The sequence below is a fragment of the Triturus cristatus genome, chromosome 11 (assembly GCF_964204655.1).
Source record: "Triturus cristatus chromosome 11, aTriCri1.1, whole genome shotgun sequence".
NCBI lineage: Eukaryota > Metazoa > Chordata > Amphibia > Caudata > Salamandridae > Triturus > Triturus cristatus.
In genome coordinates, this window is record NC_140594.1 from 77,699,303 (window position 1) to 77,843,481 (window position 144,179).

The window sequence follows — 144,179 nt, forward strand, 5'->3', positions numbered from 1 at the left end:
TCATTGAGGTTTTCCCAGACGCTGCAGGTGTTCACAATCAGGTGGGAAGGAAAGAAAGCCGGATGGCAGAATTAAGCAGAGGTTAGATGAAAGGAACCGATATAGACGTGCAAATACCGGACAAAGAATATTTTGGCAGCCGCGAGATGAGACTTGCGGGAGTTCTTTAGGAGTCAAAAATAAGTTAGGTATCCACAAAAAGGAGGGTGTACAAATGAAAATACATTCCTGCAAATTTACTGGCATGCCTACTCTACCCATGTTCTTGTCTCCAAACACCACACATGTTAATCCGGAGTTCTCCCTCTGCTCGTAAGTCACAAAAAATCTAGTTTCAGACTCCTACCCTTTTGAACACCTTCCAGTCTTCAACAAGAACCGTGAAAAGCTCTCTCCATGGAGGTATTCACTCCAATTATTTTCAGAAGACTGCTCGGGGTTCTACACACAGTTGGGAATAGCAAAATTATCAGTTGCATGTGATCGGATCCACAATAGGTTGTAAGAAAACCAAACTCACTGGTGCAACAACTGGCAAAGTCTGTTCTGCACAATGGCATAGAAAGCACTGACACTCAATAAAACATACTAAAATTGTCTTTGCCACACTGAATGCCCCCTTGATCCACACTTTATCAGGGACTGTAGTATTAGAATGAACTGCTTTAAAACATGACGTCTTGGTTTACCTTCAAATAAGCTACAAGTAAATGAGGTTCTAGCATACCGGAAGCACTGGCAAGAAAAAGTTGCCTTGTATCCTTCGTGGCTGCAAGTAAATGGCAGGGATAACTAAACATTCTCTTTGAGGTGCTTGACATCAGTCTTCTACAATGAGCATCTCCCTCAAAGTTGCTACCACACTCAGTATAAATAGCCGACAGTGGGCAACACAGTTTGAAATCCAATACCAACAGACATGGCTTTCTTGTTTAACATTACCTAGGATAAACAGAAAAACTGGCTTATTTATTACTTTTTTTATGTTTTTTATTATGTTACAAACTGAAGTTAAGGAGAACTTGCAACCAAGTCCCACGAAGCACAGTGCAACATTGAAAGAGAGATGAAAGGAAACCGGGTCCGTGAACACAACCATTTTTTCCCCTTTACGACTGATCTCTCTCTAAGACGGATTCAGGGACGGGCAAGAGGATAAAAATCAAATTATAGTAAGTGTGGGAACTGTGAGGAGGTGAGAGGCAAATGAAATAACAGCCACAACTTTTTTTTTTTACCTTATGGGCAGAATGAGTAAGATTTCTGATAAATTTCGACAAGAAAAGAAGCAACATCCTTTTAAAGTAAATTCAAGCAGTGATTTTTAAACAAAGAGCATAACTAGAACATCTCAATTTTAATCCTTTCTCTACAAGTTATCTATACCACATTTTGGGTTAAGAAAACTGTAGAATGTTAGTAAAAGCCACAAGATAACATGAAATGGTGGCACTCGTCCATGCTCCAGGATCCTGCTTGGCAAAGGGTGGACATCCATAGTACACTGCTCCCGGTCTTCAGTCACATTTTTTCTTCTTTTTTTTTCCCTTTTTTTCAATTTTTATTAACGCCACTGCGTCAGAACTTAGTTCACTGGTCGCTTTTCGCCATATTTCTTTGTAAACTCTTCAGCGTTCTTACAGAATTTTTTACGGTCTTTTGAGTATTCTTCAGCTAGGTCAGCCCGCAGAGGGTGCTCAGGTTGGGGGTCGTTTACCAGCGCTATAAGGGACTGGATAACTGTAGAAAGATAAGAGGCGGGAAAAAGTGTCAGTCTGGCCTTAATCTAAGACATACTTCAAGTACTTTTAATATAAGGAACTTTAACGAATATGTACAGGCATGAGCAACTGCATTAATCCCAAGTATTCCTGGAAAAATGGCTCAAAAGCTGTCAACAAGGAGAGATTGTGAATCTAAGTCCGCCACAAACAGATGTACTTATTTTGGACTCCGCACTCCCAGCTCAACCACAGATTTAACAACCATGTGCCAAACAATGCATCATAATTATCCAGCCAAGTAATTGGTCACTATCAGCTGGGTTCATTGTGTTATCCTTTGTTCCCACAGACCAGAATAAACTCCACTTGCCTGTTATTTTGGTACTTTACTATCATGTCTTTAAATGCTTCAATGGTTCCTTCTGCTGACCAAAACTGATTTGAGTTGAGAATATATCATTTTAAACGAACACGACCACCAACTTTTTGGGCTTCAAATACTAAATGCAGAACATATCTCAATATGAATAATGGATCAGTTGTTGCAGTTCAATGCCCACAACTGCTATACTATTGTCCGGTAGATTCTGGTCTCTGCTTCTTCATGTCTGGCCTCAGCAGATCAATGCTATTAATGAATACAGGATCTCTGTATCCTTTAACAGTAGATAGTAATCTCTAAGGAACACGGTCATCCCTAGTTGGGAGATCTTAACAGATATCCAAAACATTCCCACCCTTTGCAAAAATGGATCAAACTTTCTACAACGCCCTAGTATGTAACATCACAGTGTACATTATGTGGTTAATACTATCCCACCAGCCCATGCTGGGTATGATTCCATGTTTTGAAGCTTGGTTGATGTGTTGGATAAAAAGACTACCCACACTCCACATAAGGTGATGCACAACTACTTTACAAAATAAATGTCACTATATTTTCTAACAAGACAACCAAGACGAGTTTCTTGCTCTACCCAGCAAAAGACTAATGGATTCAGGAGGAAATATAGGCATTTATCAGGGTCCAGCCTTTGTCTCAAAGAGTGATGGGACCTGCACTCCAAACGTTAGAAAATTCCATTGAGGCCTGAAAATTAACTGTTTTGCCTAGCATTTGGTATACATTATATAACTCCCATTATTTGGCAGAAGTTTGCTTACAGTCCGCCAATGCCATTCTAGTTCCCTTCAAAGCAAAATGCTCTACAAGACAACCCATTTAATTTATGTTGCAGGCAGTGAAGACGTAACTGGAAAGGGATATGGGTTAATCCTTAAAATGATTCTCCAACTTGCTCGCACACTGCAGAGACCGATTTGTCCATTACCTCTAAATGCACAAATAAAGGTACAGGTCTAGTTTCAAATCAACAACGTAAAATACCACAGTAAAATATTTACTCTCCCCTACGGAGACATCAATGGGTTAAAATGCTGGTTTTGCTGAAGGCGGAGAATATAAGCAACAGAACAAATCACCGCAATCTTTAGTACAAACCTAGAACGATAGGTTCCAAAGTAGACTGATATTCTATGGCTTACCTTGATCGGTTTTGGTAGCTGGCTTCCAGTTTTCTGCACTAATTACTGGTAGGCAAACCTGGCCTTTTTCATCGATATTTGGGTGGTAGATTTTTGTCTTAAAATTGATCTTAGGTGGTTTGAATGGGTACTCTGCTGGAAAGTTGATTTCAATCCTGAAGGCTCCTTTGTCATATGGAGGGTTGTCCTGCATGGGAGAAAAAGAAGGTAGCATAAATTACACACCAGGAGGACCTCACCAAGTGCAATATAGTTATTACTAATGCAGTAATGGTAGAGGAAAGTGTTCCTTTTTGCACGGTTACCCTTTAACGTTTTGCTGGATAGCAACTGGACTGTGTGCTGGGACCCTGCTAACAAGGCCCTAGCACCTGTGTTCTTTCCCAAAACTGTTCCTTTCTTTCCACATTGGCATACCTCTGGGCCAAATGTGCGTCCTTTATGAAAGGTATCCATGGTACCAAGGGCCTTGTGACCAGAGAGGGCCTCTGAGGGCTGCAGCATGTATTATGCCACCTTCAGCGACCCCTCACCTTAACACCCACACACTGCCATTGCAGGCTGCGTACTTTGGTGCAGACCAAACTAAAGAGTCGACATGGCACACAACATTGCCTGTGGAATGGGTCAGTCACCTCTTTAGCAGGCCTTACAGCCGTAAGGCAGAGTGCACCATATCACAGGTAGGGCATAGCCACATAAGCAAAATGCCACTACAGTGTCTGTGCCATTCATAGACATGGCAAGTGCAGTGAAGCCATTTTGAGTACTTGGGCTGGGTGTTTGTCATTACAAACTCTACAGCTACATGATGGCTTTACTGAAAACTGGGAAGTTTGGTAGCAAACTTCTCAGCATAATAAACCCACAGCTGCCAGTATTTTGTATACGAAATTCACAGGACTTCCCTTTCCATACTTACACACGTAAGTTAATTTAGTGTGAACTACAACTTTCTTTCTACCACATTTATGCTTTCCATCCAGGAAGAACTTACTGTTTTTGCACTTACCACTGCAGACATTTCCCGTTTGTATCTAGCACTAAAATGTACTTTAAAGATGAGCAGAGTGACAGCATTTTAAGATTCTTATTTTTATGAAGGCATCCATATATAGATTTACACTCTGACAGTTAAGAACAATACGCAACACAAAGTTCTGAAATATATTTGGGGATTAGCAGCAGAGAATTAAGGAAGCAGACATATGGGGGCGAGATCAAAATATACATTTAAACTGCACTTGAGGGGCATGATCCAAGGGCTGGTAGGCTGACAGATTAAGGTTCAGGCTCGTTCAGGTGGCCTTTAAAGGAAGTTTGCAACAGACTAGTTTTAATTCTTTCCTCTATTTCAGAATGGATATGAGCCACTGTGACAGCTAGGCAAAGGTCATTCCAGAGCATGAGGGCACTCTCAGAAGGCTTCCTAACATATCAAACTGAATTTCGAGCTAGACTAAGGATTGGCAGTAGCCCAAGAGAGAAGTTTGTTGTCCAACTAGTCTGGTTGTCATGGCCTAATAAACACTGTAGCTAATGAAAAAGAGAAACAGAAAAAAAGGCACAGATTAGTTCAAATGGGGATCCGATGAGTAAAGTTTGTTTGACCTATGATGAGGTAGGTTGTTGCTTGGGAGACAGCTTACCTTTTCGTGGAGGCTAGACTGACTAGTAGGGGTATTTCACCCCATGGGAGAAAAGAAGAGGGTCTGTACAATGACTCGGAACATAAAGCAAATTAGTATGGTGTGATCTGGTGAAGAAAAGAAAACCGAGAGCTTGAGATAATATTATTTGCTTCTGAAATGTGTTATTTTGAGGTCAGCTTGGAATGTATGTATAATTTAAGGGATTGGTGCATTTGATGGGCGAGGACATCAGCGGTCGATTGCTGAAAGCCATTCCAGGATTTATGGCTTCATGAAGCATTACTAGGACATACTCCACTTTAATAAGAGGGATTCTTAATTACACAGCAGACATCCAGGACTGACTGAATGCAAGGCAGAGTTTAAGAAGCTGCTTATCATTGGGAGTCTACACTCTGAGACCATGTACTCTTATTTTCTTTTCTTAGCAAACAAGCATCCTCTACTCACAAACAAAAATAAAACTACAGATGCAGAGGCTCCATACAGAGGTTGAAGACTACTGCAAAGTTGGAGTGCTGAAAACTTGGTTAGGGCAGAGACTAAAACCCATGGTTAAAGAGTACATAGAGGAAGCCACAGCTTCAGTAGGACTAGCAAAATGCCACAATCTCTATCCCCATTTCTTCTCCCCCGACCAGATCAACCAATCCACCTGCTATATCATATTTTGTCACGTCTCATGGTACGCTAGTCTCATGGTCTGCAGCTCTGGTCCCTTTATATTTCTCACGACTGTAGTCCACATAACTAGTTACTACTGTACTGGATTGTCCAGTCCGATATCTTTTTTAATGTTGATAGTCGACGTGAGCTACCAAAGGGATTAGCAATCTGTTTAAGGGCCATGCTTATTCCAGTAATGGGATAGAATGGAGTGCATCAATGTCAACTGGTGACAAATCAAAACAGCCAACGAACTGTCCCGAGGAGTATACATTTTATCATCAACTGCAAAATCCAGTTCTTCATGAAGACCCCAGCCTACATGTTCATCAAATGTTATGGGAAGGTAGCGGATGCCCCAATGATTCTGTGACAGGAGGCTGGTTCACGCAGAGGCACCGGGTCCGGAAAGGTGTGGTATAAAAAATTCAGTGGCAACTGCACAGTGGTTACCAGAACTTTACAGAAAAAAAATAAGTTACTTAAAAAAAGACCTATCTCGCTCGGACTCAGGATAGCACTACAAAACCATGCCCCCAATTTCTAGATTATGCGGTGATTCCCCACACCAATCCATTCGAATGACTGCTCCCTTAACTTCGGGAGGCTGGACATTTGTCTATTCAAGGCGAATACTATTGAGATTTGTGTTGGCATGATGACAGTACTGTAAGGACATACTAATGGTCGTACAAATCTCAGCAGCATAAGAGAGGGTGTGAGTGTTGGAAACAGCCCCACTCCCACTCCGCAGGGTGGTGGTGGACCTTCCCAACACAATGGGGTAGCTTGGCTCGAGTGGTCAGGAAACAGGCGCAGTGCTAAGCATACAATATACCCATACAATAACCATGCGTGCATCCGTTCCAAAAACGACTCTACACCGTAAAAATTATGAAAATATTCTTCTTTATCTTTTTCTCTTAGTTGCGGATTGGAAAAATAAATAAGACAATCACAATATACAATTTTAAATAGTGCAGGTCAAATAAATATTGGCTGTTTGATGGAATAAATAGGGGTGATCATAAATAACAGGGCATAAATACAAGTGCAATATATACAGACAATTAAATACTTTGAGGCAATAAATACTGTACCAATAAATATCGTACACCATCCAGTCCTGTGGACCTATAAATATAGTGCAGCAATAAATAGGTAAAAACTCAATAAATACAGTACCCCCAATAAATAATTAAAAGTATACAGCAACCCTCATATAATCAGATGACACTTCAATTCTTATGGGCTGATTTGGCCCAGGCACAGCTTGTAGGGTTGTGGAAGGCTTGAGGGGGGGGCAACTCCCTGGCTGGGACAAGGCTGAGGCCTAAACTGAGGTAGATCAAAGGGGGGAATACCAATGCCCTGGCTTCCCTTCTCCACACAACCTCTCTAGGTCAGTCCCAGTTCACCCCAGGCACAGTCAGGTGGGTTTCAGCACCTCCCTAGCCCCTTAGAGCAGTCTCTCAGGTCTCCACAGGGCCTTAGGCGCCCTCTACTCCACTTACTGCCCTTTTTCTGATGTTCCGACGCCGCTGGAGTCGTGTCGACGCCGTGAGGCGGTTCCGGTTCGGTCTCGGCGGCCTCGGCACAGTGTCAGTTCTTTGTCGACGCCGGTAGGCGGTTCCGGTCCGATGTCGGTGGCCTCGGTTCGATCTCGACCTCCGATTCGACGGCGTCGGGCAGTCTCTTCACGATGCCGACTTCGGGCGGCTCCGGTCCGATGGCGCTCTCGGCTCCGATGACGTCGGCCGGCCTGGCCTCGATGTCGACTTCCGGCGACTCCGGGGTGCGATCCTCACCCCCGACCTCCGGTGCTCCTCCTCACAGGTTCCGGGCGACTCCGGAGTGCGATCCTCACTCCCGACCTCCGGTGCTCCTCTACCTCGGTCTCCGACGACTCCGGAGGGCGGACTTCACTCCTCCGATGACGCCGCTCGCTCGACCTCGGTTCACTTCCTCCTCGACCTCTGGTATTCCTCTCGACCCCCGTCGGCGCCCTCTCACGACCTCAGGCGGCTCCGGGTACGACGTCTGCTACTTCAGTCAGCGCCGCTTCTCCACCTCGGGCTCCAGGTCTTCAGGCTACTCGACGCCGGACTCCAGGGAAACCAGTTCTCAGGTCAGAATCTTGCTGCTTTCTGCTTCTAAGGCCTGTTCCTGCTGTTCAGGTCCTTAGGATGAGTTTTTCTGTCTTCTTCCCACACAGGGCTATAGGCTGGGATCCATCAGTAGGGACAAGTATCAAGGGTGGGTTTATGGACCCCACTCCAGGCACAAGTTTCCACCCCTGCTGCTTCACTCCTTCCTCCTTCACTGTTGTGCTCCTCTCTCTTCACCAGTCAGGTGCCAACTGCCAGCTCCAACTGCCAACTGCCTCTCTTGTCCTCCCAACATTCTAAACCGCCTCCAACGGTCACAGGGTTCTGGAAGCTCCTGGAATGTTCTGGAAGGTGCTGGTAGGTTCCAGTGGATGCTGGTGATGTCACAGGTGGCCACCATTTTGTGCTCCAGGCCCTCAGACAGAAGTTTCAGGGGTAGCTAAGATGGCTCCCTGAATCTGTAGCAACACGAAAAAGTCTGGTGGTTCCCAAAAAGGAAAACTTCAAACAGGGTTTGAGGCAAAAGTGGGACAAAATAAATAATGATGAGGAGGGACCACCCAAAGGGCTGACAGGTCTAACACGCGTCCCCCCCAGCTGAAAGTGGGGAGAGCTACCCAACCCCTTGGGAGTTCTCATCACTAAGGCGGAAATACCTTGAGAGACCGTCTGCATTGGCGTGGTCCACTCCAGGCCGATGTTCCACCTGAAAGTCCATCCCTTGTAGGGAAATAGACCACCTCAACAACTTGGGATTCTCCCCCTTCATTTGCATCAGCCAACGAAGGGGTCTGTGGTCGGTCTGAACCAGGAAGTGCGTTCCAAACAGGTATGGCCGCAACTTCTTCAGAGCCCATACCACTGCAAAGGCTTCGCGCTCTATTGCACTCCACTTCTGTTCCCTGGGAAGTAGTCTCCGGGATAGGAAGACCACGGGTTGATCCAGGCCCTCTTCGTTGAGTTGCGATAACACTGCCCCAATGCCATGTTCTGATGCATCTGTCTGGACAATGAACTTCTTGGAAAAGTCTGGGGCCCTTAAGACCGGGGCCTCGCACATGGCTTTCTTCAATCTCTCAAAGGCTTGCTGACAAGCCTCCGTCCAGACTACCCGTCGAGGTTGTTTCTTGGACGTGAGCTCCGTGAGAGGGGCTACGATGGTACCGTACCCCTTCACGAAGCGGCGATAGTATCCCGTGAGGCCCAAAAATGCTCGGACCTCAGTCTGTGTCTTGGGGGGTTCCCAGGCCATGATGGCCTCGATCTTCGCCTGGAGGGGTTGCACCGTTCCCCTACCCACCAAGTGTCCAAGGTACACTACCGACCCCTGCCCGATCTGGCACTTGCTGGCCTTGATCGTCAATCCAGCTTGTCTCAGGGCCTGGAGAACAGCTTGCAGGTGACGCAAGTGATCCTCCCAGTTGTTACTGAAGACGGCTATGTCATCCAGATAAGCAGCAGAGAAACTCTCCATTCCGGTGAGGATCTGGTTTACCAGGCGCTGAAACGTGGCAGGTGCGTTCTTGAGCCCAAAGGGCATCACACAGAACTGGTAGTGGCCATCGGGCGTGGAGAAGGCTGACCTTTCCCTCGCTCCATCAGTCAAAGAGATCTGCCAGTACCCTGAAGTAAGGTCAAAGGTACTTAGATATTGGGCAGCTCCCAGCCGGTCAATCAATTCATCCGCCCTAGGGATCGGATGAGCATCAGTTTTTGTCACTGAATTCAGTCCCCGGTAGTCCACACAGAACCTCAGTTCTGGTTGGGCACCCGGTGGTGCAGCTTTCGGTACTAACACCACCGGACTGGACCAGGGGCTGCTAGAAGGTTCAATCACTCCTAGCTCCAGCATCTTAGTGACTTCACTATGAATGCTGGCCTTCACCTTGTCTGACATCCGGTAGATCTTGGACTTCACAGGTGGGCTGTCTCCTGTGTCCACGTCATGGACGCACAGGTGAGTCCTACCCGGGACAAGGGAGAACAACGAAGAGTACTGCCCCAGGACCTGGCGACAGTCCTCCTGCTGTTCAGGAGTTAGAGATGGGGAGAGAATCACTCCCTCCACCGACCCATCCTTCTCTTGAGACGCAAACAGATCAGGGAGAGGCTCGCTTTCCACGTCCTCTCCTCCGTCAGTCACCATCATCAAGATGACTTCGGGCCTCTCGTGGTGGGGTTTGAGGCGGTTGGCATGCAGCACCCGCAGGGGCTGACGAGGGGTCTTCAGGTCCACCAAGTAGGTAGCCTTACCCTTCTTCTCCAACACCTCAAAGGGTCCTGACCAGCGATCCTGGAGGGCACTAAGCTCTCCGGGTTCGATCACCCACACCTTCTGGCCAGGCTCCAACTCCACCGGGTGAGCGTTGTGGTCATACCACGCCTTCATCACTGCTTGGCTGGCTTCCAGGTTGTCAGAAGCTTGCTTCCACAACTTAGCCATTTGGCTCCGGAAGGCCAGCATGTAGCTCACCACATCCTGGGGGAGCTTTCTGGGAGTTCTTTCCCATCCGTCTCTCACCAGGTTAAGAGGTCCACGTACAGGGTGCCCATACAGAAGCTCGAAGGGGCTGAAGCCCACTCTCTTCTGTGGCACTTCCCTGTAAGAAAAAAGTAAACAGGGTAGGAGGACGTCCCATTTCCTCCGCAGGCTTTCAGGCAGACTTCTGATCATGCCCTTCAAGGTTTTGTTAAACCTCTCCACCAGACCATTGGTCTGGGGGTGGTAAGGAGTGGTGAACCGGTAGGTCACTCCACACTCCTTCCACATTGCCCGCATATATGCTGACATGAAGTTGGTCCCCCTGTCGGACACAACTTCCTTGGGAAAACCCACTCGGGTAAAGATTCCCATCAGGGCCCTAGCCACAACAGGTGCTGTTATGGTCCTCAGAGGTATTGCCTCTGGGTACCGTGTGGCATGATCCACCAGGACTAGGATAAACCTGTGACCAGCTGATGTTGGTGGATCTAACGGACCCACAATGTCGATGCCCACCCTTTCAAAGGGGGTGCTAACGACAGGAAGTGGTTCCAGGGGAGCTTTCAGCTTCACCCCTGTTTTCCCACTGGCTTGGCAAGACACACATGTCCGGCAGTAGGTATCGGACGACACTTTCATCTGAGGCCAATAAAAGTGTGGGACAAGACGGGCGAAGGTCTTGTCTTGCCCCAGGTGTCCTGCCAAGGGGATCTCGTGAGCCAACTCTAAAAGGAAGGCTCGATAACGTTGAGGAACTACCAAGGCTCGTGACGATCCATGTAGGGGTGCCTTGGGTTCACTGTAGAGGAGGCCATCCTCCCAGTAAACACTGTAGTTCCCTTCAACGTTCCCTGCTGCCTGGGCTTCGGCCTGTCGCCTCAGCCCCTCAAGGGTAGGGCACTCCCTCTGGCCCTGGCAGAATTCCTCCCTGGACGGGCCTCCCTCCACGTGCCACTCGGCCGGGATGGGTAGGTCCTCCAGGTTGGTAACGTCCCCCTCCGCAGACTCCTGGTCCACCACCTCCGGTGGCCTATCCGTCCGACGGGGTGGAGACGCCGAGGCAGGCTCCTCCTGTCCTCGGTTCTTCCCTTGACTGGCAGCTGGCTGGGCCTTTGTTCCAGGCTCCAGCCGGAATGAACTCCCTCTTCGGGTAGTCACGGACCTTGTGCTAACACAGGCCCAGTCAGGTGTACCCAGCATCTCGGTGTGAGTCCGGTATTCCACCTCCTTCCAAGCGTTGTGCTCCATGTCATTGCCCAGCAGACAATCGACTGGCACGGCAGGGCTTACGGCAACTCGAAGTGAACCTGCAACCCCCCCCCATTCAAAGGGAACCTCGGCCACTGGATAGTGACCTGTTCTGCCGTCAGCCATCGCGGCTGGGTGGAGTACATCGGGAATTACCTGCTCTGGAGACACCAGCTGGCTACGCACCATAGTCATACTGGCTCCTGTGTCTCTCAGAGCCTCCCCTCTTTGGCCGTTGATGGTGATCCACTGCCCATACTTTGCGGTATTTGCGGGCACCTGGATCTTAGGAACCATCTCCCGTTCTCCCAGGGACACTAAAGTGACACCCGCCCACTCCCTTCCCTTAGTTAAGGGCATCTCCTCCCCGAGCACTACACTAGCTACTCCGGGGGGCTTTCCTCCAGTGGGAGGGGGTGATCGTTTCTGACACTTCGGATCTCCTTTATAGTGTCCAACGCCACCGCACTCATAGCAATGGACAACCCTTGGCTGCTGACTCTGGCCAGGATTAGGGTTTCTGGGTGGGTTAGCCTTAGAGGTGAATCCTGTTCCCTTCCCTTGGAAGTTATTTTGGGGGCCTTTGGAGAACTCCTTTTTCTTTTCCCCTCCTTCCTTCTTCTGGGGGGCGCCCTGTCCGGCCTTTTGGGTATCCCCTCCAGTCCCCCTTGTGGACACCCGGGTACTAGCCCAAATGTCCGCCTCCTCAGCAAGCTTCCGGGGGCTGGTCAGCTTGCTATCCACCAGGTGTTGCCGCAGTTCAGGGAAACATTTCTCGAGTAGGTGTTCCTTCAGTACTAGGTCAAACAGCTCCTCGTAGTTCCTTACTTCACTGCCCTGAATCCAACCTTCCAGTGCCTTCTTTGCATAGTCCAGGAAGTCCACCCAATTCTGTGTGCCCAGCTTGTGACTACCCCTGAACTTCTGTCTGTACTTTTCAGGTGTTAGTCCAAACTTTCTGATGAGCGCCAGTTTCATGGTGGGGTAGTGGGTCTGCTCATCCTCTTCGAGGGCCAATAAAGCATCCCTACCAGCTGGAGGCATGTACTTATACAATCCCCCTCCCCAGTACTTCACTGGAACCCCATGGGCCCTCAACGAGACCTCATAGGCTGCTAGCCACTTGGCGATGTCGTCACCCGCCCCATAGCTAGCTACTATGTCCTTTGGCAGGTAAGGTTTGGATTCCCTGGTGACCTCTTGGTTTTGGCTGCCACCATAAGGAACAGGTTGTGCCCCTATTCTTAGGATCTGAAGCTCTATCTCTTTCAGTCTTATCTCATGAGCCATCCTCTCTTTCTCCGTCTCATGAGCCAACCTCTGTTCCTCCTTCTCCAGCTTTGCTAAATCCCATGTGAGCTGTCTTTTCTCTCTCCGATCTGCTAACTCCACGCTGGATAAGCCCCCGCTAGAGACAGTGCTGCCCTTCCTAGAAAGTGTCCTGGGCCCTGCTGACAGGTTCCCCACCTCAGGTTGGTACATACCAGCCCCCTCGGGGTTAGGCTCTCCATCCCTGTCTTCCTCCTCAGCCTTGCTTTCTCGGCGTGCCTCCCCCCAAGCCCTTAAGCTGGTTTGGAGTGCACCCTTCTTTGCTCCTGGGGGACAGTACACCCCCTCCCGCTGGCAAAACTCCCTGAGTTGGGCCACAGTGTACGTTTCTAAATCTTCCAGTACAAACTCCATCTTGCCCACTCAGGTTAGAGGACAGGTTTTGTGCAGTAACAATGCAGGGGGTACCTTTAGTAATACCTCCTCCCACCACCAGAGTAAATTTGGAAAAAACAAAAACCCACAATTTGGAAGGCCGCTGTGAGAAAACTCCCGGTGTAGGCCTATGGACTACCCACAGTTATTGTTGAGTATATGTAGGCACAGCTCTATCCCACCACTGAATACCAATTTATGTTGGAAACAGCCCCACTCCCACTCCGCAGGGTGGTGATGGACCTTCCCAACACAATGGGGTAGCTTGGCTCGAGTGGTCAGGAAACAGGCGCAGTGCTAAGCATACAATATACCCATACAATAACCATGCGTGCATCCGTTCCAAAAACGACTCTACACCGTAAAAATTATGAAAATATTCTTCTTTATCTTTTTCTCTTAGTTGCGGATTGGAAAAATAAATAAGACAATCACAATATACAATTTTAAATAGTGCAGGTCAAATAAATATTGGCTGTTTGATGGAATAAATAGGGGTGATCATAAATAACAGGGCATAAATACAAGTGCAATATATACAGACAATTAAATACTTTGAGGCAATAAATACTGTACCAATAAATATCGTACACCATCCAGTCCTGTGGACCTATAAATATAGTGCAGCAATAAATAGGTAAAAACTCAATAAATACAGTACCCCCAATAAATAATTAAAAGTATACAGCAACCCTCATATAATCAGATGACACTTCAATTCTTATGGGCTGATTTGGCCCAGGCACAGCTTGTAGGGTTGTGGAAGGCTTGAGGGGGGGGCAACTCCCTGGCTGGGACAAGGCTGAGGCCTAAACTGAGGTAGATCAAAGGGGGGAATACCAATGCCCTGGCTTCCCTTCTCCACACAACCTCTCTAGGTCAGTCCCAGTTCACCCCAGGCACAGTCAGGTGGGTTTCAGCACCTCCCTAGCCCCTTAGAGCAGTCTCTCAGGTCTCCACAGGGCCTTAGGCGCCCTCTACTCCACTTACTGCCCTTTTTCTGATGTTCCGACGCCGCTGGAGTCGTGTCGACGCCGTGAGGCGGTTCCGGTTCGGTCTCGGCGGCCTCGGCACAGTGTCAGTTCTTTGTCGACGCCGGTAGGCGGTTCCGGTCCGATGTCGGTGGCCTCGGTTCGATCTCGACCTCCGATTCGACGGCGTTGGGCAGTCTCTTCACGATGCCGACTTCGGGCGGCTCCGGTCCGATGGCGCTCTCGGCTCCGATGACGTCGGCCGGCCTGGCCTCGATGTCGACTTCCGGCGACTCCGGGGTGCGATCCTCACCCCCGACCTCCGGTGCTCCTCCTCACAGGTTCCGGGCGACTCCGGAGTGCGATCCTCACTCCCGACCTCCGGTGCTCCTCTACCTCGGTCTCCGACGACTCCGGAGGGCGGACTTCACTCCTCCGATGACGCCGCTCGCTCGACCTCGGTTCACTTCCTCCTCGACCTCTGGTATTCCTCTCGACCCCCGTCGGCGCCCTCTCACGACCTCAGGCGGCTCCGGGTACGACGTCTGCTACTTCAGTCAGCGCCGCTTCTCCACCTCGGGCTCCAGGTCTTCAGGCTACTCGACGCCGGACTCCAGGGAAACCAGTTCTCAGGTCAGAATCTTGCTGCTTTCTGCTTCTAAGGCCTGTTCCTGCTGTTCAGGTCCTTAGGATGAGTTTTTCTGTCTTCTTCCCACACAGGGCTATAGGCTGGGATCCATCAGTAGGGACAAGTATCAAGGGTGGGTTTATGGACCCCACTCCAGGCACAAGTTTCCACCCCTGCTGCTTCACTCCTTCCTCCTTCACTGTTGTGCTCCTCTCTCTTCACCAGTCAGGTGCCAACTGCCAGCTCCAACTGCCAACTGCCTCTCTTATCCTCCCAACATTCTAAACCGCCTCCAACGGTCACAGGGTTCTGGAAGCTCCTGGAATGTTCTGGAAGGTGCTGGTAGGTTCCAGTGGATGCTGGTGATGTCACAGGTGGCCACCATTTTGTGCTCCAGGCCCTCAGACAGAAGTTTCAGGGGTAGCTAAGATGGCTCCCTGAATCTGTAGCAACACGAAAAAGTCTGGTGGTTCCCAAAAAGGAAAACTTCAAACAGGGTTTGAGGCAAAAGTGGGACAAAATAAATAATGATGAGGAGGGACCACCCAAAGGGCTGACAGGTCTAACAGTGAGAGTGAGTGAGAGTTTTCCTGCAAGGTGAACTACAGCCATATATGTGCTGTGAGGCCGATTCTGCTTCACAACTAATGGCATAAACAGGTCACCTCTGGTTGATTTGCTGGAGAGGGGGAGCGAGATATCAAACCGTGTCTCCCCACTGCTTTGACTTTGAGGCTTAGGACTGAAAGCGGCAATAATGGCTTTGCACCAAAAGATTTAATTACCCCCATGGCTACAGACATTGAAAGATACTGTACTGTGAAGGAGGGTTCCATGAAAAGATTTGCTTTCTGGGCTCAAAACAACAGAGTTGAATAAAATTTGGAAAATGACTTCTGGAGAGGTGCAATGACAAAGTCCTTCGTATGGAAACTTTATTTAAAGTTTTATATAGCGCGAACATGACTCACGAGGGTATCAGAGTGCTTTATGCAGGAGCAGGATGAGAAAAAACACGCAAAGCATACAATAAGCAATAACAAACATAACAGTACATGAAGTAGTGATACGAGGGCGGGGAGAAGAACTACCTCTAGTCCCACATAAAGAAACATACCAAGCTATAGTGCTGATCAACAGATCGCAAGTACAGCCAGTGTGAATTGTCAGTGCCGAGTAGTAGAGGTCCTTTGAGCTAGAGCAGCTACTTGTTCATCAGTAACAATTTCACTTGTTTTTTTAAAGAAGCCAGTGAAGGATTAACTGATTTCAGAATATAGGGAATTCCAGATTCTTGGGCAGTGCCAGAGAAGGCCCGATTTTAAGTCGTCTTCTTCTTAAATGTATGTGGTTTCATTAGTAAGGAGGAAGTGCTACTTTAGGATCTAGCTACCCAAGATAGCTTCAATTTTTGTGCAATGTACCTCAATGTACCTCAGGTGTTGGAGTATACGGCTGTGTGCGTCACGCAGGCAATTTTAAGTTAAATACTTGCCTCAAGGGGTAGTCAGTTTAGTGATTTAAGATCCGGTATGATGTGGGTGTAGCATTTGGATCCGGTAATGAGCCTAGCAGCTGAGTTAAGGGAGGCCCTAAGGGGGTCAACTTTGATCTTGGTAGGCCCGAAAGTGTTATATTTCCATAGTCGAGCCTGGAGATTACGAGGGCTTGAACAACTGATTTAAAGTCATCGAAGGGGAGGAAGGGTTTAATTTTCCCTAAGATGCTCTTGAGGAAGTTAGCTTCTCTGGTGGCTGAGCTGATGTGTTCCTGCATGTTCAGGTTCTTGTCAAGCATTATTTCAAATGATTTTGTTGAGTCAATTACATGTGGAATGCAATTGAGGCCTGTTGGATGTTTCAACCATTCCACAATGTTGAATAAATGTTTGGGGGTGGGTGCTAAAATTAAAAGGATTTTGTTTTGGGAGTATTTAGTTTGAGGTGGATGCAGGTCAACCAATTTTGAGTCTTTCGTAGAGTTGTGTTAAGAGACCTTATATCTTCAGGGGAGGAGATTTTCAGGTAAAGTTGGGTGTCACCCACGTACATGCGATAGTTGAGGTTTAATTCCTGAATTTCGCATAACGGTTCCATGAATAGGTTAAAGAGAGTGGAACACCTAATGAGACATGGGGTTACATAGGGAATGATTAATCTTTATTTTTTGGGCTCTATTGTGGAGGAAAGAGGCAAACCAGTATAGGACATGTCCAAAAAGTCCCTTTCTGTGTTCCAATAAATCAAATAGGCTGTCATGTTTGACCATTCTGAATGCTGATGAATGCTGATGAGAGATCAAGGAGGTTTAGAAGAAAAGATTCATTATGATCAAGCATTTGCAGCACGTCATCAACTATGTGAGTTATGGCTGATTCAGTGCTGTGGCCCCGACGGAAGCCAGATTGGTATTGACCTAAGAGATGGAAATGATGGATGTGATTGCATAGCTGGGTAAAGACACATTTCTCAAGGAGCTTTGAAAGTGTCTGGATGTTGGAGATGTGGCAGAAATTATTTAGGTTAGTGTGATCCGCAGTGGGATTTTTAAGAATGGGGTGTTATCTGTCCGGATTTAAGGCAGTCTGGTATAGTGCTTTGAAGTAATGAAGCATTTACTATTTTGGTCCAGAGTGGGAGAAGAGACGTTTTAATCTCCCTAAAGAGATCCGAAGGAAGCGGGTCGCTGAAGTGGTTGGAAGGTTTCAGTGTTGATAGGATTTTTAGAATGGTAGTTTAATCAATGGATCTGAATGAACTCCACAAGGCATTTTGGGGGTGAAGCCTGGATGCTCCAGCCCCAAGTGGCGGGCCTGATATGTGAAAGCACCGGGAGGAGATTCACTGCAGATTGTATGTCACTTTAAATCTTTTCAGTTTTTCCAAGGAAGAATGTGGAAAGTTCTCCACAGTTCGGTTGCAGGTCAGACCCTGATAGAGGGATGGGTGGCCTGTTAGATTGCAATTTAACACGTTCAAACAATGTTTTAGGTTGATTTCGGATATCGTCCAGCTGCTTCCTATACAAGTTAGCTTTTGCGCTACGTATGCGAAAAAATGAATATGCTACTTACCAGTATGCATCTGTTCTTGGCATGTAGGGCTGCTGACATTCATATCTGTACATAGATCTGCGCCTAGTGTTGGGTCCGGATGATTGCACATTGTTGTCCTGGAAGAGTCTTCGAAGTATCACGAGATAGGCGACTCCTCCCCTGGACCACAGTGCGCATGGGCATCCTCTCCATCCTTAGATTGTTTTTCGCCATTGTGGCAGTGATGGAGTAGATACAGTAAGTGATGACCATGCTATACAGTAATTCTGAGTGCTGCAGCCGCTACAGGCGCCGGGGAGGAGGGTGGGCGATATGAATGTCAGCAGCCCTACATGCCAAGAACAGATGCATACTGGTAAGTAGCATATTCAGTTCGAGGCATGTGGGCTGCTGAATTCATATCTGTGCATAGAATATATAGCAGTACCTCCATTAGCGGCGGCTACCCGTGCCAGCTGCAGCAGTCTGAAAAAGAGTTTTGAGAACAGCCTGTCCTACAGCTGCCTGCTGTTTTGAGTGTACATCTACACAGTAGTGTTTGGTAAATGTATGTATAGTGGACCATGTGGCTGCTCTACATATTTCCTGTAAAGGAATGTTTCCTAGGAAAGCCATGGACGCCCCTAACTTTCGTGTTGAGTGGGCTCGTGGGGGAATCGTTAATGTGCGTTTAGCTTTTTGATAGCAAATTTGAATACATTTAACGATCCATCTGGCTATACCTGCTTTGGAAATGGCGTTGCCCTTGTGTTGTGGAGAAAAGGCAACGAAAAGTTGTTTTGTTTTCCTAAAGTCCTTAGTTCTGTCTATATAGTACATGAGGGCCCTCTTTACATCTAGTGTATGGAGCATTCTCTCAGCGACATTCTGTGGATTTTGAAAGAAAACAGGCAGTTCAATAGTTTGATTCATGTGGAACTGCGAAATCACTTTGGGCATGAATTTGGGGTTGGTACGTAGTACAACCCAGTTTGCGTGAACCTGAATGAATGGCTCTTGAATGGTTAGTGCCTGGAGTTCACTAACTCTTCTTAACAAAGTGATTGCTACTAGGAAAGCTACTTTCCAGGTGAGGAATTGAATCTCACATGAATGGAGAGGTTCAAAGGGTGGACCCATTAATCTGGTGAGGACCAAATTGAGGTTCCACACCGGTGCCGGTGGGTGTCTTGGGGGAATTACTCGTTTAAGTCCCTCCAAGAAGGCTTTGATGGCAGGCACTCTGAATAAAGAGAGGTGCTGCCTGTTTGAGATAGGCTGCTATCGCGGTTAAATGGATACATATTGAGTTGTATGCCAGATTGCATCGGTAGAGGTGTAAGAGGTAACAGATGATGTTTTGAATGGATGCATCCAGCGGGTTAATGTCATTGTTGTTGCAGTAAATGACAAACCTCTTCCATTTAGTCACATAGCAAGCTCTGGTTGTGGGTCTCCTGGCCTCCTTGATGATATTCATACATTCTGGAGGCAGGTTCAGGTAGCCAAACTCTAAGACCTCAGGAGCCAGATTGCCAGGTTCAGCTGTTGCGGATCTGGGTGCTGAATTTCGCCATAGTTCTGCGTTAAAAGTGCGGGTTTGATCCGCAGCCTTTGATGCGGCACCACGGAAAGTTCTAGAAAGGTGGTGTACCATGGTTGGCGCGCCCATGTGGGAGCAACTAGGATGAGTGTTAGTGAGTGCTGTCGCAGTTTGCGTGCCACTAGCGGTATCAATGGCGCTGGGGGAAAAGCGTACGCAAATCTGCCGGACCAGTTCATCCATATCGCATTGCCCTGAGACTGCGGGTGTGGGAACCTGGCGGCAAAGCTTTGGTATTTTGCGTTTTCGTTTGTGGCGAATAGGTCTATCTCTGGTTGACCCCACTGTTGGAAGTACGGTTGGAGAACTGACGGATGTAGCTGCCACTTGTGCATATGGTGGCTGTGTCTGCTCAGCAGATCCGCCATCTGGTTGTCCTTGCCCAGGAGGTGTTCCGCCATGAGGAATATGTTCCTTTGAATGGCCCACTTCCACATGCTCTGAGCCAGATGAGACAACTGTGGAGAGTGTGTTCCTCCCTGTTTCTGTATGTAGTACATGGCAGTCATGTTGTCCGTCCGGATCAACACGACTTTGTTGCACAAGTGTACTTTGAATGCCTTCATGGCTAGGAAGATTGCCACCAGTTCCAGAACGTTGATGTGCATCTTCTTTTGTTGCGTAGTCCATAGTCCCTGCACTGTGTAAGTGAGTATATGAGCTCCCAAACCCTAGAGAGAGGCGTCCGCCGTCAGTATTATTTGTGGAACAGGCTCTTGGAACGGTCGGCCCTTGCAAAGGTTTTGTGGATTCCACCAATGCAGAGAGTTGTATGCCCGACCGCTCACCAACACTAGGTCTTTTAATTGTCCGTGAGCCCGATTTCATTGACGTGCTAAGCACTCCTGAAGCGGGCGCATATGTAGTCTCGCGTGCGGGACTATGAAAATGCAGGAGGCCATCATGCCTATCAACTGTATGAACACTCGCGCAGGAAGGGAGTGTTGAGGTTTGAACTTGGAGATCAGCAGTTGCATGCTGTTGATCCTCACTAAATTTGGCTGAGCTGTGGCTGCCAGAGTGTTTATGGTGGCGCCCAGGTACTGTCGTACGTGTGCGGGTTGGAGATGTGATTTTGGGTAATTTAGTGAGAATCCCAGACTGTGAAGAAGGTGAATGGTGAGGGACATGTGGCTGGCACATTGCTGGGCTGACTTTGCCTGAACAAGCTAGTCGTCCAGGTAAGGGAAGACGTGAATGTGTTGTCTCCGTAGATGTGCAGCCCCTGTTGCTAGGCACTTGGTAAAGACCATGGGTGCTGTTGTTACTCCGAAGGGGGGAACTTTGAACTGATAGTGATGCCCCTGAATAGTGAACCTGAGATATTTCCTGTGTGATGGGTGTATGGGTATGTGGAAATACGCATCTTTTAGGGCCAGTGTGGCTAGGAAGTCTCCCTGACTGAGTAGCGGGAGAACCTGCTGTAGGGTGAGCATATGGAAATGCTCTGAGAGAATGTAGTGGTTGAGGGGTCTGAGGTCTAGTATAGGTCTGAGCGACCCGTCCTTTTTTGGGATTAAGAAGTACAGAGAGTACACCCCTGTCCCCTGTTGGTTGACTGGCACGACCTCTATTGCACCTTTTTGCAGCATACTTAGCACTTCCTGCTGCAATAATGCCAAGTGCTCTACGGACATAGGACGGTGCTTTGGCGGTATGTTGGGAGGAGTGGACGTTAATTCGAGACAGTAACCGTGCTGGATAATGTCTCTGACCCACCTGTCTGTGGTGATGGTTTTCCATGCTGACAGGAACTGTTGGAGTCTCCCCCCGACAGGTGTTATGTGGTCGGGGGGCAGGGGGCAGGGAGAGGGCGTCACTGTTTGTTTTTGGGGGAGGACCTGGTGTTGCCGTAACCACGTCCCCTGCCCTTCGTGCTGGAGCCACGATATCTACCTCTGTTGGTTTTATCATAGGTACTTTGTGTGCCCCCTTTAGTGTACTGCTGCTGTGACCCCGGACCTCTAGCTGCTCCTCTATTCCCGGGGTGACGAAAGGAGCCACTACGAAACTGCTGCGTCTGCAGAGCCCCCATTGATTTCGCAGTGTCAGTGTCTTTTTTAATTTTCTCGAGGGTAGTGTCAACTTCAGGGCCAAATAAATAGTCTGGGTTGACCGGTTGATTTAAGATATTGTTCTGAATCTCCGGCTTGAAGCCTGAGATTCTCAACCATGCGTGACTCCTCAACATGACGCTTGTGTTGATTGCCCTCGCCGCTGTGTCGGCTGCATCCAGTGCGCACTTGATGGATGCATTGGTAAGGAGTTGTCCCCCTCTGATGAGGAGCTCCGCTGCCTCTTTATATTCATCTTGCAAATGTTGGAGTAGTGATTCTAATGTGTCGTAGTGGGACCTATCATAACGGGCCAGGAGTGCCTGTGTGTTGGCAATGCGCCCGATGTTTGCTGCTTGCGCTGCAATCAGTTTGCCTGATGTCTCCAGCACTTTGGACTCCTTGTCTGGGGGAGGAGCATCACCCGTTGTTTGTGAGTGGGCTCTTTTGCGAGCATTAGCAACAACCATGGAGTCCAAAGGTAACTGACCCCTAATGTACATAGGGTCTCCGGGTGCAGGCTTGTATTTTTTTTCAATCCTGGGGTTTAGCACCCGCGCCCTGGTTGTTTCTTTAAAAATGTCTTTTGCAGGTTTTAGAACTCCTTTTAACATGGGCAGAGTCTTGACAGTTTTTTCGGAAGAGGCGAAAGTGTCCACCAAGAAGTCTTCCTCGACAGTGTCAGAATGGAGTTCAACTCCATGATTGGCAGCAGCCCGTTCTATGAGGGCATTAAAGGCAGCAGTGGCCTCTGTGGGAGATGTCTTTATGTTATAAAGCTGCGTGTCATGGGTATCTGGTGCGGTACCCTGGTCTGTGGGGTCATCCCATGCCTGATCTGGGTCTTGCAAGTGATCATCAGGATCGATATCCCCAGGGTAGGTGGTATCATCCCCTACATAGTCCTCTCCTGCGTCTGCCTCAGAAGGCGTAGGAGAAAAGGACGGTGGATCCTGATGGAAGGGTTGAAAGTGTTCATGAAGCACTGGCTCTGACCCTGCCGGCAATTTGTGTTTGAGAGGAATTTTGTAGGAGTCCAATCCCCTCTCTGGCGTGATTTTCCTTTTGCGGAGCATCAACCTACCAGTGTTGGTGTCGATAAATTGTGGCTGGGAAGGCTCGAAATCTGTGTGTCCAGTGGATGGGGACTGTGTCTGGCGGACATGTGTCCGAATCTCGAACAGTTTCGGAGCCGTGGGCGGCGGCAACCCAAACGTGATGTTGGTCGGCGCCGAGGGTGCTTTCGAAGCCTTGTGCGAGTCGGGAGCCGACATAGAGCGGAGGGCTGCCCGTTCTCTGATGCGTTGCAACGATGCCGAGACCTGTTGCACGGTGAACGCAGATGGTTCCTTGGAAGCGATCGGCACCTTGGAGGTAGGCGTCGAAGCGGCATCCGACCTCTTTGCAGTCATGGGGTCATCGATCCGAAGGGAGGTATCGACGCTCGTTGGAGTCGATGACTTGGCAGGCGCCGCCGTCTTAGACGTCGACGCAGACGGGGTGGCCACCTTGACTTTGGTGGTTTGGGCCGATGTCTTCGGTGCCAGAGGCCGAGGCGCTTTGTGGGGGCCGAGGGCCTTCTTCTTTGGCTCGGCACCCATATCCGCTGCAGTGAGCTCCCTTTTTGCGCGGTTGGAGCCGATGACCTTTGCCGGCGTCGAAGGAGTGGAGGGCTTCGAGGCCTTCGAGCCGATCACAACCAGTTTCACTTTCGGTTTCGACGGAACTGGTGCGACGAATGGTTTCGCTGAAGGGAACCCAGTCGTCTTCGATAATAATGGCTCTTGCGAAATGTTCGAGGCCGGGCCTGGAGGCGGGGCCGAAGAACCGTAAGATTGATCTTGGGTAAGGCCCGAAGGCGATCCCTCGACCTGAGCCTTATGACGACGTATTTTTTCGGCCTCCGTATCGACGGGTTGGCCTAGCTCCTCGCTGGAGCTATCTTCCACGGCCCCAAGGGCCTCATCGTAGTCTCCTACCTCTTCGACGACTTCTTCTCCCTGAAAGATCACCTTATCGTCGTCTTCCGATCGGGAGTCGTGTTCGGAAGCGGGGCTGGAGTCTACGTCTTCCACGCTCTCGGCGTCCTCGGTGCTAAAGATGTTGGCCGGGGCAGGCGCCGATTGCTGCGCCTCCAAACTCGCTGCCCGTCGATTCCGGAGAGTCTTCTTCGAGCGGAATCGGGCACAGGCCATACATTTCGACTCATTGTGATCCGGTGAGAGACATTTGTTGCATACTGGGTGGACGTCGATGTGTGGGTATTTCGCGTGGCATAAAGGACACCTTTTGAAGGGAGTCATCGATTCCATCGTCGATCGAAGTTCGATGTTCGGACCAAGCGGATCCGAAAAGCTTGAAGAAGGTGCTAAAGCACTAAAGAAACTAGTCGATACCGAACGGGAACAGTACCGACGATAACTAAAGGCCTTTTGGCCTTAAACTGAATTTTCCTAACTTGAGCTAAGATAAGCACATCCGAACCCAATGGCGGAAAAAAACAATCTAAGGATGGAGAGGATGCCCATGTGCACTGTGGTCCAGGGGAGGAGTCACCTATCTCGTGATACTTCGAAGACTCTTCCAGGACAACAATGTGCAATCATCCGGACCCAACACTAGGCGGCGATCTATGCACAGATATGAATTCAGCAGCCCACATGCCTCGAACATGCTTCTTCGAGATCTTAGGTGCTTCAGGTGATCGAGAGTGGGGGGGGGAGGGGGGGGGGGCAGCTGTCCAAGAGCATTCCGCTAGTCTAAGATTGTGTCTCCCTGCGTTTAGGCTGCCATTGAACCAAGGCTTAGAGTTTTTGGTGGACACTCTTATTTTGTCAGTCAGTCAAAGAACTTTATTCGGTTACTAAAAACCATAAAAGCAATACAAAATACATAAGATAACATTAAAAATTCAGTAAAACGGATTTAAGAAATGATTGCAAATCCTAAAATAAAAGGAACATATCAATAAAAATAAGGAGTGCCAAATTTACAAATGTCAGGTTTGGTGATTGATCTTTGTGGCCAGACTGATTTTCTTTTGTCTAGCGGCTGCTACCAAAAAACACGCTACACCATATGTAACCTGTACCGAGTTCAACATCTGTAAATATAATAGAGCCGGCCGTACCTGCGCAAAATTTAAGTCTTTCAGAATAGGAAAAAGAAATTTTTTGCGGGCCACCAAATAATGATCACAAAGCATCACTAGGTGCAGGGTATCCTGTGTAGAGAAAAAATCGCAGGAGCAGGGTGGGGATTCTTCTGGGATACCCCACTTTGTATACGAGCCAAGCACAAGATGTATCAGATTGAACCTGAACCTTATAAGTAGAAAACGATGATATGGTTTAGTAACATATTTTAAATAAGGTTCCATGGCCAAAGACGACGAAAGTTGGTAAAGTGATCTTACCATTGGTTTACAAAGCTCAACCGTTTCCCTCTCAGCTTCCAACATATTTCGAAAGTGCTGCTTGACCCACTTTACATCTTCTTTTTTAAGGTTCTGTGGAGAAGAGTACATATCCGGGCGACCTAGCCTAGCGCATGCCGCTCTAACATACGCTAGCCAAGGTATACTATCTGCTTTGTCCAAAGACATGCAATCTTTAAGAATGCAGTGGTTCAATGTGATCTCCTCGTTTGTCCAGGTTTTAATCCAACATAACAGTGGGGACATTTTTAGGAGATCGGTGACATAACCCAAACCTATTTCGTTATGTATTGAATATGTGGGGGATGATTTCGGGAGTGATAACAAGGCTCGTATAAAATTGTTTTCTACGATTTGAATGCCTGGGGCTGAAACGTAGCCCCATATGTCTGCCCCATAGGATGCAATTGCCACACATTTGGCTCTATAAATACAAGTCATGGCTTCCATGGGTCTCGAGCCCAATCTTTTAGCAAAATGCATAAGAGCTGTGGTAGATCTACTTACACCATTCTCCTTTAACTTTAGTTGGGCACCCCAAGTTCCTTTCTCATCAAAAGTGACTCCTAAGTAACAAAAAAAGGGTACCCTCGAAATTGGGGAATTGTTACAGCTAAAGGCCCTAATCTTCATGTTTTTCCTCCGTGAGCCTGTAACCATAACATGGGATTTAGTGGTGTTGATCTTTAGGTCCAAGGCTTCCATGAAACCACCAAAATGATCTAATAATCTTTGCAGGCCCGTACCAGTCCGAGCTACAAGGACGGCATCGTCCGCATACAGCAGTACCGGAATGGGTAGCCCCCCCATATGCGGTATGTCCAAGGTAGCTGAATCCAGGGATTTCCCCAAGGAATTAATATATAGTGTAAAAAGGAGAGGGGCCAGAATGCAGCCTTGTCTGACCCCTCTTCCTGACCTAAACTTCGCAGTGCATCTCCCTTCCCTTGTGACCCTAACCGAGGCCGACAGATTTTGGTGAAGGTCGTGCAAAAAATTAACCAAGGTGCTATCCAAGCCCATGTCTCGCAAAATAATCCAAAGTTTTGAGCGATTTACCAAATCGAAAGCAGAAGATAAGTCCATAAATCCCAAATAAAGAAGCCCACCCTTCGCCACAGTGTATTTACTAATGATAAGGTGAAGGTTTAAACATTGGTCCATGGTCCCTCTATGTGCTCTGAAACCGTACTGTAAGTCCGATAGGGTCCCGCTCTCCCCTAGCCAGTCCCCCATTCTTTGCAAAATAACTCTGCCCAGAATCTTAACGGCAGAGTCCAACAGGGAGATTGGTCTATAGCAGGCAGGGTCCCCCCTATTCCCTTTCTTAAAAATAGGCACGATAATGGAGGTAGACCAGGAGGAAGGAAAACCAGCTGCAGGTATCGCATTAAACACATTGGTTAGTATTTTTGACCAAAATTGCGGATACTGGATGTAAAGATCTGCAGGGACCCCATCCGGGCCCGGGGCCTTATGTTTACTTGTATCTTTAATCGCCCTCTCAACCTCAGTGATGTTAAACTTCAGGTGAGGTGTAGCATGGGTACTGACTGGTGGCGTTAATGCTGTGGATTCATAAATCTGTTTAAAGTGGCCAAGCCATCTTCCATCTTCGATCACACAGTCCATATCAGTTTTCCCATCCTCGGAAAAGAAAGGCTGGTTCACCAAGGCCCAAAACTTTTTGCTATCTCTCAATACATCAGTGGATAGTAAACTATCCCAAGCTTCCTCCTTAATTTGGTTTTTGCGATTAGTGACTGCAATTTTGTATTCTTTCCTTAGTTTGGTCACTAAGGGCCTATCTCTGGGTTTATGTTTTAATGCTTTCAACAGGGCACTGTGTTTTAGCGAGCAATCCTTGTTAAACCATTTAAAGATCTTCTTGTTCCTTAGAGCGCCTGGCCTTAACTCCAAGTTTTTAGAAATCCTTGTACATATTTCCTCATACGCTACCATAACATCAGAACCAGGGGCAGTTGGATCTAGGCACACTGCCAAATTAGCCTCCGCCTCTTGGGCTAATATTTGAAAGAATTGCTCAGGGACAATCATCCCCCACTTAAGGCGCCTTCCCTGATCCTTAGTTGTCAGAACATTTGGAGCTGCCACACTTGTTGAACTGCTAATCCGGAAACAATCTAGGTCCAGCACTAAGAGGACAGGGTGATGATCACTGAAACTAGCAGTAACAACCCTATACTCACGTGCCTTAGACATGACCCCGGATGATACAAAAATATAGTCTATGACAGTATTGGCGTCTCTCCCAATAAATGTTGGAGGTCTGGGTTCACTTTTGCCCTGCTCAATTTCAAATAAATTGAAGTTTGCAAGAAAAGTCTCCAGGCACTCACCCTCGTTTGTGTGTTCAAAATGGGGAATGCCCTCGGTCGGTAAGCCCCCATATCTATCATTAAAACAATCTCCCTCACAGGGATGAATGTTAAAATCACCCAGGATTACCATCTCTGGGACGGAATTGCAATCTTGTCTATAGACTGACAGGAATTCTAACAAGGAGGTCAAATGCTCATTCGCATGAGAAACCTCCTTGGAGTTATAAAAATTAATGATCAAAAAAACTTTAGTATCAGATAAAATCCACTCCACAACTAACGTATTCATGGGTGCGGAATCTAATTTTTTAAAGACCCCCGTTAAGTTCAGAGAACATAGTGTAAGTAAGCCACCCTTTGCTCTGCCTCTTACTCCTGGCACTGCTGGGGTTGAAAAACTACAAAAACCATCCAATGAGAAGCTTCTAGTGGTATCCCATGTTTCTTGGATTGCCAAGATGTCATATTGTTTTACAAACCCTTGCCATATGGGGTCTTGAGCCTTTACATTTAAACCTGCCACGTTCCAGGTTAGAAATTTGCAGTATGATGACTCTGCGTAAGGGGGGTTAAGCGCACCTCGACAACCACCCTCCGCTGGGTCTTTATCAGGGGTATAAGAAGTGTTTAGTTTAATCAAATCCTCCATAGCAACAGCCTTAATTGGTTGAGTAGGAATAATCTGGGAACTCCGATCAGGTTCCAAGCTCTGTGTTTGTCAGTCAACCCAATCTGTGGTTGACAGACATTCAAAGCGATTAGCTATTGGGAAGTGCGAGGGATTTTCCAGACCATTTGTAAACTGTTGGTAATGATAGGGTTGGCTGTAATGTGAACCAACAAGAGGGCCGCCTTGACGTAGTCTACCTCTTCTACTCCTTACCTGATTCCATCCCGCATTCCACCCCTCCTCCCACCCATGGGGTTGTATCTCCCAGGGGGGATTAGAACGTTGTCTAAATTTACTGTCATGGGGTCCTTTTAACCAACTCCATCGGTTATCAACTTGATTTTGTGGGAGGTAAAAATAAGACAAAGGTCTAGCAACCACCGTGCTCGTCTGGAATCTAGGGGATCCACTACTACAAATAAACTCTACCACCTCAGTATTCTCAAAGGTGACCACTACACAGTCCCCTTGTAGGTTTTTTCTATTGCCTCCTACCCACGGAGCTCTCTCAATCATTAAAATATTGCACGGTATGTTTGGCGGGAGAGGATAATTTTTAGATAGCCAATAACATACTTTATTTTTTAGGGCCTGATACGATTCAACTTCTGGCGAAGAGATTTCAGTAACGCCAGTGAGAATAATTACGTAAGGGCAGGCATCAGGGGGAAGATGGATGTTTCTGCGGGCCATGCCCTTGGCTCTATCGGGTGCATCAAAATTTAGAGGCTGTGATAAGTGATCACTTGATGTAGCCTGAGCGGAATTGCTCTTGGTTGTTATCAGGGATTGATCTATTTTCTGAGTTTGATCGGTTCTGGGGGCTTTTATAATAATGCCATCCTGATTTATAGCGTTACTGGAATTCTTGGGGGTCATTTTTGCGGTCTCCAGCGGTTTGTTAACAGCCACCGAAGGCTTATTGCCCTTTTTAGCTGGAATAATAACCTGGGCAGTTCTATTATTCAAGGTGAAGCTAGGGGCACTTATGTCCTTATGTATGTTTTTTAGGACAGTTTCCAAACAGCGTAGTCTAGCCTCTAAGGGTTCCAGCAGTATTTTTAGCATATTAAAAATAGTGGTATTACTCATGCTTGAACCATGGCCCTCCTGTAGTGGAGATTTTGCTGAGTTGCCCGCTTCCCCGGTCAACTCCAGGATTTCCTCCAGGCTATGATCGATAATAGTATCATCAGGAAGGCTCAGGGGTAAGCCACTCTTAATCACATGCGATCCCTCTGTGGAATTGGGTAAAGCTGCTGGCAATTTATCCATGTTAGGGGGGTTAGGGGGAATTCGAACCTTCTTTCCTTTATGAATAGATGATTTGTTAGTTTTTCGAATTTGCTTAGGGATAGCCCCTTCTGTCCGACCCCTTTCTTTTGTGACGGATATATTGTTAGAGGTATTTGACTCGCTTTGTTGCACTCCGCATTCTGATGGGAAATGAAGGTTAGGAGAAGCCTCCAGATCCTGCGAGGTGTTTAAAGCGTCAAGATCCCCAGTCTCTCCAGTACTATGTACTAGGACCTGTATATCTGTCCGAGAATCAGTGTTGGGTGTCTGTGCCTGTGCTATAAGGCCCAAGGAGGATCGTTTGGCCATGGCCAGGTCTTGGGACACTCTCCTATCCATTAAAGTTATACCCTCATCAATTAGTGCATGAGTGCGAGTAATAAAATCATCCAAGGTTCCTGTAAGTTTTTTAGCTCCTACAGCGGCCATGCTTCTGGTTTCACGACAGTTCATGGCCTATAATCCTACCAGTAAGGGGACAAGGGAACGAAGTACAACCGACTAAGGGTTATGGCCCAGCCCAGCCTCCTCCGGCCTCTGAGGGCCACAGAGGGCCCGCCCTTTGCCCGGGCTTCGTTCCGGGCCTCGTACCGCGCGCGTACCGCTAGCGCGCTTGGGCGTAGGCAGAGATAAGCCCGGGGGAGGAGTAGGGGGCGTGACCGGGAAGAGGAACCAGGTGAGCAGAGTTAGTGGAGCGCAATGCTCCGTGGTCCTCGCAGTCCCGTGGGTTAGTCAATCAGCATCCAGCCCCCAACAAACAGCATAGCGTCCGATACGTTGAAGAACAGCAGAGAGTCCCACCGTTGAGAAGCCCCAGCCAAGGTTTTATACGCTTTGAGGCCAACGAGCGGCACCCGCGCAGCGGGGGCCGCGAGGCGTGGCAGTGGAGGGAGGAACCAGGCGGGAAGAGGAACCAGGTGAGCAGAGTTAGTGGAGCGCAATGCTCCGTGGTCCTCGCAGTCCCGTGGGTTAGTCAATCAGCATCCAGCCCCCAACAAACAGCATAGCGTCCGATACGTTGAAGAACAGCAGAGAGTCCCACCGTTGAGAAGCCCCAGCCAAGGTTTTATACGCTTTGAGGCCAACGAGCGGCACCCGCGCAGCGGGGGCCGCGAGGCGTGGCAGTGGAGGGAGGAACCAGGCGGGAAGAGGAACCAGGTGAGCAGAGTTAGTGGAGCGCAATGCTCCGTGGTCCTCGCAGTCCCGTGGGTTAGTCAATCAGCATCCAGCCCCCAACAAACAGCATAGCGTCCGATACGTTGAAGAACAGCAGAGAGTCCCACCGTTGAGAAGCCCCAGCCAAGGTTTTATACGCTTTGAGGCCAACGAGCGGCTCCCGCGCAGCGGGGGCCGCGAGGCGTGGCAGTGGAGGGAGGAACCAGGCGGGAAGAGGAACCAGGTGAGCAGAGTTAGTGGAGCGCAATGCTCCGTGGTCCTCGCAGTCCCGTGGGTTAGTCAATCAGCATCCAGCCCCCAACAAACAGCATAGCGTCCGATACGTTGAAGAACAGCAGAGAGTCCCACCGTTGAGAAGCCCCAGCTAAGGTTTTATACGCTTTGAGGCCAACGAGCGGCTCCCGCGCAGCGGGGGCCGCGAGGCGTGGCAGTGGAGGGAGGAACCAGGCGGGAAGAGGAACCAGGTGAGCAGAGTTAGTGGAGCGCAATGCTCCGTGGTCCTCGCAGTCCCGTGGGTTAGTCAATCAGCATCCAGCCCCCAACAAACAGCATAGCGTCCGATACGTTGAAGAACAGCAGAGTCCCACCGTTGAGAAGCCCCAGCCAAGGTTTTATACGCTTTGAGGCCAACGAGCGGCACCCGCGCAGCGGGGGCTGCGAGGCGTGGCAGTGGAGGGAGGAACCAGGCGGGAAGAGGAACCAGGTGAGCAGAGTTAGTGGAGCGCAATGCTCCGTGGTCGTCGCAGTCCCGTGGGTTAGTCAATCAGCATCCAGCCCCCAACAAACAGCATAGCATCCGATACGTTGAAGAACAGCAGAGAGTCCCACCGTTGAGAAGCCCCAGCCAAGGTTTTATACGCTTTGAGGCCAACGAGCGGCTCCCGCGCAGCGGGGGCCGCGAGGCGTGGCAGTGGAGGGAGGAACCAGGCGGGAAGAGGAACCAGGTGAGCAGAGTTAGTGGAGCGCAATGCTCCGTGGTCCTCGCAGTCCCGTGGGTTAGTCAATCAGCATCCAGCCCCCAACAAACAGCATAGCGTCCGATACGTTGAAGAACAGCAGAGAGTCCCACCGTTGAGAAGCCCCAGCCAAGGTTTTATACGCTTTGAGGCCAACGAGCGGCACCCGCGCAGCGGGGGCCGCGAGGCGTGGCAGTGGAGGGAGGAACCAGGCGGGAAGAGGAACCAGGTGAGCAGAGTTAGTGGAGCGCAATGCTCCGTGGTCCTCGCAGTCCCGTGGGTTAGTCAATCAGCATCCAGCCCCCAACAAACAGCATAGCGTCCGATACGTTGAAGAACAGCAGAGAGTCCCCACTCTTATTAGTTGTAATGATCAGTAAGGACCGGGACATCTGACATGTCTTCCGGTGGGGTTAGCATGTGGTTGCCAATATATGTAAATTTGTGCAGGTTTAGGTCTGAAATGTTAATTATCAAGTGACTTGAATTTTTAATTTGTGCCTTATTAAAGGACATTGGATTCATGCCATGGAAAGTGATGTGGTGGTCTGTCCAGGCACAAGGGACAATAGATTCAAGTTGAATGGAGTTGGCCTTGGAGATAATTAGATCTAAGATCTTCCCCAAGTTGTGGGTAGGACTATAGCAGATTTGGACCAGGTTAAGGTCAGTTAGGAAAGTTTTAGGCTAAACACTGCTTGGTCGCAAGGGGCGTTCCAGTGGAGGTTGAAATCACCAAGGAAGATCTGGGCACAGTGAGGACTGGTTTTGGTCGTGATGTTTTCCATGATTTGTTCAATGAAAGGTAGGTTATCTCCTGGAGGATTGTAGAATGCATGCAGTTTGCACCGAAAGACTGTTGCGGTGTATATAGGCAATACCTCCACCTGGTCTATCTAATCTGATGAGGTCATAAGGAGGAGGCACGAGAATATTTTGAGTTGGTGTGGAGGAGACATTTAACCATGTTTCACTCAGAACTATGAGGTCGAGATCATGTGTAAGGATAAGGACAGCAATATCAGCTGTGTGTTTAGATGCCGAACGCCAACTGAGTAGCATACATCTCAACTGGGGTATGGAGACATCGGAGGAATCACGAGTGATGGGTATCTGCTTAAGGCTGGAATTGTTTATTACTCTAGTATTGGGCCTAGGTTCTCTGTGTGGATTAGTCAGAATAGTATGAATTTGACCAAAGTTGTTTGGGGTGTAATAGTGTATAGCTTTGTATGAGAGGAGGGAGTAGATATTGTTGTCGGACAGAGCAGCTCTCACATTGCAGGGCCGGGTGGAGGCGTTGGGATAAGACATTTTTTGCCATGACAGATGGGGAAACGTGAAGTTGAGATCCCATTGGGTGAAGGAGGAGATCTCCATCTTATAAGATTGTTGTTGAAGTGGGAAAGGGAGTGCCTATTCTTAGCAAGAAGCCTGGTGAGGCAACAATAATTAGCAAGCTCAGAGGTGATAGATATAAGCACTGTATGTCAGTCTTAAGTTGATGAAGATCCAGGGAGATCTCGTCAAGTTTGGAGCTAGGAGTGGTGTGTGAACAGAAGGGTGAGATGAGGGTCAAAGGGCCAGCAGAAGAGGGAGTGCTTTGGTAGCTGAAGTTAGGGGGTGGCTGGGTAGGGAGAACCCAGGGAGGGAAAGAGGGGATAGTTATGGAGTCATGACTCATAAACGGGTCCCATGAACTGGTTATGGAGTGCTGAGGAGAGGTGAGCCAGGTTGCTGGTCAAAATTTGGAGGGGGGGGGAAGGGTTGTCCAACATTTGTTTAAGTGTCATAGTTTGAGACAAAGGGAGAGTAGAAAGAGCATCAGTGGAGACCTCGGGGGTATGTTCATATATAGTTTAAATAAAGACCATCTATTGATTGACAGGAATGCTATTTGCAAAGATCCAGAAATATTCTGCCACATAGCGCACTTCTTCCACTATAAAGTAGAAAAGCATGGGAGGGGTGCTTACCTTAATACAGGAAAGGTGGTTGGAGGATTAAAGGGAGTGGGTGGAGGGGACAGCAAGAACAAACCATTCTGGGTCAAGAGGTAGAAATTATTCTTGGGTTTAGCACCACCATTTCCAGTCATGCAGAGGGTCAGTGATTCATTTAGGGGAGTAGAAAGGAAGTTATGCCCTTCAAAGGTGACATCCAGAACTAACTTGTGTGGTGTGGATAAAGAACAAGACCACAGGCCATTACTATGATCTCCTCCTTCGCTCCAGATACCATACCTTTTAGCGGCAGTGTCCGCCAGATCAATTGAAAGCTACATTATAAAACTGCCTTCTTGCTCTCAGTGAAAGATGACATCAGATCGTCGGGTCCACATCCTTTAATTTAACCGCTTTTTCACGCAAATTAATGCCATACCTGTAGAATATGCCTGACAGAGAACCACTATCTGTTGCAGAAAATCTGTGCATACTGTTGCCACCATACAAAGTAAAGACCTAGGCTAATGATACCTTCTACCCTCACAGTTGCAAAGTCAACAAAATGGTCGTCAAGGAGACAAAATAAACCCAGCATCAAGGTTCTGATAGAGAACTATGTATGCCAAACTTTGAGCAAGTTTCGGCATATCAAGGTTGGTCACGTGTTATGCCTTTTAGCCACCAAAGAACAGAATGCTGCCTTTGCAGAGTTCTGTTTAAAGACAGCCTTCATTATCTCAGAAAACACAATAATTTAAGGCCGGCAGTATGAGTATATTAACTGTAGTGCTGAAACATGCGTGCAACTGGCAAGTTTTTAGTTTGACTCCCATCATAGTTGATTCGATCTTCCTACTTTGGAGATTTAAAAAAATGAGAAATAGTGATTGACAGCCAGAAATCATACCAGCAACTGACTACACAAGAAGCACCTAGCCTCCTGCCTTCCCCTCTCTAAGAACACAGAGATATGTGGCATTCAGGACTGAGGTACCACTGAATAAAGTATGGCTAGAAATTAGATGAGAAATCACAGCCAACAGACAAAGCCTTATGTATAAGAGTAAAGTGTTAATGCTGATAAATACTTTATTCTGCCATAGAGAAGTGTTAACAGAACAAGTTCCCTTGTTACAGCAAGCACTGAAAAACTATTAATGAGATGATATTGAGAGAACGGAATATTAAGGCCCCATTATTTAGTCTTTCTCAGAGGTCAAATACCTCAACCCCCACTGGATACTGGTGATACCAGTGAAATGCCAGAATGACTGGAGGGCTTGTAACAAGGCCATTAAAGATAATAAGGAGACTGTAGAGAATAGTTTTCCAGGGTGAGGACAGAAAACTAAGAACCAGAAACCGAAGGGGGGAATTCAACCATGCAGTTAGGAAATACTAACCAAAACCATCAGAGTAGAATATTTTTCCTCGAAGGGATGATATAGGCATTCAATGGTTTCCTGAAAGTATTTAAAAATGGAAGGCCAGGGGTGGCAGATAGTCCCTCACTTCGGCTGTGGACCAGGGAACTGGATAAGTGTATGATTGCGGAAAAAGAGGTGTTTGAAGTCAGAGGGTGCTCCAAAAAATGGGATAAAAAAATGGGGCAAATAGAATGCCTATCAAGGTGATTTGTGTGTATCCCCAATAATAGAATTGGAACTGCACCGGACAAAACGGAGATGGCAAGTTGTACCCTAATTGCGCTCAATGTATTGCATAGTTGTACGGTGATGCATGATGAAACATGACGAAACATGCCACGTATGTCTTGAGTATATACGTGATTTGTTATTGTTCAAACTCAATACAAATATATATATATATATTTTTTTTTTAAAAGGGAAGGCCAAAGAAGTCATTCTAGAGAAACATTTGAAAGTGTGAGAACCATCAACCTAAAGATCAAAAACCCCTCTTCCTTTATCATCAAATTAAGGTTTCAAGCAAAGAAAAAGGTTTCTTAAAAGAAAAGTGCTCACTTAGGTGGAAATTTTTCGCTTTCCTGGTTTCAAACCTGAGGACATTATGACAAGTTTTTTTTTCTCTAGATATCTATACATGACCTTTAGGGTCAATCAAGAGATTTACAAGTGTATAATGTAAGATCTGCTAAATGTAAACATAAGCTCCTGTACTCACGTTGCTGTCAACAAAGCCACACAAAAAATATCAACTGAATAGGGCATATGAAAATCGAAATGTGATTACAGTAATCATTTTTATGGCAGGACAAATAAAATAATTATTATATAACGCGCTCCGAGATGACAAATACCTTCAAGGAATGTCACAAGCTGAAATTGAATTTGATTTGTGTTACTAGTACAAAAGTCAATAATCTATTGGATATACTGTACTGTACTTTCTGCCAATCCACTGTCACAATTTGTTTTGTGTGTGTGTAAAATCCCAAATATATCAAAGTTACAATGCCTTCCTGTAAGAATCTCTACTTAAAATGAACTCACAAAACTATTTGTCAACTTTCTTTAAGGGTAGTTAACGACAACAAACACTCTCTCTACTCCTCACCCCCATTTACTGAATATCAAACGTGGTAAGTGTGTAGAGAAGGTTCCGCCAAAGCTTAAAGAACTTGGTTAGACAGATCTACACTGTTCTCTCCTCACGTTCTATGTGCACGTATTTTTGGATTTCCCTTTTTCTAGTGAAAATTCCTGTTGACCGGCTTCAAATGGACTCTCGTTTATCAACTCGCCATCTTATTTGAGTTTGTATATCTAATGAACATCTTTGGAGTTAAATGAACATGCATCCTGCAAATGGTAACTGGTTTCTAAAGGTTTCAGTCAATCCCCGCCTTTTTATGCAACAATTATTTATAATAGACATCCACGTCCTCCGCCACCACCACCACGTCCTCCGCCACCACCACCACCACCACGTCCTCCGCCACCACGTCCACCATCACCACATCCACCACCACCACCACGACCGCGTCCACCGCGTCGACCACCACGACCGCGTCCACGTCCACCTCCACGACCGCATCCACCGCGACCACCGCGTCCACCTCCACGACCGCATCCACCTCCACGACCGCATCCACCTCCACGACCGCATCCACCTCCACGACCGCATCCACCTCCACGACCGCATCCACCTCCACGACCGCATCCACCTCCACGACCGCATCCACCTCCACGACCGCATCCACCTCCACGACCGCATCCACCTCCACGACCGCATCCACCTCCACGACCGCATCCACCTCCACGACCGCATCCACCTCCACGACCGCATCCACCTCCACGACCGCATCCACCTCCACGACCGCATCCACCTCCACGACCGCATCCACCTCCACGACCGCATCCACCTCCACGACCGCATCCACCTCCACGACCGCATCCACCTCCACGACCGCATCCACCTCCACGACCGCATCCACCTCCACGACCGCATCCACCTCCACGACCGCATCCACCTCCACGACCGCATCCACCTCCACGACCGCATCCACCTCCACGACCGCATCCACCTCCACGACCGCATCCACCTCCACGACCGCATCCACCTCCACGACCGCATCCACCTCCACGACCGCATCCACCGCATCCACCTCCACGACCGCATCCACCGCATCCACCTCCACGACCGCATCCACCTCCACGACCGCATCCACCTCCACGACCGCATCCACCTCCACCTCCACCACCGCATCCACCTCCACGACCGCATCCACCTCCACCTCCACCACCGCATCCACCTCCACGACCGCATCCACCTCCACCTCCACCTCCACGACCGCATCCACCTCCACCACCGCATCCACCTCCACCACCGCATCCACCTCCACGACCGCATCCACCTCCACCACCGCATCCACCTCCACCACCGCATCCACCTCCACCACCGCATCCACCTCCACCACCGCATCCACCTCCACCACCGCATCCACCTCCACCACCGCATCCACCTCCACCACCGCATCCACCTCCACCACCGCATCCACCTCCACCACCGCATCCACCTCCACCACCGCATCCACCTCCACCACCGCATCCACCTCCACCACCGCATCCACCTCCACCACCGCATCCACCTCCACCACCGCATCCACATCCACCTCCACCACCACATCCACCACCACGACCGCATCCACCTCCACCTCCGCATCCACCTCCACCTCCACCTCCGCATCCACCTCCACCTCCACCTCCACCACCACGACCGCATCCACCTCCACCACCACGACCGCATCCACCTCCACCACCGCATCCACCTCCACCACCGCATCCACCTCCACCACCGCATCCACCTCCACCACCGCATCCACCTCCACCACCGCATCCACCTCCACCACCGCATCCACCTCCACCACCGCATCCACCTCCACCACCGCATCCACCTCCACCACCGCATCCACCTCCACCACCGCATCCACCTCCACCACCGCATCCACCTCCACCACCGCATCCACCTCCACCACCGCATCCACCTCCACCACCGCATCCACCTCCACCACCGCATCCACCTCCACCACCGCATCCACCTCCACCACCGCATCCACCTCCACCTCCACCACCGCATCCACCTCCACCTCCACGACCGCATCCACCTCCACGACCGCATCCACCTCCACCACCGCATCCACCTCCACCACCACCGCATCCACCTCCACCACCACCGCATCCACCTCCACCACCACCGCATCCACCTCCACCACCACCGCATCCACCTCCACCACCACCGCATCCACCTCCACCACCGCATCCACCTCCACCTCCACGACCGCATCCACCTCCACCACCGCATCCACCTCCACGACCGCATCCACCTCCACGACCGCATCCACCTCCACCTCCACCACCGCATCCACCTCCACGACCGCATCCACCTCCACGACCGCATCCACCTCCACCTCCACGACCGCATCCACCTCCACGACCGCATCCACCTCCACCTCCACCACCGCATCCACCTCCACGACCGCATCCACCTCCACCTCCACCACCGCATCCACCTCCACCACCGCATCCACCTCCACCACCGCATCCACCTCCACGACCGCATCCACCTCCACGACCGCATCCACCTCAACGACCGCATCCACCTCAACGACCGCATCCACCTCCACGACCGCATCCACCTCCACGACCGCATCCACCACCGCATCCACCTCCACCTCCACGACCGCATCCACCACCGCATCCACCACCGCATCCACCTCCACCACCGCATCCACCACCGCATCCACCACCGCATCCACCACCGCATCCACGACCGCATCCACGACCGCATCCACGACCGCATCCACGACCGCATCCACCTCCACCTCCACGACCGCATCCACCTCCACCTCCACGACCGCATCCACCTCCACCTCCATCCACCTCCACCTCCACGACCGCATCCACCTCCACCTCCACGACCGCATCCACCTCCACCTCCGCATCCACCTCCACCTCCACGACCGCATCCACCTCCACCTCCACCACCGCATCCACCTCCACCTCCACCACCGCATCCACCTCCACCTCCACCACCGCATCCACCTCCACCACCGCATCCGCATCCACCACCGCATCCGCATCCACCACCGCATCCACCTCCACCTCCACCTCCACCTCCACCTCCACCACCGCATCCACCTCCACCTCCACCACCGCATCCACCTCCACCACCGCATCCACCTCCACCTCCACCACCGCATCCACCTCCACCACCGCATCCACCACCGCATCCACCTCCACCACCGCATCCACCACCGCATCCACCTCCACCACCGCATCCACCACCGCATCCACCTCCACCTCCACCACCGCATCCACCTCCACCTCCACCACCGCATCCACCTCCACCACCGCATCCACCACTGCATCCACCACCGCATCCGCATCCACCACCGCATCCACCTCCACCACCGCATCCACCTCCGCATCCGCATCCACCACCGCATCCACCTCCGCATCCGCATCCACCACCGCATCCACCTCCACCTCCACCACCGCATCCGCCTCCACCTCCACCACCGCATCCGCCTCCACCTCCACCACCGCATCCGCCTCCACCTCCACCACCGCATCCGCCTCCACCTCCACCACCGCATCCGCCTCCACCTCCACCACCGCATCCGCCTCCACCTCCACCACCGCATCCGCCTCCACCTCCACCACCGCATCCGCCTCCACCACCGCATCCGCCTCCACCTCCACCTCCACCACCGCATCCGCCTCCACCACCGCATCCGCCTCCGCCTCCACCACCGCATCCGCCTCCACCACCGCATCCGCCTCCGCCTCCACCACCGCATCCGCCTCCACCACCGCATCCGCCTCCACCACCGCATCCGCCTCCACCACCGCATCCGCCTCCGCCTCCACCACCGCATCCGCCTCCACCACCGCATCCGCCTCCACCTCCACCACCGCATCCACCTCCACCACCGCATCCACCTCCACCTCCACCACCGCATCCACCTCCACCTCCACCACCGCATCCACCTCCACCTCCACCACCGCATCCACCTCCACCTCCACCACCGCATCCACCTCCACCTCCACCACCGCATCCACCTCCACCTCCACCACCGCATCCACCTCCACCTCCACCACCGCATCCACCTCCACCTCCACCACCGCATCCACCTCCACCACCGCATCCACCTCCACCTCCACCACCGCATCCACCACCGCATCCACCTCCACCTCCACCACCGCATCCACCTCCACCACCGCATCCACCTCCACCACCGCATCCACCTCCACCACCGCATCCACCTCCACCACCGCATCCACCTCCACCACCGCATCCACCTCCACCACCGCATCCACCTCCACCACCGCATCCACCTCCACCACATCCGCATCCACCACCGCATCCACCTCCACCACATCCGCATCCACCACCGCATCCACCTCCACCACATCCGCATCCACCACCGCATCCACCTCCACCACCGCATCCACCACCGCATCCACCTCCACCACCGCATCCACCTCCACCTCCGCATCCGCATCCACCACCGCATCCACCTCCACCTCCACCACCGCATCCGCCTCCACCTCCACCACCGCATCCGCCTCCACCTCCACCACCGCATCCGCCTCCACCTCCACCTCCACCACCGCATCCGCCTCCACCTCCACCACCGCATCCGCCTCCACCTCCGCCTCCACCACCGCATCCGCCTCCGCCTCCGCCTCCACCACCGCATCCGCCTCCGCCTCCGCCTCCACGACCGCATCCACCTCCACGACCGCATCCACCTCCACGACCGCATCCACCTCCACGACCGCATCCACCTCCACGACCGCATCCACCTCCACGACCGCATCCACCTCCACGACCGCATCCACCTCCACGACCGCATCCACCTCCACGACCGCATCCACCTCCACGACCGCATCCACCTCCACGACCGCATCCACCTCCACGACCGCATCCACCTCCACGACCGCATCCACCTCCACGACCGCATCCACCTCCACGACCGCATCCACCTCCACGACCGCATCCACCTCCACGACCGCATCCACCTCCACGACCGCATCCACCTCCACGACCGCATCCACCTCCACGACCGCATCCACCTCCACGACCGCATCCACCTCCACGACCGCATCCACCTCCACGACCGCATCCACCTCCACGACCGCATCCACCTCCACGACCGCATCCACCTCCACGACCGCATCCACCTCCACGACCGCATCCACCTCCACGACCGCATCCACCTCCACGACCGCATCCACCTCCACGACCGCATCCACCTCCACGACCGCATCCACCTCCACGACCGCATCCACCTCCACGACCGCATCCACCTCCACGACCGCATCCACCTCCACGACCGCATCCACCTCCACGACCGCATCCACCTCCACGACCGCATCCACCTCCACGACCGCATCCACCTCCACGACCGCATCCACCTCCACGACCGCATCCACCTCCACGACCGCATCCACCTCCACGACCGCATCCACCTCCACGACCGCATCCACCTCCACGACCGCATCCACCTCCACGACCGCATCCACCTCCACGACCGCATCCACCTCCACGACCGCATCCACCTCCACGACCGCATCCACCTCCACGACCGCATCCACCTCCACGACCGCATCCACCTCCACGACCGCATCCACCTCCACGACCGCATCCACCTCCACGACCGCATCCACCTCCACGACCGCATCCACCTCCACGACCGCATCCACCTCCACGACCGCATCCACCTCCACGACCGCATCCACCTCCACGACCGCATCCACCTCCACGACCGCATCCACCTCCACGACCGCATCCACCTCCACGACCGCATCCACCTCCACCATTACCACCACCACGTCCACCACCACCACGTCCACCACCACCACCCCCACATCCACCACCCCCACATCCACCACCCCCACGTCCACCACCCCCACCCCCACATCGACCACCATGTCCACCACCACCACGTCCACCACCACCACGTCCACCACCATCACGTCCACCACCATCACGTCCACCACCATCACGTCCACCACCACCACCATCACGTCCACCACCATCACGTCCACCACCACCACGTCCACCACCACCACATTCACCACCACCACATTCACCACCACCACATTCACCACCACCACATTCACCACCACCACATTCACCACCACCACATTCACCACCACCACATTCACCACCACCACATCCACCACATCCACCACATCCACCACCACCACCACCACATTCACCACCACCACATCCACCACCACCACATCCACCACCACCACCACATCCACCACCACCACGACCACCTGTGACAGGTAAAGTGTCACTGGAGGGCAGGGGTAGTAGGAGTGTCAACCCCAGTTGTACTTGGGACATTTAAGGATGCCTTGGGTGCGAGAAGATGGGAATAGGAGCTAGAAGTATTACACCAGACCCAAGATACATTTTGAAGAGGCGTAGTGTCACAGGGGCTCCTGTAAAAGCACTCGCAGCATCTATGCCTCACAGTGGCATACCTGCACGAGCCACTCACTCAAAACAAGCATTGGCATAGCCAACAGGTCTTGCCTTTGGGACCTTATAAGTGTTTAGCCACAAGGATATTGTGCTGGATAACTAAACACTTATAAGCTCCCAAAGGCGAGACCTATTGGCTATGCCAATGCTTGTTTTTTCTAATTTACATTTTCAAATTGAATGGCATACGACCATGCTTGCATCTTTGGGACGTGGTCAGCGTGTAGAGAGCATGTTATGGCTACACAAGATCAGTAAAACCAGGACTAACCTGCGGCTCCATACCTTGACCCTTCACCCCCACTGCATGTACAGCTAGAATTATCCCACCCCTGGGTCTACTGAAACTACCTCCAACCACATATGAACATCATGACAGATTAAATTACTGAATACATTCATGAGCTTGTTTAACCTGGTGTATGCATGGCACATTAAACTCCCATCAGAATAAGACAATATCCTTTCATAGGCCACATTCATGAGCAGGCTATTATCGGATAGCTTTTTAGATGCTGAGCTAGATCAGAGAAGTAAGTAAATTATGGTCCCTTGCAATGCAAATGTTGGTATAACCCTTGCTCTCCATGAACTAAATGCTCCCGGAAACCCTGGAGCTTTTATTTGTCACTTCCACTCAATATACTTCTCAAGAGTTACACTATTTCATGCAGAAGGACCAGTCAACTGAGGGTTCCATTTAAGGGAATCTTTGAAGGCAGGGGGTGTCCAAGGGTTTGTTTTATTAGCTACCCTGCACATAAAACAAACTGTCAAAAAGGAGACAAGAAATATTGGAAGCAGAGGTTCTCTAAGAAAGAAAAAAGCAGAGTGCTCACCATAATGCGAAAGGAGAGAAGGAGGTATTTACAAACCGGAGATTACGGGAACAAGGGGATCAAAGAAGGCTACTTCTGGCAAACATGCTAAACGTAACTTGACTGCTCACAGAAGTTTCATTCTATGATTAGAAAGGATGGGCCTGTTTTAACTACAACCGAGAACACAATAGAACAAATATACCAAACCTTATGAAGGAGAGTATAGAATAGAAAAGTGGTTTCAAATCAAGTGCTATTTGTACTTTTTCAGTAATGCAGTCTTGACCACTTCGAACGATCTATGGTTCAGTCAGTATAAAAATATGTGCAAAATCCAATTCTGGTCATGAAAATAGCGAAAGGACTTGGACTGGATGGTTTTACTGTGAAATTTTGTTAGGCGGTTGCAGCTCTGGTTTGTCACCTCTAAAGTCAGCTATTTAATGACACTGTGAAGCAAGGGGTCGGATCTGCAAGTACGAAAGGACAGGTTTGGGAAACAATGACCAAAGCCAGTTAGGGTCATGATTAACTGCGCCAATTACAAGCCTATATCCCTTTTGAAATTAACATTGAGATCCCATCAAGGTGTTTACAACCAGGCTAGCACCAGTAAGGCTGAAAATAATACATCAGTCACAAACAAAAATAACGTATCATTTTTATTCAGGTGAAAGTCCACGGCTGCAGCAATCGAGAATTAAACTGATTAGGTTATGCATATTCTTTGTAAATTAAGACTTAACTAGTTTCAGTCTCTCTGGAATCATGCTCAGAGCAAATGCAACTACTGTGAGAGGAAGAGTCGGGGAGGACAAAGGAGAGTGTCAAATATTCAGGGCTTTTATGTGCTATGAATTAGGAGACTGCATTTGTTGTTAAAGGAACCATGTATTGTCTAAGTCTCCGTTTTGGCCCATAAAAAGCAACTCTGCTCCAACACTCCTTTATCCAACACCAAAAGGTCAGAAGCCTGTATAGACATTGTCCGCTCTTAACCTCCCTAACATCTGGATTCTTTCTTCACACATATTTTGTTTACTGCCTCTGGTTCAACATCAAGTTAGTTATTAGTTGATCCCATATGTGCAATCTGACTGGGAACTACAGGCAGCCCACCACCCCCAAGGTCATCAAATCCTCTGAGGACTTGTGATGTTTGTCCCCTTACTGCATATCCTTTGCTTCAATTTAGAAACGCACTGACAAACTCACCCAAATGGAGTTTCTTTGCTCCCGTTCTAGTGGCCAGGTACCATGGTCCGCTCGCCCCCATCTTCAGAACCTACGGACTCAACATTGTGTCATACGCAGACGACACCAAACTCATCCTCTCCCTATCCAACAAACCCAACACCGTCAGACAAATTTCGAGAAGGCATGGAAGCCGTCGCCAAATGGATGAAAAACAGCTGCCTACAACTAAAGACCAACAAAATGAAAGTACTCATCATGGGCCCAAACCCAGACCCCTGGAATGACACCTGGTGCCCCCCCCGCACTCGAAGCCCGCCCACCCCCACAGACCACGCACGCAACCTGGGAAACTTCCTAGACTCAGAGCTCAAAATGGACCGCAAGATCAACTCCGTCTCATCCTCCTGCTTCCACACCCTCCACCTCCTACATAAGACCTTCAAATGGATCCCCCTCGAACACAGAAAGACCGTCACTCATGCCCTGGTCACCAGCAGGCTCGACTACGGCAATGCACTCCATGCCGGAACAAAAACCTCACCCCCAAGCTACAAAACATCCAAAACGCCGCTGCAAGACTGGTCCTCCACCTGCCAAGACACTGCCACCTCTCCCAGCACCTGCGCATACTCCACTGGCTCCCCATCCAAGCTAGTGTCACCTTCAAGATGCTAACTCGCGCTCACAAGGCCCTCCACGACACCGGACCAGCATACCTGAATACCGGACTCAAATTCCACGCACCCCAAAGGACACTACGATCAGCCCAGCTTTCCTACGCTGTGGTCTCCCACACCAGAAAGACCAGATCGAGAGGCCGCTCCTTCTCCTTCCACACGGTCAGAGCCTGGAACGACCTTCCGCTCCACCTCAGACAGATAACATCGCTCCCCATCTTCGCAAGAAACCTCAAAACCTGGCTCTTCGACAGCCACCCCCCCCGCCTTGAGACTCTTACGGGTGAGTAGTCGCGCCTAACACCTGATTTATGGTCTGCAATCCCCCGACCCAACACACTGTACCCATGCCCACTCACTTGCATATAGGATTTTTGGATGATTTCTTGGAAGATGGCAGACGGAAAGCTCCAGGCCAGGAATCAACATTGCTTGAAAATCCCTGAACAGGCCTAATCATCCACCACTTTTTCATCATTGCTGTTAATAGGGAATCAGAACACAACCATTGATGCAGGGAATATTGTTGAGACGGATTGCACGCTGCATCCACCTTGTTTGCTGTACTCGGCAGCTCCTGGTGGCTGTGGCTCCATTGCCCCACAGTTCAAGCGAACTGTGACGGACGAGTGAGCAGGTGAGCATTTCCTTTCCCTGGGCCTGGGCCTGTGCAGGCGGACAGTGCCATCTACCGTGTACCGACCAGCAGTGAACTGCTGCAACAGTAGTCAAGTCATCCACTACTGCTGTGCACATCAAGGCCTCCAGTTACCTCAAATTCGACCAAAGCGGTGCTGAAGGACAGCTTGATTTGTAGGCATGCTGCGCTGATTGACTGCCTCCGTGCAGCGGACGATCGTGCGCCTCGGATACCGAAGGGTAGTGTGACATCTCACAGTGTCAGCACAGCGCTCCCAAGGATTGGGAGACCAGGCGCATCCTGGGCTGATGGTCTGGCCCCCGGTTGGAGGTCGGGGACAGCGGCTACTGCGCCGTGATCGATGCCTTCATCCTCGATTAAGGCTCTGTTGGTGGAGCTTGGACCCGGTACTGCTGCTCCTCTAGGATATATACTGGTATGCCTAGCTGTGCCATATTGGTGGTAGGCTTACTCATGGGGGTATAAAGTGTGCGGAGGGCTTGTTCACACTTGCCCAGTTGCTACGGGACCTATGTGAAGTTGCCTCCCATGGTAGGTGAGCTAGGGGAATGGAAGGCATCTCGGTGACCTGGGGGATTGGACCGGCTGTCGGCCCACTCACGTGATCAGTGTTTTTGATCACAGGGTCAGGAACTGTTTCGGACTACTGCTCAGCACGGGTGCGCTTTTAACTGGTGTGGTTGACCCCTTGTGTCTAGGGGCAATACAGTCTCCTGCAAATGAGTTCGGTGACTAGCTCCGATTTCCCCTGCTCATTGTATGTGATCGAGGGCTACCATTTTGAACTTTGCCTTGTCTCCCTCATCTAAACTACCAAAACGAACAAAGGACCAGTACCCCTGGAGTTCTCCATCAAACCTTACAACGGAAACTAACAGAGAACAATAGAAACTAACAGAGGACTCTTCTACATCCACTGCGGCATCTTGTAATGGTTTAACCCACAAAAGTCCTTATAAGCCTGAGTTTGAACCAATACAACCTTATGATGGGGATGCCTTTGTCCTCAGACTAGGTGCGGAAACAACCCACACACATACTGCCACAATGATGCCTCTTTGAGCCACTGACAAAGTAGCAGACCCAATTGACAGCAGATACACTTGGTAAAGACTAACCCCCCCCCCCCCCCCCCCGCCCTGACTGCCTTGGTAAACCACAGGCAAAGCGACAGGCCCTTGTGAGGCCATGGCTTCACCTGGCTTAGATACAACATTAACAGAGGAATTTCCTACACACAATGTTCGTTACTCATCAATCAATCACTTGTTTGTTAAGCGCGACTACTCACCCGTAAGGGTCTCAAGGCGCTGGGGAGGAGGGAAGATGCAGGTTCCAGTCCATCAAGGAGGGGCTCTGTCGAAGAGCCAAGTTTTGGGGGGTGATGTTGTCTGTCTGAGGTGGAGCGGTAGGGTGTTCCAGGCTCTGCCCGCGAGGGAGGAGAAGGAGCAGCCTCCCTATCTGGTCTTTCTGGCACAGGGTACAGCGACGTAGGAGAGCTGGGCTGATCGTAGGGTCCTTTGGGGTACGTGGAATTTGAGTTGACTGTTCAGGTATGCTGGTCTGGTGTTGGCAGGTTGAGGACCAGTCTTGCGGCGGCGTTCTGGATGTTTTGTAGCTTGCGGGTGAGGTTTTTGTTTATTCCGGCGTAGAGTGCGTTGCCGTAGTCGAGTCTGCTGGTGATCAGGGCGTGAGTGACTGTCTCTGTGCTCGAGGGGGATCCATTTGAAGGTCTTACGTAGGAGGCGGACGGTGGGGCAGCAGGAGGATGCGACAGTTGATCTGGCGGTCCATTTTGAGCTCGGAGTCCAGGATGATTTCCAGGTTGCATGCGTGGTCTGTGGGTGGGCTTCCGAGATCGGGGAGCCACCAGGTGTCATTCCAGGCATCGGGGTGTGGGCCCATGATGAGTACTTCCGTTTGGCGGTGTTGAGTTGTAGGCAGCTGCTTTTCATCCATTTGGCAACAGCTTCCATGCCTTCTTGAAAGTTGTGTCTGGCTGTGTGGGGTTCGTTGGATAGGGAGAGGATGAGTTGGGTGTCATCTGCGTATGAAACAATGTTGAGTCCGTGAGTTCTGACGATGGGGGCGAGCGGAGCCATGTAGACGTTGAAGAGCATGAGGCTAAGGGAGGACCCCTGGGGGACTCCGCAGGAGGTTGGCATGGGGTCCGAGAGGAAAGGAGGGAGTCTGACCCGCTGTGCTTCTGTGGATTTGGAGTTCCTCCAGGCTTTTTCGAGGTGGCGGCATGTGCGCCTGGACTCTCGAAGTTCGGTGGTAAACCATCTGACTTTCTTGGCGTGTGTATTGTTCTTCTTGAGGGGGGGCTGCGGTGTTGGCGCTGCCGGAGATCCATCTGTGCAGAGTTCAGGCTGCGGTGTTGGGACCGGTGTCTTCCACGGTGGTTGGGGTAGAGTTGCCGAGTGAGGAGGTGATCTTATAGTCAGTGATTTTGGTCCAGTTTTTTCGTGGGAGCAGGTGCTGGTGTCTGTGGATGGTGGGTGTTTTGAAGGTGAAGTGGATGCATTGATGTCTGTCCACTGGAGTTCGGAGGTGTGGCTGAAAGTGATGGAGTTTCCTGTTGTGAAGAGGGGGTCAAGGGTGTGTCCTGCAGAGTGCGTGGGTTCGGTCACGATCTGACGGAGTCCAATGTTGTGGAGGTTGTCCAGGAGGGATGTGGTGTTGGGGTCTAGTTAGTTGTCGAGGTGGAAGTTGAGTTCTCCCAGCAGGGTGTAGTTGGCGGATTCGATGGCTTGCGGGTAGATGATGTCCGTGATGGAGTTGGTGAAAGGTCCGTGGGGTCGGTAGATGAGAGTTCCTCGGAGGGTGGTGTTCGGGCTGACCTGTATCTTGAAATGTAGGTGTTCCATTAGGTCTGTGGGCTTGTCGGGGAGTGAGCTCAAGCGGAGGGTGGATTTGTGGACGATGGCGAATCCTCCTCCCGGGCGGGTGGGGCGGTCCTTCCGGGCGATCTTGCCTCCTTGGGGAATGGCGATGTCTGGTCCCGAGGTGGTGTTGGTCCAGGTTTCGGTGAAGGCTACGTCCAGTATGGTGCTGTTGAGGAGGTCCCAGATTTCGGTGACGTGTTTGTGGAGTGATCAGACGTTGAGGAGGAGGCATTGCACGGTCTTTGGTTCGGTTGTGTTCCTGCGGGCGGGTTGTGCTGGGGGCCGTATTCCTGGCGGTGCTGCAGGTGTGCCCGCAGCTGTGACAGCTGAAGGGCCCGTGGGTGTTGGCTGGTGATGCTAGCTTGCAGTTGTTGTTGCGGCCTGGGTTGAGTGCGTGGAGTGCCGCTGGGTTGTAGCGTTAGCGGTGCGGAGGTTCAGGGTCCCTGGTGCTGGTCGTGCTTGCCTTTGGCGCGCCCCCTGCGCACGGCAGCGCAGCGGCCGCCATTAAGCAGGCGTCGGGAAGGACTGGACAGCTGGGAGCGGGGAGGGGAACTGGCTCGGGCTGGTCGCGCTGGGAAGGGGCCGCAGGGGCAGCAGAGGCAGCAAAACAGGGGAAAGCAAGCAATAAGGAAGAGGAAAAATGTAGAGTAAAAGGCTGAAAAAAAATAAAAAGATGTGAAGAGTAAAAGGGTGAGAAGAATAAGGGGTGAAACGGAGCAGAAAGCAGAAGAGGAGTGCTAAAAAGAGTGAGAGGGTGAAAAAGCTTAAGGGTTAAAAAGGAGCAGAAGGGGCAGAAAGAGGAGCGAGAGGTCCACTGGACCACCAAGGATAAGGTGCAGGTACAACCTGCGAGTGGAGGAAGGCCTCAAACAGCTGCAAGGGTGGGTCTTGCTCATCCACAGCAAACTTGTCCAGCCCTCTATCCAACTTATCCATTTCAAATCATAGCACACACTATGCTAGCTGGCCTAACAGCTAGGACAGTCGACCTCGAATCTGGGGTCGTGTCTCGGCAGAACATCGTGTGATTCTGGGCAAATCACTTAATCTCCCCGTGCCTAACAAAAATTAATGTGTCCTCATGTAATGATGCTATGTAAAGCTCTTTGATACCTATTTCGGGTCAAGTTTGCGATATATATATATATATATATCTCCCCCACAACGCCCTGTCAAGCAGCCTACTACTTTAAATCTAGCAGTCAGACTCCAATTCGTGGTAATACCATAGCGCCCTTTATTGTTCGATTCAACTATAACCAGACTTTATAGCCTTGAACTATGTTACCACAAAAACCCCTTGACAAGGCACTTGTGCGATCTGGAGCCAACCCGTGGAGCATCAATTATCCTTGAAATATCTCTAATAATGAAAAAAAGAATTTCAAACAGACTCCAGAAACAGCACCCGGAAACCCTAATAGCGGACACCTACCACATGTCCAACGGCAATAAGAAAACCGACTTAGTCTTCTATACCCAATGCCTTACAAAGTGGAAAAACGTCTTCCTTCTCCAACTCAGGTTACCAAGTCTATCAAATTACCTGATGGAGTAAAACTTTCCCCTTCTCCTACCTTTGGAGGGGAAATCGCTATTTCTATCTTCAGGACAGGGAACATTCTCGTACAAGCTTCAGACCCTCACCTCACCATCTTTCAGTCACTCTTCACCTCATTAACACAGTAGGGCCTTGTGATCCAATCGCCTCCATCACCCTCACCCCAGACCAAACCCAGAACCGGCCCAAACCCACTTTTACCATTCAAACATTACATTTTAGCAACGATAATCCCTGCCCTTTATCATGGATGCTCATCAACTGCAGATCAACAGGCTACAGATATCATGGAAGCTATACTCAATGAAGAAATAGATATCGCTTCCTCACTGAAGCCTGGCTTAATGACCAATCTACCCCCATTCTACACCTGCTTATACCAACGAGATTATAGCATCATTAGGCACGACAGACTTATAAGAACAGGGGGTGGACTAGCTATCATTCACAAAGAAGAAATACAGCTTTCTATATTAAAACCCGCAACTTTCGAGTACCTCAGAGTCGAACTTAAAGTCAAGGGCTCCTCTCATAATAAACTACACACTATCTACCACCCTCCTGGTGATCGCGCCCTCTTCAGAAAACAGTTAACCTACCTAGTTACACAAATCTCCTTAATGGACGCGAAGGACATGTTCTTGGGCGACTTCAACCACAGTCCAGAACCTCACAGACCTTCTTGAAATAATCGATCTTAAATAACTCTGCAATAAACCAACACACAGAGGATTCCCGCGATGCGATTATCACCGAAAATTAGCAGGTCTCACTTAGATCAATCTCACCCATTGACTGGTCCGATCAACACCTCATATCGTTTAATATCAACACACGCATCAGATCCCAACCAGCCCTAACTGATAAACCCAAGCACTGGACATTAACTGAACTGGAAACCAGGATTAGTGCACAACTACAACGTCACCTTCCCTATCACACCGTCGATTACCTCACTGAACACTTTAACATATAGATGACGGAGGTTCTTGATTAAGTGGCTCCACTCAAACTAAAACGATCGAGGTCTATCAAATCAATCTTGGTTCAACGCTGATCTCAACAACGAGATACGACAACTCAGACTTGCGGAAAGGGCTTGGAGACAGAACCCCTCGACAATGCACCTAGCTCTGCTTAGAACTGCACAGCTGTCATATAAGAAGCCCATTTTTAAAGAAAAGCCCTCTTTTTCGCAACCAACTTAACCACGCTCAGAATAGACCCAGGAAACTCTTCAACATTGTCAAAAGAAAAACCTCCCTCACATCCCCACCATAACCGCCACAAACGAAAGCTGCAAAGAACTTTCCAGCTTCTTCACCGATAAAGTTACAAAAATCTATCAATACTTCATCCAAGTCACATATCCGCCAACCCTCCTAACATGCCCCAATTTGCTTACTAATGACCAAATGGACCTAAATTATACTAAGGACAACCATGATCTCAACCAACTGAAAAATTCTGTCAATTGGTCCGACTTCAAATTCATGACAGAAAAAGAAGTCTTTTAATATAATTGCGAACTTAAAGCCTACATCCCACATTACGGATCTTCTCCCGACCCCATTAGTACAAAACCTCAACCACATCACTGCCCCGTTCTGGACAAAAATCATCAACTCATACTCGCCTAAGGGTCCATACCAGACTCCCTCCAACTAGGAGAAATCACACCCACACTCAAAAAACCAGGGGGTGGTCCTAATGATCTCAACAACCTCAGCCCCATCTCCAACCTACTGTTCCTATCCAAAACCATGGAGAATTGCGTTCTTCAACTTAACCAACATACAGACGATTACAGTCTTGAGGATACCTTCCAATCAGGATTCAGACAAGGCTGTAGCACAGAAACTGCCTTTCTCAACATCTCGGATGACCTCTACAGAACAGAAGATGAAGGTGAAGCATGTTTACTCATCCCGCTTGACTTATCAGTGGCTTTCAACATTACTCAGCTCTACTTGACACTTAAGATCAGCTCTGGTATTAATGTCACTGTACTTACCCACACAAGTTACTAAAGGTTCTATACTCTCCCCTTCCCTCTTCAGTCTCTTCATGGAACCCCTTACATTCCTCCTGAAGCAAGGAGGGGTCAAGTATCACCTATATGCAACTACTACAAAATCAAATCACCTAGTGACATCCTACACCTCAATGACACTAACCAAAAATACAAACTTGGTTTGATTTGAACCACTTAAAGTGGAATCCAAACAAAATGGAATTAATACCGTTTGTCCTGAAAAGTAACCACCTACCAATCCAAGAGTGGCTCAACAACCTGAGTGGCCTTAACTGCTCCCTCACCCTGTCCAACTCAGTAAAGTCCTTCAGCATCACCCTGGATAAGAACTTGACAATCATCCCATCAAAAACTCAGCCAAAGGAGAACTTCTCACTAAAACACCTCAAGAAAATGAAACCTTTTATCCCCCCCCCCGACGATTTCACGTTAGTAGTACAATCTCTAGTCCTCTCTAAAATTGACACTGGGAACACCATCTTCACAGAAACCCAGAAAATTCACCTAAGCTCCCCACCCACACAAGATCAGTTCTGAACACTGCGGCCCGACTCATAACTGGTGTTGAATGATTTGAACACATCATTCCAGCCCTCAAGTCCTTCAACTGGCTTTCTTCTGAAGGAAGATGTATTTAAAGGGCCACCTGCATCACCCCCTCCCCCAAAACTATCTAGACAAACGTACGACAGCTGGAAGAACCAGAACTCTGAGAAGCTCCAACTCACTTTTTGTTCCTCCAAAACTGAAAAGGAAAACCACCCAGATTCGCTCTATTTCTGGAAATGCACCCAGGATATGAACGCTCTCCCTACAGACCTCGGTTGCAACCCCTCCTTCTCCTGCTTTAAAAGGGACCTGAAACACCTCGTCAACAAATACCTTTCCACGCACACCATCTGAACTAGGCTCTAATAGCTCACTCTCTCCAAGACTTGACCGTTTGTGACAGTTGGTTATTTGACTGTTTCAGCTGTATAATATGTTAGTCACTCCTTAAATGTATGCTGTCCTAAACTAATCCACATTCTGTAATCACACCTTTCTTGCTGACCAACTCTTCAGCTTCATTTTAGGCCTGCTCTTGAATCTGTGTTGAATATCATAAGCAGAGCTAAGTTAGTTGATTGCTCATTTTAGGCATCCTATTTAAAGCTATGTTAGGTTATTTATTTTTATGTAAAGCGCTCCGACACCTTCTGCTCTAATCAGCGCTATACAAATAAATTGGTTAGTGTGCATCTATAGGAATAGAAACACTAGTATGCATTGCCAGTCACGCCCAACCTGCCAGGCCAGGTCCTCCCTGGACCAGAAACAAGCATCCTGGGACCAGTTTCGGGGTTTCACCCTTCATCAGCCAGGCTAGCTTGAATCTCGTGGCGTAGCGAGCACGGCAAACACGTCTGGGCATACCCTTCCCACTTAGGGGCGACAAATGCAAAAAGGACAGACGATGGAAGCAATTCTGAGCCAATCAAACTTTCACAGAATGCTTGTTTCCAGTCTAGGGAGAACCCTGTCAGTTCCAGCTGGACTGTTCCTATGGGGAGCAGGGTCGAGACTGATTTGCATATGGCTGAATTTGAACGGGATTGGCTTGGGGAGCAAAACAATGATTGATTTAGGCACAGATCTCTGTACTGGGGAGAATGTTTAACAATGATCAGCATTTGGTCCATCAATTGTTCTTTTCGCAATTATTTGGAACTTTATTTTAGATACAGACATGGACAAGATTAGGTCCGATAAATGTAGTCAGTGGGGACCTATTAAACGTCATCTATTAAGCCGACCAACCTGCAAGATAGAAAGGAAAAAAAGCAAAATACTTATTTCACTGCATACAGCCTGACGGAATAACATGGGTAATGGTTTTGCGTTGTTGATATTGAACTTTTACATGTGAAGGGACTAACAGGAAGCAGTATTCAGGCTCTATTAGTCTATTTTGCCACCGATTCTCATCGCTGCCACTGAACCACAAGCCCAGGAAATGCACCTAGCTTTCTACTGTTACCCCAAGAGACGGTAGAAATCTACACCCATCTCTGCTGCTCCCAATTAATTAATACCAGATGAACCTCAAAAGCACAAATGGAAAAACGGTGAGAGTCTACAGGACCTCTATGGTGTGTCACTAATAAAGCAAGAACATTGCCTACACAGGCAAAGTTATTATATTCAAATTGAACAAAACATGAACGGCAATAATTATCAAGCACTGAAATCAAGGTTTTCACACTTGACGAGACATCGTGAAAGGAGCACTGGCAAAGCCAAAAGGTCTCGTTTATGCATGAGCGATTGGCTTTGACAATGTGTTTTGGCCATGTTGCACACCAGTGTGGCTCTTGTTCGGCATGCTAAAAGTAAGTGGCGGGGGGGGGGAGTGGGGGGAGTCGATTAGGGTAGTGTGGAATGGAGTAGATTAGGGTGGAATGAGAGACTGGAGTGGTGATGACTGCAGTGCAGTAGGGTAGAGTGGAGCAGGGTGGAGTGGGGTTGAGTGGAGTGGGGATGACTGAATAGATTGGAACAGGGTACAATGGAGTGGGGGTGTGTGGTAGATTGGACTGGGGTGGATTGGAGTGGAGTAGATTTGAGTGGAGGATGGTTGATTGCATTGGAGTGGAGGGAGGGAGACTGGAGTGGAGGGTGGTAGATTGCAGTGGAGTGGATTGGAGGGTGGCAGACGAGTGGAGGGTGGCAGAGTGGAGGGGGTTAGAGTAGATTTGGCCAGAGAGGAATGGGGTAGACTGGTGAAAAGTGTAGTGGAGTAGGGTAGACTGGAGAAGGGTTTAGTGGGTAGAATGGAGTTTGGTAGATTGTGGTAGAGTGGATGAATCTTGGTAGAGTGGATGAATGGGGTAGAGTGGGGAAAGAGGGGTAGCGTGGGGAAAGAGGGGTAGAGTGGGGAAAGAGGGGTAGCGTGGGGAAAGAGGGGTAGCGTGGGGAAAGAGGGGTAGCGTGGGGAAAGAGGGGTAGCGTGGGGAAAGAGGGGTAGCGTGGGGAAAGAGGGGTAGCGTGGGGAAAGAGGGGTAGCGTGGGGAAAGAGGGGTAGCGTGGGGAAAGAGGGGTAGCGTGGGGAAAGAGGGGTAGCGTGGGGAAAGAGGGGTAGCGTGGGGAAAGAGGGGTAGATTGGAATGAAGTTGAGTAGGGTAGATTGGAATGGAGCTGAGGGGTAGATTGGAATGGAGCTGAGGGATGGAATGGAGTGGAGTAGGGAGGAGTGAAGTGGGGTAGACTGTAGTGGGATAGAGTGTGGCAGAATGGAGTGGGGTAGAGTGGAGTGAGGAAGATTGAAATGAAGTGGGATAGACTTGGTGGATTATATATGGGTAGACTGGAATGGAGTGGGATACATTGGAGTGGGGTGGATTGTGTTAGACTGGAGTCTGGTAGATTGGGGTAGAGTGGAGTTGGGTAGAGTAGGGATTGGAGTGGGGTAGATTGAGGAGGAGTGGATGGACTGGGGTAGATTAGAGTGAGTTGGGTGTGATAGATTGGATTGGGATTGGGGTAGATAGTGGTAGTTTGGAGTCGGTGAAATTTGGGTAGAGTGGAGGTGAATAAAGTGGAGTGGGGTAGACTGGAATGGAGTATTGCAGATTGGAATGGGTAGGGCAGACTGGCATGGAGTAGGGTCAATTGGGTGGAGTAGGGTAGATTGGAATGGAGTGGGGTAGATTAGAGTGGGGAAGACTGGAGTTGGGTGGATCGGGGTAGATTGGAGTAGGGGGCAGACTGGAATGAGCAGGGGGCAGACTGGAATGAGCAGGGGGCAGACTGGAATGAGCAGGGGGCAGACTGGAATGAGCAGGGGGCAGACTGGAATGAGCAGGGCAGATTCAAATTGAGTAGGGCAGATTCAAATTGAGTAGGGCAGATTCAAATTGAGTCGAGTAGATTGGAGTGGGATTTACTGGGGTAGACTGAATGGATTGAAGCGGGGTAGAGTGGATTGAGAGGGGTGAAGTAGAATGGGAGGATCAGAGTAGGGTAGATTCGAATAGAGTGGGGTTGATTGGCGTGGGATAGCTTGCGTGGGGTAGTTTGGGGAGTGGTCTAGATTGGAGTTGCATGGACTGGAGTAAAGTGGTGTGGGGTAGACTGGAGTTGAGTGGGGTGGGGTGGAGTGGCATGTGTAGAGTGGAGTAGTGTAAGGTGGAGTACTATGGAGTATGTATGGTGTGGTAGCACAGTACCTTTACAGATAACCCATTTAAATGAACATTACATTTGCACAGACATACAGTTTTACTGTCAGCAAATGATGTGTGAAAACGTCATCACCTAATGTACTGATATGTTTGTTTCCACCACACTTCGGAATTACCCCAAAAAGTGCTTCAACTTTACTATCCTAGATCTGATGTATTCTGAAATATCAGCACAGTTCATTTTTGTTGTACGCTAGAAAAAAAAATCCTACAGCCTGCCCTCTCATTTGGGTACTTAGCAGGATGAACTGTCACATAAATTCTCTCATTTTGATGTCAGCAAAAGTAAAGTAAACACCAAGCTCCCTCAGAATAGAGAGCCTAAAGTTTGACCTCAGTCTTCGAATGCACAGAGAATGTGACAAGAACAAGATTTAAAGGCCGGTAACAAAAGGCGAAAACTCAGAAGGATACAATAAACAAGGGATGCTCACTGGAGGGAAGATTCAAGCTGGACAGCCTAAAACAAAGCCAGCAAATAGAAAGCAAGCACATGTGGAGTTACAAATCACAAAGCCAATAGCAAGCAATGGGTGAAATGCTTCCCCAGGAAAGCTTTCAGAATGCCCTCAAGAAGTCGTTAGCAAACCAGACAGCTGTCTGGTAGGCTTCGACCTAAAAAGGGTGACCAGACAGCTTTTAGTGCCAACAGCATGGAAACCTGTGTGCTAATTCCTTTTTATTCCACAAAACACTAGGTTGTAAAGAACAAATCTGCCATTAGGGCAAAGACCCCCTTTATACATTTCCTCCTTTAGAAAGTGGACAAATATAGTCAGAAATAAATCCTATATCAAACTATTACTTTCTGCAAATAGAACAAATGTTCCACGGACTAACAAGATTTACAACAGAGGGGGCATGGCATCAGGGTGGATCTCAGACCAAAAACTATTTACCCAACTCTTAAGCTTGAAGCAACCTCATAAATGCCAAATATTGCATGGTCTTTTAATTTTTATTAACAGAAGCCAAATATATTGCAACCCCTGATGGTCTGTCAACCTATTCGTAGCCCAGTGAAGCGGACACATCGTACAAGCCAAAGAGCTGTTCAATGTGCTGTATACTCACAGGAACAATGAGTCCTTGCCAAGTCAACAAATTTGCTTCATCAACCTGGATGTTACAGAAGTTTTTCATTCCAGATTTGCGGATTTCTTCGAGCTCCTGAAAGATTAAGAAAATGGTTAATCAATGTTATACTATTAAAATGACAAAACAAATATTTTTGATTCCAGAGAGAACAATGCTGGTAAGTTTGGGGAGGGTCTGTGCTCTAAATCAACCCCATACCTTGCAATTCTGCAAACTATCTAGACAGACTTCAGATTAAAATGGCATACTTGCATTTGTGCAGTTTTAAAAACTGGTAAAATACAAAACAAACACTCTCGTTTAAGGGTAAGACTATGAAACTGCAAGCAGGCACCACAAACGATAGGCTTTGATTTTTAGGTCTTGCCTACACATTGCATGCATGGTGCTGCGAGACATTGTTTACAATTCAGTGGGCTTACAGCCCACCCACAGGAGTCCATTTGTTGTTTTCATTGTCACTCATTCCAATCTTTCAATTTCTTAGCTCCCACAGGCTTCCCTTCCTTTCTTGTGCTAGCTTCTCCCTGGAGCATGGACCAAGTCTGAATTTTCCTGTCTTTTTGCAATGCACTATTTATGTTGCTTTCACCCTATCTGCCTTCTCTATGGATGCTTTAGTTGACACCCGCAACTGTACTTCTCTACGCCACCCCACCCTACTCCATGTCACTAACTTTTAGCTATGCTGAACAGCAGCAGCCGCGCTGCTGTACAACATGGCTAAAAGACATAGGCCAATAGGTCTTAATCTATGTGAAAGCTGGTTTCCTGAGCAACAGGTAAGCGGGTTCAAATGAACTCTCTTCCAAGGGAACACATGTAACCAAGATCTTCTGATTAAAGAGTGGTCTCACTGAAGATGAAAGAAGCCACATCACTTAAAATGTCAACCACAGAGCCTGCACAAATCACTGCCTAGCAGAGTCAACAATCAAATGCCAGGACCAACATTAGAAAATGGCAGAATTAAAGTGGACAATGTTCACCATTTCTAAACATCCACATTTCTACAGGCATAAAATGCCAGACTGATGTTGAGCAACACCTTCATAAAATAATACTGATCATGAAAAAGGCTATCTCAATCCAAGGAAAAGTGAACAATGACTCAAACATGACACGAATATCCGCATCAAATGGCTACTTTTTAACTCAAAGATAACAATCATAATGGTTTTAAAATCAGATAACGACAAGAGGAAGGAAACCAGTGCTAACACTGCAATTTACAACAAAGAAGGCACAGAAATGAAGAAACACTGAAATGAAGAAACACTGCAATGACAACAGTAAATTTCTTATGGTCGTAAGCTTAATCGCTGTAGCAGGAAGTGTGTGAAACTATTCTACATCCTGTTATGAAATCGTATGGGAAGCAATTTGGATTCAAGTTACCATTGAACACACTGCAATACGTTCAACCTAAACACTATCATGAAGCAAAACACAAACCTCCCAACACACCTGTTCAACCAAGTGAGGGGTGAAACCGATAATATCCTCATGTAAACCTGAGCCTGAAAAATAACAGTTCTAATTTATTACGTACAATTCTGGGCATTGCTAACCAATTCAAAATGCTGTTGGGTTGGAAAGTTAATAGTCTGACGATATTAGACCACTGAAACTGCCATTTTAGGCTGGAACAGACAAGTGTCACAGACAGGCCATGAGCAGGTTTACCATGGCACAATGTCCCAAACTGAACAACTGCCCCAATAAACTTTCCAACAACAGCAGGTGTAGATTCGGTCTTTGATGCCACTGAGAACAAACAGATTTTGAAGGAACAGATGCATGACCAGGCTCATCCATTTTGCCCACTTCCTGCTTCCCAACAAAGCTACAGCATTGGTACAAAGCCATGGAGCCCCACAGGGCCCAAATGCAGTAACTATTTCTACAATGGGTATTTACAAATAGACTCTCACACAACAGATACATTGGGATTTATTTTTCATTAAGGATTGTTAAATTATCAACTTAACTTGGGCCAGCCCTCGAGGAAAATACATTGAAGCTAGTTCCTGACAATCCCTTTCACCCAGTGCCCCTGCTCTAAAGCTTTCCCCTATTCTCAGAAGTACCTCTGCTCTGAAACTTAAGTCTGCCACTGTAGAGTACCCTCTATTCTGAAGCCCACCCTTAATTTAAGGGACTACCTCAGCTCTAAAGCATACCCTGCCCTTGCTGGGAAACCCCCCTGTTCTTCACTGGTACCAAATCTTCATCAGGTATCAATGACTACCCCCATTCTCTGTGAGTAACCCTGCTGTAAAGAGTACCCAGATGCCGCCGACCATTCTGCCTCTAGCACCCGGCTCCGAAAACGTACCACTGGTTTTGGAGTACCGCAATCTCTGAAGGTCACTCCTGTTTTTGGTGGCTTATCCTTCCAACACTGATGCTTACCCTTGTTCTCAGAGAGAACTGCTACCCTAAAGCTTACCCCTGCACTAGGCGAGAACCCCTGCCCTAAAGCTTAACACTGTGCACTGATAAGCAGTCTGTTCTTTACCCCTGAATTTATGTAAATATTTTGTTCTTTCTTAGTGCCACGATGAGGCAGCTACATTGCCAAGGCACCACAGGCACTTTGAGGCACTGAAAGAATACAGGAGTGCAGCCAAATTAGGAAACTCATGAAATACAGTCACCAGAAACAGTTAATACGCAACTCATAAGTGCTGAGGAGTTATGTTGCTATCACACTTTAAAATGCATTTCACACAATCTCAGGATTTGACTTACTTGCACAATCGGCATGGAGCAATCTCGAAAAATACGTGTTGTTTCAAATAACATCTCAATCCACAGTTTTATATTGACCCCTACTTTATCAACAGTGATATATCCAAGTCAGCCTCTCGAAAGACTGTGCAGCACAGAGGGGTTATGTACATAATCCCTATACCAGGGATTTGAGAACTGCGTCAGGTAACATGCCATATCTGATCAGTATGCAACAACACAAGGCACATATAGAACATATACTCCTCCGTTCAACACGGACTTGCAGATGTCACAGATCAATGTAGTTCTCTGCTCATTAGCTTTTGTTGGGCAAAGGGGTACCTTTCTCATGTTTGGCTGCTTTATCGGTCTTTAGCTCTCCTCAATGTTTTCATTCCCGGAAACACTGGCAATATTTAGAAAGGAAGACAGCAATGTTGTGCTATACAAGCACCTAATTTGATATTTCATGAACATGACCAACATGTGTCTCTGCATCTCAGTATGGAAGCATTGTTGACTTTGCGGTCCATATTTGGAGAATGGAGCGATCCTGTCAATGCAATGTCATTCAGGCTTGTGGTTTAATATTTAATGGACACCACCACTCTGTCGTTTAGCATCTCAGTACAGAAGCGTTGTTGACTTGGTGGTCCATGTTTAGAGAATGGAGTGATCCTGCCAATGCTGCTTGATACCGAGCCGACAAAACTTCGTGCCAGACAGACTACCCCAGTGCACAGACAGACCTCCTCTGCTGGAGACAGCAAGGCAGGTATTTGATCACCAACAACTAGCGACCAAACTAGATCTTGCAGGGCCCACTAAGGATAAAATGTACCCCAAGCCCGCACTTAGAGAACACAAACACTTATGCACTTTTGGCAGCCCTTTTTTTTTAAACTAGGAACTATTTTCCTGATTAAAACTGCATTTCACATGATCGAGTCAATTCACCCCTCCACCTTCGCATGTGTCATCTGTTTATTTTAATGTCATGCCATTTTAAGATGCAGTAAACAGAAGTGGAACTCTCAGCGAAGGAGCGTATCATCCTTGTGCTAAGATCTCACTCTAATATACCCTCCTTTAGAAAACTGCTGGAGACATGCGCTTTTCCATTCATCTTCAGTAGATTGGTTTTTCAGCTCTTTCCATCTGGCGGGAATGCTAGCGCTAAGACGCCTCGGCAAATGCATGCTTTATAAAAATCTTACGTACTTATATATCAATGGGTGTGCACCGGGGGGAGGTGGTTGGGGGTACGCTGGACACTGGCTTCCAAGAGTGCTCTGTTTTTACTTTCATCAGCGCCCAAGGGCAGCACCTGCTGGCAACACGAAGTTACACTTTGTAAACCCATATCCCTCTTAATTAAAAAAAAAAAATTGTAATGATTTCAATTTCTCAAAAATATTTCAGGACTGGATTTAGAACAGTAATTTTTAACATTCTCAGCGGCCACAAAAGCACCTGCTGCTCTGAGGGTGCAGCTGAATAAAATAACTCAAATTGTTTCCCAGGCAATCAATGTACCCAACCAGGGCAGGAAGTTCTTGCATACTTTAAAAGATGTTTCAAGATTGCATTATCAATAAACATGTAGAAATGTACAAAGAAGTCCACCCATGACATCAGTCTGCTAGTCTAGATACAGTGAAGGCGCCAAAGAAGTGTTGGTTCAACAAACGACAATAATAATTTATTGGCTGATTGGGTGACTGAGCAAGACCTCTGACCTCCTGGTCAGAGACCTGCTCTCTCCCACAGTAGCGCCGCTGTTGTGCGCTGCCCTGTGCAGGTAGGTGTTCGAGGCCCTCATTCCTGGTGGTCCAGTGGGAGAGCCTTGCTCTTCTGCTAGTCTACTGTTGTCTGTCTTGCGTCTTTGCCCGTTTTCTGTCTTTTCCCTGTAATTTTGTGCCTCTGTTTATTTTGCCAATTGTGTGTGCCCTTGTCGGTCTCCTCCGTGCCGATTTTCGCCGTCCTCTTCCCTGACACTGCTGCCCCCACGGCCCCTCCACCTGCCAGTTCCCGCCTCCCAACTGCACATCCCTCCCCTATTTAATGACGGCTGCTGCACCACTGGCTTGGCAAAGGTAAACCCGCATGGGCCCGTCCGCGACCAGAGCCTGGGACCCTGGTTCTACGCCCACCCACCGCTACGACTTCACTGCCCTCCTCGCACTCAACCCCGGAAGGAACAACAACTGCCAGCTGTCTATGCAGGCCACCACCCATGGCCAGTTCTCCTGCCGACAAACCTCCACCACCCTTCGCACCGCCACGGCAGACGTCCCCTCGCCAGCAGCTCCGAGATGCATCCTCCTCAACATGCGCTCCCTGCACAGACACGCAGTGGAGATCTGGGATCTCAACACCCTCTCACCAGACCACCCCAACCGCACGAGGACGACTCGCCATCGCACACAAGAGATCCCTCCGACTCACCACCTCCAGCATGAGTGACTCCCTGTCCACCACCGAACACTCCCATTTACAGATCCAGACCATCCCCAGACTGACCTGACGGAGGCACCCTCGTCTCCAGACCTTGAACCGCGTTCATCACTATCATCGCCGACCTCAATCACAACCCACGCTATTGCCTCCATGGACTACATACTCATATCGGAGACCTCAACTTCCATCTCAACAACCTCAGTGACCCCCAACTCCGCTTCCCTTCTGGACAAACTCGCCAACCTCCGACTAACAACTCGTCACCACCCTTACCCACAAAGCAGGACACACCCTCGACCCCATCTTCGCAGGAGGTAACAACATCCACTTCGGCCACACCACGCAACCCATCTGGACAGACCACTACTGCATTCACTTCCATGTCAAAAAATGCACCGCACCCAAACCAGCACTCCGCCCACCGCAAAGGGCCTAGAGCAAGATCACCGAGGAGCAACTCAACGCCACCCTCAATCACAAAGCCCCCCCCACCACGACTGACGCCAACACCGCAGCCAAAGAACTTCACAGATGTATCACCAACTGCGCAGATGAGCTTACCCCCTTCGCAACCCTGACAGACAGCGACCCAGGAAGGCCTCCTGGTTCACCATCGACCTCCAAGAAGCCAGACGCGCCTGCAGACGTCTCGAGAAGAACTGCAGAAACAGCAAAACTTTGGAAGACCACTTCACTTACAACAATGCCATGACAGAATACCACCAACTCGTCAGATTCACATAGAGAACCTTCATCCGTAAAAAAATCCACGCCAACACAAGCAACTCCAAGGAACTCTTCAACATCATCCAGGAAGTAACTAAGGCACCCAGCGAAGCCAGACGTCACACCCTCCTAGAACCTCTGCAATGAACTTGGCTCTTACTTCCACCTGAAAATAAGATCCTGCTACGACAACTTCGACAAACAGACACAGGACTCCAAACCCACTCCGCCCCCTGCAACGAAAGTGAGCCTACCATCTCCTCCTGGACCCCACTCACCAACAAAGACACCGCATCGACCATGAAATGCATTCACTCCGGAGCCCCCACGGACCCCTGCCCTCCGCACATCTTCTACAGAGCTGCCGCCCCCATCTCACTGGTGCTACGACGCATTATCAACGCCTCCCTCGAAGTCGGCACATTCCCAGACAACCGGAAATGTGCAGAAGTCAAGCCCCTCCTCAAGAATCCCTCAGCAGATCCAACGGACCTCAAGAACTACTGACCCATCTCTCTCCCCTTTGTGGCCAAAGTCACAAGAAAAATAGTCAACGTCCAACTAACGAAATTCATAGAAGAGAACTCCATCCTCGACCCCTCCTAATCCAGATTCCGCAGCAACCACAGCACAGAGACCACCCTGCTCGCTGCCACAGACATCTGCACGCTCCTCGACCAAGGACACTTTGCAGCCCTAAAGCCTTCGATACCGTCTCCCACCGCACTCTCACCGCAAGACTCCACGATGTCCTTGGAATCATAGTTACCCTTGGAATTGTGTAGTGACACACTAGAGCTAGGAAAAAAAGTCCATAGGCCTTAGGTGTTTCACCCGGACTACCTCTGAGTGTTCCGCCCAGAATTCATGGGTGGACACTAGTGAGAATAATATTCTAGGGTTTCTTTGTAATGTATAATTGTGTTTATGTTGATGTACATAATGTTGTGGTGTATGTTATTTTCTGTTTTCTTCATTGATTAGACGCCATTGTTTCTGTGTGTTGTAAATACACTGCGATACATACAGTAAGAATAACAAAATTTAGGAGAGAGTAAGTAAATGTGCTCTACTCAAACTTTCTTGCATACTTTCCTTCATATCATTTCTTCTTGTATAAAAGTACGTCCCATACCCAGGTATAGGAGGGTAATTTGGGTATACCCCTTTTGTTTACGTTTAGACTCCACGATGCCAGCATACAGGGTTCCGCCCTCCGCTGGCTCCGCTCCTTCCTCACCTGCAGAACCCAAAGAATCAGACTCCCCCCCCCCCCTTCTCTCTGATCCCACAGAGATCAGCAGCAGAGTATCCAAAGGATCATCGCTCAGCCCTACGCTCCGTCTACATGGCCCCCCCTCGCCGCCATCGTCAGCATGGACTCAGTATACTATCCTACGCCGACAACACCCAGCTCATCTTCACCCTCACCAAGGACCCCATAACCTCCAGACTCAGCTTCCAAGTAGGAATAAAGAATGTCACAACCTGGAAGAGCAGCAGCTGCCTGAAGATCAACTCGAAGACAGAAATCCTCGTCCTCAAACCCTCCCCTTCTGCATGGGACAACACCTGGTGGCCCACCGCCCTCGGCAGCCCTCCCACACCCACGGACCACGCCTGGAACCTCGGCATCATACTCGACTCTTCCCTCTCCATGACCAAACATGCCCCCCCCTGCGCCTTCAGACCCTCTCGGGTAAGTAGCGGGCTTCACAATTCCCTGATTGATTAATGTGATGGAAGAGGACATGGAGGAGGGACTTCTTGCCAGGTTATAGAGATTTGCCAAAACGGTGTCCGTCAGAAATTTACCCAGTCAAAAGAAAGCACGGTGGCCTCCATCTCCAGTGACCCTAAAAATGCTGCCAGATTGCAGCAAAAACTGCGATGGATAGCAGACTTTAGGTCAACGTGCGCAGGTGATTTCATGATTCTATTACAATATGACTCAAAAGGGTGCATCTTATCCGAGAGCACATGTCCGGGGGCACTGACACATCAGGTTTATTCTGCCATCCAAGTGCAAGGACGGTGGAAAGGTATCGACTGGTGTAGCGTGCACATGAAAAGGACCCCAAAGCTAAAAGGAAAGAATGAGAACCAAGACACTGCGTAAAACAAGTGTTTGAGCAGTCAACATTCATACAACCCCAGGAAAAATTGTATTGGCATCGTCTCTTACCATGATGTCTGTGGTACTACAGATGTGCGAGTCTAATGTTATAAACAAGCATTAAAAATGCAATAGGTCTTGCCTTTTATTAAGTTAAAGCTATTTGCTTTGCTAATGGTATTGTATAGCAAAGCAATGTAAAAAAAAATATTTAAGAATGATTCATGGTCTTCAGGGCAAGACTCTGCAGGGGCGGCCTGAGAAGCTGGAGCCCTGGGCCAGAGCGCACTTTGCCCATCCCTGAAAAAGTTTCTGAACCCTTTGATACATTGGGTCCTCGGACCTTCCCTGAGGCCGGCCCTCAGGACAGCGCCTGATATTTCTTTGGTATTTTTCCAACCGTTGTTCTTGCTGTGAGTTTTCCGAGTTGCTTTCCTAGCACCCGCCGTGACGTGACTGCAGGCATTTTCTATAGGGTTGATTTTAATAACGATAATAGTAATCTCGCTCCACTGCGTGCACGCCGGAGGTAACAGCCGAGCGCCATTAATCAGAACACTCATTGTGGCGCCGCAGCGCAGGGTCTGGGAGAGGTGGCCCCCGCGGCGCCCGCTTCTGCATCACGGTTTTCACAATCAAAGGACTGCATCTGTGCACAGATTTACTCCACAGACAAATAGATATTTAAATGTGTGTGGAGTCTGTAGCGGTCTGGAAAGACCCAGAAATCAGCTCAAAGATGCAATGCAGTGCCAGCACTTACGGGAAAGTGACGCGGCGCGGACAGCTCAGGCCTAGTGCAGTCCGGTGGCGTGCAAGTGCCACCACTTGCACAGTTGGATAGTGCACACGTGCAGTGCAGAAACAGCACTTACAGGAAGGTGATGCGGCGCGGACAGCTCAGGGCCAGTGCAGTCTGGTGACGTGCAACTGCACCACTTCCACAGTCGGATAGTGCACACGTGCAGTGCAGAAACAGCACTTACAAGAAGGTGACGCGGCACGGACAGCGCAAGGCACTGCAGTCCGGTGACGTGCAAATGCCACCTCTTCCAGCCAAATAGTGCACACGTGCAGTGCAGAAACAGCACTTACAGGAAGGTGACGCAGCGCGGACAGCGCATGGCCTGTGGCCGTCTGGTGACGTGACACTCCCACAACTTCCACAGATGGCCAGGGTACACCTGTAACGCAGAAATACCATTTATATGAAGAGGACCCGGCATGCATAGTACCGGATAGACCAGAAGTGCCAGAACTCACTTCAAAAACAGCACTTACAGGAAGGGGCTATAACATGGGCAGCACACATCACCACAGTCTGATGATATACAAGTGGTAGCACTTCGGCAGTCACACAAGGTACACGTGCAATGCAGGAACGGCATTTAAACAAAGGTGTGACGTCATGCACAGCACGTGGTAAAGAAAACAAGATTTACCATATTGGCAAAAATACAAAGAACAAATGAGGGGCGTGCAACGGACGGCGATTTGATTAACAAGAGGGAAACAACAAGCGCGGTACCACAAAGGCAGCCGCGTCTTTATTTTCTCATCCCGCTTTCACTTTAAGTAAAAGCGCAACGCGAAAATAAACACGCGGCCGACGCGCGGTCCGTCATGTGACGTGAACGGCTCTTTACAGGGTGGACAGAAGATGTGCATGCGGGGATTGCCTTTACTGGCGGCGAGAAAAAAAGTCCACAGAGTATCCCAAAGACAGTTGAGCCCATACATGCAGCATTTGATCTCGAGGGTGGGTGGGACTCGAAGAATGCCGCACAATGTGGAAGCGGGTTCTAGTACAATAAAATAATCATCTGTTGAGAACATATGGTTGAGGTAATCTGCCTCATTTGTTTCTTTTTTTTTTACATAGCGTCTGTTAGGCAATACCTTGTTGGGATATGCATTACTGTATACCAGACACGATTTGGCATTAATTTTTATTAAATACTGTCATTACAAAGGGATATTTATTAAATTAAAAACTAACAAATTAGAGCTTCTGGGTATACACCTTTCAAATTTTTCTAGGCTGAATTTATGACCTGGTTACAAGTCGACTCTGCCTGTAGACAAAGTCATAAAATTATACCAAACTTCAAAGTAGTTAAAAACATTAATTTTGTGCTGAAAGCGCAAGTTCGGCCTGGAATTGGCCCCCCTATGGGGCTCTCATTAAGTACACTCAAAATTTCAAAGGACTACAACTCCCTTTTGTCCATTACAGTCCAGCCTCAATGGTCATAAGACCGAGAATGTGGAGTCTAATTAAAGGAATAGAACTACAGATTCATTTTTGAGGCTTAATGTAAACCATTCTTTTAGTCGATACAGCAGTATTATTTCGCCAATGACTAATAGTTTTAACATGAAAAGGGGAGCTGTTGAGTGTGTGAAAATCAAGGTTCAGCCTTTACGAGCGTGCTCGGGAGGGGATGAGTGGACTTTAAGAAGAAAAAAATGGTATCGCCAAACAAAGCCACAACAACACATATATCTAACCAAAACATGATAGTGCCATATTAGAGAACATCAGATCTCAAGACACTGCAGGATTAGTTACATTCTGTTATGGACCCAGAATCACAGGATTAAAGATGGGGTAATGAAACCTCCAAAACAAGGGTTACCAACTATCCCAGTATTGTTTTACCAGTCAGGGAAGAATTTAAGCCACCTTCTGCCCATGATGTACCAGTCTTCTGCGTGTATAGAGGGAACATGGTTGTTAATAATGTGCATATTCTTAGTGTGAGAGTAGCGTGGATTGCCACACCTGTAAAATGGCTCCGTCATATATCAACTTTAGCCCCAATCCACTACTACACGGTTCACTGACCCACACATGTGAATAACCAGTTGCGTTTACTGGCCCCAGCAAGAAGTAGCTGAATAGTGAAAGCTCCCTACCTCTTTGTGCTCAGACACTTCCCACTGTTTGAGGATTCTGCACCTGGACTCACATCAAGCCACACATTATTTGCTCTAGATGTTTGTAAGCTTTGCTTACAAGACAGTGCAAGCTCTCTGGCGGCAAAAGAACTTTTGTAGTATTATCAAAAACTTACATTGGGCTGTCACGCCTGCTCATTGCTTACCACTAGTTGCCTTGATCACTCATTTGCTTGCTTATTAGATGGCTTGCCTTCCCTCTTTCTGCTTGTTCCTCCCCTGGAGCATAGCCTCTTCACCGAACTTTTAATTGGCTGACTTGTACCCTTCCAATGCATTTTATTTAGCTCTCTCCTTGGTGGTCCTCACCCCTGCCACATAACCGCCCACAATGAGCGCTCTCTCCCTCTTGTGCTGCTTTCTATCGTGTACTGCCATGATCCATCTGGCTCTTCCACCTCCTCCTCCACCCAGTATTCTTTTTATTCTATCCCCCACTCCTTATTGCTCCCCCAACTCATATATATTATATATCTCACACATTTATATAAGTTGCATTTTTGTAGAGCCCGGCAACTGCTGTGTGCTCTGCCACAATAAAAATTGACTTCAAATACTTTTTTTTTAAATTTACTGATTTAAGTGGTGTTCATCGTCAACATAAATAAATGTACCTGTGTCCTTCTAGAGGCAACCGCCAACACAGGCCGCATCTCTTTGCCTTTCTCCCTTTATGGTCTAGCTTGAAAGCACAGCTCTCACCAGACGATTATGTGACCATCACGAGAGAGGGACTATGGCTCTTCCCACATGTTGGGAGCCAGTAGTACGTGCTTTGATTGGGTAGAAGCTGTGTGCTTCCACCAAAAAAGGCTAACCCTCCACTGCAGCTGTGATCATTTTATATATCCAGCTGGCTCAGGTTGAACTTTCAGGGACATGCACATGGCATTGTAATGCTGTCAAAGTGTCTGAGAACGCGATCATTTATTGCGTTTACCTTTCTCTGGCAGAAGCAAAGATGGGAGGAGGGCAGTCATTAACCTACAAGGATTTTCAGGTCTGGCTTGACAGTACAACTGTCACCCTACCTTTTTTAACCTAAACTAATGTTATTCTATAGTTCTTTGCTTCCACACAAGTACATATTAATTCCCAAACAATGTACTTGTAATGCTCCATATTACCATACAGCATTCCTTTAAAACTAGACCTTAGCATTGCCAATACTAGTTTGCCAATGGTGGCCAGCATTGGCTTAATGCTTTGTCAAATCCAAACTGTGCCAAAGGTGAGACCTATAGGCTTTGCCACTCCTGGTTTACAATGTGATTCACACTACTGGGGCTTGTATTTGTTGTGATACAGCAAAGGGGAGGGAATGGAAGGAAGCAGAGCTGGTTTCTTTTACAGCAGTCACAAACTTTAATTCAAGTTCTAGTTGGAAAGCGGAAACTGGTTCATGGGTTGGGGTCCCAGAGAAACATAAGATTGCTGAACATCAATTAGCCCCAAACTGAGCACCAAAACATCTCTTCAGCACTTGGCCCTAAGGGTAGTAGGATAGGCTTACTCAGGGAGGTGGTGAGCCTCTCTAGCCTATCAAACCATGTGTCCGTGTAAGGAAGACCCATTGGTGTTTATGGAAAGCACCTGGCTAGGGCATCTGTCATAAACACCAAAACATAAAACCTTTTCCTGCGTCAGCGTTCACAATGTAAACGTCCTTCCTTCTTTGTCAAGGGATTGTACATTGCAAGGCTCCATCCTACTGTATTTCACACAGGGTCTTAGTTAACGTCACCACAAGCTAATCAATGTAGGGGACAACCATATGCCTATCTATCAATGATTCTTTTGAATTCCGCCTTGCGATTACAAACGCTCTGTAAGAACTGAATCTGTCTCTACCTAGAATTAACCATGGTCAGATGGTGGTGCTGGGTGCAAAATGAGTATTGTGGGCAGTTATGCACTGCAATCACAAACTTACATGTGTGTTTTGTTGTGTGTATGGTAGGATCCATGCTCTGTTGCTATCCCTGCTGGATCCAGTCTGTGTTTGGGAAATCTGAAATGCACCAGCATATTGTGGATACAAGCAGGAAAATACACTTTTACTTGATGTTTTATAGTGAGAACAAACCAAGTGTGTGTAAATGATTAGACGGCATTGTCGTCCTACAAATTCACCCAACAGCGCTGCTGAAGAGTTCTGTGCTTTGCTGAAGAGTTCTGTGCTTTGCTACACTTTCAGCAAGAGCTCTCAACAAAACATGCAGTCAATGGCTATAGGCAAGATAAATAAAATGAACGCAAGGCTCCGCTCCACAAAATGTCTTGATTGCAACACAATTCTAGAATCATACTGTTGGAAATGACGCTACCAATTTGCTTCAGCTATTCACCACCGAAAGCGGTTATAAACAGCTTCATGCAGTGTGGATACATGCCTGGGGGAACCACCAGAGGTACACAAATAGAGTGGGCTAAAGATTCCATGACCTGAATTATCCACAGTAGACTATCGATCTCTCAGACTTCATGTGTTTCATTATTAAATCACAAAAGAGAAAGCCTTCATGATTTCAGGCAAGCCAACTCCAGTACACAAAAAATGTATTGCTACGTGTGGGCTAGTGCTGTACAAGTCAAAATCCTTAAGCAGCACAATTGGTGTGGACTGCGGAAGATGTAAGTGCTTTTAAATAAGTGGCTTCAGCAGTGCGGTCTTACAAACTTCCATTCCAAGATTACTGGGCCTTCTACCCAACTGGTGAGAGGATCCATGATCACTGGGTGACAAAGGTCTCAAAGTTTTGAAGATGCATTATGTGACAGCACTGATTGCTGATGACAATATTTATAACCTTTGAACCAAGTGCTGATGAAAGTCCACTTCTGGCTATCTTTCAATCGTAAGAGAATGCCTTGAGAAAACCGGAACAACTAGACCATCGAGTAATAACTAAGCATTGTCACTGTGACAACACTCAATACCAGAAAACGTGCCCTAAAAAATGGTTAAAGTAAATGAATGTACGTAACATTTCCAAAAAGAGGATAAAACATAACCAAAGCATGGCCAATAATCTCATTAAGTGAAAACCTTTTTGCTTGATAAACATGATCCAATTTGCAAGCAAAACGGGCAAAATTACAACTTGTGATCTGCTACTTCAGGCAAAGCAACTGATTTACTGCGCAAACCCAGGGGAAGTACAGTGTGGATTTAAGCTTTCATTATTATAAAAGATTTTAAGATGAGGCAATCTGTGCGTGTCAACAGCATCACAACGATGAGACCCAAATAGGGCTGTGTGTGTGTGACCGCCCAACATATTTGACAAATGTTTGTCTTTTGTGCCACAATGTTTTGTTTAAAGTGATTCTCTTTTAGAATGCCAAACATTTCGCTTGCCATTTTAAGCTGCCAAAGGGTTTGCCAAAAAGAATCTGCATACTCCTCGCCTCTGCTGGGATTTTACAAGCCATCCAAAACGATGAATAGCTACATTGTTGGGAAGCTTTTACGCACGCATACATCTTTTCTTCCGCACGTTGTATCAGCATTCTGTGCAACATATCACTAAGTTAGTAAGGCTGCTAGAAATGGGCACCATTCATCTTGGTAGAGGAAAAACCCTACCACGCAAGTTGTCGCATATAATACATCTAAAGGTTCCATGCTTTTCAAGATGACTTGGGGAGGGGGGGGGGGGGAGGGGGGGCCTGTGACATTGCAGGAGATCCGCTCAGACATCAAAGATATGGCCACTGGGAAGACCCCTGGTTTAGATGGGTTGCTAGCAGAACTTTATGCCACATTTGCTTCCAACCTGGCTCCTAGACTAGAGACCTTATACATCGAGTTGCTCCGCCTGGGTACCCTACCTGATTGGACCAGAGATGCATTGGTGGTCCCACGACAAAGATAATAGGTGTGCATACATCTGAAATGTACCCCTTGTCCATGTTGAACATGGATTTTCAGATCCTCAGTAAAGTGTTGACAATGAGGTTGCTTCCTCACATGCCAGGTCTCATTCAGAACTGATTCATTTCAAACAGATCACTAACAAAAATCTCAGTCAACTATATCCTAAACTGTACCATCAGGATATAGTCCTTTGTCCGGACGCTCTTATGTCGGCAGACCTGGAAAAGGCCTTTGATTCGGTGAGATGGGACTTCCTCCAAGCTGATATGGTTAAGATAGGGCTTGGAAATGGCTAGATAAACTTGGTTTGCCTAATCTACACTAATCCCACAGCGAGATTGAAGTCTAGCTGTGTTGTCTCTGCCCAGTACAGAGTTCACTGGGGCACCAGAAAGGGGTGTTCCCTATCTCCTCTTCTGTATGCCTTGGCCACAAACTCTGGCAGAGCTCTTCCGTCAGAAGGGCACAGGTCATGGTGTGGTCAGAGGGTAGGGTGCATATTATCTCTTTATATGCTGATGACCTGCTACTGTACATAGTGGATGGCCAACGGGGAGTTGAGAATGCACTGATGTTCCTGGGTAACTTTGCGATGCTCGCTGGTCTCTATATTAACCGAACTAAAATGCACATTTTCTGTGAAGTGGGAGGTGGCGCAGCTACCTGGTTTGCCCCTAGGGATCATTTGGTTATCACTGTCCTTCTGTTATTTAGAACCAGGTGTTTCGCATGCTAGATGCCCTAAAAGAGGTTAATCTGGGGCTGGCAATTTCTTCCCGTAAGTCCAGTGTTAAACTCTGGCACTCCTTGAAATTGCCAGTAATGGCGCAATTATCTCTGTCCAAGATAATTATGCTGCCTAGACTGTTATACCTTTTTGTTAATGTCCCTGTCAGAATAACGCACTCCTGGCTCAACCACCTGGCGACGCTGCTACGAGAACTAGTCTGGGATGGTGGACACAACAGGGTTTCCCTAGCAATACTTCAGAGATCCCAAGGGGACGGAAGCCTGCGTGCCCTAAATTTTGAATAATACTCTTTGGTGGCCCAACTTCAGTTGATGACCCAATGGTTGGATGGCGAGGGTCTTGAGATACTGGATACCATTGGGTTAGCTGGCAAACAGAGGATCTCATTAGCTAAGCTCTTAAAAGTGGTTATCCCACAACCAGGAGTGTTATTCAGAGTGGCATTACAGAGCTGGCAGAGATGCCTGCGGAGAACAGACCAGATCCATCTGTATGCACCACCTCATGGTGACCCTCCCTCTCTCTTCACAGGACTACAATTATCTGATTGGACGTGGTGGGGAACTTACCAGTTGGGCGTACTTATTCCACCGGACGACTTGATGTTGCAATGTGAGCTACCCCCTGGACAGTTTTGACATATGCTTTAGTACGAGCGGTTGGAGATATGTTGTCCCCGACAGGAGCCCTAGACCTATGCAGTCCTCCAAGCCTTGATGTCCCTGGGCACGTGTCATCTGCTGAAGTGTCTTTATAGAGCACAAATGGAGACGTCTACGACACCGCTGGGGAGGACTCGGGAGAGGTGGGGTACATTACTGGGCAGAGACCTGCTGGATCAGGAGTGGGATAAGATTGTGGCCAGCCCTAAGCATATTTCCAGGAATACTAGGTTTAAATATGTACAAATTTAATTACATACACATTACTTATTTGACACCCCATAGAATGCAGCTTATATATGGAGGAGAACCGAGGACCTGCTCCAAGTGTGTGGAGTTAGAGGCAGACTCTGACATATGCCTTCTGGGACTGTTCCCCAGAGCCAGAAAGCACAAAGCTGGTACCAGGTTCGTAGATCTGGCCCTAGTGTTGGCCAGGATATGCCCAACGGTTGCCGCAAGGGAGACAGATGTATGTGCCAGAGTGCAGGAGCGAGCACTCTGGCGGGCCTTTGGACAGAAGTACTTAAGGCCTGGAATACCAGGGGAGTAGACTGTTGGGGGGGCCACCCCAGGCCCCCCCACTCGATGATGTGTTGGCCAAGTTGATAGCTCGGAGTGATTATTCTGGCAGGTGGGTGGGCTTCAGGATTCCTGCCCCTTCCTTTGGCATGCTAAAATGCGTAACCTGGGACCTCAGAAACTGTAAGAGCTGTGATGGGTCCCTGTGTGCTTTACTGGTGTCCAGACTCTCAGGACAGTACTCTTTTTTCACAGTTTTTCCCCTTTATATTTTTTCCCCAGTCTGTTTTACTTTTGTTTTATTCTAAGTTCCTAACGATTCTCATATTTGTTTGTTATTAAGTGATATGGCAGCGATGAGCTTGGCTTTCCAACTCCCGTTAGCTAACCTATACAGAACAATGCATTTTTACAGACAAGAGAATAGACACAAGCAACAGATAACGGACTCGCTGTCCAATATCATGGGTTACACGTGTTCATACTGAACTTGAGAAATACTGGTAACAGAGGAAAAACAGCATCAAAACCTAGTTACTTGATCATTGTTTACATCTTATTCTGATTGATGTATAATGAAGTACAATACTATGATGTTTTGTATTTTGTTAGCCGGTGGGTTGGCACCATGGTGAACCTTTATACTAACTGACTATCAGTGCAATGACTATCAGTGCACAGTGCATAATATCTCGCTCTACTATGCAATCAAATACCAATAAAAATACTATCAAAATAATATACCTGAAGCTAAAATAAATACATGGGAAGTTTATGAATCAAAGCATTGAAAAGAATGGTATAAACCAAAAGTAAATACATAAATGAATGGCTTCTTATAAAAATGCACCGTAATAAGCATTACAATTTTAAAGTTCAAATTGTTGTAGGACCCTTAATGTGAAACTCTTTTTTGTGGTGCTGTTCTATGTCAAATTCATATGGTTGTTTATTTCCCTCTGACTGGAACAGTGGAGTTGTACACGTTGGCAATGAAAGGTCACATGACATTCTCTGCTGGGTACTACCCTGTTTCATAAAGAGAAGATTTTCTGATTAAGCTCATAGGGCTTTGTGGCATGCCACACCCTGCCAGGTTATCGTAATAGAGATCAGGTGTGATTACATACTCTACCCACGCACACTTGAGATTTGTTGTACACTACGAAAAATAAGGGGTGGGTGTGCACACAGATTCTGTAAAGGTATGTCAAAAGAAGCTTTAACAATGATCAGGAGATGATAAATGTAGTACAGGCTGCGCAAAGGAACTTGTTCAGAGACTAAGCGCAACATTGTATGTCCAACAGTCAAAAATGCCAATATTAAAAAGTTTTTAGCTGCAGTATAGACCAGAGTACAATTAAAAAAAAAAAAAATTAAAAAAAAGGATTGACCAAGCAAAGAAGTCAGCTGTTGGCTGCCAGCCTTTTGGCTGTGTCAATGCTTGTTTTATTCTATTTTGTGTGTGCAAAACGTTGCTAAAAACAATGACAAAAAAATAGTAAAATAAAAAATATTTTCAGGCATTGCCACATTAGTCCCCATCACATAAGCTACTACTTTGTGAGCGGATACGCTCCTTGTGAAAGGGTAGAATGCCAATGGTTAAAGTGGGCTGACTGCCCCATGATGTGCTGGGCAGAAGTAAAATATGAATGACGATAGGCCAGCCGGTGAAGACCATTTAAGTAAATATATTATACATATGGAATAATTTTTATAAAAATCATGGTCTTGGCCAACATATCTAAAAAGGAATTAAAAGTAAGAAAGATAGGAGGACTAAGTAAAGTTTTTTCTTATGAGAACTTGGGGCAGCTTTGTTAATTATTTTACAATCAGCAATGTTTTTTTAAGGCTTTCTTTGAAGGCTACTTGGAGTGGAGATACAATTTATGAAGTTGAGAATGCAAAGTGTGAACTACAAGAGGGTACAATTATATTAGAGGTGGGGTGGATAAAACTACCACCTTATCCCATACACAACTATTGCCAAAGTTTAGCAGCACTTGGTTAGTGTGTTGCTAAGAAGGCCAACAAATGAGCACTAGGGATTGTGTCCACTGTTGAGATGGATGGGAAGCGCCTGGAACGATCATGTCCTTCAGGAAGACTTAAAAGATTGACGTCAGAGACAAATTTCTCATCTGGTAAGTATTGACAGGCCTCAAAAATCATAAACATATATTACTAGCCTAACTGTATTGTACTTTAACTATAAATTTGTTTCGGGTCATCTTAGGCAAATATTTTATAGTACAGAACCACCTTTTTAGGTCGGGCCTTGAACAGCGCATGCGCTGTTGCTCGACTTTTAGTAAGGGGATTTTCAAAGTGCTGCCGGCCACTGGCCTCAAGCTTGCGTGCATGTGCGCGTCAACACGCGCAGCCACAATCTGTCTTTTCTCCGTCACGGGTAATGCTTTTCGCTTTTTTTTTTTTTTTTTACTTCACACATCCTCACTAAAGAACTAACTTGCATTCCCTTTCTATTCGATCGCTTTACCTTTTCAGTCCAGCAGAGAGCGCTATTGGCCCGCGCTCCTCAAGAACACAAGCATGCCTAATGTTTAGAAGCACCACTTGGACTGGCTGTATTACGCTGTTCTCTGTTATGCTGCAAATACCTCTTCGCGTGTCATTGGTGCCGAAATGGTATTCTTAAAATAATCATTTAGGACAGACCACGATCAATGCTAATAGGTTTATGAAAGTGCGAGCTCTCTGTCATATGGATTGCTTCCTTTTCATTTTTGGCGGCCATAAATAACTGCTTCTATTGCACAATACCCTTATAGTACAGTTTATGTTCAGGGTCAGGGGAACGACTCATTGCATACTGAGATACAAACATTGTTCAACTCCCCAAGTAAAATAATTTGCTGGCAATAAGATACATATTGTAAGAGAAATGTGAAAATTGGCATTTTATTATTCCCATCTAAAAAATGTGTCCTAATTGTTCCCAGCTACATAACACTGGCAAAGCTAGCTTTTTAAAATTTGCAAAAAACCCGAGGTAAATTTTTGCTGAAGGCAAATAAATGAATACCCAAAACTAACTTCCAGTTCATCTTTGTAATAATTTTGCAAATAATCTCTGCAAAAATCTGTATTTTCTGAGCTTTAGCTGCTAAACACATTCTGTAGCTCACACAACGAAAAAATATCTGAAATGGTATGTTTTAGCAGGAGTTTATACTACCAAAACAAATACAGAGGGCAACTTTGCCGTTGGAATGATAAACTGTAATAACTATTGGGAATTCGGAACTCCATTCAAAAAGCATATTTCCCACACGAATATAAATTTGGCGGGGGAAAAACGCTCTTTGAAAATGTAAATGCGCAACTGTGGGTCCGAATACGGAAAGGCATAGAAACATTTGAAAACTGCTTCCACTTTTCAAGCAAATTTCTAACTTTCTAATTTTTTATGGCTTCACAAAAGCACCCCAAAGCGTGTCCTGAAATTTATGACTGCCACAGGCTTTCTGTAGTATTGCGGAGCATAATTTTAATCCTGGAAAATTGCCACTAGGTGTAAAAATTTGCATTTGAAAATGTAACGCAAATGCACCTTTGCACATGTATTTTTTTTTGGTTTGTTTCTCTCACAGGGAACATATGTGTTTGCTGGACAGAAACTCATTGCATATGCCCACGGGAATTATTTTCTTTTGACAGGAAGTTTCTAAGGTGGGAAACAATCAGTAAGATCTGTGTGACTACCCACAAACACATCTATGTGAGTTTTCTTACCAACCTTTGAAGTGTAGCCTTCTAAAATGCCCAAAACCCAGCCCTCATCTATTAGCTAGTAATTGTGGCTATACAGTCATACTGTAGAATTTCATATTCAGAATGGTACTTTGTGAATATAAAAGTTCACCATTCTGGATTGTTTGAATCGTGATTTAGAATTTACAATTTCAAAATATTTCATTTTCTGCCCTTAGGTTATACTTAGGTGCTGCGGTTGCAGAGAGGTCCTGTGTTTGTGTCACACCGTTAGTGTGTCCTGGATTTTTGGCCAACAGCACTGTGCATTATGGAACATGGAGTTGGATTTTTTACTTTATACCTATGGGCTATAAACTTCGAGCTTGCAAAATATAATTGGCTTAAAAATCAGCACTAGCTGAGGGTGTCACACGTCATTGTGCCACTTGGCAGCGATGTTATGTGCACAACGCTATGTGAGTTGGTCCTTTTGTGAATTGAACCATTTTTGGTATCTTAAAATGAAAAATGCCTAATTTTACAAAATTCCATCTCTATAAATAAAATTTCTACTAGGTGTACATAATTTGGAAGCATATTTTCTAATATGTTCCAAAGGAAATTAAAAGACAATGCATGCAAAAGTACAGAGATTACAGAGGCAGCTTAACCCACTCACTGCGGTGGTGCCTGTGCTGTGGAGCAAAGTAATCGCACTCTGACACATGCATGAACTTGGGGAGGAGGCAGCGGGTAGTATAGTAAAGTACCCTATGTTTGTCCACTATATACATTTCCTTGTGAAGTTTGTGTTTGTCCACCATATGCATTTCCTTGTGAAGTTCATTGCCACTGGTGCTTGATTGGTAATCCTGAATGTGCAGATGGCCGTGGACCTTACTTAACGCTCATGGTTCCCATCGCCAGGGAACGTCTTATCACTAATTGCTGTTGAAAACAGGAGGTCAAGGGGATTGGATAAATATAAGCCTAAAGATGACTTAAATTGGTAACACATAGGGAGTGAAGAGGAAATGTTCTGGATTGTGTCCTAAACATGTCCAATGATCCCCCGCACCTGAAAGAGAGCATGGGTTTAACAGAGGGAGCTGCTGACCAGTTTGAGGTTTCTCAGTTGACCAGCGATCTCATATGAAGGCTGCGGATGTGTTAATTGTGGGGAGCTTTTGGAACGCCTTCAATGTGGATTGGGTTCACCACGATGAGTCTGCATCGATCCACCTTAAAATGTCTTTTAGAAAAACACACTGGAAAAATCCTCCAACATTATCCAGAGAGGAACATTGCGCATCAATCCAACTGTTGACTTTATCCTACCCCGCCAGCCTCTGGGAGGGCTGATGCTCACCAGTGAATCCACTTGGAGCACTGCTGCCTTCTAATGGCTACTTTTTTACCTGACCATTCTGATTGTTGGCTTTCGACATTTTTTATATTTTTAATTCAAACCTTATTTACGATTTCCATTTCCATTTTTCCCTTATGCATTTTCTTCATTCTGTCTTATTTTCACAATTTAGATATCATCGAATCACAAACCTGGTTTGGACCTTAAATCAATTTCTTTAGCTGTCTTGTTGGTTGGTGAGAAATTAAATCTCACACTCGTTTTCTGGGGAACACCTTTCAAGTTGGGCTGATGCTCCAATTAGTGAAACTAGCTTGTCTATGTTGCTCCTTCCATTTATGCAGTACAGGAGCTCAGTCAGAGCTCTTATCTGGACTGTGACCTCTGTCTTGCTAAACTGAAGTTTCATTCTCTACACTTATACTGGTTTTTCTTTTATGTACATTAAATAGAACATTTTATTTTCACCCAATAAGCGAGCCCATAACTTTTATTATTGTTTGTCTGAATGAACAGTGTTACCAATATTAGCCTTCTCTAATGGCCTACAAAACGGATGGCGGTCCTAATAACATATGAATCCCATTCTTGGCAGAGCTACATCTGCTAGATACATTCCTAAAAGAATGCATATTTCCATTTACAATTGCCCACAGTGGGTGCCCCCATTATTGCATGTGCAAGGCTTTTAAGATCTGTACACAAACACAGCACATACATGTGACATTCTAGAGTATTTTTGGTTGGCTTGAAATCAACAATTACTAGTGGAAAGTGTGTTTAAAGATTTAGAAACACTTAACTCATGTCATCCAAAGAATGGTATTTTATAACTAAAAGCTGTGTAATCTTATGGACACGTCGTTAGTTAAATTCTAGTAAGTGTCGACCTGATGGTTCCAATCATAACGTGGTGAGTTTAGACATCTTGGGCTTTCAAAACATGCAAATAGTACAGAACCTAAAAAGTTTGCCTCACTACAGTGACTTCCAGAAGCTAAAGTTTGTTTTTTGAATTTCATGACTACCATCAAAAGTATTACAATTATATGGCCACATACAATGTGCACCCCTGGCCAATGTTAAACAAGCATTGGCATAGCCAATAGGTCTCGCCTTTGGGACCTTATAAGTATTTAGTTATGCAGCACAATATCCTTACTGCAACAACATTAACTGTTGCATGGCTAAACACTTATAAGGTCCCAAAGGCGAGACCTATTGGCTATGCCAATGCTTGTTCTTCCTTACCACATATGAGAAGCTTTCAATATGAGAGTTCAGCATTGTTAATGCACAAAAAAAAACTATTTTGCTTGATTTAATAAACTAAACGTTTGCTCCATGCATAAGAAGAATCTAGCCCACATATAGGGTTCACATGACCCCTGACTTGCCTCTTAGCTCACTAACAGCATTGACATCAGGGAAGGGGCAGGGAGGTTTCTCAGTTCATTTTAAAAACTCCCTTTTAATATATTGCTAAAGCAGGATGTGGTAGTGCACTGTCATTTACAGACAGCATATTTTCCATGGCCAAAAACATTCTAATTAACACAAAGTTTTAAATATACAGCTAAGTAGTGTATAAACAATCTGTGGAAATTGGGCTTCAGCAAACATTTATATGCACATCACCTAGTAAAATGTTCCGATTTGTTTTCATCCTATTGAAATATTTTTTTCAACACAGAATTACAAAGTGCTTTCATAAGTACGGAAATGCATTTTGAAATGTTTGTACAGTTCACTTTTTAGCTATTTAAATGATGTAGGTTAGAATAAAACAAAATCCTACAGTTTTTCATTTCACTTTTTTTGTATAGCATGTTTGAGAGAGAGTTTACAAAGCCCTCAAAGTTTGAAAACTAATTGCAGATGTAACATTGTCTTTTGATCTCCGTCTCAGAACACAGAATAAATGTGACAAGATAAAAACAAGATTTAAGGGCATCTTTAGCGCTCCTTCCCTTTGTGAGTGTACAACACAGCTGATCTTTGTCAGCTCATCAGAAGAGGCAAGTAGGCCCTAAAGATAGCTTGCCTTGATAAAATCTGACTCGCCACAGCAAGTAGTGAAAAGTAACCAAGTATTGGGTGGCAAAACAGAATTCAAATATCAATAGTGTGTACCAAACTTTTGGCCTGCATTGGCCAAAACAAAAAGTTGCTGCCGCCCAATAAAATATGTGGGCATGCTTCATCACGCATGCGCACATATGTTTTGTGAGTAGGCGTAGTGTAATTTTGCATAATGAAAGTTGAAATTATCAAGATTACAGCACTATGCCCTATCACGTAATTCCAGGGAGAAATGTTAACTCTTAATTCATTATTCAGGTAAATTTTTTTAACACAAGCGGCATCACAAGTTAACTTTTTTTTTTACCTGAGCCGACTGTTTCGGTAATTTTTTGCATGCAACTACAAATTAAAATGAAAGCACCCGTTACTTTAACCTTTTTGGTGCAGCCATCAGCCAAATCCCTCCCTAATGCGGGAGTCTGGTAGTGGCCAACACTGAGGAGGGCTACATGTCAGCGGGGGGGGGGGGGGGGGGGGGGCTTGGGGATTCCTTCTTTTAAATTATTATTATATTTTTTTTTTTAAAGGGGACGACGCGGCATCTCTTCCTTGCCATCCCCCTCCAGCCCATCTGTGAAGCCACCACGTGTCACCACCAACATATTTGCTGCAGATCATGCGCAACGCAAATGTGTGTTTTTCCTGAGTAAAATCCATCAACCTCTACGGGACCGTCTAAGAAACAATCGTCCAATTTTCCATTGTTGGCTTTCTCTAGGAATACTCTTGCATGTTTAGGCGCGACTTTTCTCTACACAATGTGGGCCAAGTAGTAGTACTCCCAGAAAATATTTGTGAACTGCATTTTAGCATGAGCAAAAATGCAGGTGTAGATTTGCTCATGTGAAAATCTGAATGTTTTCAACTTCACTTTCCCTCCAACCACTTTTTTCCCAGCCCTGGAAGAAGGTTTAGTTCTGCCACTGTCCGGAGTTTATTTCCAACCGTTCTCAGTATGGGAATAGATTAGAGAAGAGTTGTTGAAACCCCTTAAAACATGCAAGTTAGTAGGTTTGCACAGACTCAAATGGGCATTCTAACCCCTTGAACTATTGCGTACCACTTCCTTCAGCCCCAGTAAGTAGATTTGCAGAAACGTGGCAACATAAGGGGATTGCAACCATTCAAACACTACTATGGCATAATCAGAGAGGCTATATCAGAGCTCTTATATAATTAGATTGCTGCCATAATTTGTCGCTGCACTACATGGCACCAAAGGGGCAAGTGGATTTTGTTACAGGAAAAGTGGATTTATGAAGCAAAACGCCCCATGAACAAGTAGATATTTTATTAAATTCCATACCCCTGTACACATATGAGCCCATTCAGAATTGGGTCTACGTTTTTTAGAAATCTATAGCTTTCCTGGATCACACATAGGGTTCACAGTGGTATCCACCACAAACTAAAAGTAGATTGATAGCACATAAATAGGAATAATGAGCTCTCTTTGAAAAAAGGCCAAAACTGTGGTACAAAATTCGATTTTTTTTTTATTCAGCTCTGCATGTTCCCTAAAACTGAGAAGATGGTGGCTTTAGCACAGCACACCGTTCGGTGATGCCATGTTTAGGGGGGTGGGGGGGGGAGACACTTTCTTATAAAACTCAAAATGTTACTATTTTGCCTATTTTTCTCGGTTCCCTCCAGGTGGGAACCAACAAACCCCAAGTATCTTTAGAATCCCCATGGTATTGGGGAAAACAAGATGTAAATTTGGCTTGGATATCTTTTGTGGAATAAAAGTTATGGAGCCCTAACCTCCAACTACCCCAAATAGCAAAAAAAGGACTCATTTACTGGTGAAGGGGGGTGGGGGTGAATTTCTACCTAAACGGACAGGATGGGTACTTCTTTGGTAGACCGGGCAGCACTGAGTGATCTTGCTTAATTAAAAATGCAGGGGGGGGGGGGGGGGGGGGGGGGGGGGGGAGAGCTACAAATGTGCAAGTACTCAAATCAAAGCCAGATAGGTGGAGGGGGGTGTCTGAGGTGTCAATATGGGGTGGCTAGCATTGTAGGAGTTTTTTGGGCTGGCAATTTAAAGAGTCACAACTGTGGCCAAGTTTTTTGTATGTCCCTTATAAGAAACTGTTAGCAGTGCATATTAATTGGCTTTAAAATTACTGCTTCATTTGCAATTCTTCATATATTCTTTTTTTATAATGTTTTAAAAGTATGACTGAATTTTAGTGGGCTGGTTAGCAAGCCCAACTGGAAATAATTCAGAGAGGGACATTTAGAAAGCAAAATTTGGATTTTTAAATTCAGATGTGTCTGATGGCACTCATCGTTGCATACAGGTCTCTCGAACTAGGTCTTGATGTGCAAACAGCGAGTTATTTAAGGCTCTACATCACCATGACTAAGCAAGGAAGATACAGTACATAAAGTAGTAACGTTAAGGCACCTGTAAGTTCATACAGGGCTACTGAGATTTCTAAAGTACTGAAACTCTCCAGCAATAACATGGCTTGTAAAAGGTCACTTTGTCTACCGCTCTATTTGTCCTTGCTGGTGTTGTCGGTTTTATCTCATCTTGTCCAAGTAAAAAAAAATCAATTCTAAGAAGTAACTCATAAAATGGAAACTGGCTGTGAGGTCACTTAAAAAGACACTTGCTGTTGACATTTGTGCTGCGCATGTTTTGTTGACTTTCAGTTTCCTCTGCTTTCTTAAATAAACAGAAACTGGTGCCCGAACGCACCCAAACACCATCCTTTGAGGGAGAGAATAAGATCGGACAACAGATCAGGACACAAAGCAAGCCAGCAGAGCAAAGCCAATTTCGCATTCACTCGCCCACACCTGATCTAGATGTCAAGCAGCAGATCACAGGAGGGTTGCATGCAGTTGCTATGCTCAGCGATGTGTTTTATACAAACAAGCTCCCGCATTTCTGAGTTTCACCGTAGTTACTTCAGCCATTCTTGTATTTATCTATATTTGTATTCCTTCACACTTACAAAGTAATGCAATTTTAAAGGGCCTTTGACTTACTTAACATCAAATGTACATAAAGTCATCTGTAAGCAATGCCTTGGGGGCGGCAGCAGCGGCGCACAACTTTTCACGAATGAGCAATGTTGAAAAAACTGCCCAGAAAAAAAATATATATAATCACTAACACTCTAGGATGTGATTCAGTTAACATTAAGCAACCATGTCATTCATGTTGTATTCTGGACCAACAAAACCTCTGCATTGTGAAATGAGCACCTTTTGCTCAGTAATGCTAGGGAGAGTAGAGGTTAGAGCGGACACTAACTGTGCACAACAACTATGGTCGCAGCAGGGTCTTTTCTTAAATGCCTCATCTATGGCTGAGGAAGCGCTTGAGATGTATGGTCTGCTTCACTCAGGCAATAAGACATGTGTCAAACTGAATTCTGACTGAAAGACCGTCCTTGTGCAATCACTGCAACTTCAACATTTGTACACACCTCTCTCTAGCCCTGCCTAAATGAACTGGAAAAAAGATTTAGCTTTAAAAAATGCTAGTTCAAAGCTCCTGCTTTATGTGAGACATTAGTGGCTGGTTGAGGCGCAATTCCATTCTACTGTTAACAACTTACCATCTATTGGGGTATCACTTAGTGGTTGAACTTGACTTTTTTAAATGTCTGTGCAAGTGGAACTTTCATATCTACTGGTGGTGGGACCTATCAACACTTGTAGTCAAAAACAAACCTTAGGCCGTAATGGATGATTCATTCTACGGGTGCCTTTGGCCTTACCTCTCCCATAACTGTTTAAGCACAGGCACACATACGTAGTCTTAGCATTTAAACAAGCAAAGCGCACATGAACAACTGAATGTTCACACATCTGTCTTATGGTCTATAGAGCACATATGCTTAGAAACTGACAAGATTCATAAAAAGCCTTTATCCATGGTTTAACACTGCCATTCACAGGTAGGTACCACTGAAACCAGGCTAACTTCAATATAGAAAGATAATCCATGGTATTCAGAGCCACAGTTAATGTAAAAGTAAATAAAATCATTAATCGCTTTGAGCTCTCAGTCGGAAGGAATAAAAAATGTATTATGCCCAGCAAAGGATTACATACTGCTAATCCAGTAAAAACAGGCATTTTATGTAGAAAGAATTCAATATGTGCTGAATTGTGCAGACAAGCTCACCATCTCCAGTGGCTCGCAGTCAAGACACCATCACATTGGAGCATCAGAAGTGTTTGCCGCCCCCCCCCCCAAAAAATGAAATGCAGCAGGGGTTTTACATCTAGGCACTCAGTACAGAGAAAAATATCCCCGTAACACTGCCATGTGAGACTGTGTTCAAGCTTCAATTGGTGGTGGATGGAACTGGTGTGAATGCCCTTACCTTTTGTGTTTTGCCCGTTTAAAACAGCTTGCAACCCCAATTGATTACTCAGCAACCTGTCTGCTCTATAAATAAAAGGTTTTATACCTGTACCGCTTATTTTCATTGATATCAGCTATAGAGCGTGCAAATGCCCAAAGCCGCCTTGGCGCTAGCGGCTACAAGAATTAAACAGTGAATTAAACAGTAAATTAATAGGGCGGGTGGATGAGAAAAGCCAGGTTTTGAGTAGTTTCCTGAAACAGGTGAGGTTAGCATACATTTTAAGATGCCATGGCAGCTTGTTCCATAATTTACAAGTTGAAGAGTCAAAGCATCTCCCACCCCAGGATGCTTTGTTATTCTTGGGAATTACCACAGTTTTGGATGCGGATGACCAAAGAACTCTCCTTGGTATATACAATTCAAATTTCTTCCTAAGGTACACTTGGCCAGTGTCATGAAGGGCTTTTGGCACCACTCCACAGCTGGTTCGTAAAATCAAATTTATAAATATACGGTGAATCCAGAATTTACACAGTAGGAGCATTTTTTTCACATATACAAAGAGTAAACAGAAGATTCTAGAGCTGATCTACAAAGTCTGAAAATTAGATCATTCTGCAGCCTCCCGTACCAATAGCCATTTAGGGGAAATTAAGCTAAGTCTTAACCACATTAGATTTTTTTGGCTTAAGTGCAAGCGGCAGCTTGCAGTATTTAGGGCATTCAGAGGGGCACATATTTTTGAAGCTATGCTTACATGGACTCTTGCTGAAATCAGACATGTCTTGCGCTGAAGAAAAGATTATAGCTTGCTTTTTAATAACTTGGCTAGTTGTTTACTTGGCAGACCAATTTCCCATATCACTCTCTTGCTTCGAGTTCAAGAAGGAGATCGCATGACTTATTGTCTGCCATAAAACGTTTTAGGAGCCACAACTTCCTGGTAGCATATTTATAGATGAGGAATTACAAGATAATGACCCAAGTGTTAACTTCTCAATATTAGGAGGTCCGGGAATTTTTAATTTAATCTGCTGGAACATAGCGGGTCTGTCGAGTAAACTAATAAACAAGGACTGGCTAGAATACATAAGGAGATTTAACATCATCTGCCTGCAGGAAACATGGGAGGTAGATCCCTCAAACCTTGCAATAGAAGGGTACAAAATGTACTTCATGCCTGCACGGAGATCCCCGGCAGGACGAGCAAAAGGAGGTCTCATCACCTATGTGGACTTGAGGATAAGGGGAAAATGGGAGGACCTTGCCTGGGACTCTCCTTGCTCCCAGGGTATACAACTCATAACCAGGGGACGGAAACTGATTTTTATTAACTTCTATAATGCCATTAATGGTGGACAGACACTGGCCAGTTTGGCAGAACTGGACCATAGGCTGATAGGATTAGAATTAAATGGGGCAAGTAGCGCACACTTGGTGCTGATGGGTGACTTCAACTGCCACCTGTGCAAGGGGGAATGGGCCTTATGCCCAAGGGAAGCAGGATTACATATGGAACATACTAGGGAGGGATTGGAGTTAAGTAAGGTGCTGGGCACCCATGCCCTAACACACACACTGGATCTGATAAGAGTAGTTGGGGACCCGGGCATTGCCCCAACGTTTAAAGGAAACGGAAGAGGCTGTATCATTGATTTTATTTTTGTACCTACCACCTTAACTCGCTGGATATTGAGTTTTAATGTTGAACCAAGCATCTTTAGTGATCACAATCCGCTAGTCCTGATTTTACAGGATTCTGATGAAGTTAGGCATACCCCCTGTAAACAGATTAGAGGCTCCATCAAAGCCACGGACTAGGGGAGGAAATTAAGATGGGCAAATATTAACTCTGATAAACTTTACAAGGTATTATTAACAGAGGAACATCAACAGATATGGAAGTGCCTAGACCTTGCTATCGTGGGGGCGGGCTTAATCACTGCTTTTGAGGGGGTTGCACATTGTATAGAAGGACAGCTCAGAAGTAGATGACACCCCCAGGTGGTTCAACCAGCAATGTTCCAGCGCCTTGAGAGACCTAAAAGCAGTATTAAAGATCGTCGTGCAGGGGGAGGTATAAAACAGGCTCTCAAACAACGAAACACCTCACTGCAAAACGAGGCATGGGAAAATCTGAGGGAAGCAGCCGAAGCGAGGAACATGACTGCCTTCTGGAAAACTGTCAATGATCCATTCTTCCAAGATAAGAACACATCTAAAATTGCCTGTCATGTTTTACCAGAGGCCTGGGTGGAGCATTACAAAGGACTTTACAATCATGAATGCTTAAGTACAGCACCTCCACTCGAGGGGGTAGGAAATCGAATAGTTTTGAAAACCCCTTTCTCTTTAAGTGAAATAAAAACGGGAATTGAGGGCTTGACCCGTAATAAGGCCCCAAGCCTGGATGGGATCCCCCCGGACCTTCTGCTTTCTCAAGTAGACTTATGGGCGCCTATCCTAGTAAGAGTAATCAACACAGCAGTGGAGGAAGGCATGCCCTCTTTATGGTCCACTGCGATAATTGTCCCAATCTTTAAAAAGGGTAATAAAGATAACCCACAATGTTACAGGCCAATTTCCCTCATTGACGTCTCAGTGAAAGTCATGGGGAGAACAATTCTTAACCGCCTCATGGATTGGGCGGACGAGCACGACATCATCTCGGACATCCAATATGGTTTCAGGCCGGGTCGTTCAACATCTGACCAATGCCTGAATCTTTATCTCCTTGTTGCAAAGTACACTGTCGCTAGTAAAGAGACAGTGTTCCTGGCTTTCATGTACTTGACAGCAGCTTTTGACCGGGTTAATCGTACAAAATTGTGGGAGTTATTGGGGGCCATGGGTGGGGACCCAGGATTGGTTAGTATTTTATGTACGTTACACCAGAACACCTCAGCCAGAGTCAGATATAATTATGAGGGTGACATGTCTGACTCCTTTCCCTGCTCCAGGGGAGGTAGACAGGGCTGTATATTGGCACCCTTCTTATTCACACTATATATTAATGGCCTAAAGAAGTCACTGGGGGTATTGGGGGCGGATAGTCCGAGGATAGGCAATAGAGAAATACCGGTCTTATTGTACGCGGATGACGCGGTGCTTCTGTCACGCACCGCGCGGGGCCTCCAGCAACTAATTGATGGTTTCGTTATTTTCATGGAGAAACTGCAGTTGTCCGCTAACCTCTCCAAATCTTACATCATGGAGATGGGAAAAAGACCAGGCAGGAAAGTCACCTTTAGGATTGGCTCCCACCCCATAGAAAAAGTGCAGGCATTTTCGTACTTGGGAATCAGATTCAACAAATTGAAAGAAGAGAAATGTACATCACTCACTAGCTCTTCGGGGGCAATTATGAAATTCGCACACAGGTTGGGACGATGGGCCCCTGAACAAATTGTGAATTTGTAAAGGGCTATCTGTAAGGCCAAAATGCTATACGGTAGCGAGGTATGGGGATTCGCAGATCCATCAAGGATACAAGTTGAAGAAGACAAACTTATGCGAAGGTTACTTAGAGTCCCACAGAGCACTCCATCCTACTCAATTCATGGAGAGCTGGGTCTCTCTTACATCAGAGATGAGATACAGTTAAAACCTCTATTATGTTGGTTAAAAATTTGGATTAACCCAGAAGCCTCCTTGGGCAGGCAGATCTTAACCGATTGTATCAATAGGGAGCATGGGCATAATATTCATTGGCTGAAATATGTAAAGGAAACCCTTTCTGGTTTGGGTCTTGCCAACTATTATAATAAACCGGAACTGTTGGCAGCAAGGGATAAGACTATTATCAAGTTGGCATTTTTAAACCAGAGGGCATCTGCCAGAGAAGACACTGAGATGGTTAAACCTACTGTGAGAGCCCACTTACTCACAAAATCTAGCCCAGGCTTGAAACCATACCTGGGGTACCTTTATAATGCCCATGACAGATCCTGATGACAACATTTAGGATGAACCTACTCCACCAAACATTGGGGAGCCCATCAGGGTTTTTACGTCAATCGAATTGCGGGGTCCATGCGGCTGCGACTATAAGTCTCCGCAGGACACCCTTCATTTTGTTTTATTGTGCCCTTTTTATGCTCACCCTAGGAGGCTGTTTTTAAAGAGTATTTTAAAGTCCTTGAGGTTCAAACACGTAAGGGCGGCGTTGTTATTTTTTAAAACTGTCCAAGGAGGCTCTTACACTTTACTGCACTGTGAATTTTTTAAGGATGGCCGCGAGATTAAGAAATACAATAGATTTTGGCTGCTGAATTGGGTTATGTAATTCCTCTTCCGGTATTTGGGTGGTTCTGCACGCTGTTTTACATAAAAAAAAAAAAAAGTGTGATCGGGGGTTAATCCACCCCCCCCCCCCCTTAGGTTGGACTCGTTGTTTCGGTCCAGGAACCCATATCCTCGTTTTTTACTGTGACGTGGAGCTTCATTTAGAATAATTGTTAGTCTGACCTAGTAGTATTTTTACGTTGTCTTGCACCGATACCTGTACATAATTTTATTAATAATTTAAACAAATGTAGAGCGTTTTATCGACTGTGTTTTTAAATAACTGTTTTGCACTTTTATGGTATTGTTGGATACCGAATAAAGTAAATTTGAATTTGATAAGGAATTACAAGATAATGGGATACTGCACTCTCAACAAGCCTATCCTTAACTCCATTTGTACAGGGGAGATGGATCTTTCCCTCTCAGTGCATGTGTTGACTTAACCCAGTAAAATTCTGCTGAGAATTTGGTTTCAACCTGTAAAACATATGGTCTGTACAACTGGGTGGTCATTAATATCACTATTTGCCAAGGCGTACTCTTATGCTGTTACTTTATGAAGTTTCACGTTCTGTTTTATCGCTATGTGCTGGTATGTTTTCACAAAATTGGGGCCCAAAAGATATGAAGAACTTGTCTGGATTTTTTCTCTTGTCATCTTTTCACTCCACGGAGTGCCTGTGATAGTACGTATAGGTTTATCTTTAAACCAAAAGACCGCCCTCTTTTTACTGTACCAGAACGCCCAGAGAAGATGGCTTGTTCTATGGTATTCTGGCTTCAATGTTCATTTCAAAGTTGTGTGATGGGAACAATTATTCAAAAAAATAAAAACTTTTACAACCACAACTGTGGCTGTTTTCTCGAACTCGGACCATGTATTTCCTAAATATGTTTTTTCCCTAGCAATAAGATATAGAACATCTGCCTGACATCTTGTTGGGTCTTGATTAGGCCTACTGTGGAGAGCAGCCCTGATCAAAACAGGTAATCAATGACTGCCCCCTTCTTCCTTTGGAAGGCAGATTAAAAAAATAAAAAAAAATCTCACTGAAGCTCCTAATCCTATCTAAGGAAACATAAAATATGTGCACATTTGTCACTAAATTGAGATTTACTGTCAACATTTCTATCAGGAGAAGCTGGAAACTACAGCTGCAAAGACTGCAAAAACATTTAACCAAATGTTTTGCTTGTGGAAAAAAAAAAAATGTCCCAGATGTGTAAGCTGCTTTGGAAACATGTAATAGGATTTCCTTACTGAAGCAAACTGATGGATCCTGCAACTCAAAATAAATACTTTTGATCATTTTTCAGATGAAGTTCTTATAAAATGAATTGTGTAAGGAATGCCATAGTTGTGACCAATCACAGCATTGTATACAAAGTGCTTTAAAGATGTGCAATGCTAGCTCAGCCAAGACCACTTGAAAGTCTCTAATGGAAGAGAGAACAGATTACCAACTCAAAATCTATGAATAGTTAATCTTTCATGGCAGATTTCATACAGGACGCAGTGGTTCACACGCACTGAGGATAAAATCACAAACAAAGCCATCACAGTGGCAATGCAGTTTAAATCGAAGTTGTAATGTTTACCACCTTATATCAAGAATGCTCTTTGAGACTGAAATAGGCAAAGGAGAATTCTTTGAACCATGCTTTAATCAAAAATAACTCTAAACCTTCAATGTTGGCATGTGACGCCAAGGTCAAGAAATGTGGTGTATTGGTAATTTTAAGAAGATAGCAACAAAGAAGCCAGCACAATTTATAAGCCTCGATGTCAATATTCCTAAATCTAATAAGAGCGCCCATTTGAGGCCCCTTTGCTCAATGTATTAATGTTAATTTAGTCGGCAATATTTCAGAACTGCAGTATTCTTGTTCATGCTACACTCACTTTATTCCCCATGTAAATAAAAGTGCATCCATTTTCTTCCACACGTTTAGGACTCAAGACTATCCTTTGAATCCAACTGCATGACCAGAGGGATCGTTACTAGTCTGTTTAGTCTTTTTTCATCAATGGGAAATCAGTCTTTCGAGATCCCAAGAATCTACTAAGCTAGAGAATATCAAAAATGTGACTGTCTCCTTCTGAACCACCCACGTGACCACTCTTGGACAGTCCTTACTAACGCCCCATTGTGGGAAAAAGTAATATTTAGACGCCATTCAATAGAAATGCTTGCCCCTTGCCCAATAGCTTATCAGCACCAATCGCCATCAATAAGGGTTCCGGAATGCCTCAAGGACTACTGAAAGCCATCAACATGTCCTTCGAGACAGCAACCTTCCCGGAGAGCTGGAAGCACGCCGAGATCAACGCCTTACTCAAGAAACCCAAGGCGGACCCCAAGAACTTCCCGTCCATCTCCCTGCTACCGTTCCCGGCAAAGGTCATCGAGAAGACTGTCAACAAACAACTGACCCGCTACTTCGAGGAGAACAGGAACCTGGACCCGTCCCAGTTCCGCAGCAACCACAGCATCGAAACTGCCCTCATCGCCACCACCGATGACATCAGGACCCTGCTGACCAACGGAGAAACCGCGGCCCTCATCCTCCTGGACCTGTCAGCTGCCTTCGACACGGTCTGCCACCGCACACTACGCACAGGCCTCCACGATGCCGGGATCCAATAGAAGGCCCTGGACTGGACCACCTCCTCCCTCTCCGGCAGAACACAGAGCGTCCGCCTCCCCCCCATCCGCTCCGAAGCCACCGAGATCATCTGCGGCATGCCCCAGGGCTCATCCCTCAGCCCAACGCTGTTTAACATCTACATCGCACCGCTCGCCCACGTCGCCCGACTTCAACATCTCTTATGCCGACGACACCCAGCGGATTCTCTCCCTCACCAAGGACCCCCACACGGCCAAATGCAACCTCCACGAAGGAATGAAGGCCGTCACCGAATGGATGAGGAACAGCCGACTGAAGCTGAACTCTGACAAGACGGAGGTCCTCATCCTCAGATCCACCCCCTCGGCCTGGGACGACTTCTGGTGGCCGACGCACTGAGAACAGCTCCGACACCCACCGACCACGCACGCAACCTAGGGGTCACCCTCTACATGACTAAGCAGGTCAACGCTGTCTGCTTCAACACCCTCTGCAGGATCTACAAGTTGATCCCAACCGAAACGAGAAGAACAGTCACCCAGGCCCTTGTCAGCAGCAGGCTGGACTACGGAAACGCCCTCTACGCAGGAGCCTCGGCCAAACTCCTGAAACTGCTTCAACGCATCCAGAACGCCTCTGCGTGCCGGATTGTCAACACCCCTCGCCGCAGCCACATCCCACCCCACCTGAGAGACCTGCACTGGCTCCCGGTCAACAAGAGGATAACATTCAAGCTCCTCACCCACGCACACAAGGCACAACACCGGACCAGCATACCTCAACAGACGACTCAACTTCTACACCCCCACCCGCCAGCTCCGTTCCGGCGACCTCGCCACAGTCCCCCGCATCCGACCAGCGACCTCCGGCGGCAGATAGTTCTCCCACCTCGCCGCCAAGACCTGGGACACCCTTCCCCATCCACCTACGGCAGACCCAAGATCTACTGACCTTCAGAAGACTCCTCAAGACCTGGCTTTTCGAGCAGTAGCAACATTCCCCACCCCCCAGCGCCTTGAGAACCTCAGGGGTAAGTAGAGCGCTTTACAAATGCTATGATTGATGTGCCTTCGATTGTAAAACCGGTTATGACACTAAATGGACTGTTTCAATCTTAGCGCCTGTTTCCATTGAACACCTCTACCCTCCTCTCATCTTCACATCAAGCCCAATTAAGTGTCACTCACAACCACCAGGGGCGTTGTGGAGCACACTTTTTGAGGCTCTTATAACATATGTAATCTATTCCCCATGGCACTGCTTTTCATTTACAATGATTAGGTTGGCTATGGAACTTTCAGTTAATTTTAGGGGAAATTTCTTACTAGCCATATGGAGGAGATTGTCCATGCGTCCGTAAAGAATTGAAGAATTAAGCTTAGTGCATTTTGGCCATTTCAGAAAGTAGGTCAAAGGAAGAGCCATCTGCCACCTTAAAAGAAAAACTGGACGAAGTATGCCTCAGGTGTTAAGAAAGGTCAATTATTCTTCTAGTTAAGATTATGATACATTACCATACATTTTAGGAAGGCATAGGACATTTCCCAGCTTGACACCCTGGAGTCCTCACTGCTGCGTTTTTTGTGCCCCTCATGAACGAAAGCTAAAACTTTACAGCTACCCTGAGACGTGTCCCTGCACTGAAAAGCAGAAAGAAACACTGATTTAAGCATTGGATAATTTTTGGTGATCTTGCGACTCGCAAGAAAGGATTGCCTCAGTTTAAGAACTCAAGTTTTTATGGTCTATAAGACATAATAAACAGGAGTGCAAATGATGCCAAGCAGCGCCTAATTTGTGCAGGTGTTCTCTGGTGCTCACCACCGGCACTTACTTATGACAGTCCACCACATGTCTATTTCTGTATGGAGCATATCAGTTTAAAAATCAAATGCACATTTTAAAATTAAGTATGGAGTGTCCAGATCAATCTTACTGCTTTTGGTGGCCTGTAATTTTCGGAAATTTTACTTTTATGGGAGTGTGATGATTCGTAGGGAGCATTTATACTGGCATATGGCAATTCCAGTCGGTAGTGTAACCTGAAATGGCCTGAGTAATCCCTTGGCCCCCGACATTTATTTACAAATTATTCACTGGTGCCAGGGAACATACTATTGGAAATGAGGCTACCATAGAGCGTTTTATAATAAAATAAAAAAATACACTGGCTCCTTTGCAGTGTCACTTGTGAAGAGGAAGCCAATGTAATTTGCTCAAGTATTGATATTTGCTATCTTGACAAGACTGACCAATTAAAAGCTACCCAGTCTCGACCAGAAGAATATTGTGCAATGGAAAGTCTTGGTCAGATGTGTTATAGAGTGATCCATGATAGAGGTTATAAATGGCCAAGATTACAGTTTTCCTACAACCACTTATTTCGAGATTCGACAGAGAAATAGGCTCAATTTACATTTACTTGTCCCCAAAATGTAGGCATCTTCATCAGTACTGAAACTAAGATTGCTTACCAAGCCTGCTGTTAATGGACAATGAATAAACAGACAGACAGAAATTATTGTACAAAGGAGACCAAGGTCTTAATATTTTGAACCCTTTTGCTTGAACAATGTGCATGTTTGGGAGCGTTTGGGGATATCATTTTGGCAAAAGGAAAATGCAATCCCGGAGCCAGGGAAACTAAACATGCAGGACACCATGGGGCATAGTTACAAGCCCCTTGAGCTGCAATTGCGTCGCTTTTTTGGACGCAACGGCGGCGCAAACAATGCGGCCAATTTACAACATGGTGCATTTAGGGAGATGCGCCATATTATACCTGCGCCAAGTATAATGTATGCAGGGTGGGCATTCCCACGCAAAAAGCCATGTAGAACGGAGGCAGTGAAATTTACATTTCACTGCATCACTCTACGCCTTCACCGCGTCAAAATCCCTACGCCTGCTCAGCCCAGGCGTAAGGAATGACACAGGGCTTTTTGTATGGGACTCACTTATCTGTTGTGGCACATTGCTGGAGTTGCGTCACTTTCATGAGCAACTCCAGCAATGCGTCACTTGTGCCAACAGATGCATCAGTATTTGACGCATCCGTTAATCCTTGCACCATGGAGCACTGTATTGTAATACAGCGCATCCATGGTGGTGCATGGACATTTGGAACTGGCTCGAGGAAACTGACGCTTCTATGCAGATGCGTCAGTTCCTTGTAAATCTGCCCCCAATAGGCTTACCGACGCAATATTCAAATATCCATCCATTTTATAAATCCAACACGGAGAAACTAACTAATGTTTAGACGGTGCCCATTCAAGAATAGTATTTGATACATCATTTCGGCTGGTTGTCTACCGTCTAAGCTCTTTTAACAGCCTTCAAGCCATAAAGACCGAAGTGGATATTTAATGAAGATCAAAGTTTTTTTAAATTAAGATGTAGGTGAGTCACAAAGGGAAAAAAATGACTCGGTTAGTTTCTGGTCTCCAAAACCCAGGCATATCTCCCGACACAGATTTTAGTTCAAATTAGGAAGCCAGGCTCATAATACAACGCTTTACGCCTAATACGCCTTACAGTACACAAACGTGTCTTTTGGTCTGTAATTAGCTCTACGTTCTTTTGAAGAGAAAATCGCCTATTAAAGCCATTACCTTACTAATAGAGGACCACAACAATCCATCAGTTTGGGTTGTTGCCAAGAACTAAGTCGCAATGCAGGCTAGCGTTAACCTTCCACCGAAACACACAGAAAATTAAAAAAAAAACGCACGTGAAATAGCCATGTCACCTAGAGGGCTGCATTTACTTCATACACATTTAGACAAACTGCCGCCATGTTCCACGTGTTTATAGGAATGAAACGTAGATAACACTCTGGGGGAATTGAATGCGACCACATAGAAGGGGGTTAAGGCACTAGACTTAGGGCAACTTTTTATAAAGACAATGCGATAGTATTCCCACAAACAGAAGGCCCAGATATCTTACAAGTTGTGAAAGCAGAAGGTAAGATTCACGCACACGTCTGAAACGCACGAGTTGATCGTTATTTGCCATTTGTATTACTTTGTAGTTGGGGGATGTTTCAAGAGGAATATGTACATGTAGGAAATAAGCGTGCACCAGTAAACAAAGGAAGTATTCGCACTAAACAGGGCTCGGCAGCATGTCCGATGATCACAGGATAGATTATAGCTAATCCCAGCTGCGGGCGAACAGGGACACCGGTCTGTGCTGCCGGCTCTTCCGCCTTATCACGAGGAGCGGGCGTTGTAAAATAAACCAAGAGAGCAGAGCGCACCGTCAAAGACGATACACTCACTTTCCTCTCAGTGCATTGTTTTTAACGGCCAACTGACGGGGCGAGGACACGGACTTTCCCGCGTGCCTCTTCGACTACCTTCACCCCCACTTGTTCCCCGAGTAAAGCGGGAAGACTCTTCCCACACGCCCCTAGCATCACAGGCCTGCTCACAACGGCGCGTGGGAAACGGAGGACGCGGCTTTAGAGGCCTAGCTGCCGGCAGGACCTCCGATACGCTGAGCATGCCGAGCCACGGCTTTTCGCGGCTCAGCGAAGGGTAAAGAAACCCATCAAACTGCTCCACCCGCCTCAGCGCCACTTTCATCCCCTCCGGTTATAACCTGCTCCCAAGAATGTAAGAATGGGGTATTTTACCTTCATCAGCCTCCTGCTGGCCGCCATCTTGGATTCTGCTGGATTTTCCCCCTCCCAGAATGCACAGCGACTGGCCCGCAGGGAGGGAGACTAAAGCGCGTGCGCGTTTCCAGGGAGGCCATATTGCTGGAGGATGTGCAGTCAGTAGGAGCCCGCGCTTCACAAGGCTCGACGGTTCACGCTCCTGTACGTAAAACTGCAGACGCAGCCCGATTCGAAAGGTATAATTATGTAATCTGTGGGTCGCAGCCAGCGCCATCTTGTTTGTGGCGCCCGTGAACTGCACACCCTTTCCGACTGAAGAGAAACATGCAGATCAATTGCGGCCGCCATGTTAGTAGTGGGTAAAGAGCCCATTTCCCCACGCCGCCAATCGATCTTTCAGACAATACTAATTTCGTATCTCACATTCCTACTTTTACTATTTGGGAGGTGCTCAGTTTAGTAGTCGCCAGAAACCGAACTAAGTAAAAGGGAGTTATCAAGCGTCATAGAGTTTACTTTGCATTCTGGGACTTGTAATCTTGCATTTTAATTGATAAACCAGGACAAAAAAAAATCACAGACTGAAAAGCAAAAACCATGAACTGGATAATCTTATGGAATGACTCAGAACACTTTTTTTGAAGATTTATTTTAATTTCAAAGTATTTTATTGTTTTTCAATAAGAACATACAGAGAATAGTGCTGTACAAGGGTTAGCATAAGACATCTGTGCGGTAAACATATCACATATAATAGTGTACGGTGAGGTTATTACTGCTATAAGAGTATAAAGGGCCTAACCCTAATGAACAATAAACGAGGAAAAGAGACCGTCAGAAAGAAGAGGAAAGCAGAAAGAGAAGGAGCCAGAAGAGATCAAGGGCTAGTTTGGTGAGATTTTACTTACAGCTTTATTGCAGATTTTTTGGCAACTTTTTTGCAGATTTATATAGTGCGAACTTGACCTGAAAGTATTGGAGCGCTTTACATGAGCACCAGTTACATTACACTAGGACACATTCATTTTTTTTTTTTAGGTCTCGCCTGACCCAGCGCATGCGCTGGTCTGGCGAGACTTTTTGAGAGGGCTCCAAAAAGTGCTACCAGGCCAGCCTAGAGCTACAGTGCATGTGCGCGGCCGCGCGCGCCGCTGCTTGACCATGATTACTTTCGCGGCCGCACGGCCGCTTTGATGTTTGATCGCGATCACTTTCGCGGCCGCAGGGCCGCTTGGCAAAGCCAATAGGTCTCGCTTTTGGGACCTTATAAGTATTTAGTTATGCAACTGTTGCATGGCTAAACACTTATAAGGTCCCAAAGGCGAGACCTATTGGCTATGCCAATGCTTGTTTTTGGTAGGCAACGGGAGATTAAGTGATTTGCGCAGAATCACAGGCTGTGGAGTCAACCCTGAGGCTCGAACCTTGGTTTCCTAGCTACAAAGTCGGCAGTCTAGCCATGAGACCACATCCTCTCCAATCCTCTCACTTGAGAGCTCTGTGCATACATGTCAACATTTTAGAATATATATGTAGCTGTCATGTTTCCCAGGTTCATGCGTGATGTACTGCACCACTCCAGACTTTTTCCTTTGAGCGCTGGGATCTGTAGTCCTGTTTTATAATGAAATGTACAAGACTACAAGTCCCAGAATTCAAAGAAAAAAAACATAGACTGGTGCAGCATACCACGCATCGACCTGGGAAACTTGGCAGGGCTGTCCTAAGGTGGGAGATTTAAATTAAAATAATCTGGAGAACATATGCTCCCCAATTGACTTCAACTGAAGCAGAGGAAATTTCGGGGGGGGGGGTACCAGACAAAAAACCAAATTTTAGGCTGCAGAAATAGTGTCTCCCGCCTAAATCGGGTTTACTGGCATGTATGCTCCATGTGATGGTCACTGGATGTATAAAACCCTTATGATCCTCTCTTCCCACACAAGTATTATTGTACGTTTTTAGGACAATTTAGGAGCCTCATTTTATGCAATTATTTTCTTACTTTAATAACAACAAGAAGATACAATTCCCATGAAACTTTCTGATGAAGAAAATAAAGCATTTGCAATACTGTTTGAACAACTAATTAACAGTTAATGAAGTTTGTAAGAGATGCAACTGTATAGTGGTGTGCAAGCCAAAGCATGTTTGGGAAGAGCAGAGTCATGGGTCCAGCTTGCCTCTAAGAGCCAATGTATGACCCAAGCTTTCAAAAACTGTGACAGGCCAGGAGAGTAAGAGGAGTAAACATATGCAGAGGGGAAGACCTGGACATGCTATGACAGGAAGATAGGTGCCCTTGAAAGGACTGTAGCACAGGCAGTCACATTCAGTCACATTACAGAACGCACAATGAATGAATGATGGAGATTTGCACACAGCCACTCAGAGGAGTGTCCTGGCGCTACCAACTAAAGGTAAGGAGAAAACAGTCACACCAAAAATATGGGTTTTAAGAGCCTTATGGAAAGACAGCTCATGAGGAATACTACAAAGCCACAGAGAAAAGTAAATCCATGCACCACCTGATAAGACTGTGATGGATCAACCTCCACGTCTTGTGTACAAAATCAGGGAATGCTGACCAGCAAGGTAGAGCGCACGTCTTTCACAGATAAATAGTGCTTACATCTAGAAATAAGATCTTGAAGTCTCTTCTGATGGAAAGCCTGATAGGAGATGAAAAGGGATTTCAAAAGAATCCACTTTTTCATTGGGAGCCAATGTATCTCCTGCTAATTATACAAAATGTGGGCTTTCCATGGAATATCCAAGATCAAGCGGACAGCCGCATTTTGCTCCACTTGGAATTTGCTAATCACCCTGTCAGGGAGGCTAAGATAAAGCCTATTGGCTTAGTTAAATCTTGAAGTGATTAACGCATGAACCACTGTTTTATATATCATCATGAGCTGGAGATCCAGGAATTTCCACGACTACCTCAGGAAATAGAAACAAGAGGCAGCAACAGAAATAATTTGTAGAATAAATTTCAATTTGTAATCTGTTTTTACCCGTAAATTCCATACTGATGAAGCAGGCTTCAGAGAAGGCAGTAGATCCTAGGGCCAGAGGTTAAGCTGTCATTCTTTTTTCATGTTGCCAAACAAGAGAATCTCAGTTTCATCCACACTGCATACCAAATGGTTCTCTATCAGCCAATGCAAGATGTCATTGAGGACAGATTTCAAAGCCTCCACTGGGAAAGGGGTGGATGCCTCTGTTATTAGAAGAAGTTGCATGTCATTGGCATATGAAATAGTTCTAAGGCCAAAAGATTCAATTAACTTGGCAAGGGGAGCCAGGGAAACACTATATAAACTATATAACATAGTGTAGACCATGTGGTACTCCAAAGATCAGTTTCCTTGCTGATGATTGGCTCGGGCCAGCAGTACTTGATGTTCTATCGCTTCAAGGAAGAATTTAGCAACCCCAAGCCTTACAGCAGATACCAACCTCTGAGAGGCATTATAGTAAGGTTGCATGAGAGACCATATAAAATGCAGCATGATGAGAACACCACTATGGCCTTTATCCAGTGTGAGTTGAATAGTCTGTGTGATCTTAAGAAGAGCAGTCTCTTGGGCTAAGCCAGACTGTGTATAATCTGAAAGAGAGTTGGCTTCCAAATATGCTATCAGTTGGATATTAAATAATGTTTCCAAGATTTTGGAAGCTGCTGGCAGAAGAGATATCAGTAGGAAATTACCCAGAACCTCTGGATTGGTAGAGTTTTTTTTAACAGAAGGGCTACTTTTACCCCTTTCTAGCCACAAGAAACACAGGCTGAGGACACTGAACTGTGGGAAAGTTGCAGAAACACTGGAGCAATCACTTCGCACACCATTCAAAGGATGACAGCAAGACATGGATCATACGGAGAGCCTACCTTACGGAGCGAGATGGCCTGAGAGATTTTTTCCAGAGGAAAAGGTTTGGAGTTAGTCATATTACAGGCTGTAGTGTTAAATGCGTGAGTTAGCATGTGCACAAGTAACTGTTTCCAAAGCAGTGCCATCCGATGTACCAGCCAGAGGTGCAGACAGATTAAAATGCATTTTATGAGTGTTATCCTAAAAAAATGCTGAAAGCTTGTTACAAAATTCGGGCAAACCAAAGAAGATAGGATTGCAGGTTTGAAGATTCAGAAGAAGATTTAGTGATTTTAAAAATTTCCTGTGCAGAATTATTTGCTGAAATAATTAAATCTGCAAAATACATCTTCTGCTCCATTTTTATAGTTTTTTTTAAATACTGTTTTATACACTTCTTTAGCTTTCTTTTTTTATCATAGTTCATTCAATATAGACACTCCAACTTCATACTTCTCTATTTTTTGTAACCGAAGTTCTAGGGAAAACCAAGGGGCAGGCGGTTCTCTGCCAATGGCAGGGTGGACTTTAATGGAAGCTATATCATTAGCAACCCTCTAATCCAAGATTCTACAGCCACAGAGTCTGAATTAATATCTACTGTCAAATGGAGCAGGTCTGTAGTTAGTTCCACCACATGGTCCTAAGGAATGACTTATTCCAAGCTTGACATTTAGTTCCCATTTCCCACCAGCCCCAGGAACAGCACAGCCGTGATCCCAGCTGAAAGATATCAGATAATGATCCAACAAACTTAATTCCAGTGGGGGACTAACCATCAAAGAAAAGTTAGACAAAATAAGGTCCAAAGTATATCTAGCTTGATGACTAGCTGTTGAAACCAAGGAATTAAGATTGAGAACCGTACATGACTCAAGAAACAGCCACCCCTCCTTGCCAGTTGATATGCCCAAATGCAAGTTAAATTCCTCCAAGACTGTACTGAAAGAGTATCCTAATGCCACTTCAGAAGCAGCCTCCTACCAGGAATTCAAAGAATCAGAGAATATTCCCGGGGGTCAATAAACAGACCAGAGGGGGGCGTGTCTAGCAGCCGACGAGTATGGCCGCAGCCTAAGTGAGCGTCCGCATCCCCGCCGGCTATCCTGAATAATCCTGTGCCATCTATAGTTATAAACCCGTTCCAAGAGTGAGGCAAGACCTGATGTACCCGTGGAAGGCGACGGAAAAAGAACGGAGCCCTTACGGATGCGAATTGAAAAAAAAAAGATGGAGGCTTCATCATGGCGGCATCCAGACACCCGATGATGGCGTTCGGTGTCCCGTAGGGGTGCCGCGCCGCCACCCTACCGAGACCAGCTGCGGTGCAAAGCTCAAGCCTGGGAGAGCGGCGGATCCGACAGTAAAGGTGTGTGGGGTACAAAATATACCAGCGGCAGCCCGGAGGTAGCGAGGCAGGTGTTCCAGGGCTGCTTCCACTAATCGAGGCCCCGGCTTTGAAGGCCTGCTAGGCCCTGGCCAGATCCCGGTGGAAATGAGACTTTGAAGGGGGAGAGACAGCAGCGAGGGGGCTCAGACTTACCCAGGGGCATAAGAGCGGTTATCCAGACATAGCGGCCTACCTCCCCCCACATGCCTGCCCCCCCCCTCTCTTTGTGTGGATAGCAACAGCGACCGGGTCCTTGCACTGCAAAAGGCGAGCCCTGATCAACTCAACGGAGGCTGTAAGTTGCAAGCGTCCTGAGCAGGTGCACCCAATTTCACAGATATTCGGCTGTCCACTGGATATATTGTAAAGGGTGATAACTCCAGACGAGACTGAGCCCACATCTGTATACCATAGGCAGAGAAGGAGAGGCAGACACACCGGCAGCCGGAGGGATCCCAGAGACTGGGGAGATTCCAAAAAGCAGCCAGGTCGCACTGAGAGGACAGGGTTCTTGGGTGGAGAAGGAGGGTGCGAGTAAACGCCGCCGCCTGCTGCAGCGCCCTCATTGAGCGTAGCGTGTGGTTCTTTGCGCCCCCCCACTTTAGCCGGTGGAGCCAGCAACCTCCAAAGTAAAAAGAGACCACCAGGAGACAATTCTGATATAAATGAAGCCGGAGTGGTAGAAGTGATAGTCGAGGCACGCCACCCGGCCCACCGGAGATCAATAGGAGGATTGGGCGAGTGCCGTGAAGCTAACTGAGCCCCCCCCACTGTCGTGGAGTGTTCATACACAGCGAAAACCCCAAGACGGAGAGGAGACCTTATTTGGGAGAACTAGAGTAAGAGGACCCGAGGGAAACCTGACAGGCCAATGGCGAGACTACCAGACTCGCTGGGTAGGCGGTGGGGAATACCCGGGGCCGTCCCGGATTCTACCATTGACTTGCAAGAAGTCGAAGTGCACACATGGCAACGGGCAGGGTCCTAAAGCCAACGCACAGAACAAACTCGCCAAATTTGCCTGGACTAAAACAGGAGAGGACAGAGAAGCATACCAAATGGAAAAAACTGAGACACAGAATGCCCCTAAACCAGAGTCGGAGCCAACGCTCCACGACGTCATTGCGGCTATCAACGGAGTGCCCACCTCGTTGGACTCTGTTACCGTAAAGGTCTCGCTCATCAGAGCAGACTTCTGTAAAATGGACGGGAGGGTAAAGGAACTCAAACTGACACTTCCCAGCTCCAAATGCAGGTGGTTGACCTGCAGAATAAACAGAAACGCATGGCGCAACAACTTGATCACTATGAAAGTTGGGCACGTCGCAATAACATACGAATTTTAGGCGTCCCGGAACGAGCTGAGTGGCCGGCAGCTGACCTGTATGTGGAGGAATTGATAAACACGCACTTGCAGCCCAGGACCCTGTCGCGCTATTTCTCGATAGAGAGGGCACATAGGGTGCCAGGAGGTAGACAGAAACCGGGGGCCCCCCGAGACCCCATATTGCCCGTGTATTTAATTATTGGGACAGAGATATCATACTGCAGACGGCAAGATCCAGCCCACCTTTTAAAGATTGATAACAGCGAAGTTACATTTTTTCCGGATTTCAAGGCTAAAGTTCAGGCCCAGCGACGCAGCTTCCAGGCAATAAAAAAAGAGCTCAGAGACCGGGAAGTTAAATACGCCATGCTCTTTCCGGTGAAACTTAAAATAGAGTCAGACGGCAGAACATGGTTCTTCACATCGCCGGAGGCAGCGTGGGACTGGCTGGAGGGATGGCGAAAGGTGGGGGGCCAAAGAAGAGATCATATTAGCGGACCCAGACAGCAGAGGGGGAACTTGGACGATTCATTGAGGGGTGGATCCGCTGAAAGAAGTGAGAAGACGGCGGAGCCTGAATAGACCTTGGGGATATGAAATTCCTGCTGGTATGTCCACTGAAGCGCAAGTATTGCTGGGGTGGGGATACTGTTCCTAAAATTAACACACACACGTGGCTGATTGGAGATTTGACTGTTGTATGATTAGTTATCTCACGCCCCACTGAGGGAGATCCTCCTGGGTCATTTAATTGATACAGACAATGGATAGACTGTAACAGGTAAGATGTAACGTGAAACTAGTGGGGATGGGGACTGACTAAGCGCACACTCTTTCAGTATTTAGGGGGGGGGGGGAGAGGCACTCTGCCTAGTTTGGGAGTGGGTAGTTTTACATCCACGGGCAGGGGGGCAGGGAGGGAGGTGAGGGAACGGAGGAGGGAGGGGTGTTTACCTTTTCAATGTCTTGTTGATTTGAAATGTGGCTATTGTATATTGCTATGTACCGATGTCCAAGTTGGTCTCAGAAACAGGGGAAATACGCAGAGAAGAGTTACTCATAATCCGCTGATGTTACAAGACACTTATCCATTCTCATTGATCTACTGTATTGCAATTTTCACTAAGGTGGGTGATGGGGGATGAAAGAGATTGGACACTCTCTGTTCTAACCTGGAATGTGAACAGGATGGGCGATAAAATTAAGAGGGGAATTGTCCAACAGTATTTGAAGAGACACTCTCCAGACCTTGTGCTACTGCAAGAAACCCACCTGGTCGGACAAAAGAGTAAAGCCCTCACTAGGTGGGGGTACAAACTCCTACTACACGCAGACTACACCACTGGCTCCAGAGGAACTGGTATCCTGGTGGAAAGGAGTGCACCTCTTATCATACACAAGACGTGGGCAGACCCTGGGGCACGATTTGCGATATTGGAAGCCCAATGGGAGGGGAGGGCTCTTAACGTCATCTCTCTATACCTGCCGCCAGCATTAGGCAAGACAGCCTTGGCAGACCTTGGTAACATACTGACCGGGCTTCCCGAGGGTACCTTAATCATGGGTGGAGACTATAACATGACAATGGACGATACAATGGACAGGCACCCACAGCGACCAGGAGCAAGACCGAACGGACTCATGGCTGAATTCACCACAGCGATGGGGCTAACAGACGTGGGGCGAGTGCTACAACCGACAGACACATTATACACGTATTTTTCTAATGTGCATCAAAGTCTGTCTCGTATTGATTACTTTTTAACATACACAGCATCGCTTGTCAGTTTTGGACACCCCCAAGTCCTGCCTGGGGGCATATCGGATCACTTCCCAGTCAGGATTGAATTCACGCACTGGGAGCGACAGACACGCACTACTATAGTCCTTAACCTGTGGCTGCTGAAAATACCTGACATAAAAGAAGAACTGTGCACACAAACAGGGAACTACTTCAAAGAAAATCTGGGCTCGGTTGACTCAGCACAAACCATATGGGAGGTATACAAAGTGGTCTTGAAGGGGCAAGCTTTGTCCTTAAAAACCGGGTATATTCAAAAGAGGCGTCAGGTATTAACTCAGGTAGAAGAGGACCTCCGAAAGCTGCAGTCAGATCATGCGAACAACCCATCAAGCGACACCTATCATAAACTGACACTAAAACAAGACGAGTACAGAATTAAGACTAGAGAACACATGATGGACAAACACCGCAGTACTCAACACAGCTGTACGAACTGAGGGACAGGGCCGGCAGGACCCTAGCGAGCCTGGAGAGGCGGGAACAGGGTACGAGATGGGTGCCTAGGCTGACACTACCAGGGGGCGAGATACTCATCCCAGGGACATAGCGGAGGCATTCGCAGACCACTTAGAGAAGATATACTCCCCTTCTGCCACATACACGGCAGAAGACTCACGTGAGCTCCTCTCAGACAGTGACGTGCCGACCCTATCGGAATCAGACAGAGACAACCTGGAGGAAGACCTCACGGATGATGAGATCCAGAAGGCAATTGGTCAAATTAATTCCGGAAAAGCAATGGTGCCGAATGGCACCCCCCTCGAGTTTCTAAAAGTTGTGGCCTCACAAGTAGCCCCGCATTTACGAGCAATGTATGACGAAAGCAATGAGAAGGGACGGTTGCCAGCAGACCAGCGTCTGGCTACCATCGCTGTTATTCGTAAGCCAGGGAAACCTGAAGATAGTTGTGGCTCATAGAGGCCTATTTCATTGATAAATGTAGAAGCTAAAATCTTAGCGAAAGTCCTTGCCATACGGCTCGTGGCAGTATTTTCCTCCCTAGTACACCCGGATCAATCCGGTTTTATGCCTGGGAGAAATACGGCTCTTAATATACGTTGTCTCCACAATGTGCTGGCACCCAGAGAATTCCTGGAAGAAGACGCAGTTGTGCTGTCATTGGATGCCTCTATGGCATTCGACTCCATAGAATGACCATATTTATTTGAAGTTCTTAATAGGGTGGGATTGGGCCCCAAATTCATTGGCTGGGTAAAATTGCTGTATACCGATATACAGGGACAAGTGAGGGTTAATAACTACGCGTCTCGCGCGTTCACACTGCGGAGAGGCACCAGACAGGGGTGTCCTTTGTGCCCACTGATATTCTCTCTCATATTGGAGCCGCTCACGGCGTGGGTACGTCGAGATGTAATGGTACGAGGGTTGAGGTGGGGGAAGATCAGGAAGACCGAATATCCCTATATGCCGACGATATACTACTTTATCTCGCCTCCCCATATAAATCCATACACGCTGTTCTAAACATATTTACAAACTTTGGGAAATATTCCGGATATGTGATCAATTGGAGCAAGTCAGTGTTGTTCGTGCTCCGGGATCAGATCCCTCGCCTTCCAGTAAATTGTATGATATAAGTGGCTAGAGAGGGATTCCGGTAATTGGGAGTCTTTGTTACGTCAGACCCGGTTCTTTTTTACAATTTTAACTTAGCGCCCCCGCTGGCTAGGCTGCGAACAGACGTAAAGCATTGGCGGTCCTTGCCTCTGTCCCTAGTGGGCCGCGCGCCCTCTTCAAAATGTTAGCTGTGCCGCGCTTTTTGTATATTCTTCAGAACAGCCCAAACCGAGTCCCAGATGCATATTTCGCGGAGGTTGAGAGTGAGGTCCGTACGCTGCTGTGGGATGGTAGGGCCCCTATGGTGGCAATGAAAAAGCTAACGAAAAGTTGGTATGACGGAGGCATAGCATTACCGGACCTCAAGCTTTACTATTGGGCCTCACAATTGGTAGCTGTAAATCATTGGATATATCATCCCCCTACTGATCCGGCCTATGCTCTGGACAGGTACCAAACAGACCGCTCCGGTTATTTAGGGGCCTTATATTCACGCACTAGGAAACAAAGGTACTTTGGACCCACCTCCCACACACTGGGGATTTGGCACCAAGTGAACTCTAGACTGGGTTGGGCTAACATCATTACAAAGGTGACACCACTGTGGTACGCCCAAAAACTGGGCTTGCTGTGTTACCAACCTGGGTTTGACAAATGGGACATGATTGGAATTTCAGTGGTAAAGGATTTTGTTAAAAAGGGTTCGATACTTAAGTTTGAGGAATTCCAGAGACACCACCAACTGGCTCAAGGGGAAGTATTCAGATACCTGCAAATACGACACGCCTCACAGGCGGCCTTTCCAAGCTTCAAGGACATACCAGAATCATCACCATTAGAAGATCACTTGCTAGATGGGCCACTACACTCCAAAGCCATATCTTTAACATATAAAAAAATCTGCAACAATTTGCCTGATATCTTCAGCAAACTTAGGGAGCAATGGCAGGGAGACCTGGGACAAATTGATGAGGATTGGCGATCGGCCCTTATGTCCCCTAGAGAAGCAGCCATCACACTCCAATTTAGACTGATTCAACTTAGGATTTTACACCGGTCCTATATGACAAGGGGCTCTCCGCTGCCTTCAGACAGTCTGGCATGGACGTGCTGCATTTAAAATTATAATGAATGATAAGTGCAATACCAGCCCCCCGCTCTGGTCAACTTGCCCTGACAAAAGACTACATAGCAGGAGGGAACTGCTAGAGCAACTGTGTATCTCTTAAAAGCACTATCGAAGGAATCAATAGGTTACTGCTAAAATGGTTTGAAATCCCATTATGCTAATGAATTAAGCTAAGTAACCATTACTGGATTGGTTGTACAAATGTAAGATAACATAGATGTTTTAAGTATGCTATGTATAAACTAAAGAGACAAATCACTTCATTTCAAAAACCTTTATTTCGGCCATTACAACCATAAAAGTATATGTGCAATACAATAGATATCTTGACAAATTAAAATTAATAAAAAAGGAATCTATACAAAAGTACATGTGCATCATCTTTATGTCCGAAGATACCAATCTGCAATAACCTATGAGCAAGGCCAATATCCTCAAGAAAGTGCATATGCATTAATAAAGAGGGTACAAGAAGAAAAAAATAACAGAAGAAGAAAAACACAACATGAGTCCAGTGGAAGTCTAATTGGTTTCGAAGGGCCATGGAGTGCTTGACAGAAATCATAGAATCAATAAATCCAATTAAATCAGTACTACCCGCATTGTGGATTAAAAATTACACATACAGTATGAGAATTAAAACATATTTCATCTACATTATTGACATTTAAAACAGTAGAAAGGTTAAAAAAGGTTTATCTTATTTTAAATCACTCCCCAGTCACTTATATTACATAAAGAGAAGTACTAGGCCCCACCCTCTCTATATGAGTGCACAGAAATGTGTGCATAATATATATATATATTGCATGCACACATTTCTGGTACACGAGAGGCAGGATTTAGGGTGAACCATATATATATATATTAATATATATTAATATACATATATATATATCATGCTCGTGCTTGTTCCGTTAATTGAAAGGCACTCGAACACACACAAGGCTTCAAGCATAAGCCTTTAACAACTGGTACAGAAACGTCTAACTGCCTGCCGGTGCTCTTCCATTTTCCACACAAGCCTCTGAGGAAGAATGTATTTGAAACGCGTCAGGCAGTGGGAATCTGACTGTGAAAGGCGGGCAGTTAGACGTTTCTGTACCAGTTATTAAAGGCTTATGCTTGAAGGCTTGTGTGTGTTCGAGTGCCTTTCAATTAACGGAACAAGCACGAGCATGATATATATATATATATATATATATATATATATATATATATATATATATATATTCACTGAAAAAACCATAGGTTTCACACACGTTATAGTTAGGAATTAGCATTTAAAAAACCTTAGAAATTCAGTGAAAAAACCATAGGTTTCACACATGTTATAGTTAGCTGGACATTTTACTCGTAAAAAACCAATGAAATTGCCCCGTTATAGTTAGTTCAGCTAACTATAACTCGCGCGCCCGCAATGCACTGCTGATGACGTCACATATTACATCACTCATGACATGGTCAGTGACATCACTCATGACATCACTGATGACATCTCAAATGACATCACTGATGACATCACTGATGACATCATCCAGTGAATGTGTGTTTTTCTGAAAATTAAATATGTTTTATATATGTGTATCTCAAGGTCGATGGAAGAATAAATGGGTATATAAGTGTCTAAATGGATGATTTGTTTTTGAAAAATTGATTGTGTTACTGACTGATTAAGTGTATCTCTCACTTTGTGTATAAGTGGCTGCATGGGTTGGTGAGTAGCTACATGGGTGTCTATATAGGTTATTAGTTGTTTTTTTGAGTATCAGTCTGAGTGTCTGTATGGTACGGTGGGGGGTATTACGTAGTGCATAGATGCATGAATGAGTGACTCACTGTTTGTATGTGTTGAAGACAGCATGTGTGCAGGACTGTATGGGTGGATGAGTGTGTGTATGGGTGTGTTAGTGAGTGAATGACTGTCTCAATAGTGTCTTCAGGAGTAACTACATATGTTTTTAACTAGTATATGTGACTATTGGTGTATATATGTGAGTATATGTGAGAGGGAGAGATTGAAAGAGTTCCTGTATGAATAAGTATGTGTTTCTATAAGTGATTGTTTAAAAGACTAAGTATGTGTAAGTTTCCGTAGAAGTAAGTATGGTGGTGTGTGTATTACTGTATATGCAAGTAAATGTATGTTTTATTCTTTATTAGCATGAGTGACTATGTGTGTGAGTAACTCTATGGATGAGTGGCATTGTGTAACAGGATGTATAGATGTATGAGTACATATGATGAGTGAGTACATGTATGAGTGACTGTATAGGACTGTTGGTGAATGAGTGGATGTGTATGTGGATCTTAGAATTACTGAAGAGGTTGTTGTAACTGGTATTGGTATGTCCATTGTTTTGAAATTTTTAGTCTCTATTTCTGAATGTGTGTATCAAAGCTTATATTAAGGTGAGAGGAGGTCTGCCACTCTATCACAAGGATGATGTCATCAGTGATGTCATCAGTGATGTCATTTGAGATGTCATCAGTGATGTCATGAGTGATGTCACTGACCATGTCATGAGTGATGTAATATGTGACGTCATCAGCAGTGCATTGCGGGCGCGCGAGTTATAGTTAGCTGAACTAACTATAACGGGGCAATTTCATTGGTTTTTTACGAGTAAAATGTCCAGCTAACTATAACATGTGTGAAACCTATGGTTTTTTCACTGAATTTCTAAGGTTTTTTAAATGCTAATTCCTAACTATAACGTGTGTGAAACCTATGGTTTTTTCAGTGAATTTCTAAGGTTTTTTAAATGCTAATTCCTAACTATAACGTGTGTGAAACCCATGGTTTTTTCAGTGAATTTGAAAGGTTTTTTAAATGCTAATTCCTAAATATAACGTGTGTGAAACCCATGGTTTTTTCAGTGAATTTGCAAGGTTTTTTAAATGCTATTTTTTTTTTATTCTTCATTTTTTTCAAACATATTTTTTATTTAATTTTCTTATCTTTTATAAAGACTATGCTTAAATTTTTAAAATCCTTAAATATTTTTTTTATATATATTTTTTAAAATAAACATGTAAAATTTATTTCCAGTTTTTTTTTTTTTTTTTTTATTTTTTTTTATAGTACGCGTACCGTAAGCTCACGGTAAGCGTACGGTTTACGCAACGCCCGTAATCTATCTACGCTGCTTGCGTATAGTTACGTACTTTGCGTAGCCGCGCGTACTGCGCGTGGGACGCGTGCGCGCTTACGCAACACGCGCACGTTACGCGGAAGTGCCGGGGAGTGACTGTTATGCGCATGCGCGCAAGCGCGTGTCTTTTTTACGCGCACGCGTACTTTTTGCCGTAAGCGTACCGTAAGCGTACCGTAAGCGTACGGTAGGTCATGTGATCTTGAAACACAACTTTTGATTGGTTGAAACTACTTTCAGTTCTAGAACTCTCCTACACCACACCCATTCCCCTCATTTCTGCTTGTGATCCCTTGGGAGAAGGAGCTGGTTTGTCTTTGGGATACGATGGCAGAACAGCAGAGCTCTTCTGAGAGTGAGGCTAGCACCAGCAGCACTGTCTTGAGGCAGAGAGCGAGGAAAGTAAAGCCTTCTTACGTTTGGGAGTATTTTACTTTTCCAGAAGGCCAGCAAAAGGTGAATGCACCCTTAGTTACTTGCAAGCTGTGTAAGCGTGTACTTTCTAGAGGTAATCCTAACAGGAAGTATTCCTTTGGGAATCACACCATGAAGAGACACCTCCAGGAAGTACACAGAAGGACACATGGTCATCTTTTTGGAGGTAACTCTTCAGAAAGACGAGCCAGTACATCCACAGCAGCTCAGCCTGGACCATCATCTGCAGGGCAGACTCCTTCTTCTGCAGGTCAGGTGAGCCCTTCATCTGTGGGGGGAGAATCTCCTTTTGCTGGCCCTCTGGAAATTAACCCTCGGTTTGCGAGGGTTGAAGTACGGTGCGCCACTTGTCACGATCTAATTACTTATAGGGAGACCAGTGTTTCCCTGGTGAACAGTAAAATAGATCAGCACACTTGTCGTACCGTCTAATATTCCCAATCTTTCTTTCCTCTGTCCCTGCATGAACACAACGGTTCTTTTAAGAGCCAACCTTATCTTTCATCTTTTTTTTTCTTTTTTTTTAAAAACTTTTTTTTTTTTTTTTTACCGTACGCGTACGGTAAGCGTACCTTTTTTTTAATTTCTAAAAAAAAACACTAAAAATCATTTATCTCATTACAAAGTCCTTGAGAGACTACAATTTTTATTTTTAACTTACCATACTCACTCAAAAAAATATTTATTCATTTGTTTTTTTAAAAAATAGTTTTTAAAATGGTTGTAGTTTCCGAAAATTTTCTATATCGATCTGAAAATAAAGAAAAAAGTATTAATATTTTTTATCCATTTTATAATACAATACACATATTTACATTTTTTACAAAAAAATATTTTTGCCTTATTTTTGCTGTTTTCAGAATATATTGCATTTCACTATTAATTGTGAAAGCAATTGCATTCATCATTTTACAGCGGGCAAAAAAAATTAACAATCACAAAGATTGTATTAAAAAAGCCCAGAATGTCTTCTCACTTAAACTTATCATTACAGAAATGCATATTATTCTAAAAAAATATCATCTAAAAACAATACTTTTTTCTTTAAAATACCGTCTGATATGTTTGTTTCAGAAGTATAATCACAATATTATATCTCAAATAACTCCAAAATACATCTGATTTTATTTCCTTTAGGCCAAATAGTATTTTTTTTTTTTCCTGGAATAAATTTCCAAGGGAAAACCATTAAAATTCTAAAGTTTAATCTGTCCAGATCTCACCAATTCTCTGTAACATTTTGGTTCACGAAAATTTTTTGAATAATTTATTTAGTCCACAATAGAATTGCTTACTTTTCCACATGGCCAAATAGTAATTTTTTAAATCATTTTTGAAAAAATTTCCAATGGCAGTCCAATAGCATTCCATAATTTAAAATGTGCAGAAGTTACCGATTATCTCTAAATTATTGGTTTTTGAAAATTGCATTAAAATTTAAAAAAGTCCACATTACAATTGGTTATCTTTCCTTTAGGCCAAATGATAATTTTAAAAATCTTTTTTCTACAAAATTGCAATGGTAATCCAGTAAAATGGTAAAATTATTTTGTCCAGATCTTGCCAAATCTCTCTAAAATTTAGGTTTCAGGAAGATTAGATAGGAATTTGCTAAATCAAAAGGCAAACGTTGTTTGAAAATCAATTTGGAATCATTACACAGTGTCCAGCCTTTTTCACATTTTAGATAAACTGTGTAATGTCCAGAAGTAACAGTAGGTCCATCATGGAAAATTATTGCAACAGTTACAAAAGTTTTTCCTGAAATTGATAATTGCTGTCCTGTAAACTTCTTTATTAAAGTATCCAATTTTGATCCATCAGCTCTACATCGTTGCATCATTAAAATTACATACTGTCCGTATTCCCTTAAAATTAATGTTGAAAACATGTCAGAATTACACTCACCACATTTCATGCTATGATTAGCATCTTTAACTAATTTTGCAAAAGTGACTGTTTTACTCTCTGGCAATGTCAAATAAATAAACCTTTCATTATCAACAATAGAGCCACATATATTATAACAATTATCACAACTATGTTCCCATTTATAAGAGAGACCAAAAAAAATGTCAATGGGAACTCCTTCTTCTTCCACTACCTGAAGAAAATACATCAAAAATTCGTGTGCATCTTGCTGTTCATTTTGAGAAAACTGTGTTCGTCCTGAACATACATCTAAAAGTTTTCTAATTTCAGTAGCACTTTCTATTTGAGTTTTATCTTTACTCAGCTTTTGAAAAAGGAGACTGAGCTCTGAACAGAATCTTTTTCCCTGATTTACTATTATCTGCTCTTGCAAACTTTCCAGATAAAATGCAACATTCAGCACTACATTAGCGTAGCAGTTGACACCAGAGCTATTTTCAAAATGACATCCTACAACCTGTTCTTCATTTTCCTTATTCTTTTTGCTTGCAATTACATCACTCCTCTTTTTTTTCCTCTTCTCTACATCTTCATTACAGATATTCTCATTTCTCCTTTTACGAGAAACTACACGTTTCTCCAACACAGGATACTGACCTAAATGAGGAGCATAGCTTCTTCTTAATCTATTATACTCCTTTACACAGTTTGTATCAGCACTAACTTTTGAGTCATCAAAGTCTATCATGAATAAACCTGATAATGTTTTGACTCGTGACAAAGCTACATATGCCATACCTTCTTTGAACACAGTTGAACCAATGTTCACAAATGCACAATCTACAGTCAATCCTTGAGACTTGTGGATAGTTACAGCATATGCTAGTGAAAACGGAAACTGCTTCCTACGTACATATAAGTCTTTCACAAGCATGAAACGAACTGAACAACGACAAATGTCTTTAACTTCCTCTATCTGATCAAATTTTATCTGTAAACATTCAATTCCTTCTTTTTTCTGATAATTAATAAAACCCACAACTCTTCCCATCGCTCCATTCACTAAGCCTTTCTCAACATCCAAATTTCTCCTTAAAAACACTCTACAGTTCATGCAAACATAAAGATTTTTTTCTAATCCTGCTGTTTTGGAGATGTTCTTCTCTAGTGAGTCCAATTTATTTTTCAGTTTGCCTGTTACTGTGACTGTAATTCTTCCATCCTCAATTTTGTCCACTGCTTCCAATTTCCTGATGTCTTCCTTTTCCAATTTCAAAAGCTCCTCATTAAATATTGAGCATTCACGTAGAGTTGGCATTAAGCAGATGACACTTTTGTTTTCTGCAATATTCTTGTATATTTTCTCTGCAACTATTTCTTCCTTTGGAAATAAATTATGTAGCAGCCGACTCTGTAATGCTTTTTTCCCAACATCTGTGAGTAGTCCAATCCTGATATCTTTCAGAATACTTCCATATTCTTCATCGTTTGCTTGCCTCATATTAGTTGTAAGTTCCTTGTACTCAAAGAAGGACCAAATATTTGTATTTCCAATGCTTCCCAATGACTTCTTTGTGTCTTCATGTGTCACAGTATTAAACACTGGTTGTCCTTTAACTGGAGTAAGTTGCAAAAGATCCCCAAAAACTATGACGTGTTTTCCACCAAATAACACGTCATAGTCTGTCTTCAAAATTTGCTGCATTCTTAAATGCACAAAGGCAAGCATTAAGTTTGATACCATGCTCACCTCATCAATAATGAGAACTTGCATCTTTTTCAATACTCGTGAAACTTCCAAGGATGCTTCTCCAGTTAGCTTGTTGAATTGTATTTTGTTCTCATGCTCCACTGGTAACATTAGCAAACGATGTAAGGTGATTCCTTTTATGTTATATGCTGCTAACCCAGTTGGAGCAGTAACCACACAAGACAAAGTAGAATCCGTTTTTTGCTTTAGGTAGCTTCTGATGACTTTAATTAGGAAACTTTTTCCAGTGCCAGCTTGTCCGCTTACATACATCCTGATTGGATGAAATGATGTGCATGAGCACTCTTTTTTGATATGTAGAAATCCGTGATCAATTTTGTTTTTGATCTCTTCATAAATTTGTTGCTGCTCTTGATTCAGTTGTCTTTCCAAATTTTCTAAGTCTATAAATTCTTCTTGAGCTTGATTCATAGCCGTTTCCACTTCATTCATGGCTATTGATGCTTCATTTTCAACGATTGGTTGTCCTAGGGGATCTTGACTGTGTGTTCCTGAACTTTGGCTGTCCTGAGAACTGTCTCTAGCTATTTCTGCTGCAATTGTAGTTTCCTGTTCAATTTCTTCATTTAACATTTGCAGATAAGTTGAGAATGTACTGCATTGTATGCTGTCTTTGCAAGCATTAAAAGAATCTTCATAGCTCTGGAATTCTCCCAGTAGTTCATCCTCTGTACGCCATGGTTTAAACAACTGTAAAAGAGCCAAGTAGTAAAATTCTTTCTTGTCGGTAGTGTCGCAACTCAGCTTCCGGTGATTTATCAAACTTCCTTTGGTTTGCTTCACCAAACATCCTTCTTCACCAACAACTTTATATTTTCCACTGTTGATGTCTTCTGCAGCTTTCCGTGAATAAATGTAGTTCTGTAACACTTCATAGAGACACATGTTCTCCAGATGATGACTTCTCTTGGGATAATATGTGTCCAACATGTTTGTTTTCAATATGTCTGTACTTTCTGGGTCATTCTCAGCCAAATATTCAATTTCTCCAACAGATTTCAGTACCCGATTTCTCATTGCTGCAAGGCCTAAACTTGCCCAAATTATTCTTCTTGACTTCGAGTAGAGACTTGCAGAAGATAACCTATCTGAACATTCGTAGGATCCAATTTCTCGATGCGATAACATCTTCAAACTGAAACTGTACAGCTTCTTACTGACAGTCTTCTCGTGAGAAATCTCTTCCCACATTTCCTTCAATTCTGTTTTTTCTGATTTCGTAATGTAAGACGTTACATATCGAGCAACAGCAATGGAATTGTCAGCAACATACTGTATATCCATGTTAGCGTTCCACATGGATAAAATGACTGGGTTGTAGTCATTTATATTTTTTGATTCTTCTTTTCTTTTAAGGTTGTAGGTATTCTTAGGTGATTTTCTTGTGATAGTATGTCTCACAGCTGACATAAAACTGTTGACTCTTCCATTTGTAAGAACAGGTCTAGGAAATCCAAATCGACATTTAGTGTAGTATTTTTCTTTGCTCTTGTATTTCCGTCGACAGTATTTTCCACACCGATGACTTTGGAAACGTAGAACTTGCTCCTTTAACTTGTTCTCTTCTGTGCTTTTAGGTATAGCACATGTTGCATATTCTTCAATGTAAGATAACACTGCTTCATCAGTATCTGTTCCAAACTTTGGGGCATCCTTGATCCACAGCAGCATATGAATATGAGGAGCACCTCTTGCCTGGTACTCTTTTCTCCAAAAGAAATCCACTACTTCTCCAAGGGGTGGATTTTTTTTATTGCAGATGAAGGACATCATAGCCTCAAATCTATGATTGAAATATCTGCAAACATTAACCGGATCCAATGAGCACAGTTCTCCTGCTGTCTTGTATTCGATGTTTTTAATGTTTGAATTGGCCTCTCGTAGAAAATCCAGTAAATCATCCCAAGCGTACTCGGCACAGCTTAGGGTAAGGAACCATGTTGGTGTTCCTAAATTGCGTAACATGCATTTTAGTTCACCATGGCGTCGGTACCAATATTCATTTGTCCCACGCTGACAAGCCATCAGATTGATCAGTTGTGTTTCCAAATGATCATCTCGGTGCTGCACTTTCTCCATAAAATCCTTAGCAGACACATTTTGTAAATGTACTCCACTTTTTAAAATGTGATTTACTGCATAAGACAGTGCAGACAAGTCGCTTTCAAATAAAAGATGGAACAAATAAGGAATACTTTGTCGAAATCTGGGATCTTCAGCATATAGTCTTGTAGTTCGATACTCTGAAGCTGGAATCTGTTCTGGACGTTCATCGTATCGTCCTCCTTTTCCTTTAGGAAACAGCTGCGGAAAACATCGAGCTTCCAAGCTCTCCTCCCATACACTCACGGGATTTCCTTTTGCTTTCTTCATCTGAAAGAGATCAATATTGTCTCCCATAACTTCTTTCGAATGGAGAGGATGTATGCTAAAATGTTCATAAATTTCTTCTTCCTTTGACTTGTCCACTTTTTCAATTTGTCCAGTTGGTGTTTCTGTGTCTCCTTGTAAATCTTCTTCTTCTTCTTCTTCTTCTTCTATATAAATTGATTCATACCATTTGTTATTTTTTTTCAAATACAAATTTGCTCTTTGTACTTTCCGCACATCTACCAGCTCCTGCCAAATCTTCTTATTCTTTGTAGGTACACCATTAACCAGAATAATTAATGGTTCAGTTTCCAAAGTATCCGCATCAATAGTTTCCATATTTTTTTTCAAATCCAAGGGCAAATACACCACTCTACCTTTTAAACCTCTCAGTAAATCTGAAGGAGGTAATTTACCAGTTTTGGGCTCCATACGTACTATGGTCTGGAACGGATGAACACATTGAATGAGTATAGACTCATATGTATTTAATTCAGAAAGTTCAGCAGGAATAGCATCCAATTCTAAATTATTATGTACAGCTCTGGTCGGCATTCTATTTTCCTCTAACTTGTTGTAGCAGTATTTACAAATACGCTGATCTTCACCCAATTCAAAACAATTTTCAAGAAATATATATGTGGCAAAATCCATCCACTTATAATTATCTTCATTTTCACTCTTTCTGTAGAGATCAACATTCCTAGTTTGTTTTCTATAGTGAGTTCTGCGGCAACAAATACAAGTAACATTTGGTCTTTCATTAGAGATTATTGCAAATTTTGTTATGTGATCATTAAATGTCTTACTTACACAAGGTTCTACATTCTCTTCCACTTCTGCCTCATTTACTGTGTCCTTCTCTGCACTGTTTTGTTCAGGACCAAAGTAACAAAACTGAATTTCATCAACAACCTTCTCTACATCTGATACCGTTCCTCGGAACAGAGCCCTATTCAATTCATTTAACTTTATTGCTGGACTTTTGGCAAAATACAACCGTCTCACAAACTTTCTCATTTCAGTATGATGAACAGCCAGCATCCTAAAATGATGGAAAACACTATTGCACACTTTTCTAGATAGACAAGCAAGAGAATGACCCTGCAAACCAGTATTCTCTCTCACTCTGCATGGATCCAGACTTTGAAGCACCTTAATCTTTTGTTTTACACTTTTTTTACTATATTCTCTTAGAAACTCTCGAAATCTGTCAATAGATTCCTGACGCACAGTGCAAATACTACTACAATTCCAAGTGTACACTGGGGCTTTAGGACGTCTCCCCATTGCCTCATCTGCCATCACTTGTACCTCATCTCTTGGAACCATTATCTCCTTCTCCATTATGCAACCATTTTTTACTTCGTATGAACGACCTCTGGTGTCAACTGCATGCAGCAAACTATTACTTTGAAAATAGCTCTCTTCATTAAAAAAAGGTTCACTACTTGAACTATGCATCCACTTTCCTAAAAACACTTTACAAAAGTTTGTTCTGTTCACTACTCTTTTGCTTTTGCTTTGTGATTTCAGTACATTAACCATTTTATCTAATGTACGCATCCTATTCAAAATTAAAATGAATAGTTTCCTTTTTAATTCTAATGCCTTTGCTGCAATGGCTTCAATTTCTTTTTTTCTCTTGTAATATTTTGCCTTTTGCTTATATTTCTTTATATCCTTTATCAAATTGGACATAACTCTTCTCTGAAACATTTTTCTACGTATCTCTTTAAATGCTGTTTTTCTGTTTATGTTAAACTTTTCAATTGCAGAAGGTATATTTGCATTAACTAAATTCTCAATTTTTTGCTGTTCTCTATTTTTTGTTACATTTTTCCGAGAACAGACATTTTGTACATTTTTCTTTGTTTTGAATATTTTGTTTAGAAATTGTTTTTTTTGCTTACCAGAAGATTTTTTCTTTTTCCCAACATCAGCATCTTCTACTAACTTTGGTCCTCCAGTTGTCTTCAAATATAGTTTTTTTTTTAGCGTTTTTTGAACTCGAGATTTTGTAGGCATCTTAAATTTTGTTCACTGTTCTTCAGCAATACCTGAAAAAAACTAAAAAAAAAATCCGTTATTGTATTTAAATATATTACTAAATTTCTTTTCACAATAGTCACAAAACGAAATTTCTTTGCCAATTTGAATGCACACAAACTGCTCTTTTTTTTGGGCAAGTGAAAATCTCTTTTACAAACTGTCACATTATGAAACCACTTTTCAGATTTTTTAAAAAGCCCATGTCCACAGTGCTACACTCCACCAAGGGCAACCAGCCTTAGTGATGCTGAATGTATTTGCATTACAGACTTAAACCTGAAAACCCCACTGGCTTGTACATACTGTGCATGACTATACACGGCAAGGACATGGGTGTGTGCTAAGCCTCTGCTTCTTCCCCCAAAAATTCGCTCCCCCTTTCCATCTAATGCAACTGTGAAATCACCAGAGCAAGACGCAATAAATCTCTGTCTATAATTCTTCTATGCACACAGAGTCATGTTTTCACATTAGTGCCAAAACGAAATTTCTTTGCCAATTTCAAAGCACACTTACTGCTCTTTTATTTTTTCAGGGGCAAGTGAAAATCTCTTTTTACAATTTGAAATCACTTTTACAGACTGACACATTATGAATCCACTATTTTTGCTTTATTTAATTGCACGTGTCCAAGCTGTTTTTTTTTCAGACCACCACCATGTGCATTCTCTGTGACTGCCTACACTCCACCAAGGGCAACCAGCCTTAGTGATGCTGAATGTATTTGCATTACAGACTTAAACCTGAAAACCCCACTGGCTTGTACATACTGTGCATGACTATACACGGCAAGGACATGGGTGTGTGCTAAGCCTCTGCTTCTTCCCCCAAAAATTCGCTCCCCCTTTCCATCTAATGCAACTGTGAAATCACCAGAGCAAGACGCAATAAATCTCTGTCTATAATTCTTCTATGCACACAGAGTCATGTTTTCACATTAGTGCCAAAACGAAATTTCTTTGCCAATTTCAAAGCACACTTACTGCTCTTTTATTTTTTCAGGGGCAAGTGAAAATCTCTTTTTACAATTTGAAATCACTTTTACAGACTGACACATTATGAAACCACTATTTTTGCTTTATTTAATTGCACGTGTCCAAGCTGTTTTTTTTTCAGACCACCACCATGTGCATTCTCTGTGACTGCCTACACTCCACCAAGGGCAACCAGCCTTAGTGATGCTGAATGTATTTGCATTACAGACTTAAACCTGAAAACCCCACTGGCTTGTACATACTGTGCATGACTATACACGGCAAGGACATGGGTGTGTGCTAAGCCTCTGCTTCTTCCCCCAAAAATTCGCTCCCCCTTTCCATCTAATGCAACTGTGAAATCACCAGAGCAAGACGCAATAAATCTCTGTCTATAATTCTTCTATGCACACAGAGTCATGTTTTCACATTAGTGCCAAAACGAAATTTCTTTGCCAATTTCAAAGCACACTTACTGCTCTTTTATTTTTTCAGGGGCAAGTGAAAATCTCTTTTTACAATTTGAAATCACTTTTACAGACTGACACATTATGAAACCACTATTTTTGCTTTATTTAATTGCACGTGTCCAAGCTGTTTTTTTTTCAGACCACCACCATGTGCATTCTCTGTGACTGCCTACACTCCACCAAGGGCAACCAGCCTTAGTGATGCTGAATGTATTTGCATTACAGACTTAAACCTGAAAACCCCACTGGCTTGTACATACTGTGCATGACTATACACGGCAAGGACATGGGTGTGGGATAAGCCTCTGCTTCTTCCCCCAAAAATTCGCTCCCCCTTTCCATCTAATGCAACTGTGAAATCACCAGAGCAAGACGCAATAAATCTCTGTCTATAATTCTTCTATGCACACAGAGTCATGTTTTCACATTAGTGCCAAAACGAAATTTCTTTGCCAATTTCAAAGCACACTTACTGCTCTTTTATTTTTTCAGGGGCAAGTGAAAATCTCTTTTTACAATTTGAAATCACTTTTACAGACTGACACATTATGAAACCACTATTTTTGCTTTATTTAATTGCACGTGTCCAAGCTGTTTTTTTTTCAGACCACCACCATGTGCATTCTCTGTGACTGCCTACACTCCACCAAGGGCAACCAGCCTTAGTGATGCTGAATGTATTTGCATTACAGACTTAAACCTGAAAACCCCACTGGCTTGTACATACTGTGCATGACTATACACGGCAAGGACATGGGTGTGTGCTAAGCCTCTGCTTCTTCCCCCAAAAATTCGCTCCCCCTTTCCATCTAATGCAACTGTGAAATCACCAGAGCAAGACGCAATAAATCTCTGTCTATAATTCTTCTATGCACACAGAGTCATGTTTTCACATTAGTGCCAAAACGAAATTTCTTTGCCAATTTCAAAGCACACTTACTGCTCTTTTATTTTTTCAGGGGCAAGTGAAAATCTCTTTTTACAATTTGAAATCACTTTTACAGACTGACACATTATGAAACCACTATTTTTGCTTTATTTAATTGCACGTGTCCAAGCTGTTTTTTTTTCAGACCACCACCATGTGCATTCTCTGTGACTGCCTACACTCCACCAAGGGCAACCAGCCTAAGTGATGCTGAATGTATTTGCATTACAGACTTAAACCTGAAAACCCCACTGGCTTGTACATACTGTGCATGACTATACACGGCAAGGACATGGGTGTGTGCTAAGCCTCTGCTTCTTCCCCCAAAAATTCGCTCCCCCTTTCCATCTAATGCAACTGTGAAATCACCAGAGCAAGACGCAATAAATCTCTGTCTATAATTCTTCTATGCACACAGAGTCATGTTTTCACATTAGTGCCAAAACGAAATTTCTTTGCCAATTTCAAAGCACACTTACTGCTCTTTTATTTTTTCAGGGGCAAGTGAAAATCTCTTTTTACAATTTGAAATCACTTTTACAGACTGACACATTATGAAACCACTATTTTTGCTTTATTTAATTGCACGTGTCCAAGCTGTTTTTTTTTCAGACCACCACCATGTGCATTCTCTGTGACTGCCTACACTCCACCAAGGGCAACCAGCCTTAGTGATGCTGAATGTATTTGCATTACAGACTTAAACCTGAAAACCCCACTGGCTTGTACATACTGTGCATGACTATACACGGCAAGGACATGGGTGTGTGCTAAGCCTCTGCTTCTTCCCCCAAAAATTCGCTCCCCCTTTCCATCTAATGCAACTGTGAAATCACCAGAGCAAGACGCAATAAATCTCTGTCTATAATTCTTCTATGCACACAGAGTCATGTTTTCACATTAGTGCCAAAACGAAATTTCTTTGCCAATTTCAAAGCACACTTACTGCTCTTTTATTTTTTCAGGGGCAAGTGAAAATCTCTTTTTACAATTTGAAATCACTTTTACAGACTGACACATTATGAAACCACTATTTTTGCTTTATTTAATTGCACGTGTCCAAGCTGTTTTTTTTTCAGACCACCACCATGTGCATTCTCTGTGACTGCCTACACTCCACCAAGGGCAACCAGCCTTAGTGATGCTGAATGTATTTGCATTACAGACTTAAACCTGAAAACCCCACTGGCTTGTACATACTGTGCATGACTATACACGGCAAGGACATGGGTGTGTGCTAAGCCTCTGCTTCTTCCCCCAAAAATTCGCTCCCCCTTTCCATCTAATGCAACTGTGAAATCACCAGAGCAAGACGCAATAAATCTCTGTCTATAATTCTTCTATGCACACAGAGTCATGTTTTCACATTAGTGCCAAAACGAAATTTCTTTGCCAATTTCAAAGCACACTTACTGCTCTTTTATTTTTTCAGGGGCAAGTGAAAATCTCTTTTTACAATTTGAAATCACTTTTACAGACTGACACATTATGAAACCACTATTTTTGCTTTATTTAATTGCACGTGTCCAAGCTGTTTTTTTTTCAGACCACCACCATGTGCATTCTCTGTGACTGCCTACACTCCACCAAGGGCAACCAGCCTTAGTGATGCTGAATGTATTTGCATTACAGACTTAAACCTGAAAACCCCACTGGCTTGTACATACTGTGCATGACTATACACGGCAAGGACATGGGTGTGTGCTAAGCCTCTGCTTCTTCCCCCAAAAATTCGCTCCCCCTTTCCATCTAATGCAACTGTGAAATCACCAGAGCAAGACGCAATAAATCTCTGTCTATAATTCTTCTATGCACACAGAGTCATGTTTTCACATTAGTGCCAAAACGAAATTTCTTTGCCAATTTCAAAGCACACTTACTGCTCTTTTATTTTTTCAGGGGCAAGTGAAAATCTCTTTTTACAATTTGAAATCACTTTTACAGACTGACACATTATGAAACCACTATTTTTGCTTTATTTAATTGCACGTGTCCAAGCTGTTTTTTTTTCAGACCACCACCATGTGCATTCTCTGTGACTGCCTACACTCCACCAAGGGCAACCAGCCTTAGTGATGCTGAATGTATTTGCATTACAGACTTAAACCTGAAAACCCCACTGGCTTGTACATACTGTGCATGACTATACACGGCAAGGACATGGGTGTGTGCTAAGCCTCTGCTTCTTCCCCCAAAAATTCGCTCCCCCTTTCCATCTAATGCAACTGTGAAATCACCAGAGCAAGACGCAATAAATCTCTGTCTATAATTCTTCTATGCACACAGAGTCATGTTTTGACATTAGTGCCAAAACGAAATTTCTTTGCCAATTTCAAAGCACACTTACTGCTCTTTTATTTTTTCAGGGGCAAGTGAAAATCTCTTTTTACAATTTGAAATCACTTTTACAGACTGACACATTATGAAACCACTATTTTTGCTTTATTTAATTGCACGTGACCAAGCTGTTTTTTTTTCAGACCACCACCATGTGCATTCTCTGTGACTGCCTACACTCCACCAAGGGCAACCAGCCTTAGTGATGCTGAATGTATTTGCATTACAGACTTAAACCTGAAAACCCCACTGGCTTGTACATACTGTGCATGACTATACACGGCAAGGACATGGGTGTGTGCTAAGCCTCTGCTTCTTCCCCCAAAAATTCGCTCCCCCTTTCCATCTAATGCAACTGTGAAATCACCAGAGCAAGACGCAATAAATCTCTGTCTATAATTCTTCTATGCACACAGAGTCATGTTTTCACATTAGTGCCAAAACGAAATTTCTTTGCCAATTTCAAAGCACACTTAGTGCTCTTTTATTTTTTCAGGGGCAAATGTAAATCACTTTTACACACTGACACATTATGAAACCACCATGTGTAACTACAACAAAAACAATTCCCATTTCTATTATTCATTTCTTAAGTTACCACATACATACCCTCTCAAACTGTAAACTCACCTTTAAAATTAGTTAGTTCTGAAAGAAATGTGACACTCAAACAGCAGATTATCAGAGCCAGGATCTCTGTTGTGTTCACCTCTCTCCTCTCAGCAGAACCAGATAATGGCAAACTTTCCCTCTATTTTTCCACACATATACATGTAAGTTTCAAATCTCAGTGCTTCCCCCTTTTTTTCACATGTATTCACACATTTCTATTGGTTGAAAACGAACCCTTTTCCAAAAGTACCCTTCCCCCAACTTGACTTCTGCCTAGTACCCTTCCCCCAACTTGACTTCTGCCTGCTACCATAGCAACAGCTCATGGAACACTGCTGTGTGCAGTTAGGTCAGAAGTTCGACACACAATGTTTCAATTCCACAGAGCAAGAGTGCTTGACTTTTCAAACCTAACAGCAAATCCATAGTACTGTTCTTTGGTTACACATTTTTCTGTACCAATACAATACATGCTTCTATAAATTTACACATACAGCCTAGTTTTTATTCTGGAATGGTATGAAACAGCCAATCAGTTCTTTTTGTTTTAAAAAAATATGTATGCCTCCATTTCCAAACTGTCTTTCTTTTCATATTGCCATTCTACTGAAAGACACCTCCTGAGTGCATCCAGTTCTCCTTTGAAGATGTTCACAGTGTGGATTGTAGGGCACAGCTATGTCTTCTGGAGTGAAAAGTTTGCAGAGAAAACAGATATGGTGAGAGACCTTGCTTTGCCAAATGTAGACATTAAATGGATTGGTCAGAGAGGGTTAAAGTGGCACCAATTGATGCCATTGGTGAAATCCTTCATTCAAATCCAACACCCTGACCTCATAATAGTGCACTGTGGTGGCAATGACCTAGGCACTTTGACTGGGGTAGGTCTGGAAATGCTTATGAAGGACACCTTTGCACAACTGTTTACACTTTTCCCTAAAACTGCCTTTGTGTTTTCCAACATATGCCAAAGGCAAAAATGGAACTGGTCCAATCATTTCTGTCCGCAGATTGACAAAGCAAGAAAGCACGTCAACAAATCTGTTTCTGCTTTCCTCCGTGACTATGGTATGGGTGCCATTTACCACAACAACTTGCGTTATGACATGCAAGACATTTATAGAGGAGATGGTGTGCACTTCAATGATGAAGGGAACAGAGTCTTCCTCTTGAACCTTAGACTCTGCATCGGTACTTACTTGTAGGTACCACTAAAAAAATGACTTCATAAACACAACAGCTCTTTTTAGAGCTCCCTAATTTCTAAACTCTTAAATCTGCTTTTCATTTATTTATTTTTATTTTTTTTACCGTACGCTTACCGTAAGCTTACCGTACGCGTATCCCGTGATTTTTTTTAAAATCAATAAATGTTTTTTTTGTACTTTTCTGTCCTTCTTTGACCCCCTTACAATTGTTAGGGGGTCTGTAACTCTCCCTTTCCTTGTTTTCACTCTTTTTTTTCAGAGTGAAATACACAAAATGGCGGCCGCCGCTTCCTGGTTTCGGCCGATTCGAATGTTTACTAAGATCTAAGAGCCAATCAGAATCGCGCTCGCGCACGCCACCGTACGCTTACAGTAAGCGTACGGTAAGCGTACCGTAAGCGGGCTCAGATATATATATTGATTTAAAGGCTATTTTCTCAGAATCTACTGAACAGATTTACACCAAACCTACAAAAGGCACTTCCTTGACCTAGGGACTACCTCTCTGCCAAATTTTGAGTAATTCTGTTCAGCCGTTCGGGCTGTAGCTCGTTCTAAAGGTCCTATGGAAAAATGCATGGGAAAAACGCGTTTTGGGACCCCCCTTTTATCTCAGCCCCCGCTTGACGGATCCCCCCGAGACTTTCAGGGTAGGAGCGGAGCGTAGCGCCCCACCTATTTTGAGAAATTCGCGAGGATTCGTCGACCGGCGCCAAAGTTATTCAAAATAGAATGTTGAGGTTTTCCTATGGAAACGTGGTCCTAACTATAACTACCTACTGGCGACCGCCAGTAGGTAATATATATATATATATATATATGCACAAACAGAAGTCTTTCACCATAGAACCGCCAGGCAGGCAGCAACGAGGAAAAACCACGCAAGTCCCAGTCTTCTTTCGGCAAGTTTATTAAAAAGGCAAGTTCACCAAATCTGACGCGTTTCGGGCGTCCGCCCTTGGTCACAGATCGTCAGGCAAATGAAAGAGCATCCCTTTTAAAGGGTACATTGCACGAATTTAATTGGTGATTTTTTTCTTTTTACAGCACCATGTGATTAGAAACTAAAGACTGAGGACACACTACATATAGCTAACATAGATAGTCTGTTTTCTAAATCACAATTTGATATATATAAATCGAATAACGGGAGGTATAATTACAGTATTTACATTTTGTTGCCCAAATTTGTGTTAACATTACATTGTAAGTTGCCATGCTATATATTTTGTTAATTTTATATCAAACAATTATTGTCAGTATATATATATATATATATACATACATACATATATATTATCTACTGGCGGTCGCCAGTAGATAGTTATAGTTACAACCTAGTTTCCATGGGAAATCTCAAAATTCTATTTTGAATAACTTTGGCGCCGGTTGACGAATCCTCGCGAATTTTTCAAAACTAATGGGGCGCTCCGTTCAGCTCCTACCCTGAAAGTCTCAGGGTGATTCGTCAAGCAGGGGCCGAGAAAAAAGGGGGGTCCCAAAACGCGTTTTCCCCATGCATTTTTCCATAGGACCTTTAGACACAGCTACAGCCCGAACAGCTGAACAGAATTACTTGAAATTTGGCAGAGAGGTAGCCATAAGGTCAAGGAAGTGCCTTTTGCAGGTCTGGTGTAAATCTGTTCAGTATTTCCTGAGAAAATAGCATTTAAAAGCATATATATATGTGGGCGGAGCCTAACCACACATCTCATCCTGAGATCTGATTGGCTGTCAGCACTTCATCCAAGAAGTGTTGGCAGCCATCTTGGGACCAATATACATGATAGCACCTCATTAAAAAGCATTGCAGTTAATAGAAGGTTTTAAGACTTTAGTTACATTATAAATCATTTGTTGATGGTACCATACTCATTTTAGGAATTGTGGTATGTTCTAAGGTGATTTCACCATGTGAAAAAGCCTTCTGCTGGGATATCATGATTGAGAGAAAAATATGTTCTCATGCTTTTACCACAGAGGTTTGGAAGGTGATCTATAAGCTAAACTGAGAGCTTATTTTCTGTAAATTCACATTATCTTTCTCAGTCATGTGAGAATGAAGTCTGACATTCTCAGTAAAACATGTAAATCCAACAAGGGCAGAGACTGTCAGTTGATTCCTTTGTGTTCTACTGCAGCTTCCCAGAGTGTTCCAAAGAACTACTAGAGCGCTAACAGTCCTACTTATGATAAACGTATGGCACACCTGAAGCCATCTTGCTTGGATTAAAGCGGTAACTCTTAAAACATTTAATTTAAAAAGGAACACAATTAGGGGGTTCATTTTTCCATAAAAAGTATGATTAGTGCTGCAGAAAGAAAAATTAGGGCACATTTTAAGTGACTTCTCAAATCCTCTTCTATTTCATTAAAAAATTCTGACATGCAGACTGAAACATGCACTTTCAATACCAGCAGCAGTTTTCCCTGGTGAGCAGTAGCTTTACTACAGTGATCTAATGAGCAAAACGAGTGCTAACATTCTGAATTTATGGCAAATGTGTGACACATCTGAATGCCTTCTTGATGGAATCAAAGTAAAAAACTGAAAGTATTTCCTACTGAGGAGACTGCAGTAAATGAGGAAATTAGGAAACTTCATAACAAATAAGTCTCCCAAGATGGCCACCAGAGACAAAAGAGCCCAAATGTAGCCCAAATATCACCCAGATGTAGCCCAAGTATAGCCCAATGACAGAATGTCCCAGAATGTTCTTAAAAACAACTAGAGCGCTTACTGTCTTCATTATGACAAAAGTATGGCACACCTGAAGCCATCTTGATTGGAATAAACTGGTAACACTTAAAACATTTAATTTAAAAAGGAACACAATGAAGGGGTTCATTTTGCCATAGAAATTATGATTAATCCTGAAGAAAGAAAATGAGGGCACATTTTGAGTGACTTCTCAAATCCTCTTCTATTTCATTAAAAAATTCTGACATGCAGACTGAAACATGCACTTTTAATACGAGGAGCAGACTTCCATGGTGAACAGTAGTTTTACTACAGTGATCTAATGAGCAACTAGAGTGCTAACATTCAGAATTTATGGCAAATGTGTGACATATCTGAATACCTTCATGATGGAATAAAAGTAAAAAACTGAAAGCATTTCCTACTGAGGAGACTGCAGTACATGAGGAAATTAGCAAACTTCATAACAAATAAATCTCCCAAGATGGCCACCGGAGACAAAAGAGCCCAAATGTACCCCAAAATCACCCAGATATAGCCCAAATATAACCCAATGACAGAAGTGTGCAAAACACTTATTATTTGGTGTTTTTGCAGTGTTATATAGTGCAGACTTGTCAGGTATTGGAGTGCTTTACATGAGCATTGGTTACATCACACAAGAACAAATTCATTTTGGTTGTAGACATGGGGAGACTAAGTGATTTGACCAGAATCACAGAATGTCGAGCTGAAGCAGAAACTTCAACCTGGTTCCCCAGTTGCAAAGTCTGCAGTTCTGGAAGTAACACCACATCCTCTCCCCTAAGTGCAACATTTAATCAAGTGGTCAACTGGATAAAAAAACATAAAGATAACAAATAATTTAAAAGTGCTTTGTCGCTATTTGAAAACTCAGAAAATATGTCCTTATTTTAGTCTTTTAGAGCACTAACCTTAATTTTGATGCCAATAAGACCCTCTCATATATGTAATTTCTAAAGGAAATGCTCTAGGTATTACAGTTTTGATAATAAATATAGAATGTTAGCAATCTAGTTGTTCATTAGGATACTGTTGAGAGGCAGGGGCCAGGGGCACGGACTCTGAAAATTGAAGGCAGGTAGGAGGGTGCAAAGGCAACAATTTAACCATACTGAGCAGGCAGGAAGGGCTGTGGAAGCACAACAGACTATGCAGGGCAGTGGAAAAGGGGGCAGGGGCAACAAACGAACAATACAGGACTTGCAAGAGAGGCTGTGGCAATGTAATAGACCATTGTGGGCAGAAGGAAGAGGCAATGGTAGTACAACCATACATGCTAACAGACCCATTCAGCCAGGAAACGTCCAATGTTTTTAAGCTCAAATGGGCTTTATTTGATCTGTCTCCTGTCTACAATCTCCTCTTTTTCAATGTAACTCAAAGGGGAAAATCAATACCCCAGTTTTTTTTCAAAATCTCCCTCTTACCAAGTTCAAAATGTTCGCAAGTATAGTACATTGGATCATGGAAGGAAATGGGATAGGGACATGGACTTGGATAACAGAGGACAGGAGGGACATGGAGAGGTGCACCAAACTGACCCTGCAGGGCAGGCATCAGGGTTTGCAGCAGCACAATACACCACACAGGGCATGCAGGACGGGAGTGCAGCACAACAATCCATAGAAAGCAAGAGGGAGGGGAAAGGACCATGCACATGGACAACAGAGAACAGAGGGGCAAGAGGCAATGGTAGCTAGCTGACCATAATGGACAGACAGGAGAGAAAGCTGCAGCATAACAGACCATAAAGGGCAGGAGGGACGGATCAGGGGCATTACAATGGAACAGACAAGCCAGGAGGGAGGGAGTAGGGGTCTGCACATGTAAACAGAGGGCTGGGGGCAAGGGGGCAGGGCAGGAGCAGCAAGATAGCCATGGAGGTCAGGCAGGATGGGCACTAGAAGCAAGACACACCATGAAGAGCAACAGTGAGACTGTGATGGCATACACACAGACCATGGAGGGAAGGTGGGAGGGGGTCAGGGGCAGCTAACTGACCACACAGAGAAGGTGGGAGGGGCCATGGCGGCACAGAAGACCATGCATGGCAAGTGGGAGGGTTAGTGGCAGCACAATGGCTATGATGGGCAAGAAGGAGGGTGCAGGGGCATGCACAAAGGACGATGGAGGATAGAAGGGAGGGTCAGGACCTGTGCACAGACAAGAAAGTTCAGGGGAAGGGGCCTCACAACAGACCACACGGGGCAGGCAGGAGGAGCAGTTGCAGCACAACAGACCAGGGAGGGCAGAAGGGTGTGGCAGTACAATGGACCATGTAGGACAGGAGGAAGAGGATAGGGGCATGGCATGTGGACAGGCAGGGTGGAGGTGGCAGGGACAGGGTACAGTCATCTGACAATGCTAGGCAGGTGGGAGGGGAGTGGGAGCTCAACAGAACACTCAGAGTAGATAGGAGTGGCAGGTCCATGGGACATGGTGGGCAAAAAGGATGGAGCAGGGGCATGCACAAAGACATCGGAGGGCAGGGGGAAGGAGAATAGGGGCAGCAAGCTAAGCACAGAGTTTAAGCAGGAGGTCAATGATGGGGCATAGAATTGGGCAATGGAGGGCAGGAGGAGTGGACTGGTACATCATACTAAATTGAGGGCAGTGGCAGCACATCAGACAATGCATGGCAGGAGGGAGGAGGCTAGTCCATGGATTCACACAACAGAGGATAGGGAGGAGGGGGATGGGGCAGCAAGCTAACTGTTCAGAGAAGGCGGGTATTAGAAACTTTATTGTTTTTAAAACATTGTGTCTGTGCGAACTACTTAAAATATGAACAAGTATGCAGCATAATCTCACTTTTATTCAGGAAGAAGAGAACATTTGTGACTGTGACTCCGGGCTCACTTGGCAGAAACACCCCCTGACCCTCCACCCCCTATCGCAAAATGTAATGCCCGTGAAAAGGGTAGGTGAACACAGTGTTATATAGAACATAGTCCTGAGAGCACGATTGAAAATGAAAACTAGATATAGTGTATGGTATAAACTATGCACCAAAAAGTGTGATATAAGATGAACCGGGCGTGAAATATAATATGCAATACATTGTGCGCAATGACAGATTCATTGGAGAGCGCGAGATAGCACAGGCACTAGCGCGTGCTATGCGATATGCGCCTTGGAGTGTAATATGCACAGGGCAGTGTTGCGTAACCTAACTAGTCTCTAAAGTTGTAATATAAAATATGTGCTGGGGAGTGTAACGTTGCATATGCACTGTGACAAAGATATGGATCCCAGATTGTAATATGTATGGCATAGCACTGTGCGTTATAACATAGGCATCGAGGAAGGCACGTTAGATGGGGCAATATAACCCGTGCGAAGACAAGTGTGGCATGACATATTCACGGGGTGGTGTTACAGTGCACATGGGCTAGAGAGTGTCATAGCATATGCACTAGCTGGTGGAATACAACACAGAGGTGTGTGGCACTCGGCAGGCAATGGTGGGTGTAACACAGCATTGGGCTCTGCCAGGAGCGCGCTGTGACTCTCAAGTGATGTTCGTCCCCTTTCCAGAGAGTAAAATAAAAAGTATTACACATCCGGCAGTGGATGTGTGTTTTATTAACCGTGAGGGGGGTTTCTTGCATAGTTTTGGTCGAATTTTTGTTGAATCCCCTTTGAATGGCTTGGTGTGCATGTGTATTAAATGTGCCCGTCAATAGCTACCCATGTTTGTATAAATAAACGACAAGGGTGTCTACCGGGATTAGGCACGGTAGGGCATCAGTCATGTCAGAGCTTCACTAGTGGTGTAAATACATTCCACGTGGAGTCATTGCATGCATAGTCGCCTTTTAATGAATATCACGCAAATCGTCATGGTGATAGGTACGTACGGTTTGTCCAGCATGTCCTAGGTGTGTCTATAAATATATATTTTTTAAAAATAATAAAAAACAGTGGCCGGCCCTGGGGATTGGGGTCAAAAAAATATAATTAGGAGACAGGCCCTGGGGGATGGGGTCATCAGGGCCAATAAATTTGAATAAGAAGGGGAACCACACAGCCCCCCTTCTTAAAAAATTAAAATAAATAAAAGACTGGCATTGTACCGGAGGCCATGCCCCCTCCGTGCAGCACTCTGCAAACGCGCCCCCAACAGGCATCTCCAGTATGCGCCAGGGAGCTGCGCTGCAGACAGGTGTTCTGAGGGCAAGCCCCTTTTTACACCTCTCTGCAACGCAGCTCTGTGGCGCTTACTGGAGGTACCTAGTGGTCTAGTTTGACCCTTGGGACGCTTAGGATTCAAGGGGACTTAATCTCTCAACTTAGACCAGCCACAGGGCGCGTTTACACAGTGGTGAAGGGAGGGGACGGGGCCTGAGGTGACGTGTGCAAACACGCACTATGGCACGTTTTAAATTGGGGATATAATTTCCCTTCAATACTGAGGGCCCCGGGGGAGGAGCCAAGATGGCGACCGGGACGGCAGCGTAGACTCCCGGCTCTGTGAACCTCCGCATCCCGCACGGATATCCTGCACGAGATCCTCACCCTGTGCTACGCGGTCGTGTTCCTGAAGGAGAGTGGCCCCCGACTGAGTGACTCCGAGGTTTCTGGCTGCGGTACCGCCGGAGAAATGAGCATCTGAACTTTGCGGCCTGTGCGGCCCCGGGGCCGGGACCTCGAGTGGACGCCGTGGCCGGGTGGCAGGTCAACAACAGCGGTCTGTTGTGACTGGGTGGAGTCGGTCCACCGGAGCGGTGCCAAACTCGGCCTACATTTCGTCGTGGTCGTTTCTATTGTCAAGCGTAACGGACCGGGTGCATGCCCGGGGGTGCAGCTCTCAGATCCTCCGGTGGCTGACCCTGCCTTTGATAGTGAGCTGCCCGGCCGTCGCCCGTATCCTGCCCGGATCATTGCGGGCCGCCCCCGGATTTCTACGGGAGCCGGTCCGTGGTGGGGACGACTGTTGCCCGTGACCACGCAACGGATAATCTTTGCCTGCCCCCGGAACCAGGTCGCCGGCGACGTGGACATCGAGACGCTTGTCCCGGGGTCCCGGCCCCGGTGAGGGTCGGGCATACTTGGCAGCCATCTTGTTGCGATGAAGCCTACCATCCTGTCCGCTGGGTCGCAGAGGGTTTGTGAAAGTGCGACTTTTGGGAGTGTGGCGGCGCGATCCCAGAGAGCTGTGCTGGGGTACGGCGACCTCCTCGAGGCCCTTGGTGCTCTTCACTCCTCCTTGATCCATGGTGTCGGGGTCTTGGGGAGTAAGCTCGACGGTGTGGCGTCGGCGTTGGAGCAATGGCGACCCGCCTGTCCGCACGTACACAGGGACTACTCACACTGCGCACAGGAGGAAACTTTGGCGGCCACCCCTGAGGTTAGTGCACAGCTGGACACTCCGGCCAGTATGCTACAGTGTGTTCGTCCAGTTGAGGGCCTGATCTGTCCCGGAGGCGCTGGCCCTGAGTGGGATGTGGTAGCCTCGTCCCGTACGTGCCCTCCTGCGACCCAAGGACAATTCCAGCAACTATTGTCTGCTTTGGCTGCTTCTGCCTTCCTGGACCTTGAGTGCAGTGCATATCCTGGGGCAGCACTGGGAAGCCTGTTTCTCCACGCTGCGGACTGTGTTGATGCTCAGAGACTTCCATCCCACCTGTATGCGTCGCTTCTCGGACGTTTTTGGACAATCCTCTACCTCGGAACATCGGATATGGTGCTGGGTCGAGGGGTAGGCATGGGCAGAATTCCAAAGAGTGGTCAGGGATAAGGCTGATCCTTCAGGGGTGGTCATCTAGTGGACGGGCGGGCTTAGGGGTTGCGTGCTCTCCTGGCGTAGCTAACAGCATAATAGGTGCATAATGCTCCCCATCTTTCTTTGAGAAGATCGATTTTGTGCTGTTTATTGTTCACCTTGGGGGAAAACTTGCCGTGCGGGAGGGAGAAGCCGGGGGTATGTTTTGAAGGCCCTCCTCCAGTTTATTAATACCCTCTCTACCCCCCCGTCTGGTGGGGTTCTTTTCCTACTTCTTTTTCCCTATTCTCCTATATTTCGGGTCTGGTTCCAGGGCGACAGGCACACTGCTGGGGGGGGGGGGCGTACTCATCTGCAGAGGTGCAGGGTGGGGGGTTGGGGGAGGGGATTCTTTAGTCTTTTTTTTCTCCTTTTCCATGGCCTCCTTTTTCTTCTCTATTTCTTTCTGTTTTTCTTTTTCTGGGATCAGCGTGATACACTTCCTTTGCTATGACTCGCTGCCGCTTCATGTGTACCACAAATTCCGGGGTGCTTTCCGGGAGTTCTGGCGGGGGACTGCAGGCGCCACTGCTTACGATATTCTTCCCCATCCTGATGTTCTTGTGTTTGCGCCATTGACCTAACAGATTGCTGTAAATCGTTTCTGTCTATTACCCTGCATAACTGTAATTGCTGTTTGAAAATTGTCTGGCACCTGATCCTTCTGCCTTGTTTTATCATAAAATGAAAACCTTTTTCTCCTGGTGCCCTACCTACGCTGTTCACACTATTAGCATTACGATTCTCCTCCCCGAAGTGCTGCCTGTGTTTACATTTGCCTGTTTTTGCTCTGATTGCTTAGCGGCCGGCCCCGGGGGGTTGTAGGCCCATACCTGTTCGTGATTGAACTGTCAATAAAGGTTTTCAAAAAAAAAAAAAAAAAAAAAAAAAAATACTGAGGGCCCCTGGGGGCTAACTAGCCCACCAAGTGCTTCCAGTAAGCGCCACTGAGCTGCATTGCAGAGAGGTGGTCTAGGCCGTGCCACTTTTTACACCTCTCTGCAACGCAGCTCTGTGGCACTTACTGGAGGTACCTAGTGGGCTAGTTGGACCCTAGGGTCCCTCAGGATTCAAATGAACTTAATCTCCCAACTAAAAACGTACACAGGGCGTGTTTACACAGTGGTGAAGGGAGGGGACGGGGCCTGAGTTAACATGTGCAAAAACGCCCTGTGGCCTGTTTTAAGAGGTAGTTTTAATCCCCATGCCCTATTATATACTAGGGGCTTACAGAGGAGGTCATGCTAATCACAGGGGGACCCCAACGCATAATGTTCCCTAGTGTATGTAGGTGTTTTCACTGTATTCTAAGTGTCTTTTAACATAGCACTGGCTCTAGGACTGGTTAGTCAGACTCAGTTACCACCCGTATCCGTCTGAAAAAGTTGAGGGTACAGGATGATTTTGCAACAAGGCTTCTTTCTGCTCTTCTTTTTGTTCTTTCTGCACGTTATCCTTCTTCCTGCACTTATCTTCGTATTTGAGGACTTCTGTTGCTTCTTTCTGCACTTCTTTTGTTTCTTTCTGTGCATTTTTTCTTCTTTCTTCACATGTCCTATCTCTGTAGGCATAGTTAGAAATTAGCATTTAAAAAACCTTTGAAATTCAAAAAAAAAACATAGGTTTCAGGCACGTTATAGTTAGGAATTAGCATTTCAAAAAACCTCAGAAATTCACTGAAAAAACCATAGGTTTCAGGGGTGTTATAGTTAGCTGGACTTTTCACTTGTACAAAACCATTGAAATTCCCCCGTTATAGTTAGTTCAGCTAACTATAACTCGCGCGCCCGCAATGCACTGCTGATGACGTCACAGATTACATCACTCATGACATGGTCAGTGACATCACTCATGACATCACTGATGACATCTCAAATGACATCACTGATGACATCACTGATGACATCATCCTTGTGATAGAGTGGCAGACCTCCTCTCACCCTAATATAACCTTTGATACACACATTCAAAAATAGAGACTAAAATTTTCAAAACAATGGACATACCAATACCAGTTACAACAACCTCTTCAGTAATTCTAAGATCCACATACACATCCACTCATTCACCAACAGTCCTATACAGTCACTCAAACATGTACTCACTCATCATATGTACTCATACACCTATACATCCTGTTACACAATGCCACTCATCCATAGAGTTACTCATACACATAGTCACTCATGCTAATAAAGAATCAACCATACATTTACTTGCATATACAGTTATACACACACCACCACACTTACTTCTACGGAAACTTACACATACTTATTCTTTTAAACAGTCACTTATAGAAACACATACTTATTCATACAGGAACTCTTTCAATCTCTCACTCTCACATATATACACCAATAGTCACATATACTAGTTTAAAACATATGTAGTTACTCATAAAGACACTATTGAGACAGTCATTCACTCACTAACACACCCATACACACACTCATCCACCCATACAGTCCTGCACACATGCTGTGTTCAACACATACAAACAGTGAGTCACTCATTCATGCACCTATGCACTACGTAATACCCCCCACCGAACCATGCAGACACTCAGACTGATACTCAAAAAACCAACTAATAACCTATATAGACACCCATGTAGCTACTCACCAACCCATGCAGCCACTTATACACAAAGTGAGAGACTGATACAGATATTTACATATTTAAACATTACTCACTAAGCCATGTATTCACTATGATACACTTAATCAGTCAGTTACACAATCAATTTTTCAAAAACAAATCATCCATTTAGACACTTATATACCCATTTATTCTTCCATCGACCTTGAGATATACATATATAAAACATATTTAATTTTCATAAAAACACACATTCACTGGATGATGTCATCAGTGATGTCATCAGTGATGTCATTTGAGATGTCATCAGTGATGTCATGAGTGATGTCACTGACCATGTCATGAGTGATGTAATATGTGACGTCATCAGCAGTGCATTGCGGGCGCGCGAGTTATAGTTAGCTGAACTAACTATAACAGGGGAATTTCAATGGTTTTGTACAAGTGAAAAGTCCAGCTAACTATAACACCCCTGAAACCTATGGTTTTTTCAGTGAATATATATATATATATATTCACTTAAAAAACCATAGGTTTCACACATGTTATAGTTAGCTAGACATTTCCCTCGTAAAAAACCAATGAAATTCCCCCGTTATAGTTAGTGCAGGCAACTATAACTCACGCGACCGCAATCCTCTGCTGATGACGTCAGATATTACATCACTGATTACATATGTGTCTTTCTGAAAAATAAATATTTGTAATATATGTATAGCTAAAGATTAATGGAAGAAGACATGGGTAAATAGGTGTCTAAATACAGTGATGTAATATCTGACGTCATCAGCAGAGGATTGCGGTCGCGTGAGTTATAGTTGCCTGCACTAACTATAACGGGGGAATTTCATTGGTTTTTTACGAGGGAAATGTCCAGCTAAATATAACATGTGTGAAACCTATGGTTTTTTAAGTGAATTTGCAAGGTTTTTTAAATGCTAATTCCTAACTATAACGTGTGTGAAACCTATGGTTTTTTAAGTGAATTTGTAAGTTTTTTTAAATGCTAAGTTATGTATTTATTAATATATATTTTTTTCAGGTTTTTCACCGTGCGCGCACCGTGCGCTCATGGTGCGCTTTGCGCACCGTGCGCGCTCTGAGGGCACTCGGTGCGCTTCGCGCACCGAGCGCCCACGATGCGTTGTGCGTGCCGCCCCGCGCTTTTTGGTAAAAAAAAAAATGTTTTTTTCACCCTTGGGGGTCCTTCAGTGACCCCCTGACAAAGGCTAGGGGGTCAGGAACTGTCCACCCTGCCCCCTTTTCACGTTCTCCACCTTTGTTTTTCACTGCCTCAGACTGCGAGAGAAAAAATGGCGGACGACACTTCCTGATTTCGACCGATTCGAATGTTTACTGACATCTAACAATCAATCAGAATTGCGCTCGCGCACGTCATCGTGCACGTCACCGTGCGCGCACGGTGCGCGCACGGTGTGCGCTTATAGATATATATGTACTTTTAACTGAAATTTTCTCAGGAACTACTGAACAGATTGACTCCAGATATTCAAAAGGCACATCCCTGACCTGAGGACTACCTCTCTGCCAAATTTCAAGTAATTCTGTTCAGCCGTTCGGGCTGTACCTTGGACTAAAGGTCCCTATGGAAAAATGCATGGGGAAAACGTGTTTTGGGACCCCCCTTTTTTCTCGGCCCCCGCTTGACTAATCACCCCGAGACTTTCAGGGTAGGAGCGGAGCGGATCGCTTCCGATATTTTGAAAAATTCGTGAGGATTCGTCAACCGGTGCCAAAGTTATTCAAAATAGAATTTTCAGATTTCCTATGGAAACACGGTCCTAACTATAACTATCTACTGGCGACCGGTGAAGAACCTGAAAAAAAAAAATATTAATAAATACATAACTTAGCATTTAAAAAAACGTACAAATTCACTTAAAAAACCATAGGTTTCACACACGTTATAGTTAGGAATTAGCATTTAAAAAACCTTGCAAATTCACTTAAAAAACCATAGGTTTCACACATGTTATAGCAACTATAACTCACGCGACCGCAATCCTCTGCTGATGACGTCAGATATTACATCACTGATTACATATGTGTCTTTCTGAACAATAAATATTTGTAATATATGTATAGCTAAAGATTAATGGAAGAAGACATGGGTAAATAGGTGTCTAAATACAGTGATGTAATATTTGACGTCATCAGCAGAGGATTGCGGTCGCGTGAGTTATAGTTGCCTGCACTAACTATAACGGGGGAATTTTATTGGTTTTTTACGAGGGAAATGTCCAGCTAACTATAACATGTGTGAAACCTATGGTTGTTTAAGTGAATATATATATATCCACCAACATGATGCCTGCTAAGAAGGAGCCCAACAACAGGTGAGTCGATAACCAACAATCTTTATGGAGGCACACACAGCGAGGAGGAGGCGCTGTAACACAGGGGTGAAGTCCAACCTGACGCGTTTCATGCCGAAGGCATTTCTTCAGAGGTGCCGGACTTGTGAGGCATCAGCACGGCATTTAATGTCAAAACCCCGCCCTAGTGGGCGTGGCCACTCCCGTGGCTTTGTGGATCTTGTAGTACCCATTTTTCCTACAGTGAGGTGTCGTGCTCAAACCTCCGTGCAAAAATAAAACCATGTGGCTTGTGCTGCAGGACTCTGCTCCCCGCTGGAAACATCACTCCTCCATAACAGGCTCCTGTCCCTTAAGCAGCAGCGTAGTTTGACGTCGCTGCAGGAAGGCTGAACCAGCCTTGGGGCTCACTCCGCGGCTCAGGCAAGCCGCATTTACATCCACCAACATGATGCCTGCTAAGAAGGAGCCCAACAACAGGTGAGTCGATAACCAACAATCTTTATGGAGGCACACACAGCGAGGAGGAGGCGCTGTAACACAGGGGTGAAGTCCAACCTGACGCGTTTCATGCCGAAGGCATTTCTTCAGAGGTGCCGGACTTGTGAGGCATCAGCATGGCATTTAATGTCAAAACCCCGCCCCAGTGGGCGTGGCCACTCCCGTGGCTTAGTGGATCTTGTAGTACCCATTTTTCCTACAGTGAGGTGTCGTGCTCAAACCTCAGTGCAAAAATAAAACCATGTGGCTTGCGCTGCAGGACTCTGCTCCCCGCTGAAAACATCACTCCTCCATAACAGGCTCCTGTCCCTTAAGCAGCAGCGTAGTTTGACGTCGCTGCAGGAAGGCTGAACCAGCCTTGGGGCTCACTCCGCGGCTCAGGCAAGCCGCATTTACATCCACCAACATGATGCCTGCTAAGAAGGAGCCCAACAACAGGTGAGTTGATAACCAACAATCTTTATGGAGGCACACACAGCGAGGAGGAGGCGCTGTAACACAAGGGTGAAGTCCAACCTGACGCGTTTCATGCCGAAGGCATTTCTTCAGAGGTGCCGGACTTGTGAGGCATCAGCATGGCATTTAATGTCAAAACCCCGCCCCAGTGGGCGTGGCCACTCCCGTGGCTTAGTGGATCTTGTAGTACCCATTTTTCCTACAGTGAGGTGTCGTGCTCAAACCTCAGTGCAAAAATAAAACCATGTGGCTTGCGCTGCAGGACTCTGCTCCCCGCTGAAAACATCACTCCTCCATAACAGGCTCCTGTCCCTTAAGCAGCAGCGTAGTTTGACGTCGCTGCAGGAAGGCTGAACCAGCCTTGGGGCTCACTCCGCGGCTCAGGCAAGCCGCATTTACATCCACCAACATGATGCCTGCTAAGAAGGAGCCCAACAACAGGTGAGTTGATAACCAACAATCTTTATGGAGGCACACACAGCGAGGAGGAGGCGCTGTAACACAAGGGTGAAGTCCAACCTGACGCGTTTCATGCCGAAGGCATTTCTTCAGAGGTGCCGGACTTGTGAGGCATCAGCACGGCATTTAATGTCAAAACCCCGCCCCAGTGGGCGTGGCCACTCCCGTGGCTTTGTGGATCTTGTAGTACCCATTTTTCCTACAGTGAGGTGTCGTGCTCAAACCTCTGTGCAAAAATAAAACCATGTGGCTTGTGCTGCAGGACTCTGCTCCCCGCTGGAAACATCACTCCTCCATAACAGGCTCCTGTCCCTTAAGCAGTAGCGTAGTTTGACGTCGCTGCAGGAAGGCTGAACCAGCCTTGGGGCTCACTCCGCGGCTCAGGCAAGCCGCATTTACATCCACCAACATGATGCCTGCTAAGAAGGAGCCCAACAACAGGTGAGTTGATAACCAACAATCGTTATGGAGGCACACACAGCGAGGAGGAGGCGCTGTAACACAGGGGTGAAGTCCAACCTGACGCGTTTCATGCCGAAGGCATTTCTTCAGAGGTGCCGGACTTGTGAGGCATCAGCACGGCATTTAATGTCAAAACCCCGCCCCGGTGGGCGTGGCCACTCCCGTGGCTTTGTGGATCTTGTAGTACCCATTTTTCCTACAGTGAGGTGTCGTGCTCAAACCTCCGTGCAAAAATAAAACCATGTGGCTTGTGCTGCAGGACTCTGCTCCCCGCTGAAAACATCACTCCTCCATAACAGGCTCCTGTCCCTTAAGCAGCAGCGTAGTTTGACGTCGCTGCAGGAAGGCTGAACCAGCCTTGGGGCTCACTCCGCGGGTCAGGCAAGCCGCATTTACATCCACCAACATGATGCCTGCTAAGAAGGAGCCCAACAACAGGTGAGTCGATAACCAACAATCTTTATGGAGGCACACACAGCGAGGAGGAGGCGCTGTAACACAGGGGTGAAGTCCAACCTGACGCGTTTCATGCCGAAGGCATTTCTTCAGAGGTGCCGGACTTGTGAGGCATCAGCACGGCATTTAATGTCAAAACCCCGCCCCGGTGGGCGTGGCCACTCCCCTGGCTTTGTGGATCTTGTAGTACCCATTTTTCCTACAGTGAGGTGTCGTGCTCAAACCTCCGTGCAAAAATAAAACCATGTGGCTTGTGCTGCAGGACTCTGCTCCCCGCTGGAAACATCACTCCTCCATAACAGGCTCCTGTCCCTTAAGCAGCAGCGTAGTTTGACGTCGCTGCAGGAAGGCTGAACCAGCCTTGGGGCTCACTCCGCGGCTCAGGCAAGCCGCATTTACATCCACCAACATGATGCCTGCTAAGAAGGAGCCCAACAACAGGGCAGTCGATAACCAACAATCTTTATGGAGGCACACACAGCGAGGAGGAGGCGCTGTAACACAGGGGTGAAGTCCAACCTGACGCGTTTCATGCCGAAGGCCTTTCTTCAGAGGTGCCGGACTTGTGAGGCATCAGCACGGCATTTAATGTCAAAACCCTGCCCCAGTGGGCGTGGCCACTCCCGTGGCTTTGTGGATCTTGTAGTACCCATTTTTCCTACAGTGAGGTGTCGTGCTCAAACCTCCGTGCAAAAATAAAACCATGTGGCTTGTGCTGCAGGACTCTGCTCCCCGCTGGAAACATCACTCCTCCATAACAGGCTCCTGTCCCTTAAGCAGCAGCGTAGTTTGACGTCGCTGCAGGAAGGCTGAACCAGCCTTGGGGCTCACTCCGCGGCTCAGGCAAGCCGCATTTACATCCACCAACATGATGCCTGCTAAGAAGGAGCCCAACAACAGGTGAGTCGATAACCAACAATCTTTATGGAGGCACACACAGCGAGGAGGAGGCGCTGTAACACAGGGGTGAAGTCCAACCTGACGCGTTTCATGCCGAAGGCATTTCTTCAGAGGTGCCGGACTTGTGAGGCATCAGCACGGCATTTAATGTCAAAACCCCGCCCCGGTGGGCGTGGCCACTCCCGTGGCTTTGTGGATCTTGTAGTACCCATTTTTCCTACAGTGAGGTGTCGTGCTCAAACCTCCGTGCAAAAATAAAACCATGTGGCTTGTGCTGCAGGACTCTGCTCCCCGCTGGAAACATCACTCCTCTATAACAGGCTCCTGTCCCTTAAGCAGCAGCGTAGTTTGACGTCGCTGCAGGAAGGCTGAACCAGCCTTGGGGCTCACTCCGCGGCTCAGGCAAGCCGCATTTACACCCACCAACATGATGCCTGCTAAGAAGGAGCCCAACAACAGGTGAGTCGATAACCAACAATCTTTATGGAGGCACACACAGCGAGGAGGAGGCGCTGTAACACAGGGGTGAAGTCCAACCTGACGCGTTTCATGCCGAAGGCATTTCTTCAGAGGTGCCGGACTTGTGAGGCATCAGCACGGCATTTAATGTCAAAACCCCGCCCCAGTGGGCGTGGCCACTCCCGTGGCTTTGTGGATCTTGTAGTGCCCATTTTTCCTACAGTGAGGTGTCGTTCTCAAACCTCCGTGCAAAAATAAAACCATGTGGCTTGTGCTGCAGGACTCTGCTCCCCGCTGGAAACATCACTCCTCCATAACAGGCTCCTGTCCCTTAAGCAGCAGCGTAGTTTGACGTCGCTGCAGGAAGGCTGAACCAGCCTTGGGGCTCACTCCGCGGCTCAGGCAAGCCGCATTTACACCCACCAACATGATGCCTGCTAAGAAGGAGCCCAACAACAGGTGAGTTGATAACCAACAATCTTTATGGAGGCACACACAGCGAGGAGGAGG

The 144,179-nt window shown here is 45.9% G+C and overlaps 1 protein-coding gene across 1 annotated transcript; it reads right to left on the minus strand.

Annotated features, from left to right (window-relative positions):
• Positions 1-965: 965 nt before the first annotated feature.
• UBE2L3 (ubiquitin conjugating enzyme E2 L3) lies at positions 966-97,330 on the minus strand. Its single transcript, XM_085636431.1, has 4 exons — positions 97,276-97,330; positions 57,364-57,459; positions 3,270-3,456; positions 966-1,740 (listed from the first exon to the last, which is right to left on the minus strand). The coding sequence occupies exons 1-4, from the start codon at positions 97,300-97,302 to the stop codon at positions 1,586-1,588; spliced, it is 465 nt and encodes a 154-aa protein (XP_085492557.1). The 5' UTR covers positions 97,303-97,330; the 3' UTR covers positions 966-1,585.
• Between the last annotated feature and the right edge of the window lie 46,849 nt (positions 97,331-144,179).

Coding starts and splice junctions, on each gene's coding strand:
- UBE2L3 (XM_085636431.1), bottom strand. CDS start 97,302: ATGGCGGCCAGCAGGAGGCTGATGAAG. Junction 57,460..97,275: donor CCAGCAGGAGGCTGATGAAG/GTAAAATACCCC, acceptor TTAATCTTTCAG/GAGCTCGAAGAAATCCGCAA. Junction 1,741..3,269: donor AGCTACCAAAACCGATCAAG/GTAAGCCATAGA, acceptor ATCTTTCTACAG/TTATCCAGTCCCTTATAGCG.